The sequence below is a fragment of the Melanerpes formicivorus genome, unplaced genomic scaffold (assembly GCF_026170545.1).
Source record: "Melanerpes formicivorus ecotype bairdi unplaced genomic scaffold, bMelFor1.0.p_v2 SCAF_2, whole genome shotgun sequence".
NCBI lineage: Eukaryota > Metazoa > Chordata > Aves > Piciformes > Picidae > Melanerpes > Melanerpes formicivorus.
In genome coordinates, this window is record NW_027142354.1 from 18,780,456 (window position 1) to 18,924,634 (window position 144,179).

General features: G+C 38.4%; 1 protein-coding gene across 10 annotated transcripts; it reads right to left on the reverse strand.

Annotated features, from left to right (window-relative positions):
* Window positions 1–2,067: 2,067 nt before the first annotated feature.
* STXBP5 (syntaxin binding protein 5) lies at window positions 2,068–111,121 on the reverse strand. 10 transcript variants are annotated; one of them, XM_068152316.1, is made up of 30 exons: window positions 110,890–111,121; window positions 110,284–110,692; window positions 108,396–108,493; window positions 83,588–83,669; window positions 82,276–82,376; window positions 72,104–72,238; window positions 71,000–71,063; window positions 67,717–67,800; window positions 58,422–58,545; window positions 56,941–57,019; window positions 49,748–49,902; window positions 48,707–48,779; window positions 46,267–46,414; window positions 45,789–45,856; window positions 44,691–44,731; window positions 42,479–42,699; window positions 40,988–41,166; window positions 37,937–38,062; window positions 37,311–37,462; window positions 36,109–36,192; window positions 28,893–28,958; window positions 25,974–26,033; window positions 25,836–25,883; window positions 20,429–20,479; window positions 16,156–16,395; window positions 13,875–14,244; window positions 11,516–11,681; window positions 10,596–10,707; window positions 8,330–8,550; window positions 2,068–7,626 (listed from the first exon to the last, which is right to left on the reverse strand). In XM_068152316.1, the coding sequence occupies exons 2-30, from the start codon at window positions 110,434–110,436 to the stop codon at window positions 7,585–7,587; spliced, it is 3,543 nt and encodes a 1,180-aa protein (XP_068008417.1). In that variant the 5' UTR covers window positions 110,437–110,692; window positions 110,890–111,121; the 3' UTR covers window positions 2,068–7,584. The 10 variants fall into 10 exon arrangements, with proteins under 10 accessions (XP_068008417.1, XP_068008408.1, XP_068008436.1 ...); XM_068152307.1 differs by having other exon boundaries at window positions 110,284–111,121; XM_068152335.1 differs by lacking the exon at window positions 36,109–36,192 and having other exon boundaries at window positions 28,893–28,955; window positions 110,284–111,121.
* Between the last annotated feature and the right edge of the window lie 33,058 nt (window positions 111,122–144,179).

The window sequence follows — 144,179 nt, forward strand, 5'->3', positions numbered from 1 at the left end:
ACAATTTACAAACTCCATCTGCTAAAGAGCTTTAAGTTCAGAATATGTAACTATCAGATAGTAGAGGAAAAAAACCCAAACCAACCAAATCCAAACAAAATAACCTGGAAGGCAGGAGAGGTCTGGAACTAGCAGACTTTTCCCAGAGATGAAACTGCATACTCACTCATACATCAGTCACATACTAAATCAACAGGCGTGGGAATATTTAAGTGTTTGACATCACATGATTCCAAACATTTGACAGAGATGCAGTTATTTCACTTCTCAGAATTACTCTCCCAGCATCTACCCAGATTCAGAGCATGTTTACAAAGGCAACTGAGCCTCAACCAAAGACAGCAATAGCATTTGCTGTGCTGTACATATGGCAAAGAATCATAGAATCAACCAGGTTGGAAAAGACCTCAAAGATCATAAAGTCCAACCTATGACCTAACACCGCACAACAACTAAACCATGGCTTCAAGTACCACAGCCAATCCTTTTTTTAATTCCTCCAGGGACAGGGACTCCACCACCTCCCTGGGCAGCCCATCCCAATGGCCAATTACTCTCTCTGTGAAGAACTTTCTCCTCACCTTGAGCCTAAACTTCCCCTGGCACAGCTTGAGACTGTGTCCTCTTGTTCTAGTGCTGGTTGGCTGGGACAAGAGATCAGGCCCCACCTGGCTACAACCTTCTTTCAGGTAGTTGTAGAGAGCAGTAAGGTCTCCCCTGAGCCTCTTCTTCTCCAGGCTAAATAATCCCAACTCCCTCAGCCTCTCCTCATAGCACTGTGCTTGAGACCTCTCCCCACCCTTGTTGCCCTTCTCTGGACAGGTTCAAGAGTCTCATGCCCTTCTTAAATTGAGGAGCCCGGAACTGGGTAACTGGACACAGTACTCAATGTGTGGCCTAACCAGTGCTGAGTAGAGGGGCTCCTTGGGAATGTTTCAGGAGCAAGATGATAGAGTTGCTTTGGCCAAATGCATAAACATGTCTGACTGAGGAGACTCAGAATAGGATTTGAGACACCACTGATTTTTTTTTTCTGTTTGTTTGGATACAAGCCTGGTGGAAACTTTTGGCAAGCCAAGCTGACATTGTCAAATCTGGCTGCTCCAAGCAGCCTGATGTGACAGAGTTGTCCCATCTCCAGCTGAAACTGGACTGAGAATACCAGCTCCTGGAGCACAAAAGAAAAAAAGATCAGCTTCAGTTCTTCTCTCTGTGCACCACAGATTAATGAACACTGTCAAAATGCAGACATGAAAGTCATTTTACAGACTCAAAGCATTTTTAACTTTTCTGATAGCTTAAAAAGATAACAGGACTCCATATCATCACCTTCAAGCTGTGTGTTTCTGAATGCTTTCAGAACTGCTTGGAACATCAGATAGAATAGAATTAACCAGGGTGGAAAAGACCTTTGAGATCATCAACTCCAACCTATCACCCAACACCATCCAATCAACTAAACCATGGCAACAAGCATCCCATCCAGTCTCTTCCTAAACACCTCCAGCGATGGTAACTCCACCACCTCCCTGGGGCAGCCCCTTCCAATGGCCAATTACTCTTTCTGTGAAGAACTTCTTCCTAACATCCAGCCTAAACCTCCCCTGGTGCAGATTTAGAGTGTGTCCTCCTGTTCTGGTGCTGATTGCCTGGGAGAAGAGACCAACCCCCACCTGGCTACAACCTCCCTTCAGGTAGTTGTAGAGAGCAATAAGGTCTCCTCTGAGCCTCCTCTTCTCCAGGCTAAGCAACCCCAGCTCCCTCAGCCTCTCCTGATAGGGCCTGTGTTCCAAACCCCTCACCAGCTTTGTTGCCCTTCTCTGTACACATTCCAGCAAGTTAACATCTTTCCTAAACTGAGGGGCCTAGGAAAGATGAACCACTTCTCCTCTCATGCTCTTAGGAGTTAGCTGGTGTCAGCCTGACTGTTAGTGCTCCAAGCACACACCACCCTGCATGTTATGAAGTGCACCTTGCAAAAAGTTAAGCCTCTTTTGGCAAGGAATGTGTATTCCAGCCAGCAGGAAGAGAACTGGTTAGGAAGAAAAGGAGTAAGCTCCACTCATATCAGGAGAGATTTGAATAGTTTATTTTGCCCAATCAAGAGCCCTTCAGCATAATGACACATTCATATACACATATATGAACTTTTTTTTTTTCTGAAACATTAATGTATAATACATTTTAAATTTAAAATACCAGCTGCACAGGTATTTTTATTTACAAAAATATTTCATACTTAGTTTTTTATGATGACATAGTTCAGTTTACATGTAAATAAAATAACTCTATGCAATCTAACATAGTTGTGTTTGTAACAGTACAGTTTGCAGTTCATATGAAACTATATTTGTAGACAGATGGATTTGCAACCCTACCTAAAAATGCATATTCCAGTAATCACCCTCAGAAGAGCTAGTGGGGCTCAGCAAGACTTAACTGAAGAATAATTTGCAATGAACAAGAAGAAAAAAAGAAACACACATGTACACACTAAGATATACATAAACAAGAACTGCTACACATCAAGCATGCTTACCCACAAATGGGCAATGTTAGGAAAATTTACTGGCTTTTCAAACTTTTTGTTTTTATTTCCCCCCCATGATGCTGGTACAATGAAACAGTAGCATAACTAGAGAGCAGCATGTTTTCCTAGTTCTAACCACTACAGATAGTAGATCTCAGGTCTAAAATAACACAGTACTGCTTATTTACAATTCTGTTTTAAAAGGGAATATTTAAAACATGTTCCCACCCCTCTCCCGTTGCATCACCTATTACTGAACAGTAGTGGTAATCCACATACAACTCCTTACATGTTTTCAACTGAAACAGTTTAACTTAGTTATTTGCACAGTAATACGTAACATAGGAACTTAAATATCAGTGTCAAAGTAACTTGCAGTTGCATGACTTAAACGTTTCTAGGCAATTGGCAAGAAAAAAATAAAAGGAATACTTATTGTATCTTGGATTGTTCTGTTTCTGCCTGTTTCTGCCTTTTTTTTTTTTTTAATGAATGGCTACACCTTTAAGCCTGAACTTCATATAAAGTGTACAAGAACGCAGAAATACAGTACACTTATCTGGCTTGAAGCAGTAATGAACTAGATGATACACAGTACATTTTTGTAACATGCATAATAAGAAGAAATGGGCCCAGCTTAACTTAGCTTTTCAATGAAAACTGAAACCAAATTTAGCTGATTCACCTATACAGCACATCTCTTTTCCTGTTTTACTTTTTCTGTCTACAAAGTATATGAAGATTTTGTGGTAGCAGCAAAGCTATCAACATCCACTCAAAAAGATTCACAGAAATTACATGGGAAATTGGCTAGAATAAGAAGAGGGTCAACCAACAAGTTACCCAACAACTTGGAGAGGGAGGAAAGGCACTGAACCCCTTCTCCCTGCAGTGAACTTCGGCTGCTATCTATGCTGGCTGGGGTATGTTAAACTCTGATGAGAAAGAGGGCACTTCAGCCACAGGCTGTAAGTTTTCCAACATATTTGGTATACAAAAAGTAACCTGATTTTACATGTAAAGAGCTGATGTATAATCAAGATTTGTACATTACTCAAAGAAAATACTTACTGGACAAGCCTCATTTCAGTGCTGGGGAATTTTAACGTCGGAGGAATAATACTGAAAGTCTCTCACAGAAAACTAGTCAGCTACTGAGAAAACTTTTACATCAGGCTAGTCTTCTGAATGTACTCTCTTTCCCATACTCCCTCCATACTTAGGGAATTAAGATTGTTCAAAATGGGAGGTAAAAATAAGTATGATTAATTTCTGCAAAGCAAAATGGGCTATTTATTTTCATTGCTTAGTAATTGTACCATCTCCATATGAGATATGAATGTATTCATAAGCTTAAAACAACTTCTTCTATGGATAATTTACATACTTTAAGTACTTTGACTTAAAAAATTGAACACAAGTCTTTTTAAAATAAAGGTAGAAGTGTACATATAAAAATTATTTAAAACTAAAAGTATACTCTTAAGCAGTATGTATAAATATAACATATTTTATTGTATTATCTAGTAACAAATCTGAAAGTGTTGCAGTAATTTATAAACTGAAAGCTGACACAGGATATGTGCCTTTCATTAGATTCTATATTGTATATACTTGTATATACAGCTTTTGCTAAGAAAACACACATTCTAAATGATAGTCACATACTGGCAAATGTGCCAGAAAGTAATCTGTTCTAAAGTCTTTATTGAACATGTGTGTTTATATACAAACAATGAACCTGAACTGCACAAATGCAGAAACAAAATTAAGCGATAAAATTCCATGACTGAATTAAAGTGCAGGAAAAATTCAAGTTTAAAAGTTCAGGTAAGATCAGTGCCATTAAGCAAAAAAAAACCAAAACCACCCCAAAACACGCCCCTTCCCACCCCCCAAACCCAACCAACCAACAACAAAAAGACCCCAAACAACAAAATGCAACCAAAACAAACCCTTGGAATTACCATGGAGAAGAAAAGGGAAACAAAAAGGCAAAAAGGAAATGAACTTGCTTCCAAATACTCTCTTTTGGATGTAGCTTTCCAAATTAACTTGCCATGCAAGTATCATCTCAGGCAAAAATCTTTGCATAAAGACAGACAAGGAACACAACTATATACTACTGTATTTCATAACTGACCATTTGCTGAAGAACAAATAACCGGAGATGCCTGTGGTGTAACACTTTCAGACTTATTTGGAATACACACATTTACACATATTGACATTCAAAAGTTACAATTTGGCAGGACTAAAAGTGAAGAAAAGCTTCTTCAGTTTACAGTTCCTAATGAGACACACTACATATAAACAGACAGGTAGCAGCAGTTTCTTACACTTCCATCAAGAAGAATGAAAAAGTTTTATGGTTTTCCAGACACTGAAAAAAAATGTCACACAACTAAAACCCTGGCAAAACCCTCAAAACAAGAAGGGGTACTTCTCCCCCCAGATTTCAATATACATTGCTGTACAAAAGGTGCACCAATAGCAAAATATGATGGAACAATGTGTGCATGATCAACTTCCTTCCAGACAGAAGGAAAAAGGAACATTTTAGACTGAAGTTGTACATAGCCCCTTTTATTGACCAAAACCCATTTGTGTATTCATCTCATGAGCAATCACTCAATTAGTTTTCAAATATAGAAGCATGTTCTGAACATATGCAAGAGAAAAAAGGATTCTACTGTGACAAATTCTGCAATACCAAATAAACCACTACTCTTCTTGAACTGGCAGATGGTCTCTCATTGCCTCTTACTTTTTTGCTTGCTGGTGGTTGTCAAATGTTTCTTGAGAAAGTTAAGTTTGTTTTGCTTTCAAAGCAAGGTCATCTTCCATTGAACTGATACGGTTTTCTGAAGAGTACTTTTACCATCCTCTCCCCTAGAACCTGACCAGACTCATTTTCCAGGATTCTCTTGCTCTGAAACACAGTCTAATCTTCACCAGGTCAAATGTTAAACCAGTCAACTCAAATGCAAGAGAATGAAGGTGACAAGTGTCAGCTAGGGTGTTTTACTTTTGGAAATGGACAGTTGTTTACCTTGTTTTCTCCAATCTGGATTTTTATTGCCATAGTGATGATTTAAATATGCATTAATTACACTTAAAATAAACCATGTAGAGAGCAAAAGCTGTGTGGTGAGTAGCTGTACATTGCCTCAGTAGGTACAAGACAGAACCATTAAGAAATCATAATGACGCTTGTTCAAATTGTCCTGCTCTTTGAGTGGCGGACACGTCTGGCAACAGACTTCACTTGTACTTTGTAGTTAAATGACACTATGCTTATAATCAGAAAATGTTTCAATTTGTGCTGTAAAGACCAAATATATTTGCATTTCATGTGAAAAAAACCAAACCACCAAAACATTGATCATGAACCATTGGTAACTTCAGTATTTGGCATCCTGTAAGTGTTTTGTAAGGTTGCCTTATTTGCATCACTTTACAACACAAGAATAACCACGGTTTTGCTTTGGGAACATTCAGAAAGTGTGGTGAAAAAAAAAACCCAAACATGCTTGGAAAAGCAAACTCAAATGACTAATTTCAGACAATGCAGAGCTGCCAGCTCCTAAGTGCTCCCTTTCATAAAACAAATCCAGTCAGTAACTGTTCTTGCTCTAAGAAAAAGAGTATAAATTAACTTTTGAAATGCAAAGATTTATTTAAGGAATTATCTTTTTAAAAGGGCACTGATAATTTCCACTGTTACAGCTCTAGTGCAGCTGCTCAGCTATACTGTTTACCTTACCCAAACTGAGCATTATTTCACTAATTAGTTCACAAAGTGAACACTTCCCAGTGCCCATGTTGAAAACACTGCTTTAGAGACTAAATCCAAACTTCAGGCCAATTGCCTTTAGTGCTGGGTGGGGCTGAGAGAAGTACTTGTAAAATAGCTCTACTAGCAGGATTCAGAAATTTGCTAAAGACTATATTGATAACTACTAAATATTAGATGCTTGCCATTATTCATGCATCAGCACCTCCACAGAGTGTAAAACGGTTTGAAAACCTGAGGCCAAGATCAGTCCTTTACTATGAAATCAGATAAAGGGGCATCTCAAAATTAAGTTTTGAGGAAAACTGTCTCAGCTATTTTAATTAACAGCTGCAGATACATTCTGTTAAACATTTATAGAAGTCACAGCATGAATGGAACTCACAGCCAATACTAAATGTTATATAAATTGAACCAGTAACTGGCTTTGGCAAAAAATATTTAACTCAACAGAAGTTGAAGTACTGTTACCACAATGAAAGTGTTACCACTTTTCACATTGCACAGCTATGACACGAATGAAAACTCCCAGCTTGACACATTCCAGTCATATTATTCACTTGACTTTAATGCAAAAATTGTATATTCTTGGTTTGCACTTCACTGAATATGAATACAGGAATCCTAGATCAGGGGTCCAAGAAAAGACTATGCACAGGTCAACTATGTATACAATTTTCAACAAGATATCTTGCAAGCTTCCAAGCTCTTCTGATGAAAGAAGTGACAGTAGACTTCAACTCTTCAACAATAATGGTAAATATAGTGAGTCCTAGAGAAGGTAAGTGTAAGTCAGCTACCATCCAGCAAGACAAACATCTTTATTCCAGCTCTTGGACTCCTGATTTATTGCCTCTCCTCACAGGAGGGTATAACACTGGCAGCAATTACAATAGCAGAAAAACTTTTGGCATATGAAATATTAACACAAGATTGACCCTGCATTGCCCCTGTCCATCTCACACCACATTTTTCCTTTACCCTTTTTCCCACATATTCTAGTTTACCTGCTGTTACCACTGTCAGCTAACCAACAGCTACAAAAACACTCAAGTTTGGTTTTTCTGTGTGTTTTTTCTTTTAAATATAAAGCTCCTCAGTTAAAGCCACGACTGAGGTAAAAGTGTGTGATTTGTGCTAGGAAACAACAGTATTCAATGGTGAATACTCCTTTAAATTTCAGTGGTCCTGCCAAAATTAATGAAAAGTATTTTTTCCATCAGGACAAAATTAAAACAGATGTAATTGATGAGCAGCATCAGAATTGGTACCACTTCTTGTCTTTGTACTTCAGCATCATCTGAAAAAATAAAACAAAATACAAACCCCAAGTTTTAATTACTGTTTATGTAATGTACATATACAAACAAATCATATGCCTACAAACCTGTGCAAGAGAGACTTTAGTGAAGCTTCTCAAACCCACAACTGCACTGCTGAACAGCTGGGTTTAGCATGATCAATTTTCTAATGGTATTATCACTGATGATCATCTCTCCTCAGATGTATTAAAAAAAGGACACATTTGGGAGAATGAAAAGGTTGCACAGGAGCTTAGGGGTTGGAAAGATGTGCAAGAACATGGAAGAAAACAGCCATCCAATGTTGATACTGAGGGGGGACAAAAAAAAAATAACTTGGACCTGTGGGGTTGGCATAGAATAATTGGGTCTTTAACAACCACAGGAATTCCACAGAGTATTACTCATCTAGTTCAGTAACAAATTCTTTAAGAAATGGGAACTGTGCTGCACTTTTGGAAGTCTATATGCCACTCAGGCAGAAGGTAGGTACTCGACCAACGTGCCACAAGACAAGGCTGTTCACATGAATACTTTAGAAGTAATGATTGATAGAGAAAAGGGAAGTGTCCTTTAATCAGTAATACTGCATTCCATTTAACAACCTCCAATATGTCTTTGCAGAAGTCAGTTACTTGTAAAACCTACATTTATTTTATAATGAATCAGTTTAATGTTCATTTTCACATATAACAGACTCACCTCATGAGCATGTTTAGAGAAAGAGTCAGCACTGTAAAGCATAGCTGCAGTTTTTTCTTCCAGTTCTCCTAGTTTTTGTCCTCTTTCATCTAGGGCCAACCGGGCTCGTGCTAGCTCACCAACTACACCGGATGCTGCTCCTTTGACACCTTCAATACCCCCAGGACCAGGAATATGCTGAGCAAGACTCCTTGATGCCTTCCCAGATGCTGATTCCCCAACTGGAGTAATTTGCAGAGCAGCAAGAACAGAATAGTAACAGATTAATAAAGAGATGCCATTTTTTGCATGGACACCAAACACCCAATCACAGATGTGACTATGTGCAATAGTAACTAATTTCCAGGCAGATTATAGAATAGAATAAACCAGGGTGGAAGAGACCTTGGAGATCACCGAGTCCAACCTATCATCAATAAGTTTATAACCTTTTCATAGCTCAAGTGTGAACCTAAAACTCTCAGAGCTAGCCATGAAGAGAATTGTACTGGTGAAGCCATTTTCAAGATTACAGCTTGCTTCATGGGGGGAAGGGTTTTGGGAGCTCAGCAGACAAAGCAGGAGGATTTTGAAAATACAAACTGCAGCCATTTCTGGCATTGTTTTGCTGGTGTAGCCAGCCAGTATGATTTCAGCAGCAGAATATTCCTTTGGTGGAAGTTGTTTTAGATCCAGATAGCTGAAGATTAGGTGTCTAGCTGTCACTATTGTAAACATCTTGTAAAAGTAATGTAACCTAAACTATGAAAAGGCAGCACAGTTGTAAGAACAAATCAGCTCAACCTAAAGCAAACATCCGTGCACGGTCAGCTGAACACCTCTCTAGACTTCAGTGACTGCACTGACTACATTTCCCTTGCTCATAAGGGAACGTCAGCCTCCTAGCTCAGTCTAGACATATAATAGATGTCCATCTCATGCTGAGTTGTATGCTCCACAAAAATTTGAGTGAAGGCCAAAACATTTTTGGATGTTGAAGTCAAACCAAGCAATCTTTTAACTTTTGATATAAACACTGAAACTGTTGCGAGTATTTTCTTCCACCTCTAGGAAAAATGCTATTAACCTTTTTAACCATGTCTGCTGCAGTAGTTCAAGATTTACTGATTTGATTTTATGCTTCTAGGAAGAATAATTTCGATTTTAATTAACAAAAACATCTCTGTGAATTCTCAAGAATGAAAAAGAGAAATGGTATACATTTTCAGATGTCTTGAATTGTCATTGAACTTGCTTTCAGGCTACAATTAGGCTTTTTCCCCTGAATATTTTCCTTCTGCCGAACTGATGGTGGAAACTAGAAATTATGTGCAGAGATGCTTCCAGAGGTACAAAAGCACTTTTTTGCCATGAAGAGGCAGTTTTTCCCTGCCCCAGTCATAATAATTGAATATATAATTTATGCACATGAGTTTCTCTAATAGCTATATAAGTAATAATTTTAAAGGTTACTCAAGTATTCTATCGATAGAATTTTTAAGGCAGTAAGTGACCTCTACATATTTGATGTTCAATACATACAGGGACAAATGGTAAACACTACTATTTTTATTGGATCAATCAAAAGAACCAATAGAAAGAAAGGAATGCCAGGGAGCCTTGTCTGGTTTAACAGCTATGCTTCATGTTATAAATGAAATCGTGCTTACAAATAATCCTGCACAATAGGGCTTTTCATCTAGGAGTAAGTGTAAGTTACTTTCCTTGATTATATTAAAATGTGATATGCCACCACAGTAAAAATGGCATAATCAAAACACAATGCAAAATGATAAAGCAATAAGAACTTCACCAAATGTGAATTCCACTCTCCCATGAACAGAGAACTGAATTGAACTACATACAGTTCTGTCCATTTCTCTCTTTAAGGCATCTTTGCGCAAGTCATATGATGAAGCAGCAGCTAGCAAGTGAACTGAAGCAGAATGAGTTTTAATTGTCTCACTATCCAGAGTAGTGTTCTCCAGAACCAGCCCCTTCCAGTTAACAGCATTAAGAAAATAATGGTCAGAACTATGCACTTGACAAAAATGAATAAAAATCATAGCAGTTGTTCCATTTCTTCTTTTATAATCCACTCCTGAACAATTAAGGCAAAGGAGCCTGATCTTGTTTGTAAGGTGTAGAACACAAAAGCTACAAAAGAATAGTTCCCATTCCCTTCTTTTCATTTTGCAGCTGTAATGTTCTATTAACACAGGTAATACATTTCCAAAGGATCACTTGGGTAGCAATTCTAGAAAAATAACAAATGCTGAAAACTTACAGAGTTCTTCTCTGTCAAGTGATTGTGCCCCACCTCCAAACAGTCCTTTAAAGAACCCCCTGTTTGGTGCTTCCGGTGTTTCTACAGGAGTGAAGAGCTCACCTAACATTTCCTTTGCAATCAAGAGACAACAAGGCATACATTATTTCATACACAAATTAATGGAATATTCTTTCATTTTGAGGATGTCTTTTGTGGATTGGAATTTCAAAATGAATATGCTTTAACAGACATCTGCCTACGTAAGGCAACTCATGAAACAAAAGCATATTACAAGAATCTTTACAAATTTTCTGGTTTTATAGTTGCAAGCTTACAGTTCATGAAATTCAGTAGCAAAGAAATAGGTTCAAGTGAAGCTGTATTTACCCCTCAACAACTTGGGCAACACTCCTGATTTTGTTCTGTTGAAACTATACCTAAAAATATTCATACTCATATCCATGCATGGTACCACAGTAGAACTTACAGCCTGCATCTCTACTATTTCAGTATTCTATAAACCTTTCAAGCTGAAGCATGACTGAGAATCTTTTCAAGATGTTAATACCCTCAACACATAATAACTTCCAAGTATCCTGGGTTAGCATTCCCTAATTATGTCAGCATTCACCTATTTCAGCACTGACTGAACACAGAAGTTTCAGTAACTGCACCTTAAATTTCATAGGAATTTTTCTACGGATCAAAAATAACAAATGAAGAAAGAAATGGATTCAAATGCAACAGGATGGATGTAAGAGTAAAATTAAAACAGTAAAAGCAATTCATCCTGAATCTGATGCTATAGTGAGAAAAATCAAAGCATGAAAGCTAAAGTGCTCAGCCTTATGATAAATTTGATTACTACAAGCATCATGGATCTAGACCCAAGAGCCTCAGAGCATATATAAGAAAAGAGTAATCAAATAATAAGTCACCTGAAGATTTTCACACGTTTCTTGACTGTAAGTGAGCCTCTGTATTTCAGTTGGTGAGACAAGATAGAGTGCTTGTCCATTATTGGTGAAGCAGAATGTTCTGGCTATCCGCATATTGGTCAGCGGCAGATAATATACATCCAGCAATGGCCTTAAACTTGGCAAACTTCAAAAGAACAACAACAAAAGACATTAAATACAGTCTGATTGTCTACTATTGATTAAATAGCTCATTTTTAAACAGCAATGCATTAAGTTTCTTTTAATAACCTGCCTAAGTACCACAAACAGGCTATCATTTAATGCAATTACAATATCTCAAAACATAAATATTAGATTTTTAAGGTAGGCACCTCAGATTTGAAATGCAAGCATCTGCATCACAGATACATTTAAAAGCACAATTTAAGTGATACTTTGAGCATATAAATCACAGATTTGATTAGCACATGATTCTGTAAATATTAATGAAGTTTTTTTGCAAGAGTGTCTACCAAAAATTTAGAATTAAGTATCCAGCCTCTTCTCTCAGGATGAAGAGCTTCTCCTTGACTAAATATGCAAGTCTGAAAGATCTCTCCTCAAGAACACTGAAATATGCAGGGGTAAGCTTTCAAAGGAAAGCAGAACCCAGTAGTTTCAACCTTATGAATTACGTCCACCTTTTTTAGCTGACCACATATTTCAAGAGGAAGATCTATTACAGCAGAGTTTGCTTACCTTCTGTTTTCTGATTGTGCACATATAAACTACAGTGCTTACTGCATCAAGCTACCAAAGAACAGATGCAGCACACTCAAACTGTAACAATGCTCTTGCTACAAAATATTTGTCTCCCTCAAAGCAATAATGAATGCAAGAAGAGACAGAACACCTGAAGGCTTGATAAACTGAACCCCAAACAAACCATTGTCTCAAGAACACCCTCTGAAATTTTCACAAAACCCCTAATTTACATAAGATGTTAGCTTCAAACATACACACAATATGTTAAGCAGCTTCTGCTGCAGAAGCCATCTGTGCAATATTGTTTCTAAAGCCTGAAAAAGCAGTAAAGGTGTAAAGTGAAGCCAAAAGCAATGAAAAAGGAAGATGCAGATTTCTAAATGTTAAACTTCCATTTTATACATTGTGGACTATCTCCTAGCAGGAGGCTTTGCGAGAAGAGGAGGGAGAACTGATAACGTAACTTTGGAGGCAAGTTGTACAGGTGAAAAATAAAAAGTGCATCATGAAGAATGACACTTCTACTGTGCACACAACTAACATGAATACTCTTATGAATGACTTAGTAACAGAGAAATGCTCTGCTGATGGAAGCATAAAACATCCTTCCAGCTTTAAGACAAAACAGAAACATTAGAACAGATAGGACAAGCATGACATCCATTATATCATTTTCATAGTAACAAATAAATCTGTAACAAAATCATAAATCCCATATAGATGTATACCAGAAGACAAGAACTGGGCATCTTGGGTACAATAACAATGCTTTGACAGAAACAGCCCATTAAGGCCACTTCCCAGCAGCAATTCATGCTTATGAGATGGAGTTACTCCTTAGGAGTTCATCCGTAGGAGTTCAACTTCCCTTTACAACATAAAAATTCAATATTTACAATTTAGCACCTACCTCTGTGCAAAGTTAATTAGAAAATAAAATTAATTCTGAGGAAATAAGAATTTCCTGAACATTATTATTAAGTTCAGTTCTTAGCATTAACCATGACTAAAGTGTAGATGCAAGGGTATAGGTATATACACACTTAGGTTCATGATAAAGTAGCATTTGGAGTTACTTAATAGAATGGACATATTAAAATTACCTAAGTGACATGTAAGTACTTTTTACACATTTAAACTTACAACTGAAACTCTTTACTACAACTGCTAGCAATTGATTTTGCCTTTATAGCCTGGGTTTAAGGCCTGTAAGACGTGACAAACCACACAAAATGGTGATCTTGAGGATGCTACAAACAACTCGGGGGTGGGGGGGAAAAGGGGGGACAGTTTGTGGTCAAGTACCAGCTGAAAGTCTGACTCAAGGCAGTTTTATCCATTAGGGCGTAAATTCACCTTTTAAACAAACTTTATCAACTTACAGACCTATATCACACATTTGGGACTACTTGTTGAATCAGGAGTAGGTTGAGCTAAACTGGTAGACTTTTAGTGTATTAAAGGCATAAAGTAGTAAGAATGAATAACCAAATCTTGCCAGTTCCAAGTGTTAGACATTCATCAACACTGAGTGAAAGTAACTGAAAGAGAAATTGATGTCCTTACAGGGACTTTTTACCTAACAAGACTACCACTTCTTTCTATATTTAAGTTACTGTCAAACAGGTCTTACCTAAAAGTCATAATATGTCCATTGGCACAGAAACATGCAAGGCAGATACTATTACTCAATGACACTATGTCTCCACGAAGAACAAAAGAAGTCTCTGTTATGTTTTGCTTATAAATACAGTTCTGGGATGGCAATGAGATAACTTTTGCTTGCTTTTCTGAGCATATCACTGCGTACTGGTTTTCACTGATTTCCTGAGAAGAAGAGGGAGACACTGAGACAGGTCTTCGCTTTTTCGACTTATCTTTTTCATCTTTATCTTCAGGAACATTGTGTTCCCTCCAGGGCTCATGTGCTGGTGGAACCAAAGATCCTGTAGTATCCAGAAAAGCCATTCTCAAGATAGCCCCTTTAAGCCTTAGGATGGTTCCTAGGAAAAAGAAGTTAAACATATTTCTAAAATAGTTCTGGTAAATTCTTTCAAGCTACCCAATTGCTTTAGGAAGCTACCACAATGAAAAGAAAGCAAGAACTTAGGCTTGTCTCTGTAGCACGACAAATGCACTAAAACATCTGGACATTTACCTAAGAGTCAGCAAAGCACACGCAGGAGCACAAATGTTCAGAGAAATGCTACACCAGTTCAAGTATTAAGTACATGCATAGTCTGCTATTAAATTGAACAAAAACTCTGAATTTTCATAAGATGAGTCAAACTGGAATGCACATTCGTAGCCAAGGTCACTGTCACAAATGTATCTTCTTTAAATCTTTCCTGAGCATAGCACCTTGAATACTGTGTTTAGTTTTGGGTCCCTCAGTACAAGAAGGACATTGAGTTGCTGAAACAAGTCCAGAGTAGGTCAACAAAGCTGGTGAGGAGTCTGGAGAACAAGCCTTAGGAAGAACAGCTGAGGAAACTGGGATTTAGCCTGGAGAAAAGGCAAGACCTCATTGCTCTCTACAATTGCCTATAAGGAAGCTGTAGTGAGGTGGGGATTGGTCTCTTTTGCCTAATATCAAGTGAGAGGATGACAGGAAATGGCCTCAAGTTGCACCAGGAAAGGTTTAGAATGGTTATTAGGAAAAAATTTCTTTACTGAAAGAGTGGTCAAGCATTGGAATACATTGCCCAGGGAGGTGGTGGAGCCACCATCCCTGGAGGTGTTCAAATAAACGTGTAGACATGGCACTTAAGGATGTACTTCAATAGCCATGGTGGTGTTAGGTCAATGATTGGACTTGATCTCAGAGGTCCTTTCCAACCAAAACAATTCTAGGATTCTGTGATAGTGTGCTTAATATCAACAATCATTGTTATTAGTCAAATGTGAACATTTATTTTTTCTTCAATAAAGTAACATGAGGGCTACATTTTTTTTCCTTCTCTGCAGTTCCTGTTTGAATCTACTATAGAATAAAAAGAAAGAGGGAATGTTTTTCCTTCCTACTATTCTGTATGTCAGATCTTAAAGTAACACTATTTTGCTTTACTTGTAACTGGAAAAATATGAGCATTTGCTAAGTATAGAACAAAAATAAACACTCATGAATGGCAGTACCTTTTTAAGGCTTATGCTGCAGATCCAGTGATTAAACACTGTCTAGCCTGCAGCCTTGCCTTTAAATATTACCAAATGTCAATATTGCTGTCCATATCATACTTGATAGGCACAAATCACATATATGGTCTAGAGGTCACAGTATTCCAAATCACTATTTCAATCAAACAGCATTTGTGTAAGCTGGGTGGAGCAGAGCAGCATGTTCTGCATGAGACAATGGTAGCAGAAAAGTTAGACCTATGTCTAACAGCACAGTCAGCAAACCATTCATATATAATTACAACAAAATCACTTGCTGTGTAGCAGAAAAAAAAACAAGATACATGAAGCTTTCACAGCAACCCAAAGGAATAGTTTTATGACTAATATTTAAAACTAGTTGCTTATTATACAACTCTTGTCTTCCCTTTTCATGACTCAGGAAACTTAAGTTTCTTACCTCACGACTGAGAAAGTAAATGCATTGCTTCTTTCATCTCTGTTTAATAATTGCCAGGCACTACATTAAGGCTAGCAAACATGGGTTTCTCATCAAGTATACATAAAAGTGGTATTTTTGTATTATACGAGATCATATTTTCAACTTTGCAACTTTAAAACCCTAGTAATGAAGTAAACAATCAGGATTATTAACCTTGGTAGCTGCTAGATCAATGGACTATGTATCAATTTTTCATTCCCAATTGGGAAAAAGTTTCTTAAAAAAACCCCAAAAAACAGAGAACACCAACAATACTTTATTTCAGTATGCTTTAGCTTGCCTGCTTTATACATACCACTAGGAGAAACAATTACTGGCTGAAGAAGTCTTTGCTCTCCTCCTGGGGGTAAATTCAGTACAATGACGAGCACTGTACCCAGCGTGGTTCCAACCCACAGGCATGGGGAAGGCGACGTATCAGTCTTTCTCGTGAAAGTCTCACAGAAATGAAGAGCTGAAATTGCCTCTCGTGACTCTTTGTCAATGCTAGTTACACTAGAACTCCGGGACCGACTGAAAGAGTTGTCTTTGACATCTGAAAACAAGTCATTATTGATTAAAAAGAGTGGAAAAATGCATGGATTAAGAGAACTCAGATTTTTTTTTTTTCTCCTCCTTTCTATTTAATGCATAGATACTAATTACCATTCTATTGATTATTACTCCCACATTCTTCATTAGTCACATTTCCTTCTGGCCCAGTTTTCAACACCGTATCCTGAACAAAGTGCCCAACTTACTTTTTTACAGAGGTTGTTGGTATTAGGCCATTGTCATAAGCAATTTGAATTCATGTTTCCATCTTCTTTGGACAGAGACTAACAGTGATCATCAAACAAAACTCATCTTTAAAGAAAGACTTACAAACTGCTCTGCCAATTAATTCATTGATCGGATTAAAGAAGAAATACTGGCTTCTATGGAACACAGTTTAACAATCTTACAAACATGCAACTATTTCACTTTAAGAACTACAGTGACATCCAGACAGTATGGTAATGCATGACCTGTAACAACTCACAATGTTATCCCACTTTATGAGACTGTATGTGGGAGGTCTAACAGCATAGCTGCTTGCTATCTACATCCAGACTATGCCTTGGTACTGGAATGCAAAGGTGAAGATTTTGCTTCTGAATACTGTAGTGCAGTGCCAGAAATGGCACTAAAACTGACCAGGACATCTTGCTCACTGCTTCACAAATAAAGTACTCATAACAAAGAATGAACAAAAACTCAAACCAGTAAAAATGCTGCTGCATGCTAACTGTGTGCTGTTGGTATGTGTGGTGATACTTAACACATCAGCATCTCTGAATTTATCTGTGCATTCACAAATTAGTATTTCACTTGAAGTTATCCTAGCAGAAGTTTAGCACGTGATAATCCTTACCAGCAAAAGTTCAACAGAAATTATATCATTACTTAAAAAATAAATATTGTTTTGCATCTTTGAGTATAGATGCAATTGGGACCTTTACAACAGAATTAAGAGCTACAGAGCACATACTTCCTAAAAGCATCATGGTGCTAACTGACAAAATATTGCAAAAAACTTCTAAAAAGAACATCTAACATGCATTTGAAAAGCATACAAGATTATAATAGACTAAACACAGACAACTACTCAAACAGTCTTCTCAGTCAATACTTGTCTCATTCTAATAGAGACAGAAAAATTATTGTTCTGATGAATTTTAATTAAGTCAAATGTAAAACCTGGATTATAGGAAGAAACTAAAGGCAACCACTCAGATGCTGACATCCTAAATCTTCACATTAAAAACCCCATACAGACAGATCTAGAGTAAAACAATGAAAATAATTGTTTGGTTTTATAATTCTAATGACCACAACCTCTTAAGATGCTTGTTTCTTCAGGCTTGAATATTTACAAACTTAATGTTTTTACAACTCTAACATGGATTAATCAGTCTGAATATGCATATGTTAACTGCAATAAAACTATGTGTGTTCATGGAGTTGCATCTGGTTGACTTAAAGAATGTGTACAAATTCCAGAAGCACCAGAATAGACAGTGGGAAAAAAAATCCCATAAAAGTTAACTTGCTAGACAATACAAGCATTGTAGAGTGGACAAATCATTCAGAAGAGAAGTGAAGGTAAAGATTTTAAATGCTTAAGTCAAGAAGAATTTATGGTTTAAAGGATTAGTTTCAGATGAAGAGGAAGGAAGAATAGTGTGATGACTCACTAAACTATTTCATCAGAAGGATGAAAAGATGAGGCTCTTTTGAGCAATTAAACCAAAGGATACTACCAATGGCAACAGTACCTTAACCATTTGGATTATAACACTGAAAAGCAGTGGCATAATGATGACTAGAGTATGTTCAAGGTACTTCTGGTTTTGGAAGCAGTGGATAAATACAGAACAACATACTTTAGATTTTGTTTTGGCTATTCAGGGAAGAAGAGAGGTAGGTTAAAGACCTGAAGACAGAAAAGTAATTTGAATGAAAGACCACGGAAAAATAGACTTCAAGATGACATGGAAAGAAAATCATAGGGATAATGAACTTGGGAGAACATGTCTCCTAGAGGAAGCAGATATGGTCACACAAGTGACAAAATACAAGCAAGCTGACAGTTTTGAAGAACATTATGCAAAAGTTATCGTGCTAGTAGGAAAGGCAGAAGTAAAACAAAACCAAGATTACATTTGCCTAAGGATATTCTTTACAGACCTGAAAACCTAGAACTTCACACAAAACAAAATAAGGCATCTAAGTACAGGAATCCACAGGTGCAAAGTGAGGCAAAAACAGTCAAAGGTTACTGCAATTGGAAAGGTACAAACTATTATGAGTATACCAGAAGTGAGAAAAAAGATTAAATACCATTATTTCACTAGAAAGCTATTCTGTAGAAAATGCTGAAACTTTTTCAGCATTGGAAGATACTGAAAGAATTTCAGCACTCTCTTTTAGCCAGTCTTCATTAAAAAACCCTATGATTTTAAGTACTTATTACTATCAAAGACCTAGGAGTAAAATAACACTAGAAGTAGAATGAAGTTAAAAACCATTAAGTAGAAATGTGTTTCAGTCTGCAAAGTATGACAAAGTTTTCCTTAAACTGAACTCATCCCCAAACCATTAGTAAACATAGTAAAGAAGAACAGGAATGGACTGAAAAGACAAATCACACTTTTCTGCTCTTTTGTGCCAACAAGGCCACAGTTAAATTTCTCTACTTCTCAGCAGAGGTTTTGGAAAGATGAGGAACAATTCTAAGTGCACAGAAGATCAACAAAAACTATTCTAGATTTAGACAACGTAACTTAAATAAGAAGGAGCTGAATTTTGTAGAAGGTTAATTAAAAAAACACTTGCAAAAATGAAGATTAGAGCCATGATGACAGCCTTCAACAGCATAGAAGATGACTAACAAAAGACAGGAAGCATTTGCTCTGTTCACTTTGGACAGGACAAGAAAAAAATAAAATGCAAACAAGGCAGATTGATCAAATAACAGGAAATGTACCACAAACTACAGGAACTTTGTTTTGGACTTCTCAAAAAACTTATTCATTGAAGGCTCAGAAGTAGATGAGAGGTTAAATTGTCAGACATCTGTATCCTTGCCATAGAAATGGATCAAAGGATTGCTGAGCATTCCTGTCAACCTCACATTTGGTGAAGTTGGAGCAAGCTGTAACTGTAAATTGTAAATGAGAGTAATCAAGCTCACTTTCAGATTGTTCTCCGTACTGATAGCAGTTGTGAAATACATAGACCTTCAGCTGCCACTGATTCTGATTGTGGCAGCCACTCTGCTGCAGGAGTGGGAATCAGGCTGTGGTGGGCAGAAGGCAGCTTTTATATTTAGGCTGAACCTACTGCTACAAGTCTACAGCTGCCCCCACCATCTTCAGAGAACAAGACAGGGGAGCTGGATCTGATCTACAAGCTGACAGTCAACATACTGAAAAACCAACAGATCTACTCATTTGCATGCTGTTTTACTTATCCAATAATGACTTTTAGTACTGCAGACTTCACAACCGAACTGCTTCATATATAAAAAGTTACTGTGCTTTTTCAAGCAAAATGAAACTTTCAGACTGGTCATCCATCCAAACAGTTATATGTCATTTTGATTTAGAGACAGTGGTCACAAGACAATTAACACTTATAAAACTATGCCCAACTGTTTGTTGACTGAACATCCACATATCCTATTATTCTTAAAATACTCAATTTAAAAACTACCAGATGGTTCTCAACAGGCAGCAATTTTCCTTACATTACCTGTTTATTCACACTTTTGCTATTACTGCATTACAGATAAAGTGAGCAACAGATGCCTAAAAGGTATGATTAAAGTGAGATAAGCCATGTACTAAATTTGCAGGCTTACCTTATAATGACAGCAATGACACTTTGTGCATGAGAACCCCCAGGAAGAGTGGAATTGAAGTTTTAATTCTATACTTCATATAAACACCACAAAACCATGATAGTTTATGTAATATAAGACTTTAATGTGCTCAACATTCTTCTAAACAGTTTCAGTAAAAATAAAATCAACTATGTAAACTTACCTAAATCAGGCTTTAACTCAGTTGGCAAACTTAGCTTCCTGGACATCTTTGCTGAAAAGTGAAGTATATCTTTTTTTTAAAAAGAATAAACATGATTCTGCTGGCCTTCATTTGCTTCTTTCCCAATACTTAATATATCATTGTTGATTACATTATCTGAAGTAGTTAACAGGATTTCTACTAAAGCAGAGCCTCACTTCTTCAAGGAAGGGATGCAAAGCAAAACATGAAAGATACCAAAATCCACAAATATAGCATTTTTTGACTTTTGCCAAGCTTTGTTTCTCCTCAAGTTTCAGGTAGAACTGGATGCATCAAACCGATCTTGCTTTGGTTCAACCTCAGGTGAGGAGACAGAATACACTCTGGGCTATTGCAAGAATGTGCACTGAAATTAATATAAAAGTTATCATCCCATCCCCTCTTCTTCTACCCTACTTTGAGCAAACATGAGATATTTAAAATAGAGAGAAGATGAACTGTTCATTACTCTAAAACATTAATGCATATGTGTAAAAAGCAGTAATGAAATGCATCTGCAGCCTTAGAAGAATGAGAACATTACAGAAAATTATTAAATCAGCAGCAACACAAACAATATTGCTGAAGTGAAAAACAGAATTTGAATTCACCCCTGAGATGGAAAAATCTCTTTACAGGAATGGAAATCTTGCAGTGCATTTAATTTGCAGTACAAAACTAAACAAATGCTGCTATAATAAAAGTCACTAATACAGTAATAACCATACAGTCCTCTTCCTTTCTTTCAACTGCTATTGGAGAAGGAATAAGTTTTGATGCAGCATAACTGCTAGTCCAGAGCTAGCTTCCAAATTTATTTCCCAGCCACATGCTCGAATTCTGATATATCATTTAATTCTTCTCTTTTGTGGGTAACAATTCTCTACCTAAAGTAGATGTTGAGAATAACCTCATAATTCTAGAAGCAACTTGTAAGGTATACCATTCATAAAGCAACCTGAATCTTGCTGATTCTCAGCTAAATGTATTCTAATTATAATTTTAACAGAAATAATTCAATTTTCTATGTATTCTGAAGAACTGCTTTTGATTTAAAGTTACTTCCACTCCTTCAAACACTAAAATACTTCATTGTATCATCTATTATGCTCATCAATATTGCAAATGTTAGTTATCTGAATAGTTGAACAGTTTTATTCACATCATACAGGATGTTAGAAAGTATGTCCTGTTCAGTTAAAATAGAAATTACATTCTCTAAGACTGAACTTGAACTTATATTCATGCTGGATGAAACTGAGAAGGCTAGTCCAACTACATATTTTCTACCTTCATCCTTCCATTGACACTAGTATCTGCTTGGCTTAACGGTGAGGCCAAAGCTCATCTAAACTAAATTTCTGCAAAGTTTTCAACAAGACCAATTCCTGGTTTAGATCAGACCTCATCTATACAAACAGAAAGCTATGGTACAAAACATCTCTAGTAGCCTGTGTTTTTACTGTCATCTTGACTTTACATAATCTCAAAAATCCAGCACGAAACCTTACCAGTAATTGTGATTTACAAGACTTTTCTTAGACATGTAAATCATAAGAGTGAGGATACTAAACAAAAGCTCAAGTATAGACACAGAAAATAATTCTAGGTGTTTTTGGTTTTTACCCTGTGTGAATATAAGCAATGATTAACTTAGTTGGTAGACAGATGACAGTGGTAATTTTTAGTTTTTCAAACAGACATTTTTAACACACAGTTTTAACAAATTGAAGAATAATGACAAAAAAAGATACCAGTTAACAGGTAATAACAATTACAGACAAGTGAGTTGGGGTCTAAGCATCAATCCACAGTTTAAGTCCTTAGAGAAAGGCCACCTGTGTGAACTAGGTTGATAAGGTAAACCAAATTTGTTGGATAGTATTTCCTGTAAGCACTGATCTATGGCTCAGTAATGGGACAAAGGGATACATGAATAGCTAAAAAGGATGTAATTGCTAGAAGTAGTGAATTAATGTACTATGCCAAAACAAAATAACATTTCAGACCACCCAAATCCTCAATACAAATGTAAATAGTAAACAAGAACATATTTAAATGCAGTAGCGCCATCTTGTGTTTGAAGAAAAAAGTGTTGAGAGATGCAATAAGAAAATAGGAGGATTTCATCAGCTAAGTAATTTTTAATTAACATTACTTAAAAAGCCCCAACAAAACAAGCAAATACACACCAAACAAACACTCCCTCCCCCACCCGGACTATCTGCTTGTGTTCTGGTTAAGGGTTTAGAATAGTTTTGGAAAATTGTTCTGCTGTCCTTCAGATGAATGCCAGCAACATGCTAGACAACTTCCACAACACACAAGATTTAAATCAGAGAAATTAAATAAGATGGAGATCTACAGAGAGAGTGCTGAATACCAGGCTTTTCACTCCAGTTGTACAACAGAGGAAAGTTGATGTTGAGCGGTCTTGCTAGATGTGATTGACCTGAAGGAGGATTGTCATATCAGAGTTTACTATCTCTCTTGGTGGTGTTTGCTGCAACATTAAAAGAAATACTCCCTACTGACTCTCCCTGTAAGTTCATCTACTAATTCACAGCACACTATTTAGTATTTGTCATTCCTAAAAGAAATGGCTCTTTTAATAATGGCCACAGTAATTTTGATAATTTCTAGAACTAATTAGAAGTAGCTCTACATATCCAAGGTAACCAAACTTTTCAAAGTTCACCTCTGATGCAAATGAAAGAAAAATGTGACCCCAAAGCAACATATTTATGGTAGGTCTTCAACTTGAGTTACCACCCATTCAAATAGCAAGGCACATTCAAAACTCATTTAGAGGGAAACAAAAAACCCAACCCAAAACAACAAACAGAAGACCAACTGATCTTAACAGTGTACATGGCAAAGCTGAAGTGTTAGTACACGAAGCATTTACATTTTGTTTTATTCATGCTGTTGTTGCAGTCTTAGATGACTTTTGATCCTTTAACAAAGCTAGAATATTTGTCTGACACTAACACGAATGAAAGATCTGTAGAAATGAAGATGTGTGTATGTAAGTTTCAATAAAGCGATTAAAGAAGTCTTCACATTTCCAAATGCATATGTATTACTTTACTGCCTTATAGGCCTAGCACAGAAATGAAGCTACTTCTCATTTTGCAAGCAGTATTCCCTTACTGTTCCCACGTGACAAAAAACACAGGCGTGATATTAATAGCAACTGAAATTATCAATTTAAGTAATTCTTGTTCTCTTTCACAATCCCTTTGACAGGTTGTATTTCACACATTGACAAAGAATGGAATTAAGTTCCATTCAGAAGTTAATGACAGTGACATATTTTACAAAATTCATTGTCCACTCACATTTAGTTGGCAATTCAGTTTAAAACAATGGTATGTAAAAACCACGCAACTCTTAACACTGAAGAAGAGATGCTTTACCTATGTGGGAAAGCTTAGAATCTAAATTGAGAGAGTCATGCAGAGCAAATGTGGCAGAGAAAAAAAGCCCCAAAACACAAACACCCCACCAAAACAAAAACATGCAGTTGGACCACTCAAAACTAACAGAATGCAGATAAAATACACTTTTAAGCTCCCAATAAACTGCAAGTTTCACAAATCACTGTATGGACTGACTGGGAGACACGAATTACACATCAAACGCATTATTGTCTCAATTAAATCTGTATTTAACTTACACCCTGAAGAATACATTACTTGTAAATAATTGTTTTGCCATTTCAGCTATGCAAAAACATTTAAAATACATTCAGTTGAGAGGCTTAATGCTGAAACAAATGACATTAGTTTTTCAGAACTATCATTAGCATGTTTGTGTAAAACTACATTACCTTTTGAAAAAAGTTACACTCAAACCTACTATGTTTTTTTGCACAAGATAGCCTGTCTTAAGTTCAGAAGAAACTGCTTTGGCATAAAAGGGAAATGTTTCCTTAACAACAGGCACTGACATAACATGCACAAGATGAAGTGCTGTTTTTCCTTTTAGAAGCACTGAGCATAAGTTTCTAGTTAGTCTGAATTTCCTTTATGAAAACATGTGAATCAATACTCATGTAAATTATACTTTTTTAAAATACAGGTGAAATGACATAATATATTATTGACAGCCACTGTCTCCAAACTCATTTCACTAACATTTCTGTTAGCACTGAAAGGAGGGCTCATCATACTACTGAGCAAAGGATAGACTCCTGCTCTTTCCCATTATGTACCTCAGACTCCAAAGACAATTTCATTATACTCATTTATCTCACTAAACTCTGAATGATCTGTGTTCTCAGTTACCAAATTTCAATGAAAGGGGTTAACAGTTTAGGAAAAAGATAAATTGTGAAACAGCAAATCAAGGAGATACTGCAGTAAAAGCCATCTCCTTCCAAAATCTTAACCAATTGTTCCACACCAAGCAAGCACTTTTACTACAGAAAATAGTTTTTCAACCTTTTGGTATGACAAGAGAGACAACATTAAACCCTTCTGCAATGATATACTAGTGTACTAAGTGGCAACAAAATTAATGATTAACACAATGATTCTGAAAATTACCACATCCCAGATAAGGAAGAGTCCCTTCCCCAAAATTAAATCATACGGCCTTTCGCCTTCCTTTATTGAATGACCCAGCTGTCAGAAGTAGAGTTGATTTCCATTTCAATCATAAAGGGTTCAATCTGCCTGCATACAACATATTCCAAGGCCAAACTGTTAAGACAAGCCAAGCTTGCATGGTATCGTGTCACTGTTGGACACAGAAAAGTAAGTGCAGTTCTTTTATGGTAATGTGGTATCCATAGTATATATGTATATGCATCCAGGGGTGTGTGTGTATATGTATGTGTATACATACACCCACATATATACACATACATGCATACACACACACATATATACACACATATATGTATACATATACACATATGTATATACACACACATATATATGAATGACTAAGTCCTCTTCCAGATGATTCAATTAAAAAAAATTATACTTCCCCTATCTTGACCATATGGCTAGACAGAAGAAGTTGAATCAGCCACATGTTCTCAAAGAAAGAGTACTTTTGCAAAAGTAGTGGAATAATGTTGTGACTTGCATAGACTGAACACCTAATACAGATTAGAATTTCACCCAACCAGAAAAGGAGTGCAATTGTAAAATTAGAGAATTTAAAACACCAGTATTTTTGATTAAAAAAAAAAAATTATGCCCAGTGTATTTAGTACAGAAGCAGCCCATAGAATGACCAATTAGCATAAAGAATTAAAAATTAATAACTTAATGCATCGAAAATAGAATTTTATTTTATTAATTTTCTGCTGTGTTAGTGCTGCATAGAGTAAGGGTCTGGATTAAGAACAAAGCAGAAATTTTCTAGTTCCTACCTAGGTCATTGGCTACCATCTTGGAAAATTTTCTGCTTGTGGTCTTCACTGTAAATAATATTTTAATATGAAAGATCAATCTAAGAGCATCAAAAAATGAACTGAAGAAAAAAATACTATAGGAAAAAAATACTGTACCCTTTTCTATAAAATTATTCAATTTTTGATCATCATCAGAATTGTTTGGTGAACCAGAACCTACAAGTGAAGACAGAATGAAATGGATATACAAACAGTATTTAGGACAGATCCAATGTATTAACATAAGCTTTGAGTTTACGGAAGATGCAATGATGTATTAAAATACCAAATACTGATACTCTTATTCCCTGTAGCTGTACTAGAGAAAATCCAAATTATTTGGGCATGACAAGAATTCTAACATTGAGATTAGTCACAAAAATTATACTGTATGTATTGTTGCACAAAGCAGTGAATTTATTGCTAGATATATTTCCCTCATTAAAAAAAAAAGCATTTGCACTGAATAATTATACTGCTGGTTCCAGACACAAACATTAACCTAAACTATGACTCACAGAACATTATTATAACAAAGAGCGTTATTAAAACTGCAGGATCCTCTCCTAACCTGCATTTGGCAGGTAGTTCCTTTCTCAGTCCTCTCAACTGTGTAACTGCCCACTACGGAAGTCTAATGGAAGTATCTTACACTTCTCTTCACCTAGACACTGAAAAGTGGAAGAGGTGGAAAATCTAATCACTTCAACAAACGCAGACAGGCTGGTCTCTTGTACAGATTGTACTGTAACATTCAAAGCCAGTAACACTTTTCACACTAGGCTATTTTCCTCTTAACTAGAAAAAACCCAACCCAAAACATTTCTATCTGCATCTCAAGCTCATGAATACTGTGCAGCTGATTTCTCTAAAATATTCTCTCAAAACTGAATGACATTTCCAACTTCTTCCTAGTCTTGTGTTCTTGCCCAGGAAAGACAAGAAATTTAAACCAAACCTACAGAACTGCAATTCTTCTCTCTTCACAAACATGACCAAATGATTTGCCTATCAAGGAGGTGCTTCCTTCCAAGTATCTTTCTCAAAGGAGAACTGGAGAAGCTGAGAGGACACAACTGAGGGAAGCAAGGCCAGCCCAACCTTGCTGCTTCAAGACTTGTTTTACAATGGAACACAACAGTGGCTTTCTTCACTATCTTCTGTCCATTCACTACTTTGGGTACTTTATACTTACTGCTCTTTAGTACTGTGTGTACACCTAAAGATATTATATGCTCTTTCCACAGAATACTCTGTTCTCCCACTTGTAAATTTCATTCTAATAAGAACTAACTTCAAAACAGACTGTCAACGTAACACTCAACTCACAAATTAGAGACTGACTTCTACTTCTGTAGAGTTAGGAATCTCACCCTAGTTCTGTTTCCCTTCAGGACATTTGGATCTATCTGTTCTAAGTCACCTTCTGTTCCTGATCATCTAAAAGGGAGGGGAGACAAATTGTTAAATTTAGGATTTTTCTAAATGAAATTTGATTTTCACTTTTGGGTTTGCTTTCATTGCACTGTAACTAGAAAAGGTAAATGGAGTTTTACTCCAACTCCAAATTATGAAAGAAATCCTTTAATTTAAATTCAGTAATGTTTTTAGGTTTAATGGTAATGTAACTGGGTTTTGGTTGACATTTGAGTGATGCTGGGGCAAATGGAAACAAAGGATATAGATTATGGGTTACAGCTCATTAGCTGTTTACTGTATACATTTTACAGCAGTCTATCAGAAACTAGAAGTAGCCTGGACTTTGAGTCAAATTCAACTACCTTAGAAATATAATTCTCCTCAATTGACAGAGAAAGTGATTTACTGCAACTGCAGCACTGCACAGCAAGTTGTTTATAGATATTGGTGTTGATATTTTAAAATTAAATATGAAAGATACACTTCATTCGAAACACCACACAAAATACTTGCATTAAAATCAAGTTGTCAATTTCAGCATGCCAGTACTTCACATTACACAGGTTGTCATGAAGTTGTATCTTCAGTTAAGACTTCAATTAAAATTTTCAGCCACACTTTAAATCAAACTAATTTATTCTAATAAAAGGCTAGCAAAAAAATTACATTGACAGATATAGATTAGTTTTGCAGAATTTAAAAGTTAGCATCAAAAGACAGCAGTTGACACATCAGGAATTAAAATTTATGTTAAAATTTCTACTAGAGCTACAAACAGGATATTGTGGTTTTGTTATGTTTTCAATTTGGCTTTCAAAGGCACAGGCTACAAAAAAGAAAAGGAGTCTATCTTTAATTTCCTGTATTGATTACTATTTGCTACTACACTGCCAAGAGTCCAAATACTACTTTAGGTACTTGGATAACCTGCAATGCTGTCCTCTGACTACAGCTTTGAATGAAGCACTGACTTATTACTTTAAAAGTTTTATCAAGAGTAATCATGAGGCCAAGTGACAAATTATTAGCTACAGCATGAAATATTAATATGGAGCACTATATATTGATGTGCACTGTTAAGTATTAAAATGGCTATAGCCTCAACCAGCCAATATTAAACAAAATTACATACTGTGAAAGCTTTCATTTAAAATATTCACGTACAGCAGCAGCAACTAAAGCAAAACAAAACAAAAGCTGGGGGGAGTGTTAAGTACAAAATTCCTACTTTGTAAGGGTGCCAGTTTCTGCAGACTTCTAATTCCAATGAAAAATATTAATTTACCACTGATAAGGATGCAGAAATAGTTATATTTACAGAAGTAATCTTGAACATTTTCAAGAATTCTGAAACAATCACCTGAGCCATATTCCCCGAAGCATTAATAGTTCAGATTGTATCTCTCTTCATGCATCTTTACTATATATTCCTACTACATCTCTTAAATCAGCCTTGTTTTAAAAACTTAAGTTGTGTGACATCACAGAATTTATGACTGCTAAACCAGTTTGTCAGAACACTACAGGCTTTATAATATTATTTAACCAGTAAATGGTGACTCAGAGCATGCAAACTCCTGGGCAAGTAAGCTGAAGATCAGAGAAAGTTATGGTTACCTGAAGTAGGCGATTTGCAGCGGTCTTCTGGCACCACTGTACCTTCATTAATATCACAAAGACCTGCTGGAACACAAAAACAACATCTAATTAATAGAGCTGCAGTTTTATCCTTTCTTTCACTGCAGTAAGGAACTTCATTTCTTAGATACAAACCTGCCAGTTGTGATAGAATTTCTGCAACCTATTACTTTTCTTTTTTCTTTCCTAATTTGGACATTACGCACAGTGACTGCTAGGGTAACTTCTTCCTACTAAAATTTTCTACACAAAATACACTTCCTCACCATGTTTTCATCAACAAAGACATATCAGAACAATTATTACACACTATAGATACCTATTAAGTACAAATACAATTTCTGTTTTGAAAAATTGTGTTATAGCAAAAATGTAATCGCAAAAGGAAGTCATGGGAAAGGGGATGTTGAAGATTATAACCACGTGTGTATTATAGTGCCTGAAATTACAGTGGTTTTTTTTCAAATTATTTTCCCATTGCTTTGTATTTGCTGCTGCACTTGATCATTTTCCAACTCCTTATTGATGTCACTTACAGAATTTATGTTCTGGGGTGTTTACAAAAGTATTTTTCCTTGTATGGTGGAATTTCACTATGTTCTTGTATCATTGGATCTTATCATTCAAGTAATTGCACTGTTAATACCTAAACCTCATTCATTCCTTCCATTCCAGTGAGAGAAATAAAGCAGGAGCCCAAAATAAGATAGTAAAGATTGAAAGCCTTGTTACAATCTTGGAGATTATACCAAAGAATTAGCTAGAAGTATATTTTTTGATAACACATTGCTGTTGACACTGTCCACAACTAAGAAAGGCAAATTTTACAGATACTTAAGGCTAGGAATACATCTCTAGCTTTGCATAACAGTTCAGAATTTTTTAACATGATACTAATGCAAACAAGCACATAATGCTTAACAGTAGTAATCAAAATGAAAGGGTTTTGTATACACACAAATATTTTCAGTAGTCAAAAAGCTTGAGAGGTGTAGTGGTAATAGTAAGGCAACAAGGGCTTGCACATGCAAATCCTGTCTACAAAGCTGTATACCACACATTCACTAGTGTATCTGTACGGATCTGTTAAGAGAGGACTGCAGCAAAAATGGGAAGAACAATACTTTACTATGAAAGCTTTATAATTTCCAAATACTAAACCAGAAGTTAATCACATGAAGGAGAAAAGTTCTCCTGAAATAGCGTATCAATGTGGAACACACTGAAAGTATGTTGCCTTCTCACAGTCTTTTTTTGGGACTGCTATGTACAGCTTGAACATCAGAGTTAATAGGATTGATGTGGAATTGTTTAAGTGAGGCTTTCTTAAGCTTGTCTAGAAAACAGTTTAAGCTCTAAAATGTATGGTGAAATCCCAGGTGGAAACCATTCCTGTCCACTACACAGGAGAAAGAAAAATAAATTAAAAAAAGATTGATTGAAGAATCAATATATCAATGAGCATTACAATGAGCACTAAGGCATAACTTTGTACATATTCTTTAACAAAGTATAACTTCACCTCTGAAAGTCTTTTTTGTAGAACGTAGTGTTGTGTAAAACTATTTTTTTCAAAAAATCCATGTGCTTCTCTCCCAACAAGCAGTACAAATTTTAGATTAGTAACAGTGCTGATAGGACAAACCTGTGCTGTGCTTATAGCAATAGCTGTTTTTAAATCATGCTCCTTCAGGAGTCAAACTGAACAAATCCAAACATGCAGTTCAGGAACTCAGTTTCCTCTCTCTCATAAACATTCTAAGTATATTCATCGAAGAGTTTAACTCTTCACATTAGTTTACCTAAGGGAATTCCCTGCATTGACAGGAATAGTCTTTAGCCAAGTCACAATCAATCTCTGATTTCCTTTTAAGAAATCTTGAGGCTAGGATTTGATTAATATATATCTTAATGACTAATTGGGATCAGTTGACTGATACAAAGACATTCTCTCTTAAACCACTGCACTAACTTCAGGTATTAGGTAAGAATTATCTCACTAAAAATTAAAGCATATATTATGACAATCACACTATGGCACCTAAACTTTGAAAATCTAAATGTAGCCATCATTGCTATTATGTAAGAGAAAACAGGAGATGGAAATAGATAAAACGTAATCTTAGCTATGGCTGTATGTGGAAGATTTTCCTAGGCACAGCTTGAGTGAAAGTGACAGAATGTAAATAATTTACCATTGGATGCAAAAGGGGAAATAATGATAAGGTCTAAATAATTGCATTGGTCTAATAGCTAACATGAAGTTAGTTGTCTAAAATAATTCTCTCTTCTTTTTGGTTTCCTTGCTCTAGCAGATACTAGATGGCTTTTGCTTGGCTGTGTTTCTTTGTTGTGGCAAAGTACTAACAAGCAAAGCTCTGCTTTTCTTCCCTTTCTCTTATCCTTGGCATAGGGAAGGGGAAGCTGTTGGTAACTCCCTGGTTTTGTCCAGGGGGGTTCTTGTGTTGTTTATAAATTGTAAATATATGTACATATTGTATATTTTGTACATATTCATTGCATTTCATATTTCTAGATTGTAGTGTGCTTGTAAATACAGCTTCACTTGATTTCAACTGAGCCAGTCTGGCAAATTTATTTTGGGGGGGGGTTATTTCAACCCACCACACTGTATTAGTAATTAAACTAAGTAGAGAACAACATGAATGGTTCAAGTCCATGAGCTTAAGAAGGTCTGTCCTTGACTAGTGAGAACAAACTGGTGTAGCAATCACTATTGCTGTTCATCTCAAAATGCCAGGTACTCTGAAAGGGTAAACCAGTAAGCCAGCTCTCCTAGAAAAGCTTTTCTGGTTTCAGGCTCACAGTCAATTTCCTATAGGTTTTTTGATAAAAGCAAATTGATCCAAGAGTTTCCATTTCAGAATTGCAACGATGACAACCTACTAGAACACAAATCTATGAAAAAGTGACCTTCCAACAAGCTTTTAGCTTATCTCACTGAGTTCTGGTAGAAATAAATTTGGAAATCCTCAAAAGGAATAGAAAACAACCCCCAAAATTACCATGCTGCCTTAAAAACTCCTTAGAACTACAGCTGAAACTGACAAAGTAAGTTTCATGAGACAATTGATAGTTTTTCACGTAAGTTTTAGGCAGATCCCTGAATGAACTACAATTTGAGTGGAAACCACCCTAATTAAAAATCACAACTACCTTGACATGAAGCTGTAAAAGTTAAAATTGAAAGCAACTGACCTGAAAAATGGGAGTCAAAGAATCTCCAAACTCAACTATCAAGCTTTCTGATTCAGTTCTACACTTGGCATAGCCACAGCTGATGTTGGCCTGATTTAGTCAATATTTTAAGTTAGATGTACAAATAGTTCATGCCTAGGTCCAGTTCAAGAAGTGGGATAGTGAAAACTACAAGAAGCAATCCCAGAAGAATTTCATGCATATATTTTCCTCCATTTTGACTTAAGCGCAGTTCTGCAATAGTTGCAAATTACACTAAAGAAAATCTGTTTATGTCCAACACATTTTTATAAAAAGTCACATGCATACAAAAAATGCTTCTACATTGTCAGAATTCTAAACTTCCTTGGGTAGAACTCAAACACTACCTTAAAAAAAAGTTCTAGATTACTGTACTGTAGCTGAGAAGTCACAAAATCTTGCAAGTCCCACCAAAAGAAAGTTGCAAGAGCGTAAACTGACATCCTATATGATCTTATTTTTCCTTGCCTATTTAAATAACAGCTGTGCATAAGTTTTCATGTTCAGTCATAAACCTCTAATTTTTTGGATGATTTGATACCAATATTGTTCTTAATGGCTCCTGTCATATTAGCAAACAGCATATCAAGCTAAGTCTCAAACCGTAAGCCTCAACTGTCTACAGCTTTCATCACACTATAAGGCATCTACTAACACATTTTCTGTCACAGTATCACAGTATAACTAAGGTTAAAAGAGACCTCGAGGATCATCGAGTCCAACCTATCAACACAGACCTCATGACTAGACCATGGCACCAAGTGCCACGTCCAATCTCCTCATGAACGCCTCCAGGGACGGCGACTCAACCACCTCCCTGGGCAGCCCGTTCCAATGACGAATGACTCGCTCAGTGAAGAACTTCCTCCTCACCTCGAGTCTAAACCTCCCATGGCACAGCTTGAGACTGTGTCCTCTTGTTCTGGTGCCGGTTGCCTGGGAGAAGAGACCAAGCCCTTCCCGGCTACAACCACCCTTCAGGTAGTTGTAGAGGGCCATGAGGTCACCCCTGAGCCTCCTCTTCTCCAGGTTAAACAATCCCAGCTCCCTCAGCCTCTCCTCACAGGGCTTGTGTTCAAGGCCTCTCACCAGCCTTGTTGCCCTTCTCTGGACACGTTCAAGTGTCTCAATGTCCTTCTTAAACTGAGGGGCCCTGAACTGGACACAGTACTCAAGGTACGGCCTAACCAAAGCAGAGTACAGGGGCACAATGACTTCCCTGCTCCTGCTGGCCACACTATTCCTAATGCAGGCCAGGATGCCATTGGCCCTCTTGGCCACCTGGTCACACTGCTGGCCCATATTCAGGCGGCTGTCCATCAGCATTCCCAGATCCCTCTGTTTGGGAGCTCTTCAGCCACTCCAACCCCAGCCTGTAGCTCTGCACGGGATTGCCGTAGTCAAAGTGCAGCACTCGGCACTTGGGACTTATTAAATGCAATCCCATTGGACTCTGCCCATAATTGTCTTTTGGCAGATGGCCAAAGTTGTTTTTCCCCACCCACTGTGAAGATCTAAAGCAAAGGCTGTCCTCAACAAGCACTGGTGATACTGTCTAGCAGGCCTTCACAAAACACATACTGCACACTTCACAACTATCAACTGCCACCAAAATATGTGAGTAATATACCTGGTACAAATCAGTGATAAATTCCAAAACATGGTCCCAACTGGGAGCTTGTATCTGGTGAGCTAGCCTGAAATGATAGTATACAGTCTAGCTAGTGTAGAGAGCCTTGTCTCTAAATAGCTGCTGCTTTAAGATGGGAATCTAAATTTCTTTTCTGAGTAAAAAAAGAAATAAATAAATAAGATGACAGATACATATATCATATTCTTGCAAAACAAGTGAAGGGAAAATCTTGCATTTCATTCATATTTTAGAAGGTACACAACTCAACACTTGAACTTTTAAAAAGTCTTAAAATTTTCCACTGGTGGACTCAGGACATGCCATTTAGTAGGTTTTGTATATGTAAGCAGATAACAATACTCTATTAAGTAGGTATTTTGATTTGATTAAGTAGATATTTGATGCTGGAACATAAAAAAAAAAAAGTTTGTAATGAAGAAGGTTCAATTCTTGCTGCCTTTAAAAAAACAAACAAGCAAAAAAAACCAACCAGGTTGGAAGAGACCTTCAAGATCATCGTGTCCAACCCATCAACCAATCTAACCCACCTAACCAACTAAACCATGGCACCAAGCACCCCATCAAGTCTCCTCCTGAACACCTCCAATGACCGCGACTCCACCACCTCCCCAGGCAGCCCATTCCAATGGGCAATCACTCTCTCTGTATAGAGCTTCTTCCTAACATCCAACCTAAACCTCCCCTGGCACAGCCTGAGACTGTGTCCTCTTGTTCTGGTACTGTCTGCCTGGGAGAAGAGACCAACCTTCGCCTGTCTACAACCCCCCTTAAGGTAGTTGTAGAGAGCAATAAGGTCACCCCTGAGTCTCCTCTTCTCCAGGCTAAGCAACCCCAGCTCTCTCAGTCTCTCCTCATAGGGCTTGTGTTCCAAACCCCAGGGAAGTGGTTGAGCAACGGAGAATGACGTTTTCGTAACTCCTCTCTGTATTTACAAAAATAAATTCAGAGACATTACAACACAGATGTTTTAAAGAATTGAAAGTAGGCGTATCTTTCAAAACAAACCCAAGGAAGCACAAGTTCCTTGCATTTTTGAACACAATAAATGCAGATATTAATGTTTGCAAAATGAAGAACACAAAATCCAGAAGTGTTCTAACCTTACAAATATAGTAAAGGATAGTTTAATGTAAGACTTACTTATGGAAAATTATACAGCAACAAAGTTCTACTATTTAAGTTATTGAAGTCTGTTTTATTTACACTGAAAAAGCAACAGAAAAAAAAAAACAACCAAACAATTCCATGGAAATTACAAACTGCAGCTCCAGCTAACCAAGATATTGTCAGGATGCTAGAGGGAAATAATCAGCTACATGGTTAAGAAATTAACTCTTCTGTACAAAACCTGTTTTAATCTATTCCTAAATTAAATAGCCTGGGTAAATTCAGCTAATTGCCTTCAGAAACCACTTTGGAGGCTTCTGCTTAACTTTTGCTTCCCTTAACAGTAACAAATTGTTAGCAAATCCTTGTTTTCAGCTTTGTATCATCTTAAGATGGAAGCATTTCTTTTATGCCCAGTTCCCTTCCTCCCTTGGTAGCAGAGGCACTTTTTTAAAACTCCAGGTCATTCTTAGTTTTATTCTACCTTCCAGTGAAAAATGGGGCAAAGATTACCTACCTCTGCCCAAGGGCTGGAGAAACTAGCATGCTAAGGAAATGAATAATAGTATGCTTTATTTTTAAGCTTCAAATTCTTGGATGCTGTGAACGATAGAAACAGGTAAATCATGATTCTGATGTGACACCTCCCTCACATAAGTCACCTGAACCTCAAAACTGCTTGGATATCCCACAGGGCTGTGCAACAAACAGACACCTCCAATGTTCAACCCTATGAACAATATCATGTAGCAGTAAATTTTAATAGATAAACCACTTTTTTTTGTTTTACAATGTTAAATATTAATAATTAACTGGACTTACAACATTTTTTTTCTGCCAGAAAGGGGATGAAGAAAGTGAAAAATTCTACCCTCATGTCTCAAAATAATACTAAATTTGGCAAGTAAGATCTTGGGTCTGCAGGCATCAGTAACATCTGAGACAGGATATCCTTTTGATTTCAGTATTTATTTTAAACAGCAAAATACAGAGACTATTTGAGTTGGTTTTCCCTTTAAGTTTTTTTAAGGATGACATGAGCAAAATACACAACAGATGCATGATGGATTAAAAGAAGTTCTGGAAGTAAAACAGTTATAATGGATGACCAAAATATTTATGCTGAGTGAATAAGTAAAAAATCAAATCCATATGTTAAAAAAAAAATCTTACTGCCATGAGATGATGACTTACTTATGTAAGAGGTGCGAAGCTTTCTCATAGACTCTGAATATAAGATAGAAAGGCTGCACATGCAAGAAGCCACAGTCAGCATACCTTTATGAAGCAATGAGAAAAGGAAAGACACAGAGACACTAACAGTGCATTTGAGACAAAAAAAGCCAGCAGAATAACACATATAACCAGGTTTATAAAATGCTTGTCATGCAGATCATTCGTATTAAAATGATGGGGGGAAAAAAAAATATTCATGTGACATTCATGAGGAAAAAGGACTTCATTCATGAACATCTTGGACACAGTTGTAACTCAGTTATGCAGATCCAATACATTAAAAGTGAAGAAAACAAGCCAAGTAATATTTAACACTACAAAAGAGAGTGTATAATCTAAATGCAGAAGTTAAGCCCTTTGCTCCCAAGAATCAACATAGTCAGCCAGAAAAGATTACTTCTTAACAGAAGTAATAAATAAAAACTTTATTAAGAAAATTCCAAGTATTTCATCTGACAGAACACCCATTTTGCATGTTCTTCTCTACTGGTTTTTAGACCAGTTTCCTCAGTTGAAATAAGCTGACTGGTACTAGCTGGATCTTTTCCAAACCAATGATTTAGTAAAATTCATCTTAGAGCATCCACTTCAACTTCAATTAAGTATTAACTTACAAAACTTACCTGGACTTTACTATCAATCTCATTTAAATCAAAGGCTTCCTCTCAAGCACAATATAATGGCTTACACAACATAGCATTCAAAACTCATCATTTCTAGTCAAAGTTTAAAACAGGAAGCCAAAAGATGCCAGCAGATACACTGGCTATCTGCAAACACTGATGGGTTTTTACAAGCATGTGGTATGTGTACTAGGTTTATCAGCAGTACCGAGACACTTGTACTTGATGTTGGTTTCTTTTAAGTCTCAAACTGCATAAATCCATTGTACATTTATACTTATGTTTATTCACACAGACAATGTTGTCCCATCTGCTTTATCTTAAAACATACATTACAATGATGAATACATAATCATATTGAGCATCAGCAGAACCCATTAAGGACCAGTCTTGAAGGACATATGAAGAAACAAACCTGCACTAGTTAAAGTAGGAACATCTCAAGAAGAAAGTATGGATAAAAAGTACACTTGTATTTAAAGAATATGCACTAATAGCCCAGAGAATCTCAGAACAAAGCCACAGTTGGTTACTCACCTCCAGATGGTTGTCGAGATTTTCGGGGAGATCGTGGCTCCCTGCGATAAGGGTCATTGGAGCCATACAGTTCAATAGTGCCTAGATTCAAGAGCACTGTCTTCTGGAGGTAATCAACCATGGCAATACCATTGCAGTTTCCAAAAACTACTCTGGAAAAAAGTAGTGGAAAAAAGGATAGTACTAATCAAATGTTGGTAAAGTTTTACATCGTTATTTGCTGCTGTTCAGTATTTTAAAACTTAGGGTAATTTTTATGAATTACCCTAAATTGTGCATATTTAGAGATTACTATTTTGGAATGCAGCATTGTTTAATTATTCTCTTGTAAAATAACAGTACACTGAGTAGAATATATCACCATCATTTTACCTGCCAACCTATCTGACAGAGCCTTATGACACTCTTGGCTATATAGTGCCAGGTGAGGAAGACTGATGTTGCTTTGTTTCTGATGTTAGTATTATCAGAGTCTACCATGGCCCCAAATTAATCACATTTAAAGCACAGAAATCTGTCTCTCATGTTGCTGTGCAGTTCATGCAAACACAGAGAATTAACTTTTTAATAAACAATTTTAAATCTTCTGAACAGAATAATGAAAAAATTGTGCACAGTATACTCACAGGCCATATGCTGAGTTGACTGCCAAGCTAGTTATCTGCTGAGGTGGCTCTCCACTCACCCACACCAGCTGGATAACTAGCTCAATTTGGTATCCTGGAGACTGCTTGAGAGGAGAATTTTTAACTCTGCAAAGCAAACAAAACATAGTATGCTTTTATGACTCTTCAGTCTTCATTTTCTCCTTCTGGGCTTAGAATTCATTAATTTCTACAACACATCAGACTTAATGTTGGGTAAACAGACAAAAAATATATCCAACACAAACAGGAAAAAAAAAACCAAAAAAAATGGAAACAAGCCCCCCCAAACTCCCCTCCTAAAAGCCCAAAACACCCCCAAGAAAAATATAAAAGGAATCACAAAATGAAAAAAACAAACCCAAACCAACAAAACAAAACTGGTCATTCACTTCAAGGGCCTTTTTGATTCATGGGGGCACTGAAATTGAGTAATGATCACACATACTTCAGTTCTCCCCTCTTCAGAGCAAGGCATAACAGCATTACCTTGAAGTACTGACTTTAATAGGTGAAGGAAGGTCTTCAGGTGCTAAAAGAATATTGCTACCCGTTCAAGGGACAATGGGTGCAAGTTGGAGCAGAAGTTTTGCTAAAACATAAGGAAAACCTTTTTCACTGTGAGGATGGCAGAACACTGGAACAGGGTGCCCAGAGCCGTTGTGGAGTGTCTTTCTATGGAGATATTAAAAAACCACCTGGACATGTTCCTGTGCGATCTACTCTAGGGGATCCTGATCTGGCAGTGGGGTTGGACTAGATCTTTTGAGGTCCCCTTCAATCCCTAACATTCTGTGATTCTCCAAAGAAATCTAATACAGACAATGGATGGGGGGAAGGTTTCATGTGGAAGAAAGGCACTGTAAAGAGAAACGGAAGCATAATCTATTGAGACAAAACCAAAGACTGATAATTTGATAGAAAAAAAAAAAGTAAGTTAAAATAATGTCAGTGTGACAGTTATAGGCTATGCCTTTAAAAGTTAGCTGCAGGGTTACAGCAGAAGAGTGGAGAAATATAAACAAATCCACAGTTGGGTGTAAAAATGAAAACAAAAGATTGTTCTAAGCTAATTTCATTGGTTGGATGTGTGGGATGAATTCTAGCAATCTCACGTTCTTCTTCATTCCTTTCTCTCTCTTCTGGCTGTTGAGGCTGCTTTTCTGTTCTGCTGGGAGGATTTTATCGCTACTAGCTGACCTTGCAGATAAGACTAACAGAACTCTCTAACATCTCTTTTCTTCTAAAAGAGAGGTTGGGGGGGAAGCGGAGCAGTTGCCCCTGCTCCTTTTGTGGATCCCAATAGGGGTTCAGGGGAGTTTCCTTGCTGTTTTCTGACTGTCAATACCTGTATAATATTGTAAATACTGTATACTTGTACATATTCATTGCATTCCATTGTATAGTGTAGTTTTGCTTGTAAATATAACTTCCATTTGCTTTCCCCAACTGAGTGAGCTGAGTTTTTAACACTAACGGGCCAAACTACCACATTACACAGAACAATTGGCGCCCCAGACATTTCTGCAACTCAGGACAACCAATGAGATATGAAAACTCCAACCCAAAGAGAACAACCCCATCAGAATTAGTATATTCTGGATGCAGAAAGAGAAATTAAATTCTAAGCTGGGATCTTAAACTTCAGAACACAGAGTACATACATATCTTAATTGTAGATCTGAAAATTAAGTTCAAAGTGTATTTCTGCATAAGGAAAATGTGATGGTCCAGAGGCCTCATAAAGCAGTCTTGTAGAAGACTGTAATCATTTAGCTTTCTTTTCTCAAATGTGTAAAAAGTTTACACACAAAAGGAACCTTAAACGTCCCAGTTTAAAAAAACCCATAAATTGAAAATTCATCCTACATTGAAAAGACCTACACTAAGAGCACTATGAAGCATCATGCAAAATAAACATCACAAGAATGAGACGCTTACTTAGCTGTGCCCTGTCCACAAAATACAAAGTGGTTCTATTGGAGCCGTACAAAACAAAATTACATTTGTAAGCTTCAAGAGGGTTACCTCTCAGTTATTTGTAAGCATTTTCATTGCTTTTGCCCTAAAAACCTACATTTCTGGAAAACCAACAGGTGAAATCTATTCAGACTTGGCCTAAAGTTTTGTGGCTATCCTTAACATTAATTTGCTTACTCATTTCAATGGACAATAAGATTCCAAAGTAACTATATTTTTGCTACTGAAAATGCTTGTTCTATAGCATGATCACCTACAACTGCATTAGGCCTGCATTAGGAATAGTGTGGCCAGCAGGAGCAGGGAAGTCATTGTGCCCCTGCTCTGCTTTGGTTAGGCTGCACCTTGAGTGCTATGTCCAGTTCTGGGCCGCTCAGTTTAAGAAGGACATCAAAACACTTGAACGTGTCCAGAGAAGGGCAACAAGGCTGGGGAGAGGCCTTGAACACAAGCCCTATGAGGAGAGGCTGAGGGAGCTGGGATTGTTTAGCCTGAAGAAGAGGAGGCTCAGGGGTGACCTCATGGCCCTCTACAACTACCTGAAGGGTGGTTGTAGCCGGGAAGGGGTTGGTCTTTTCTCCCAGGCAACCAGCACCAGAACAAGGGGACACAGTCTCAAGCTGTGCCAGGGGAGGTTTAGGCTCGAGGTGAGGAGGAAGTTCTTCACCAAGAGAGTCATTCATCATTGGAACGGGCTGCCCAGGGAGGTGGTTGAGTTGCCGTCCCTGGAGGCATTCAAGAGGAGATTGGACGTGGCACTTGGTGCCATGGTCTAGTCATGGGGTCTGTGTTGATAGGTTGGTCTTGATGATCCTCGAGGTCCTTTCCAACCTAAGTTATACTGTGAACTATGCTAATATGCATGCCAAAGTTTCTAAAGCAGGCAGCTCCAAATGTAAGATGTTATGTATTTTTTTAAAAATCATCTTATGAAGCTTAAACAAACTAAGGATGCAATATTAATCTCATAAGAGAGAACCCAGCTTTCAGATACTTGGAAAATGTTGCTTCTTGTGAAATTTCACACTCCAAAGTGTAACAGAAAATACTTACTTTAAACATGGGACATTATCACGAAGCCCATCAGATGAACTGCTACTAGTAGATGGATGAGACTGAGGAACAATGGACTGAGGATTGGAACCTGTCCCTGGAGTTGGTAAAGGTGGCACCTGTTCCCCATCTGGAGATTCAACATCATTTATCTCATATAACAGACGTACTTCCAGCATCTGTAAAGTAAAATAAAAAACAACTAAATTAAAAAAAATCAGTAAACTCTTTCAAAAAAGCTAGACATGAAATAAATGAAGTGCTGCTGAAAATACTAGTGATAAAAGTGCCATCAAGGATTTTTCTGTCTTTCACAAGGTAACAGTTTCAAAAACAGCACAACATCTCATGGCAGTTAGTGTTCAGAAATAGTCACACCATCTACTGCAGACTGAGTATCTCAAAATTACTGAAAACCAAAGATCTAATCTATTTTCCAATACTCAGAAGGCTCCTGCTTAATATTGGAAAGGAAGTAAATACTGAACCCATTTAATTATCATTCACTGCACATAATAAATTAACAGGTATGAAGATGACTTGCTTATGTGTGTTTCAGGAATGCTAAAACTAAGAGGACCTGAAGGCAATCAGACAACTCTGATTTATACTATTGTAATACTGTACATATGGAATTTATTTCAAAGTTTGGCATTGCACTGAAGACGACCACACATTTTGAAGAACTCTTAACTTCATCATGATTTCAGATTTCCTTCTGCCAGATCTGTAATAATATTAGTGTTAATTGTTGTGCAGTGTAAATAAAGTTTTTAACCATTTTAATCTTCATACCTGCAAAGCAGAACTTAACTCTTGGACTGAAATAAAGCACTATATATTTTACAGCATTCCTAATAATGAATAGTTTGCTAGAGACTGATTTATAAAGATAATTTAGGAAAAGTTCCTCCTTCAGAAGGGAATGTACTTGTCATTCTTTTTCTTCTGGTCTTTACTTATGTACATCTCCTTAAACTAAGGCTTATGTGAGGGGGCAAGAGTAAGAGAGGAGACGCTGAAGAACAACTCCCAAACAAATACATTATGATTAAAGCTATACTTAGAACATACAACATTTTATAACGAAATGGCTTCAAGTTAGCTTTCAGCTCATACATTCAGTAAAGTTGTGTGTGCCTGATTTTACAAAGAACTTCTCAAACTCTTGTACAGAATAAACCAGTGATATGGCAAACCCCCCAAAGTACCTATGAGCATGCCTGGCATGCTTCTAGCTCTGTATAATTGCAGTAGTTTTGACAGAACAGATGGTAATTATTAAGAACGAAGAGGAAAAAAGGAATGGACTCCTTAAATGATTTGACAAACACATAATTCACTTCTATTTTCATTTTACCTTTGATGCTAAGTTCTGATCCACTATTTACTTTGATAGATAGAACAAAGAAATAATACTGGCTGTAAAACCCAATGAAAATCAAAAACTTATTTTAGGTACAAAGCTAAAAACATGGTTATGCTATTTACCGGAATGACTTCGGTTGTCACTTCCTGTTTGCTGAACCTGTAAATAATCACATGTGCAGAAACTCCAGCTATACACAGCATTCTACTTTCTGGACACCATGAGATGATCTGAATAGCATAGGGATCTTCATCTACTATATCTGTGTTTGGCCTGTCATCTTTATTCCGTGATTTTTCAAATACTTTGGCTGTTTTTAGCTTGTAGAGTACTTGCAGCGTTACTAGAAACAAACCAAGAGAAACAAAAGTTAATCCTAACAGATAATTTTGCTTGTTACCCCTTTTCATTTATAAACTTCTTGTTGCAGGTTAAGGCCACTACATGCAACAAGAGAGCAGAGTAGAAGCACTTAATATCTGTGTTAACTCTGCTTGTGTAGTGTACCACTTGCCCAGTACAGGAAACCTCAAAAAATCCAAACCCTCAATTTTCCTGACAGACATATAGTAAGACCTCAAAGCTTTGCAAGGCTGATGCTTAAAGATCTCTTTATAACGTGTATGTTGTTTTATGTGCTATACTCACATATTAAGCCTATCCATGCAATGAAATCAAAGTTCCTTTTCTTTCTCCTCGCAGTATTGCAAATCCATGGTTTTTCACCTGTGTCTTAGACCTAAGAGCTCCAGTTCCTCCAAGCTTTATTTTCTTTTGTCTGATCATTCAGAAGTGCTGCCCTCTGATCAGTCCATATTTTTCTTAGTGTTTCCTGCAACTGTTCTATTGAGTCCTTGCCCAAGCATAAAACTGTTCAAGAATGTTGGTTTTACAGACATCCCACTTATTTATCCCAATGATAATCCATCACACTTTTTTTATTTTTTCCCCCCAGAACACAAGTACTGAGTGCAAAGCATCGATCCTATATTCAAATAAATTGGCTTTGATGCTGTCCAGGTATTAGTAATACCATTCTCAAGTGTAATACACATTCTTTCTTATATTTTCTTTCAGCTATCTTGATGTTCTGAAAACTCACAGACATATTCTCTAGTCAAGGGCTCAAATCAATGCTACAAATACTAATCATGTAATTAGAAAAATTCAATTTACAGCATCCTTTCTCCTCTTCCATATTGCAGTGTTGTTACCTGAATCACACTTCCCTCACTCATCAGTAAACCTGCACTACTAGAGAGACTTAAATAGCTTTAAAATCAAGATACGGGATACTTGCAGTTTTTGCCCCTAACAGGTTTATTTTTCTGTTTTAGAAAGAAACTAAGTATCTTTAACAGAATCTCCTTTTGACAGATGTGCTTAAGGGAATTTTTAAACCACACAATCAATCAGGTTTCTGGGTCTTCCCCACCTCCTAGTTCCACCCCCACCCAAAAGTGAAATTAAAGATCTCTAACACTCCAAATACTCCTCCTCTCAGTTTTTAAACATATACATTACATCTGTTCCCTCCCACACCCACACATGCCTTAGCATTTTGGACTCTTGCCAGTCATCCGTAAGTTTTCAAAGAAAACTGATAATGATCCAAAGATTGCTTCAGACAGCTTTTAAGTAGCAGGAGTAAGGCTAGTCAGAACCAGATTAATTAAAGCATCTAATGCTGTGCAGGCCACTAATTTCAGTTCTTAGTGCATTTCTCACTGCTAGCTGTGTAGACCAGATGCAACTAATCCTTTAACTGAAAGGAAATGTAAAACAGTATCAGACACTTCAAGCCTGTTCAGGGTTCTGTCAACAGAAAGTGTCGTGATTTTACTTCATGTTCTTCTGTCTTTCTTCACAAAGGCATAGATTCTATTAACACAAACTACTACTGGTTCCAATTCTCATTTTCAGATACTGTAACTTATGGGGAGCTGATGTCTTGTAAACACATGCCTCTCCTGCCTAAAAAGACAGAAACAACTTACTGAAATTTACATGTACTACAAAGAAAGCAATTTGCCTGTTATGCATCTCTGCTCAATGTGCTTTTGAAGGTGTTTACAAAAAAACTTAGAACACTTCTAGTCTAGCTTCCCCTTGGATTACCAGTGCATTTTCACTAAGGTGACAAAAACAGCGATTAAGAAGTAACATTAATTTTATTTGATTTTAAATCAAACTTTCCTATGGAGTTACTAACTCTACATGAGGCAGGAAATAATGAGAACGACTAGTCTGCAATTACATTCCATTAGAAAAGTGAGTAAGTTTAGATAACTCCTATTTCACAGTGAAAAAAAAGTCTCTACTGAAAACACTTACTTGCTGAGGCATCCCAAAACTTGATTGACCCATCAGCATGCCTATGAAATATTAAACAATTAACAAGATGGTAAAATGGTTAGATGGAGTGTTAGAACTCTGCTACCAAAGAGAAAATATATGGCTAACATTATTTTTATTAGTATGCTTAGTGACACCTTATTTTCACAATTTATTTGAAGGCAATATTTTACAAGTGTGCCACAATTCCGTTTGACAGAAAGGATAAAAAGACATTTGGAAGTAAAGTCCCTAAATTCCACTGTTTCTGTTAATTTATTGTTTTAAGCAGATTTCAGTTACGTCCATTACCCAGAAGCAGTTTGGTATAGCTTACCATGCGTTACTTCTTATAAGATGCTCTTTATTTGGAGTGACACATGTAAAGGAGATGCCTAAATATACTGTATTTCACTGTAAATGAGTCACCTAACTTGTTTATTTGTCCTAAAAATTGAGATTCAGATGACTAGATTTTTTTCAGGACTGTGCCTCAGTCTCTGCAATGTATAAAGCATAGTACACTTGAGATTTATTCTCATTAGTACTAATGGGCTGTTCTAAAAAAAGCTGTAGTAGTGCTCTCGGTTTCAGTGATGCACTGCACGGTTAGAAGTGAAATGTTGCTTGCATTTCTTAGAGTAGTATTAGAAGGATCCATCTTAAAGGAGATCAAAATGAACAGGTTTCAGTATTTGGTTGTCCTTTTTGAAATAAAAAAATTGGCTTCCCTTTGAAAACTGAACTCAGTAACTATTTAATGGACTTCCTATGCTTTAAAACATAACTCAACTATCTTCCAAAAGTTAAAAGAATAAAAGATGTTTCATTCAGGATATATTGATAGCAGGTAGGCGATTGCAAAACCACATAATAATAATCCCTGTAAAATACCTGCTAGGAGTTCGCTCCTACCTTTTCTTCCACTTTTTCCTTTAATGTAAATGCCTCAAGATTATGCAAGTTACTTATCTGGTAAACATTTTCTTAAATCATTCAACCACTCCAATGACAACGTTGCCTGTATGCAGAAAAAATCCCTCCCCACTTCTATTTAACCAGCTGACAAAGTTATTACTACACCATGGTGTCACTTACCCTGTGATAATTATCTCTGGATAACTCTGAGTGATCAAACCCCAGTTGCCTCCACTGATAGGCCATTCCTGGAAGGTTAACAAAGACACTGAGAAACAAAATACCACACAGTGCAAAGCTAAGTCACTGAAAGTACTGCAGACTCCAGTACTTCACATAACTTCAAGAAAAGTAGTTAAGCATATCCACTGCAGAGAAAAAATCCAAACCAACAAAACCCCCCGAAATACTACAAACAACATCCCTGGCTCCAGAAGTCCCTTAGCTTTCAGTGGTGTGGCAACTAATGGGACTGTATCAGCAAAGTGTAACTCTATAGGCATGATGTATGCTATCTCCTCCACAAATATCCACTACCGGCCATTGTCAAAGGCAGGATGAGTCACATGGAGCTTTGGTCTCCTTATGGCTATCCATGTTGTCAGAGCTGCTGATTTTCCATATTTTCAGATACACAGATAGGCACTAGATGTTGTACCTTCTTACTGTAACCTTGACGTTTCTGTCGAGCGCCAACTGAATAGAGTGCAGGTATGAGGTCCACAGGACAATCAGCAAAATATTCACAACAGGTAACTGGAGATTCATGAATAGTCAAAGGGTAGGGATTCTCAAATATAGGGTACCTTTATTGGATAAAACAAGAAGTCTGTTACTCAAGCATTTTATTTATTTTTTTTTTTAAATCCAGAATACAGCAAAGTCACTAAAGACCAAGTCTGCATTCCTCTTATATAGAGGAAAATAATTTAAAATGAGTTTAGGAACAAACGTGATGCAATTTTACTGCTTACCCACTACTCTATCAAGATACTGTAGTACTCTAGACAAAACCTGAAATTTGTACTCTTTCTAGGATATTTGTAGAACACTGCTACTCCCTACAGTTTTCTATTTTTAAAAGCCTACTATTTCAATGACTTGAGCAAAAAAAAAAATAGGAAGTTACCAAGTCCTAACTAGTAATTTGGAGTTCGGAATTTATTTCCAATGCTTTAGTCTGTTCTTCCACAGAAAAAGACATGAAGACTCTACACTTTGTATTATTATACTGTTCTTAAACAGAAAGTTGTCCAACACTGTTCATAACCAAGTTACATCTCCAGGCTCATTCTCATGAAGTTATGGATAGCAATACTCAGTCACCAATTAGGAGTAAGCACATACATATACACACCCCACCACCTCCTCCATCAGAAAACTGTCAGAGCCTTAATAAAGAAAAAGCCAGTAACAGGGTTTAGTATCTTTGAGAGGCAAAAAAGGATACAGCTTCTCAACCCATTTAAAAGAAAAAGTAGCAATTAATAAAATTCTGCATACCACTAACTTCATACAGAGCTAGCTATCTATAACATTAAAATAATCTCCTAAAGCTGAATGAAAGAGACTTCATTTTGGTAAGACAGGACATGTGTGATGACAGAAGGCAAAAGAAAAATCTCCCCTAGAAAATAATCTATTAACTTAATTTTTTTTAGGTGTGAAGTGGTTAATACTTCTAAAGTTGATCATAACAAAGAGTATAGGTCTTCTAAAACACAAAAATGCTTAACATAACTTCCACTTTCAGCCTTTCAATTCCAGAAATAACAATAAAAGAACAAAACCAAACACTTTCTATAAACCTTTTTATTTCAAGCTTATTAAAATTTTCAACATGAGAACACCGCTTGTTATAATATAGCTCCTTCTCCCACAACTGCTACTGGTCCAGAAACAAGTTTTGGATTCAGCATATGGCCACGTAACATGGTGAAAAAAAAATCTAAATTAAAATCACTCAGCAGCTGCAAGAATATTAGGACTAAAATTGACCTTCCAAATTCAAGAGACCATTATTTAAGGTATCACCATTGACTTTGAGGATACGGGTTTGTGGTTTGCCCTAGAAACACATTTTTCACAGATTATTTCCACCCCCACCCCCCCTTTCATTGGCGAATTCTAATACGGAATACTACAAAGACCTTAACTATCTGGTTCCTCTTCATAGAAAGAGTCATTGGCCATTGGAATGTGCTGCCCAGGGAGGTGGTGGAGTCACCATCACTGGAGGTGTTTAGGAAGAGACTGGATGGGGTGCTTGGTGCCACGGTTTAGTTGATTAGATAGTGCTGGATGATAGGTTGGAATCTATGATCTCAAAGGTCTCTTCCAACCTGGTTAATTCTATTCCATTCTCTACGACTAATCCCTTAATGGTTGTTACTGCCCATACTAATTTCAAAATCCTTGATAAAAAAATTGTAGGATTTAGAATTTTTAAATTGTCACCCAATATAGTATACAGACTGTCCCATGGGCAAAGTAGCAAGAGACTCAAAGTGTGTTAGGCAGGTACTAGGGAAAAGACTTATGGATACCACTTTTAGGCAAAGTTTTACCGCAGTAGTAAACCAGCGAGTAGATATTATGTATATGATATTTACTACAACATTATTGGGTTACTTTATACAATATAGGTAGCAATCCACTTAGCAATAAAATCAGTAAATTCTTATGTGATGACAGCAACACTCACCATCAGCCATCAACTATCAACCTGAACAGTTGTTTTCCCCTACTCCTTTCTCCAAAATTCCAAACTCCCCAATTCACAACAATAAAAAAGCAACTTGGAACTAAATTGTGATAATTAAAAAGCAGCAGTGATCTGTAAGTGACTTCCATTGGTCAACCAAGCATGGAAAAACCTGTATAACATTCTACTAATCTATTAAATATTAACTGGACAGAACACGATCAATCCTGCTGAATAAATCTTACCTCTAATATTAGTACACCATAGTACCTTCCTTGTCCAGAACTGTGATTGTTTGAGGACAAGGAAGGTACTATGGTGTACTAAAAAGTTATACAGCACAAAATGCTGAACAATGCATCCAACCATTAAAAAGAATAGACAAAATTCTTACCCATTTTGTGCAAGGTCAATCAGTACTAAGTCCTTTTCTAGGAGAACAACTACAGCATATGGTTCTTGGAAGTCTGAAAACAAGGAAGAAGTTACTTATTGGTATGTGTAGTTCTTGCATGCACAGCCTCAAGAATGTGATCAGTCAAGAGTAGAAAAGGCACTCATTAATATAGTTTCTGAAGACACACTCACTCCCCCTGAATACTCCAACTTCAGTTTGGAAAAGTCACATGGTCGCTTGAATTCAGTACTCCATACTCCTCAATTTACTAGAATAATTTAAATAGCTAAAATAGCATCAAAAGGCTCATGCAGTAGAACTTGTGAAGCAGTATCTTTGAGAAAGTGGTATGTACCGAACGATCACATCCTTGCAGCCCCAAACTGTTTTTCCTTATATTCACTGGACTTTAAATTCTAATAGCTTACAAAATACATTGAAATACAGCTGACTGGACACAAAAATAAGAAAACAGAGAGCGTCCTAAGTTTTTCATGTCCTCCTTCAGGCAAACCTCAAATTCTGAGTTTTGTGCACTCTAATGGAAGCTGGCAGCTAAAAACACTAGAGCCATCATCAATGTAACAGTCTTAATCCAAGACAACTTCTTGAAAGACTCTTCCAACCTGGTTTATTCTATTCTATTCTAAAAACACCCCTTCTGCAGAGTAGAGATTACAAGTTAGTGAAGAAGTTCACATGACTACTGGAACAAAGAAAGTCACTGAAAGTTGATTGCGTTCAAATAAACATTGAGCACTTCTGCTGCAGTAACTGTATCTTAAAATGGTAATGCTCCTTTTTTGTCTGTACACACACAAAAAAGAAACAAAACATGCAACCAGTAATTGGCATTCTTCTAGAAGTAAAGGAGATTTTATAATGAACTATTCTATTATGATGCTTCGGGAAGTAAAACATACTTCAGACAATAGGAATAACAGATGTTCATGCTGCAGCCTGATCTCCAGAGATAAAGGCAATACAAAGAATACTTAGATGAAGAGAAAGGGTCAAAATATGAGAAAGAGAGCCTACCATTAGGATACGGTGTTTCACAGAGGGTTAGAAAATCAACTATTGAATAATCCATTTCTAGCACTGCAGTACTTTTCCCATGCATAACTGTTAAACACGGCCTTCTTCCTACAGTGTCATATGACAAGCCTCCCGAGAGAATGATGAAAGGCTCTCTGGAATAAAGAAGAGGTATTTCGGATCAAGCCAACAAAATAAGTTAAGAGACAGGGAAGTTTTTGTAACCTTATATTATTGAATATATTGAATAAGATATCATTAATCAGAGATATATTAAAGATAGTGCAAATCAGCTCTCCATGCAATATGTAACTTGGGTACGCATTTCAAAAGTTAAACTCAAGCCAGACATTTCTTCCCAACCTTCTGTTCTATACTGCTGATTTGACCAATATGTGCAACTATTAGTCAAGACAAGATTGTTTGGTTAATGCCAGAATGGTTTCTTTACTACTGAGCAAGATCCTGAAACAACAGTCCGTTTACTTTCTATAAATAATTACCCTAAATTTTGAAGGATGAACAATTTTGTAAATAGCACAATTTGGCAGTCATAAAAATATTGCACTCTTGAATAAGCAAGCAGCTGCCTGAGACACTTCAAAGATATAACATTTTAAGGAGCAAGGAGATAAATAAATGTCCATAGTTCTCTCATCACACTATTACTCCAGACATTTTATTCATTTACCCCTGTCACCATGCACAAAATTTAAGGAACTAGTATGTCACAGACTGCTCCTACTGAATAATTAAATGGCTCAATAGCAAAGTAAAATTATTTTTCAGAGTTGAGAAAAGAGATTAGAGGCTTCCCTTAAAAAAAAAACCCAAACAACTCTTTAGAGAAACATTTACACACTTGTCGCATATGCACATACAGTTTAGTATTTCATTTGTTGAAAAAAAGATGGAGTAAACGTATTCATTGTACTAGATATTTCCTTCTTAATTATTGGAAGTCACCGCTCATTTTAATAATATTTATATTTAATATAGGGTATAATATATTTTAAAGAGGAGACTAGCTGTTTATAAGGATACAACTCAAGAAATTTTACCCTTTATTGACTATTGCCTAACATTCCAGGTTACACTTCTAGGAGAAAATTGGTAGACCGTAAAACTCCTTTGATCTACTTTTATGCTCATTTTAGTTAGGAATCTTACCATTTGCATCTACTTTGGAAGCCACAAGCATGTGAGTATCTTCCCATACTGTCTAAATAGCTTTCACTAGCTAGCACTTGAAAAGTAAGCGTGACAGATTAGGAACATGCTTCTTCCTGAAAACCATGCATTGAATGGTTCCAATTATGCACATGCTGCTGTTCACGAATGCAGCGCATGGCTTAGAGTGCTGTGGCTGAGGGAGCTGGGATTGTCTAGTCTGGAGAAGAGGAGGCTCTGGAGATACCTTATTGCTCTCTAAAACTACTTGAAGGGTGGTTGTAGCCAGGTGTGGGTTGGTCTCTTCTCCCAGACAACCAGCACCAGAATAAGAGGACACAGTCTCAAGCTGCACCAGGGGAAGTTTAGGCTCCAGGTGAGGAGAAAGTTCTTCACTGAGTGAGTCATTAGCCATTGGAATGGGCTGCCCAGGGAGGTGGTGGAGTCACCATCCCTGGAGGTGTTCAAGAGGGGACTGGATGCGGCACATGGTGCCACGGTTTAGTCATGGGGTGTGTTGTGACAGGTTGGACTTGATGATCTTTAAGATCTCTTCCAACCATGGTGATTCTGTGTTTGTAGCACTGAAAGCAAAACAGACTGAGAAACTTTCAGTTTCTTCTGCCTGATCCTTCTGGAAGCCCTGTGACTGAAGATTTGATAGGACCAAAGACTTTGAGAAAGATGCCTTAAAAGGAATGGCTGTAAATTAGACTATGGGTCTACAAAGTTCAATATCATGCCTCTAACAGTAGTCAAAACTGTATTTCTAAAAAAGGACTAAGTTTTCATTTAATTTTTATTCTTCATACCAGAACACAATGTTTTATCATCAAGCCCGTCAAGTAAAAGGAAGCAAAAAGGGCAAACTTTAATTTAACCTATTATTTTTCAGGACATCAAGGAACAGAAAAACACTGGTGCAATGTACTTACAGTATGTCACTGACCTGGAATGGTTTATTGCAGTATTTGCCTACACAAAAATAATGAGTTTTTACAAGTCTGCCAGATCAAATTTCAGTAATTTGTAGACTTGTGGGTTCTCTGACATCAGCTGATAATAAAATAATGACAAACCTCAGTTCCCAAGTTTCATTGATCACAGTGTAAACTGCATCCTGGTTTCCCTGGGGTCTATTTTCAATGTAATCACACTGCTTTGGCCAGGCTTGCCTCAGTCCATATCCTTACTGAGCAAAGAATCTAAGAGCTAAAAACAGATTACATGGATCTGTGACAGACTTCACAGATGAATCAAAGATTAAAGTGGACTTTAATCTGCTGGAAAGATTAATACAGGTTTATGTATGAAGTTCTCCTATTTTCATGAAACTATGGATTTACCATGAAAAAAAACCCTGTGTATTTTCTAATTAAATTCTTAGAATGTTGTCTTTCAAATGTGACATTAACTGTATTAAAAAGGTTAGTACACACGAATTAAACAAAAAATAATAATTTCAAAAGACAAATAAAACTGCACTTCATATAAATAGATGAGATTGTAACTATCAAAGCTAGATAATCTTACCTGACTGAAACAACTGAAAAAAAATTACTATAAAGCAGTTCTCAGAATTGCTATACAGCATTTTAAACAGCTGCTGATACAACTGCTTCTTTAAAAAAAATAAATCATAGAATCATAGAATTGTAAGGGTTGGAAGGGACCTCAAGTATCATCTAGTTCCAACCCTCCTGCCATGGGCAGGGACACCTCACACTAGATCAGGTTGCTCACAGCCACATCCAGCCTGGCCTTAAAAACCTCTGGGGATGTGGCTTCTACCACCTCCCTGGGCAATCTGTTCCAGTGTCTCATCACCCTCGTAGTGAAGAGCTTCTTCCTAACATCCAAGCAGAATCTACCCATTTCTGTATTTGTTCCATTCTCCCTAGTCCTATCACTACCTGACACCCTAAAAAGTCCCTCCCCAGCTTTCTTGTAGGCCCCCTTAAGATCCTGGAAGGCCACAGTTTGGTCTCCTCAGAGCCTTCTCTTCTCCAGACTGAATAGCCCCAACTCCCTCAGTCTGTCCTCATAGGAGAGGTGCTCCAGCCCTCTAATCATCCTCCTGGCCCATATCTGGACACACTCCAGCACCTCCATATCCTTGCTGTAATAGGGGCTCCAGAACTGATGCAGTACTCTAGGTGAGGTCTCGCCAGAGCAGAGTAGAGAGCTCTGCTTCAGCAGGTTTTGAAGCAATCCCTTGATATTACATTTCCTTATCAGTTAAATCTGTAAAGCTCACTTGGGGTACACTACGAAAAAATGCACTACAAAACAGGGTAGTTTTTTATTGGAAAAAAATTTCAGAACACACAGAAATTAGGTCTTGTAGTGTAGGATGTTTCTGCTCAATTTTAGAAGTAAATTGTCAAATACTCGCCAGCTTCTGGCAATCTGGATGTGACAGAACAGTACATACAGAAGTCAGGTACCAGTTGGTTTACTTTTCTAACCATGAGGCAATTTGAGAAGCAAATCCCTAACAATAAAGCTAGATAAGACTTCAAGAGTTAGTTCAGTTTAGAACTGGAAATCTTGAAATAGTCTTGAAGATAAATTACAAATTCTTTTTGAGAAATGTGGGTTTGAGCCAAACTCACACAACAAAATTTACTGTTTGAACTAATCTAGAGACCTCATTATTACTGTAACCACAAGGTGCCAAAGATGTCCACCCATCTTGCTAAAGAGGGATCGCTACACAGCTAGTCAGTGACAGCTGCATAAGCTACTAAGACAATACCTTTTATTATGTTTTACAAGGAGACATTTGAACTGAAATTTATATTACAACAGAGCTCCAGCAAAGAATATACTTTGACAATTTTATCATCATGCTGATATCAACCAAAACAAAGACTATAAAGGGCAGAATCTGGAGGGGTAGGAAATGGCATTAGGAGGCTCAAGAGCTTCTCTGGATTCTCTTTAGACATAAAAGGATGCATTAAAAAATGCCATGGAAACCATTCCAGTAAAGTTAGAAAGTAACCTATCTTTGGAGCTCACCACAGAGATTGAGCATTTTGGATGAATTTAAATGGCTAGATAACAAAGACATTATGCTCTAAGATAGGAAAATTATCCTAGCTTGCTCAAGGAATATACCAAAAACTTGTGGTCTTGATTCTCTAGCCCAGGTACCGGAAGACTGTCAATAGTAACCTTTGTACATATATTCTCCCAGAAATAAAGCTACAGACATTATTGTAGGTTGAACAACTGGCTGCAAAGACTTTACAGACACTATCTGCAGTAACCTTATGAACTCAAAACTAGAAAAAGCCCTACAAACTTAAATAGGTAGTCTGTAAGCCTCATGTCCTCCTGCTTCCCTGTAGGGAGAACATAAAGGAGGAAGAAAGTAAGAAGAGATTAGTAAGACCTGCAATAGCAGTGCCTACAACAGGTTGCAATCCTATGTTCCTCCTGCATGGTTCCAGACACCTTTCCTCAAAAGGTTTATTAGAATTAGCAGCAGTAAAGAAAACCAGTAAGATCATATCAATGAAATATTTTCTAAGTGAAGAGATACTGGAGTAAACCTAGATGCTAGATCAGTCTGGATAACGGAGGTGTGACCGTTTTAGGCTGTGCCTTTCAGAAAGGGACAGCTGCTGGAACACTCTGGCCGCATGTTTTGAAAACAAAGATACTCTAAACGAATTTCATTGGTAGAATGCAACTTCAAGTTTTAGTTCTGTTTGAGTCTCAGTTCAGTTCTGTCTGTCTTTTTTCAGCCTCTCTCTCTCTCTCTGAGCAACAGCTGTGCAGTATGGAGTTAACCTCGAACTAACAGATAAGAAAAAAAACTTCTTGCATACGCTTTGAGCTAACAGAATTTTCCTCCTTAATAATTACCTTTTCTCTCTCTCTAACCCTTTTTGGGGAAAAAAGGGAGGTAGGGGTAGAGAGGGAGTACGCGGTAGGGAACCGTTCTGGCTGAAGGAGGGAAAGCTTGGTTCTGTATTACGTTCTTTGCTGTATATGTTGTAAATACTGTATATTGTGTATATATTCATCTGCATCTCATCCTGCTTGTAAATATAGCTTTTATCCATTTCTGCTTCTCCGACTGAGTTAGCTGTGGTTTTCTTTGTGCGGGGGAGAAGAACTGAACTTTGTCTCACCACCACAGGAGGTGAGAGGGGTGATGTAGAGCATAAGAACTTAGAATGGTTACTCTCTATTTTTCACTATAAAGAAGTTAGCTGAAATAAATATACGTCAAACAGCTGATCGTAAATATTCTGCAAGCTTTATGGTTTTGCTTTCTTTTGTGGACCTTTTTTTTCCCCCCTCATAACAGCACAGACTGCTGTCGAAACAGGCTTATTTGATGTGTGATATTCCTTCCATAGCTAGAAAAAAGAATATTTAGTCCTGTCCAGGAAAGATTCTCCTCTGTGCTAGAAAATTTAAACCATGAATGACAAACAACAATGCTTTAGCTGAAAGTCCAGACTACCACATTCATACCTAAATAAATTTCAATCAGTAAAGAGAAAAAACATGAAAATGTTAAGCATTCAAAATTAGCTCTGCCTTGCCTTAAAGTTACAATTGAGTGTTTTAAAAAAAATCTCCTCCTTTTAATTAATGTATCACAATGTATCACAACAGTTACATATTTGGAATTACACTAACGATGGAGAAAACTTCAGACAGAAAACATTAACCTGAAAGGCATCGAACCATTCAGTTTGGACAAACAAGAAAGTGGAAGGTGTAATAAAAACAGCCATACTAGGCAAAAGCAGTCTCCCCCTAAAGAGCTATGTAGTAGAAATTATACAATAATAAGCGTCTTAAATTGCACGAAAAAATCAAATAGTTTTAACATTGTATTATTGTAATTTCATACAACAAACTTCAAATTAACCTTTTCCTTCAGAATTGACTATTGACAAAGTTTTCCACTGCAGAAATCTTAACTTGCTGAAGATCAGACTACCTTTTGTACTCTGCATATCTTCAGATCAGCCCTTGATATTTCAGCTGATAAAAGAACATGCAGACAGATGTAGACTGCTGCAAGTAAAATATGACTTTCCCACTGATGACAGATGTACATGCATCTGGGAGTTAGACACAGTCTTAAATCTCTACTTATCTCATTTTTAGCAGCCAAAGTCACTGATACTTTATTTATGAGTACATCAATATATTAATAGAAGATTTTACTATTTACTACTTAATAGTAAGGAAAAAAATATTCTGTATACTTGAATGCCTGGAAAGCAAATGGCAACAATACATAAATCTTGCAAAAAGTAAAAAGAAAATTATTTTTTTTTAAATTGTAAAAAATAGTTGACTTTTACAAACGACTGAACGGGTTTCCACAAATATTTTACCTTTATATTCTTTTTACTCCCAAGACTTTAAACCATTGTAAAGCCCTAAATAAAAGTTCTTGTTTGTACACAGTTCAATCTTAATTGTAATCCTGTAACAAAACATGCTACTCAAGATACTGCTGTTCCATCTGAGTCTGTTGTTGCAATTATGGCTTTGTAAAACTCTCAATATACATAATCAGATGCAGCATACTGCAGAAATTACTGCACTCTACCACAAAAAGCTTGACAGTAATTTTTTGTGAGAGGAAAGACATATTCAGAATTTAGAACATCTGCATCAGACTACTATTTGTCAAAGTTCAGTTTTCAAGTCTGTGTTCCAGAGTCTTCTGTGCTTTACCAGCCATTTTTTCCTGTAATATTCTCACAGGATTGAGCAAAAATACACAGGAGTTTCATAGCACAGAAGAAGCACACAGATAATCCATTAGCAGGACCTTTACCAAAGTTAAGGTTTTTATATAGTAATTTGTTCACGTAGGTTTGTTTTTTTTGTTTATTCTGCAGTATCTGAATTACAAAAACTGTTTCAGCTGTTCTACCATAGCTCAGTGCCATGAGGCAACAACAGGGAAACAAAGTACATTCCCAGAAAGTTGCATTCTTTTTTACTTATGTTAATTCTACATACAAAACAAGTCTTACCCAGATCTAGTTGTTTTATATTCCACCTTAAGAATAGGTTTGCAGGGTTCTGGCTTCTTTCCATCCTTCAACTGCTTTCCTAAAGTGAATTATTTTCTTATATTAATCTTACAGTTCCATAACACAATGACAAATGAAGAAATTGAATATACATATTTGGTAAGTTGCATCATTAACATCTGACAATTAAAGAGTATGCCTTGGAATAATATCATAAGACTTGTCAAAACTCTCAATATACCAACCTAGAATATTCTATGTAGTTCTGAGGTTTTCTGGGGATGATGATCGGTGAGGATTTTTGTCTGATTTTGTTTTTTTTTACATGTCATAGAATATTTGTTTTTAAAACCATAATTATTTCTTAAAGAAGCTGTTTTAAGTAGTGCTGAATACTTAAAATTAATCTCTTGTCTATCATTTTGCAACTAAAATCACTCAGTTTACAAGTAAAATGAGGTTTATTCTGAGTGTTATTAAGGGCTAAGGCTTGAATGTGTACATCAAAACCAGTTCTTTCTCTACCCTGAGCTATTACCATCTGAAGCTTCTACACATACAATCTCCCACAGAGGCAGTAGAAATTATGAGTATGGTGTAAATATGCCTTCCCCCCCTCCATCTGAATATTGATGAAGTTTGATATAACTATGAAGTTCTGAAGAAAACTTAATTTTAAGGTCAAGATCAGAAGAAAAAAAGATAAGACTATGTATTTTAGTTTTTCTACTACCATAGATGTCAGTTTATTTTCTGACTGCTACAGAGCTTCCTTTTTTCATTCTAGTCCACAGCCAGCATAGCAAATATGCATGTGCTGGGTGCTCAGATAAGTAAAACTAGCATGCTTAACTACAGCATCTTTTACTATGACAGTAACCTCACTGTTCCTATCGCCCTTAAGAATCTGAGGTAAATGATACTAAGACAAGACTTAGGCTCATGCACACCATGGAAACCTGGCATTTGTATAGTGTATTTTTGAAGAGCAGCAGCATACTTCACAGAACATGAACACAGAATGTTAATTTCCTAGATTAGAGTTGATGCAAGACTTCCCAGAAGCAGGAACATCTTTCCAGATGCTAGTCTCATTATTGTAAACCTTTCCAAGAACTTATATGGTAATCTACATGTTTATACACACAACAGATGCTTGCTTATATGCATTTTAAACAATAGACAGGTTTGTAACGTCAAGAAACAAAGCAAGCCTTGCAAAACATGCATTAGTTAATTTTGGTATCAGTGCCATTATGTGAAAGGTGAGCTTGAAGTTGAGAGATTTGGACAAAAATTTGGATTCTTACTGCATACCTTTTTTAAAAAGGGAATTTATCAGAATTCAATATGACAAAGTTTACTTGCATAATAAGTGCATTTTTAATACTTGGTTTTGCAAAACAAAGCCATCTATTAAAGCCATGTTCTGTGTGGTTTAAGAGTCAATGGATAACAGTGGTCATCTATTTTCATCTTACCATGCGGAGTGATCGTCTGGAATGGTTTGGTAGGAGATTTTACATTCCATATGGTCAAGGTACCATCTGAGTGACTACAAACAAACTGTTTTCCTTCATGATGCCAAGCCACAGAGTGGATAGCCTGTGTAAGAGAAGGATTAAAGATCAGACCAGTGTATTAGTGTCATTTTATTCTTATTCCATTAGACAGCAAAAAGAAATTAGAAAAATTAGTAATTAAATCATATGGCTCTTAGTACATCCTAGTTTACCTGTTTAAGGGAAAGAAAAAACCCCTCCTCGCAGTGTAGTCAGGAAATACTTTTCAACAATAGGTAGCATGCAGAGATTAACTCCAAGCACTTGGTGCTTTGCTGAGCAAAGTTTTTAATTATTGGGAAAAATACGCTGTCCATACAAAAAGTACCTACTTCATAGGATTACCAAAGTTTTAAAGGGCATTTGGAGATGTCTAATGTGGATATACACAAGAGGCTTACAACATAAAGTAAGAACTGAAGGAAGATTTATTTGAAATGATGATGAAAAAAAATAGTTTGACTAAGCATTCTGATGTTGCAATAGCAGTTATGAGGTATAGGAGAGTAAATCCTTCCCTGAATACAGAAACACCCTTATACTCAAAGTTAGGAATAGAATGATTAAGGCATGCCACAAGAAATCTTACAGCAGAAAAAGAAAAGATGACTAAAGAAAATCTACCTTAAGGTGAGAAAAAAAGTCAACAATGAAGCAAAGAGTGTAAATAAGACAGAGAAATTAACTAGTAAGTAATGACTGATGTAATTTCCAGCATCAATACTAGCACCTGGAGATGTCATAAATCATTAGGTCATGTTATAGTATAAAAACAAGCAATGAAAACTCAAAGTATTTCTCTATTACTCAAGAAGTGCAGAAAGAAGTATTATCTGGCAGAAGTATGGAACTTTGCTGTTACCAATACAGTAGACTTGCTTAATACTTATTACTCTAAACTGAAAGCAGGACCTTAATATGTGAAAGCTAATTCACTGTATAATATAATCTCACCACAGAAGATGGTATCTATAAGCAGGTGTGACCATTTTAGGCTGTGCCTTTAAGAAAGGGACAGTTGCTGGAACACTCCGGCTGAATGTTTTGAAAACATTCAGATATTCTAAACGAATTTCATGGGTAGATAGGTAAAACACAACTTTAAGTTTTAGTTCTGTTTGAGTCTCAGTCAGTTCTGTTCTGTCTGTCTTTTCAGCCTGTCTGCTTCTGAGCAACAGCTGCGGGACGGAGCTAACAGATAAGAAAAATTCTTGCATGCGCTTTGAGCTAACAGAATTTTCCTCCTTAATAATTACCTTTTCTCTCTCTCTAACCCTTTTGGGAAAAAAGGGAGGTAGGGGGAGAGAGGGGATACAGGGGGATGGTCCTCTATCTGGAGAAGGGAGTTTTGTTCTGTATTACTTTCTTTGCTGTGTATTTCTGTATATATTGTAAATACTGTATATTGTGTACATATCCATTTGCATTTCATCCTGCTTGTAAATGTAGCTTTAATTCATCTCTGCTTCTCCGACTGAGATAGCTGTGGTTTCTTTGTGTATGGGGGAGAACTGAACTTTCTCTCACCACCACAGCAGGGCTTAGATTCACTCCAGCTCCTCAAGTACCCACACATTTCCTTTATGAGGAATCCTGGGTGTGAGAATAGCATGGAACCCTAAGCAGTGAAAGTTTCAGTTAATTACCAGGTGAGGAGAGGACAAGAAGGAAAAATAAATTTAAAAAAAAAATCCAAACAAATAAAAAACCCCAACCACAAACCAAAAAAGAGCCCAAAAACCCACACAAGACAGGTCTAAGCTAGCTTTGCCTAAACTGATTCTTGGACTCTTTAAAGCAGTTCCCTGTCCTTCCCCAACTGAGGGGCCCAGAACTGGACACAATACTTCAGATGCAGCCTCATCAGGGCAGAGTAAAGGGTGAGGAGAACCTTTCTCAACCTACTAGCCACACCCCTTCTAATCCCCCCCCAGAACAGTATTAGCTTGGCCACAAGAGCACAGTGCTGGCTCATGGTCAACCTCCCATCCACTAGGACCCACAGGTCCTTTTCCCCGTCACTGCTCTCCAAAACGTATACACTAAAGTATTTCACAAAAGTATACAGAAAAACTATGGTTTCTAGCAGTATGATTGGGAGAATCCAGTGATTAAATGACAGAGGAAAACTACACCGCATGAGTGTAGAGACTCCAGTAATAACTTTTGCCGTTTATAGTAGTAGATCTGAAGCTATATATTAGTTTAGTATTTCTTAGTCAACTTTAGTTTTGTTCCCTATACAGGGTGCAATTACTGAAAGTTTTGTTTGAAAACAGATTCACATCTACAGATACACAGCTTAGACATCTCACATGAGCTCTCCTGGCTGTGAGATAAATTTTCATTTAGCAAATAAATGATATGACAGATCTTGCATAAATATTGAAAATTCACTTTTATTCACTTTAACAACATAGCACCAGAGATCAGCAATTTTAAAAGTGCATAGCTAGTAAAGAAAAGGCTGCATTTTAAAAAACAAACAACCCTCTTTCCACTAGGAAAATCAGTTATCTGTACTATGATTATCAATACAATGTAATAATGTGATGGGTTGAAATTACACCCCAACACAAAATTGCCAAACCAGCTCAGTTGAAAGGAAATTAAGCTATATTTACAAACAAAACTACAATTTAGAAATATGGAATACAATGAGTATGTACAAAATATACATTATTTAAATGAATTTAGAACTTATGCACAATAGCACAGGAACCCCCCTGGACAAAACTGGGGGGTATCAACAGCTTCCTCCTCTTCCTCCCTGTACATGGGGCAAGAGATGTTAGTTTTCAGACCAATGGAATTATTTAGACCTTACCATTATTTTACATCCAATGGTAATTTATTTACATTCTACTACTTTCTATTCAAAATTTGTGCAAATTTTCCTAGGCACAGCCTAAAATTGCCACAATGAAGCATATTTTATACTCTCTTCATGTAGAGTCTAACCCTGAAAACAGTAGGCAGCCCATAGTGTAAATGGAACAATTTCTGGTACATAGTTATGTAGAAACTGGTCTTAAGAACCAGTAAGAAAGCAAGCTTTATAGAATGAAGGATAAATCTGAGCAATGAACACTTTTTCCTTTTCTTGAAAAAGGTCAGGAGGAAGGAAACTCAACAACCCATTACTATTGAAACAGCCCTAATGCTTAAGAACATAAAGAGATCTGATAAACTGAGCACAACAAAGAAGGATTATTATCACTTAAGTTCTGCAAGAAACCTGATGGGATGGAAAGAACGCTGAAGGAGAATGACGCCTTTGGCTTTATGGGTTTTTATCTTTAGTTTTATAGAGCACCTGGTTACACTTAGCAATATAGCTAAGTGTTATTTAAAGCTCAATAAAATGCATGGTTTATGTATTTTTAAGAGAATCCACCAAAAATTCTGAGGGTTGAGTATGCTAAACTTTGCTACACAACACTATCCTTGCAATTCACAACCTTGTGTAAGCCTGAAAAATAAAACCAGACCTACTAGCAGTTGTAGAAAAATCTCTACATATACAATAGGCTAATATCTACAGTGGCAAGTGAAAAATGTACTGTAACTTCAGGTGGCATTAGTTGGTTAACAGCACTAGCCTCAATCATCAAAATGAAACTGATAACTGAAAAATCATCTCAATAATCAAGGGCAAAAGTTCTGACTTTTTTTCCATTGCCACTGTTAGTGCAAGAATTTGAAGGAAAGCATAACATCCAATATTGAAAAAACAGGCAGAAGCCACTGAGGTTGCAGATAGCTTCTTAAAGACACTGGAAAGTTCCTAGGAGTAATTTCCCCCCCAGCATTTCACACAAAACTTACTTATTCAAAATAAACCTCTCAAAGGTTTATTGATATTTCTCATCTCGATTTAAAAGTTCACTTTGCATCCTGTTGGTGCCATGATGCAGCAGTATGATTACCTGGTGCTGATTCAGTTGTCCCAAATATATTTGTGGAATGTATTACTGGTCATACAGATCCAGATCAGATAGTAATCCCTCATGACAAGATCACACACTGGTGCCACAAAGGACTGTTGCTATATGACCTCTGAAAATCCTTTCCAATTCAAAGGTATTCTAGAATTGTACGATTTAAGCTACAAGGTATTTGTATCCTTAGAAAGAGTTATCTGTAGAGGGAATTGTCATGGGTTGTGTTGAAACTGCTGCTGATATTCAATACCATGCTGCCATCCTGCCAGATCCAAAATGAAAGTGCTGTCTGGAGCCAAGTATCATGGGGCTTGAAGTTCAGATGGTAACATGACAAGGTTCCTGTCCCAGTTGATGTTTCTCATTTTTGGGGTGCCAGTCTTTCCTGCTGTGCAGACTGTGGGTTACAGGGGGAGAGAGTGGTGTCCCTGGCTTCTACTCCTGCATTTCACTACACTGGCCTGCAAACAGGCTGAGGTAATAGTGTATTGCATTATCTTAGAATAGAATTAACCAGGTTGGAAAAGACCTTCAAGGTCATTGAGTCAAATCCATCACCCAACACTATCTAATCAACTAAACCATGGCACTATGTGCCCCATCCAATCTCCTCTTAAACACTTCCAGTGATGGTGACTACACCACCTCCCTGGGCAGCCCATTCCAATGGCCAGTGACTCTATGAAGAACTTCTTCCTAACACCCAGTCTAAACCTCCCTGGTGCAGGTTGAGACTGTGTCCTCTTGTTCTGGTGCTGGTTGCCTGGGAGAAGAGACCCAACCCTCACCTGGCTACAGCCTCCCTTCAGGTAGTTGTACACAGCAATATAAAAAAAACTCACAACCAAAGAGATGTTTAAAGGGTTTTCAAAAACGTTTCTAAAGAAAAGTTCATTCACAACCGTAGTTCCATTGTGTCACAAGCAATTTCCTCCAAATTCTCTGAAATAGAATGGTATGCTCCTGCATTGTTTGTCACATAAAACATATGACTGTTATAATAATTAAAACAAACAAACAGAAAAGCCCCACAGTACTGGAAGTTCAGGACCTTATTGCCAATACAGAAAAATAAAGAACAAATTCTGAACTCCCCATTATTCACTAGAACGTCATTGAGGGAAGGATGTCATCAATCAGCACTAATACTAATCATGGCCTAGAGTGACCTCCCATGGCTACAGCTAAGCAGCAGTACAATTATAAATGTTTCAGGGGTGTCTCTACCCTGTAACTATTCCTGTCTTTGGAATAAGTGTTCCTAGTGTTCTTTCGCTGCAACTATCAGATCAGGGTGCTGGACAGCCACACAAGTCCAGACAGAAAGAACCTGCTGCACTGACTTAGCATTCAGGCAACAAATAAGATTTCCCCAATGCAACAATGCTTCAATAGAGCCTTTGAGAAGCAAGGTAATTTGGAATGAAACCAAGCAAAAAGCCAAAGATAAAATGAGATTCAGCTTCTTCCACATGGAAACTGCATATTTTGATGAACCTCTGATGATGCAGGGAGTTTCATCTTTGTTTCTTAGCAGAAGAAAATCAGAGGATGACATCCGGATCTCTTCGCACATCTGAAGTTTTGAGTCAAAAAGTTGCAACAAATGATGGCATGCTGGACTTCACAAGTCCTTCCAGTTACACATTTAAAAGACCACTCTCGACTACAAGGTGATGAGAGGGAAGCCTAATCCAACAGAAAAATTTCTAGCAAAATAGTCTTTATGGTATCAAAGTGCCTGACCATATTATTCATTCTACCTGATGAAGCATAAAGCCATAAAACCATGTAAGCACTGAGGCTGGAAGAAATGTTTGAGATCAAGTCCAACCACTCACCTAGAGCTCACAATCCCACCACTACTGCTAAGCCACTGCCACTAACCCATAGTCACCTCTTAATAGCCACCATCAAGCAAACAAGCATGTTTCACAGCACCACTACAGGAAAAAGGATCCAGCTCCAGGGTCCTGACAACTACATCTGGTGCTTCAATACTATGAAGAACTGCAGCTGTGCTATACTGCCAAGCTCTGTTGATGTCAGTCCTGAAACTTTCAGCAGCAAGAAAATTCATGTCCCAGGTAGAGCACTGATTTCTAATAGGCATAGTGTCAGTTATTACCCTTTCAGTGACTGGTGATGGCTTAAGACCGATAGGCCTACACAGTTCACTAGTATTAAAATTATTTCTTTTCAACAGGGTTAAAGACAGTTTCCCCAGTGCTAACAAGCAGGCCTGATTCACCAAACAGGATCCCTTTGTGACACCCCCCCCCCCCCATACATTTCAGTGGTCTGAGATGGCACAGTTGGGGAAGAAGAGAGAACAGACAGCATGAACAAGATAACTAGAAAGGTAGCATCATGGAGTTGACTACTCCATTCACTAGCAAAATTGAGGAAGATTACTCTATTTTTGCAGTTAATAAAAAGGCAACAAAGAATAAAATCAAAGAGATACAGAAGCAGCCCTACTTCACCTAACTTGCACCAAAAAAAGGTAAATCGGAGACATGCATTTCATCTGCTTTCTCCGCCTTCCTATTCATTATATTTTCTGTATCTGACAGGATCCTCTATCAAGGTGTTCAGTCCAGAAACAGTGACAGCCCTCTCTACAGTGATACCTTTCAAGAAACACATTTTCAATTGTTTGGCATAGAAATAAAATAATTAATTTTGCCTTTCAGGCCAGAACCCAGAAGAACTTAAAGTGCCTAACTATATCAAATTCAAATTAAGAAAGGGCCATTATTCTACCCTGCCTTCCCCCTTCAATTGGATCTACATAACCTGCCCACTGAAGAAGAAATTCCTTGTCATACAATGTTAAATGGATGAGAACCAACTAATTACTACTGTATGCAGTAATTCTTCTTTCCAAAGAAATATTTTTCTTAAGGGCAACTGGAACTCACAGAAAACACATCATTCAACCTCTAAGACTTGAATGGCCAGTATAATTTAAGTAGCTTTATGTACGTTGATTCTTACTAATCAGAACAGTGATACTCAAAATTCACTCCATAGGTTTTTTTTCCTGTCCCTTTCTTCTCCATTCCTAAGTTATAGTAATGATCATTTCTTTAATGAACAATCTGACCTTTAGATACGCAATTACTTCTTTTGCAATGAAAAAAAACCAAACAAAAACTGAGCTAGATGATTTCACATATAAATCCTAAAGGGACCTGAAGATGAGACAGGTGAGCTATTCACTGCTCACCTCCTTTCAAGTCAGGATTAGTTCAAGAATATAACAGGTATGGAGTCAATTTTTTAAACAAACAGACCACAACATTCACAGAAAACCAGAATAATTAGCACAGTGTCTACCCTGGGTAAGTTTCTAGAAATGTCATCAAAACTAAGAACAGAATAAATCTACCTATAGATGAGTACAATATACCAGTAAGAAGTCAACATGTTTTTTTGTAAAACAAACATCAGACTCAAACAAACCTCCAAAAACATTAACAAGCATGCAGTGAAGAGAAGCATGAATTAAGCTGCATACACTGTTTTCAAAGTCTTTCAACAATACCTCTTACAGGAAACTAAACCCACACTACAGATCCCTTAACTAATGAGTAATTGGTTAAGGTATCAGGAAGCAAAGCAAACTAGAATCAAGATAGGATGGTAGAAATTAATTAGTTCATGGCTGAAGGCAACTGGTTGAGGTTGCCTCAGGGACCTGTGCTGCTCAGTTTATTCCTAAACTTGGAAAATTTGAAGCATATTAGTGTGGTAATTCTGCTAACAATACCAAAGCATATTCAATACAGAATCAGGATTCTAGTGGAAGAACTGCAGAAAGACTTAACATTTTTTTATTGTCCATGTAAATGTGAAGCTATGCATAAATCCAATGGACTTTGAACCGACACTTAACACTGAAGAATGAGACTCTAGTTTCAGAGGAGGTTGTTCCAAGGAAGCATCAGCTTAATGCCTGCATCCAGAGGCTAATCCAGTATCAAAACAGAAATAAAACATAATTATTCCACAGCATAAATCCAGTGTGACTGCATTTTGAATACACTATGTTTTTGTGTTTCTCTTTTTATAAAGCAAAAATACAACAGAATGGTTAAAACCAGAAATTTAAAGCCAAAAGCATAAGGCTTATAGAATGAACTTGATTAAAACTGGAAAACAGATAGTGGAGACAGGCTATGTAAAAAGCAAGAGAGAATGAACTAGGTACATGCAATGAAACTGGAAGGTACAAAAATTGCTCTTAACATCTTTGAAGCTTATACAGAAATTTGTGAACAAAGAAGCTTCATTGAGCTCTGATGCCCTAATAGAGCTCTGACTACCTAAGGCTTAGACCGCTTCACTGATTTTCCCTTCAAACTCTTCATTGGCAGAACTAACACACAAGCATGAGCACTGAGTCAGAACCATCATACAAAAAAAACCCAAATGCTGTCTTGTGGAGAGTTCAGCACAGAGCTAAAGAAAGCACATCTGCTGTGATACAAGAAACAGGCCTAACTGGTACTGAAGAATGATACAGTCCTTTTTACAATTAATGAAATGCAATTGAGACTAATATTAAATAAAACACATCACCTTGAATATTATGTTGAATTGGGTTTTGTAACCTTTCAAAAAGCCTACATTCTCTTAAGAATCAAAATTACTTTTTAAAAAAGAGAAATAATTCAATACCATTGTTTTTTCTAAACATCCCCTAGTTTTGTTTCAAACCTTGATCTTACCCTAAAAAAAAAAAGGGGGGGGGGGGGGGGAGAGTGCTGGTGTTTATAGCACTGTTCTAGTGAAACTATTTAGTGGCTTTTCCCCCCGTACACCTTTTCAGAATGTGAGAGATTCCAAATCATGGAAATTGCTAAACCATCTTGTTTCAACTCAAGACTCAAGTTTTTAAAATACAGGTGAAAGCCACACTGCTAAAAAAAATTAAACACCCCCCCCCCAACATTTGAAAGCTTCCCCTCTCAGGCCCCCAAACTACTAAAGAATCAGCCCCCATAATTACTGAAGAAATCCATGCCACCATTCATTGTTTCAAACTTCAACTCTGTCAACACTTACTCAGGTCTGAAGTTTCTATTATTCAAACACTATGGCTCTTTTAGAGAAAACTTCAAGTACTTGCAATTTCAAAGACACTTATTTATTGATCCACTGGAGACAGAAGTAGGAGAAGAAATGAAAGAAAAATAGTAAAAGTCACTATTAGAATAGCAAATTATACCCTCATAGTAAGTAATGCAGATGAAAAATGTTACCTCATCATGTGTGTATCTGTAATCTGCCTTCTTGGACTTCAGATCCCATAATACCACTGTTCCAGACTCAAAGCCAATCAGAAGCTGCAATAATAAGCCGATTTATTAGGTCTTTGTAAGAATAAGCAGAACCAATACAATTTGCAATGCTTGTAGTTCTTGTCCCAAGGAGATGCAGTATTAATTACATGCAGTTACTCTAATGAGTGTATGAAGACAAGGAGAGATGAAGACCTCAATATTAGAGATGTTTACTTGTACTTGCCATTCTCCTAAACTTCCAGCTAAGAAAACTGACTTTCATGCAAAAGTAAAACATTTTCTAGAAAGCAGCATTCTTATGAAGATTCCTTGGAAATCCCCCTTGAGTTCTAGAAATGTCAACACTGACCTTTCATTAATGCACTCCTTCTGAGTGAAAATGGGTGGGTTGGAAAATAAATTTTTACGTGTATTTTTATTCACTGGAATTTGTTCTGCTTAGATTTGTGATATTCTTCTTGAAGTTACAAGTAACAGTTCATTCATTGTCTATAAAGAAACAATGTAATATGAGCTTCTCTCTATGTTAATCACAATTGAGATAACTGGAGAAAGGAACACCAAGAACATCAGATGGAAAGAAGAGTGAAGCTAGAGCGAAATTGGACAAGATAATTTTCCCCAATAATCTTTTTGCTAGACTCAAGATTATACCATTTCCACAGGGGGTGAAGATTCAGATAATCCATAATAATTGGTCTAACACAAAGCCAAGTAGCTAAGTGATTTGCTCTCCTACTTTAAGTGATGCTTGTCTTAAGGCAGTAGTACTAGTCTTGGCATTTGTCATATAGAAGGCAGCAATACAGCTTCATTTTTCATAGGTGCTGGACCTACTGTCAAACCTTTCCTTTGAGCAATGTTACTACAGGAAAAGCAGTGCCAGCATTAAGTAGCACACCTTTACTCCCAATTTCTTTTACCAGCACAGAAATACAAAAAAAATACAATATTTTGCTGCAGGGATTTACTCAGTCTTGTAGGAGTATATTCTGTGAGCAAACAAGTGTCCTGAGGACACTTACTAGATCCCCTCTCAGTCTTCTCTCCAAACTAAAAAGCCCCAGGTGTCTCAGCCTTTCTTCATAAGGCAGTGCTCCAGTTCCTTAATCATCCCTGTAGCCCTCTGTTGGATTCTTTCAAGTAGACCCCTCTTGAGCTGGATGCAGTATTCCAGGTAGGGCCTCACTAGGGCAGAGTAGAGGGGGAGGAAACAGGAGTTTCCCTCACAAACAGGAGTTCAAAACTCCAAGATATTTCTGAGAAATTACATCACCAAAAACTCAGCATTTAATGCAATCATGCCTGATTAATCTAGAACAGTCATTAATGAAAATCTGCTTCAGGTACCATCAAAGTCTCTCTAGCCAAGTTATAACTGTTCTGTTTTCAGGGACCTACACACTCTTGGTAAAAAAACGCATGCAGGACTGATGTTCTCAAATCCTTCTTTCATATTTTGGAGGATTTTTTTGTTTGTTGTTGTTGTGTTGTATTTGGGGTGGGGTTTTTTTGTTTGGGCTTTTTCCAGTTTGTTTTTGGTGTTTTGTTTTAAAATCCCTCCTATTTACTCTTCAACATGGACCAAGTGGTCTGAAAAAAAGTTGCAGTAGAACACCAAGATGTGGCTAAACAACTATATGGGTCACACAAACTAAAAAGGCTTAAGATTTTTACTAGAGCGAGCCAGTTACATGATCTCACCCCAAGACTTGCAAAAGAAGTTTGTTACCTGAAGAACAGACTTAGTCTTGCAACCATGACTTAAGTGGGGAATATATGGTTTGGTACTACAGTAGTTACTGTCATCCAGAAAAAGCATGCTAACATTTGAACTCCTTGCTTTCTCTTTTAATTGGCAAAATCTTCATGGTGAACTAAGTTGTGTGTTCTATGTTGGCTCTGCATGAGACTCACAACAGAGCTCTCAAAGAAAAGGGTAATACCTGTAAATTTACTTTAATAAATCAGAAGGAATCAGTGAATACTGAATTCATAGCTCAAGTTCTTCTCTGGGGCTGCTGTGTCACAGGACAGGAAGTTGCCTTGCAAGTGCTTCAAGAGCATGTACTGTAAAACTTTGTCAAAATAAAGATTATGCTAATACTATGTCAAATGAAAGACAAGTCTAATATATAGCTTGCTCTTATTTTAGCTGAGTTGACTTTCCTGAAGTGTCTAGTTGTAGGCAGGCACTTCAAGCAAGTTATTATAATGACTAGATGCTGTCTGCTAAATAAGGGTGTGTCACCTCAACCTCAATTCTCATAAAAACTGCTGCCTTATATTAAAGACAAACTACACAGTATTCTCTATCAGTATGCAATATATATAAAAAGACATTTTAAAGTTGTAAAACAACACCACCCAAGAGTATGATCATAAGACCCCACCTGGAATGCTGTGGCCATCTCTGCAGTGCCAAATACAAGGACATGAAAGTGTTAGAGCAGGCTCAGAGAAGGGTCATCAAGATGACCAGAGGGCTGGAGCACCTATGAAGGTAGGCTTAGAGTATTGGGCTTGTTCAACCTGAAGAAGGCTCCAGGGAGACCTTATAGAAGCCTTCCAGGATAGCTTGAGAGGGACTTTTTACAAAGGCACATAGTGATAGAATGAGGGGCAATGGTTTCAAAGTGGAAGAAACTAGATTTAAATTAGACATTAGGAAGAAATTTTTCAGTGTGAGGGTGGGGAAGGTAGTGGAGCAAGTTGATCAGAGAAGCTGTGGAGTATGCAGTTCCAGAAGTGTTGAAAGCCAGGCCTTGAGCAACACGATCTAGCAGATGGTATCCCTGACTACAACAGGGATGGCTGAAACTAGACAACCTTTAAAGGTCCCTTCTAACTTAAACCACTATGATTATAAAATTTATTTCATTTCCATCCCACTATTTCTGGACTCAGGTTATGATAAGGTTTTCTTGGTCACATCTTAATATTTACCACTATAAGTGAAGTTCTTTGCTTTTATTTTCAAGAATTTTTGCAATTATGAGTTTTCAGCCATGTTTTCAAACGTTTCTGAGTACAAGAATTCAGTGCTTCCAGTAATGTGTCCTACAGTCATGTCTAACTTGCTTTGTATTTTCAGAGCCTAAAACCTTGATCTAGGATTTGGTTTTGCTTTTAACATTGTCCTCATCTATTTAATGCTTTCTCAAAAAGCAGTAGTTTCTATACAATTCTAAAAGTCCTGCTTGAAAAATAGTGTATTGAATAGTCTTTGAACATATCCTACCTTTCCTTCATCCATTGGATTGTCGCTAATGTGGACAACAGGTCCTGGGTGAGATTTGGATGACCTAAACAAGAAATGTTTCCATTTAATTAAAAAAAATAAAAATATGAAAATTTCCCCTGCCCAAAACTTCATCAGGATGACTACAATACAGATTCTGCAGATATACACTCCATATAAGCAAGCTGTTGATATTCAGCACAGAGTCATTTTTATCTTCAAGTCCATAAATACTTTATTTTTAGGCACTTTGATTTTGTCTTTATCTAATAAGGAAAGACTTGCTTACTGCTCATTTGCTAAAATAAAATTTGCCATTAGTTTTCCAATATTAGTATTTGCTATAGAATTAATACTGTTGGATAAAATGTTTATTTGCATGCTAGAAAACAGGCCTTGCCTATTCAAAAACTGCCCAAGCGGGGCACTATTAGAACAACACAGTTATGATTCTGTTGACTTCTTGCTAGAGCCAGAGAAGACGTTTGTTTCAACAGCCTTTAGCAAGTGATGGATATCATGAATGCTTTGAAGACAGATGTAACATTTTGGGATCAAAGCAGCAGCACAGGACCAGCAGCACAAAAGTATATGTTTTTACCCACAAAACTCTGCATTTGCAGACACAAATTTACTTGTATATGCCTGCAAAGTATACTTGGCTCTAGGAATAGATTTATTGAAATTTACATTTTCAGACAGTAATTTTATAGTCAGCATGCATCAGCTCTCTTATAATGTTTATCATTATACTCTGGGCTTTAGCCCCAAAACTGTAGAAGTGATATGCCTGCTCAAGTACCAACCACTTCATATTTTAGCGTACATTATTTTTTCTAGTTATCAGTTCTTAATTTTTAAGTCTATTACAGGCACTATGATAAAACAGTGTTATAGGTAGAAAGTTGTGAATTAACACTAACACTTCACATTTATGAAAATAAAAAGTATTTACATTGCTATTTATATACTTTGATCACCTATTTGCTGTAGTTGAGATCATTATGGAAGCTACTCTAGGTAACAATAGTAACATCAGTTGCAGAAATGCTATTTGGGACACTTGTATTCCCTTCCCCCCGGACAACACTTGATTAAACTCACAGTTCAATGGCTTTATTCCACATGATGACATAGCCTGAGAGAGTAAATGACTCCACATTGACAATGTGAATATTTCCTCTTTCGGTTCCCACGTAGAGCCATTTACTTTGGAAAGGCAGATGACAAAACGTTATCCTGAAAAAAAGTCATGAAAAAAGGGAATTAGCCTTTTAGATACCTTATACTTCAAGGTCTACATTGCCAAAAAGTAGGAAAAAGGTCATAGGCAAATAAGCAGAAATAAAAGAAGTTACAGGCAGAGAAAGTAGCAAAGCCAATAGAGAAATAATGACATAAGTAAGAGATGCACAGCATTATAAAAACTTTAAAAAAGCAAAACTATAGAAACCAAGTTAATCTATACTATAACATAATTCTGACAACATTCACACAGCTACCTTTGAAAGTAGTTGTATCAAGTGTGCAGAGGTTGTGGATTCTCCCCCTCTGGAGACTTTCAAAAGCCACTTGGATATGTTCCTGTGCAACCTGATCTGGCCATACCGATCTTAGTAGGGTGGTTGGAGTAGCTGATATCCAGGTCCCTTCTAACTCCTCTCATTCTGTGACCTTATGAATATATTTGCTCAAGATTGTTGTGATTTTAAACTTAAAATGCAATATTCCTGTTATAATCTCCAAATCTCCCCTTGAAGCTTTAAATAACAAAGTATTAGAACAGAATAGAATAAATCAGGTTGGAAGAGACCTTCCAACCCATCATCCAACACCATCTAATCAACTAAACCATGGCACCCAATCAAGTATTCTCAGAAGTAGCTTTATAAAGATTAAGCTGGCTTCAAGCAAGATCACAAAGATAGAAAACAAACCATAGACAATATAAACTTACATGTAGCCTAACCTATCCCCCATGAGCAAGCCTAAAACTCAATCCTAAACAATTGCAAAAGTAATTTTAAAGGTAGTTTAAATCTGGGGCTATTATTTTCCTTAAAACACATTTGCTACCTCATAGGTTACTCTTCTAGAGCTACCTAAACAAAACCCATGCCCCAAAACCTTACTGCCCAGTAACAGAGCTCTCATACAAGCAGGTCATTGAGAAGGGAAAAGAGATGCAGCATGAAAAGATAAACCCTCAGAGCTGCACAACATGATAGCTTCTGTGCCAGGACTCCACATGCTAGAAGCAGCTGGCAACTAGATCAGTTGGATTAAAAAAGTAGCCTAGCAGCCAGAAATAAATAATATTTAGGAGCAGGGACATAGGTCTGTCTTGATCTGTGAGTAATGCTGTCAATTATAGTTGTCCAATATTTCCCTTATAAAAGCTGAATCATTTTTGCTCACTGTTATATGAAGCTGAGGCTGTGACTTCAATTGCTCTAGAAAAAGGACAACACCCTCAGCTACACAGATTTTAAACAACATTGGAAAGGTTATAGTCCTCCTAGCCATAGCTTCACTGAATTTTGTTTATCGGAAGGACCAGTGACAACATACTAGCACATCAACATACAGACTATACTTAGTGGCCTAGCTTGCTCCACTGAAAATTGGACTCAAACTTGATTTGGAGAACAGAAACAAAAGATCTGAATCTTCTTGGTGGCAAAGCAATACTTGTTTATTTACCACTTGGCCATGAATAGCATGTTGTTTATTTTCCCCTAAAAAAAAAGAACAGTAAATTTTTCTTTCAGAAAACTATCCTTCCGCCACAGGGTTAGAGTAGTGTGCTCCACCCATAACATATTAAGATCAGCAGAAATAGAAGTTGCCATTTCTTTAACTCCCCTTCCCTCTCTCCCTACCCACAAATGGACATGTACATAAATGGGGAAAATACAATAAATTGTTTTGAATAGATGGAAAAACAGACTACAGATACACTCTAAATTTTTTTCACATCTTTCTTCCACACAAACTCCAACTGCCTGAAAATACTGTACTAGCAAAAGCAGAGCATCATACTCATCCTTTCCTGTATCAAACCACTCTAGAAAAAGAAAAACTGTAACAGAAGTATCTATAAATAGACACATTTTGTGTACCTAAAGAGACAGCCTGGGACTGTCAGATCACAAAGTAGACTTCTGCAGGCAGCTCTTCATTAGCACAACAGATTCCCCACATTATCCCCAAGGAAATATCAGCTAGCTTGGTAAGTACAGCACATTTTGCAATTGAACATTCAGCATAACGCAAGTATTGTACACAGCACTTTATTCCAGATATTATACTTCACCATACCCATGCAAAGAAAAAACCACCAACAAAACCCCCAAACAAACGAAAAAACACCCTTTACAGGAAAAAAAAAAAAAAAATTAAAAAAAAAATAAATCATTAATGCTTTAAGAGACTTTCTAAAATAACCCTAAAACCTACAGTATGATTTTAATACATGCTAGCACCGCTGCTAAAACGAGGTACTGTTATGCAACCCCAAAACAATCAAGAGAGTTTTAGTAGCTGTGCTTCTCCCTAAGCACAAAATTTTCCTCTTCACTGCATAGTTGCAAAGCCGCTTCTTCCCTACCAAAAATACCCACAAGTCATTTTACTCCTGTGAAATTAATTTGTAAGGTTTGAATAAGCAGCTCAAGAGAAAATAATATATACAGAAAACCCTACTGGGGTAGTGTACCCAGTAGGGTTTTCTGTATATATTTTAGTGTAGGGTACACTAGCAGTGGAAAATATACACACACTGTACTCGTGTAGTATTGCTTATGGGACAGTCTTAGTTGTTATAGGTTTAGGGCTACTGTTCCAATGTATTATTGTTAATAAAAGATTAAGAGAATTCGAGAGTCTGTTGGGCTGGATTTCTCCAAAGGGTTGAACAGGAAATATGAGATATCTTTATCCCATTCCAACTGGTCTGTACATTTCTATGTAATCTGAAGTACAGCTTGTTCTCTCTTCTTTTCCCCTTTTTCTCCTTCTGCCTTTGCTTGCTTTTTACTCACTGTGTTTGGGTTATGGTAAGCTTTGGTGGGGATGGGGAGAGATAATATTTTTTTAGCTTGCAACAGCCTTCTGGGCTTTGTCCAGGGGGGTGTCCAGAAGGGTCTGGGCTGCGTGCACATATATGTTTATTACCATTTTTATTTAGTTTGCTTTTGTAAATATTATTTTAACTTTTAAATTCTGAGTAAGCGTTGTTATTTACTCTTTTTGGGGTAAATTCCAAATTCTGTGTGGTGCAAAACCACCACAGCAGTGACAGGGAAGTCTTTAAGAAGCCGTTTGTGAAACCGCTGAAAGGATTTTTCTTAACTGCAGACCATCTGTCTTTTGTGATAATCTGTCAATGTTGGTTAAAAAAAAAATGCAAAATTTTAATTGTGGTTGGTTTACAGCATATGTGAAAAATTAGTTGTATCAAGTGATAGTATTCCCTAGAGCAATTGAATTACAGAGATATCAAAGAATACAATTTATTAAATTAGTATGTAAATCAAAGAATTAGGATTTTAAGGGAAGTACCAAGTAAAAATGACAGGCTCATGTCTTGACTATATTATTGTAACAGAAATCCCTTTAAATTAATCTTTTCCTTAGTCTACTGCACTATGAAGTAGCGTATGTTCTTCAGAATTTTCCACTGCTGTACCAGAGCACAGTGACAAATACCTTGAACCACTAACACTGGCAGCAGCTTTTAAGCCACTAAAACTATTTGTAGATCCTAGGCTGCAGGCTACTGTAATTACACTAGCTGTTCAGATCATTGTTGTCTACCCAAAAGAAGTATTTCCTAAAAAGAAAAGTGTTAAGCTACCAAAGTTGTGTTCTGCATACCATGTAAAATTCAGAAGCTGAAAAGTTTATGATAGCCTAGACTTCATACTCAGTTTCCTGTCAAATCTCCCAACAGACATAACAAGTCAAGCACCGGTGTCAGAATGACATGATGGAGGCAAGCAGTGGCTGTGATTTTGCCAGACTGGTGCAAGGGGTCTATTTCCTCTCACAGGAGTAATCATCTTGAAATACCTATCAGTATCACAGCATCACAGGATGTTAGGGGCTGAAAGGGACCTCCGTAGATCATCAAGACCCATGCCCCTGCCAGAGAAGGGCCACAGAATCTAGCACAGGCTGCACAGCAACTCATCCAGAATGAAAAAGGCCTGAGCAAGAAGGCGGCACATGCAGAAGAGGAGGAATTCTTCAATGCATTCCAAAACTTTCCCCCATAAAAGACCATGTGGGTACTTGCAGTGTACCCTAGAAACTGCTCCAGGCACTTCAATTCCATCTACCCCTAGTAACAGCACTTGAAATGATGCTTCTCCAAATATGATCTCTTGAAGGACTGCCTCTAAAGGCAGCTGAGAAGTGCCTATGTTCATTGTTAGAGTTGTAGCATATACTAGTGGTGTCAAGATGGAATAATGGGGAAATGAGAGCTAAATTAAATTGTCACAACTGATGTGATCAGTACTAGGTCCACTTAGATAATTTGTCCAGAAAAAAAATGTTCAATCTTAAGAGTGCTGTTTTTTTTTTTTTCAGTTTGTTTCATGTATTTGAATTTTTAAAATATAATGTTTGTGATATATAATCACACCTTATACTTCCTTTATGGAGTCACATTTTATTTTTAAGATATCTTTTCAAGCACAGTTGTACTTCACTTGGAAGGTTATCCACATTTTTATTTATGTACAGAAAGGGTTACTTCACTGCTTTTAATGCTGCTGAACAATCAATGCACACATGCTTTTTGAGAACTCATTTGGAAACTGGTAAAGTTTTTCCAATACCAAAGGAATTCATACCAAATACTCTAAAAATCTGAGCCTCTCTTACCACTGATGAAATTCCCTGAATTAAGTATTTATGAGCTCTTGCTGGCATAGCTTACATGACTCAAGAGTAACCAGACCTTTTCCATCAACCACACTGACATGTGGAAGACTGCATATGGCCTCAGGAAAACATTTTTTAAAGGAATATGATCTTGCTTGAAAGACACTTCACATCTGCAGCAAATCCAGGTAGTCAAGAAGTTAATTTGGTCCTGAAAACTTCTTGAAACAAGATAAAACATCTTCCAATTACATTATCGATTGGATCATCCCTGACTACCATTTTTTAAGTCCACCAGATAAAAGAAGGCTTTATATAACATCGCAATGGCAAAGAGATATGGTGATCATTTTCTTTCATTAAAAGCATAAATTTCCCTCAGTTATGTGTGAAAAGCTTAGTTGTGTTGGATATTGAACTTGTACTTGGTGTATCATTGACTCTCCAAAGATGCAGAACACTTAAATTCTCAGAACCACTGTTTGGACACGTTATCTGTAAATTCTTCAGTCAGGTACACTATAATCCTACCACAACACACAAGGGGCTAAGGGGAAAAAGGCAGCCCTCATATACATGCTGGAAATAAACCAGCAATAGCAACACACAAGAAAGAGAAATAAAAAGCCTCACAAGCAAAACCCCAGCAACAATGCCTGTCATCACCTGCTCTCACTAGCAAGAAACCTGTGTGTCCTTCTGCTACCTACAAAGGGACAGAATTGGCCAGTTCACAAATTCAGTGAGTCATTAGGAAAAACTCTCACAACTTGTGTCTGCTAATACAATGGCTGGGTAAACAGTTACAGTACCTAACTAGGTAAGGTATATTCCATAATAAGAGTTAAGCCTTGTTTATTAATTCATAAATAAAAGTGGGATTTTACAGTCATTGCAGACTGAGTTTGTGTTGCAAACAAAGCTGAAGTTCCTGTTTTACAGCCGTATCCTGATGCAAACTCAGTGATACTTAAACACTAATTTTGTAACTGAGTTGTGCAATTGCATGCTGAGGAAAGCTGTTTTAACCCCACAGGACAAAAGTTGATACAGTAAAGTTAAACCATTATCAATGCATTCAGTGATAGACTCACTCATTAAACCATTCTATACTCGTGCTATGATTCTGGTTCTTGTCTTTATGTTACGTAAATTAATTTTTGGCATTAATACAGGAGATCTCAGCTCAGGTGGCATGGAAATTTGTCACACTTGTACACAAAGCTGATTGGTTTAGGGTTTGCCACAAAGGAGACAAAAAAACCAAACACCCACAAACACACACCCCAAACAACAAACAAACAAACCAACCCAACCCCAAACAAGTTAGTCTGTCATTCTTCTCTTAAACTGGTTCTCTCAAAGTCCCTGACTCAGCAGTGATGTGTTTGACCTTTCACACCTTGGATCAGCACAAAGTTGAATAGCTCCTGCACAGAAGGAAAACTGAAGACTAGCCAGACAGTCTTCAGAAAACTACAATAGCCAGACTGGCTATCTGCTGCATACCATGCTTTCAATATTTACTCTAATAAGAGCTATACTTATTTCAGAGTTGAATCTAGCCTAATATTAACATTTGCTATCAAGTAAAAACAAATCTGATATGAGGCTTGCCTTACATGTACACAGACAACTATTTTATTATGTGTAGGGTATTTATAGAAGTAAGCAGATGACAAAGGAAGTACATTGTGATTCACTGCAGTAGTCTTAGTGAAGTACAAAACCTAGGTTACTAAAGTTCACACTTAATTGTGCACTTTGCAAAGAGGTAATACAAACTTAACTTGCATGACAAGTCATGCAAGCAACCCTTTCAATGTCAGCATCATTATGCAAGGAACAGTGGACAAGCTTAATGTGACATTGGTTTAATATCTTCTAGCTTTCATTTGGCAACTAGAACACGAAGCAGCTGCAAAACCCACACAAATACAACAGGAACAAAAGGCCAGAAAACTTGCAAAACTAGCTCGTTGTGCACTGTGCTTCTGACATCTGGCAGTAATTTCAATTAACGGATTTGTTATACATCAAAAAAAGTCATCAACTATCAGTTCAGAAGGCTTGCTTCAAATTACTAACCATCACTGGTACAAAATGTAGTCAAGAGCTATGAATTTATAAAAAAAACCAGTTTATCTACAGATACTCGACTCATTCAAACGTTCAACAGAAAGCAGCATCTTTAAAGACTGCTTGTCACTACTTTTATTTTAAAACTGAAAAGCTGCAAGTTATCCAAAGACATTTTCCACAGCTCAGAACAAAGTCTGTAATGGATACAGAATTATTTTGTAAGAAAAGGCAACTCACCACTCCCTGCTCTTAAAATTCATGAGCTGAAAAGCAAAAATTCACACCACTTTACAGTCACATATACTAGATAATTTAAAACTCCAATTTTCAGGTAAGTATACAAAATACCACATGACAAGCATTTACAGACAAGCTATACCTGTTTTTTATTCCTTGTTTGAAATATGTAAAAAACCAACTTGAAAGTATACTAGTCAAGCTAGATTACCAACAGAAGATTTTAATAGAAAATGTAGAAATTGCATTGTTCAACACTGGGCACCAAATCTGCCATATGGCTATAAGCAAGGAACTAGCCAGAGAAGATAAAAGGCTGTGCCAGCAGAGTAGAGAACTTATTAACAAGTCACAGCCTTCTCATTTACTTTATTTTTTTTAAACCATTCAAGACTAGAATATCCTTCAGTTTGCAGCTAAATGATATAGTTAGCTTCCTATGCTACAAAGAAGCTTCTAGTTCACATCTATTCCTTATACATGAAACACTAACTTGGAAAGAAAATCTGAATAGTAACTGGCCTGTGACATATTGAACTCAGCTTGTATTAAACAGGATACAAATACTGCTTCTCCACAATGTCAACACACTTCCAGACACCCCCATCAGGTATCTAATTTTAAACCTTAGCATCCACAAATTCACAGAACACACACCTGTTATGTCTTCAGGCACAGAGTAAAGATTTGGCTGTTTCCCCTCCAAGGACTTCCCCCCCCCCCATAGAATTATACAGTCAGCTTGGTTGGAAGAGATCTTTAACATCAGGTCCAACCCAGCACTGCCAGGTCACCCCTAAACCAAGGGCATCAGTACCTTATCCACGTATCTTCTGAATACCTTCCCTGGGCAGTCTGTTGCAGTGCTTTATAATCCTTTCAAGGGAAGTAGTTCTTCCTAGAAATCCAACCTTTAACATCCCCTGGCACAACTTGAGGCCATTTCCCCTTGTCCTATACCTTGTTACTTGGGAAAAGAGATCGAGCCTCCAACTCACTATAACCTCCTGTCAGGTAGTTGTAAAAAGTAATAGTCTCCCCTGAGCCTCCTTTTATCCAGGCCAAACAATCCTCATTCCCTCAGCTGCTCCTTCAGAGACCCTTACCTCTAGATCCTCTGGACCCTTACCAGCTCCCCTGCCCTTCCTTGGACATATTCTACTTGTATGAGGGGCCCCAGATGGAACACAGTAGTCAAGGGGTGTCCTCATCAATGCTGAGTACAGGAGGACTAGTCTGTTGGGCCACGCTTTCTGATACAGGCCAAGATTCTGTCGGCTTTCTTGGTCACCTGAGCACACTTCTGCCCAAATCTAGGACTCTAAGCCAGCTTCTATCAGTTTTGTACACCATCAGAATCACCTCCTCAGGTACCACCTTTTAAAGCATAGTTTGAAGTCAATGTCCAAGTGTGGTTTCAGGCTGCACTTAAGTACATGGCACAGGTGGCATAAAAGTCATTGAAGAAAGAACAGGGAAGCAGGAGAGAAAAATTTGGTTTGGATACACCACTGCATATCCTATACTTGTACAATCCTTATGAAACTAGATGATGTGAATTGCATTTCTCTCCATGTGATTCCTATGCTGCATAAAGGAACACTGTTACTCCCCTAGGGCAGAAAATTTTGCTCTGTCAACAACACTTTCTGTTTTGTGCCTAACCATTTAGAATCCACAGAATGGTTTTCGTATGAAAAGGGCTTTTAGAGATCATCTAGTTCCAACCTCCCTGCCATGGACAGGGACTTTTCACTAGATCAGGTTGCTCAAAGCACCATACAACTTGTTCTTGAACAGTTTCAGGGCTGGGGCATTCACAACCTCTCTGTACAATCTGTCCCAGAGTTTCACCATCCTCAAAGTAAAGAATGTTTTCCTTAGATCTAATGTAAATCTACCCTCTTTCAGTTTAAAATCATTACCCTTTGCCCTATCCCTCCAGGCCCTGATAAAACATTATGCATGGTGATCACAGAAACAACCTTGAAAGAGCCTCAGAATCACTTAGTTCTCCATCCTCAAAATCTCCAGTAATCTGCAATTATGCTATTCCTCACAAGTTTACGACCTACTTTTGAAAACCACAAGGTTACTCCATAACCCTCCCAATAGTCTGTTTAGCACTTCACATGACATTACACTAGAAAGTTTTTCATAAATATTTAATTTAACTCTATTGCTAACCATTACAGTTTATTGCTTCCTGCTCTATTTAGAGGTACAAGTCACAGATTATTCTCTTTTATTGGTGGTGTCCTTTCAGCTCCCTTAGCAGTCCAGTTCTGAAGCATGTGCTCAATACAAGACATAGCATTCCAGTTGAGACTTTACTCATACTGGAAAAGAAAATGACTACTTGTTAAAAGAAACCAACACCAAAACACCAACCAACCACCACCAAAAGCAAACAAACAAGCACACCTAACACTTTTCCTCCAGAAACATATTCCACATTTAGAAATTTAATCTTAAAAGTCTCTTTAGATTGCTTACAATGCTGTTATTTCAGTCTTAAAATAGTTAATCAATATGCATTTTGTTTTCAGCTTTGGTACATACAGGAGCTCTAACACAAATTGCAGTTTTGTCAAAAGGGGGGAAAAATTTCTAATTCAATTAGTTTGCCTGTAGTCATAGAATCATAGAACAGTCTGGGCTGTAAAGGACCTCCAGTCCTTTACAAGGTCATCCAGTTCAAGTCCCTCTGCAGTAAGCAGGGGTATCCTTAACTAGGTCAGGTTGCCCAGAGCCCTGGGCTGTCTTCCTGGTGCATACATACACATGCACTTTTTGTTCCAAAATCCTTTGCAGACATACGTTGAAAGTCTTTTAGCCTTCGATGTTTTCAAGATAAAAAAAATGACATCCATAAAGTCTTAAAAAAGTTACCTCACTTTAGGTCACCGGTGTGTCTCTGGGCCTTAGCAGCTTGAAACTAACCTAATGTAAATCGAGTTCCAATTATTTAGCAAGTTATGAGTTGGACCTCATTAATAAATCTGACCTTACAACAGCACATAGTGTAATGGGAAGGAGTAAAGCAAGAATAATCCAATCCCTACCGTTCTCGGTTAAATTTGAGTGAATGAAGTATAGCAGGTCTCTTCTGACGTAAGTTCCACAGGTGTAAGGTATCATCAGCCAAGGCACTCACAAGAGCTCCCTACGAGAAAGAAAAAAGTTTTAGTCAACTTATTTTCATAGCCCTAGTAAAGGTAGATCATAATCAGTGAAAGTGTGTAATAGAAGGACTAAAAAAATTATTTACATGCATGTGCATCAACATCACAGACAAGGTGTAAGTAGCTGTAGTAACTGATGTAATCACACATCACTTAATCACTCTCATCTGGTTCAGTGCTATACTTCACTATTTCAAGAATAGAATGATAGAATAATGTGTTTGAAAAGTCCTTTCAGATTGAGTCCAAACATTACCTAACTCTATCAAGTCTGGCACTAAATCATGCTCCTTAGTGCCACATCTGTGTCTTTAAAATATTTTCAAGGACAGTGATTCAGCCACCTCCCTGGGGAGCCTAATCCAGTGTATGATTACCCTTTCAGGTAGTTGTAGAGAGCAGTACCGTCTGCCCTCAGCCTCCTCTTCTCCAGAATAAACAATCCCAGATTCCTCAGCCACTCCTCATAAGACCTGTTCTTCATACTGTACTTCATACATGCTGCCCTTCTTTGGGCACACTCCAGCACCTCAATGTCTTCTTGTAGCGAGGGCCCCAAAACTGAACACGGTACTCACGGTGTGGCCTCACCAGAGCTAAGTACAGGGTTACAACTACTTCCCTCGACCTGCTCATCACACTATTCCTGACACAGGCCAGGATACTGCTGGCCTTGGCTGCATGAGCACACTGCTGGCAAATGTTCAGCTGGTTGCTGATCAACACCCCCAGGTCTCTCTCTACTGGGCAGCTTTTCAGCCACTCTTCAAGCCTGTGGTGTTGTATGGGGTTGTTGTGACCCAAGAGCAGAAGCTAGTACTTGGCCCTGTTGAATCTTTTACAATTGACTTCAGAACATTGATCCAGCCTGTCCAGGTCAAGAGATAACTTGCAATGTTCAGTGACATGAATAAACATTCCTAGTTAAAAAAAACCAACAAAACCACAAACCCCAAACCAGCACACCCCTAAAAAACCAAACCACCAAACAACCCAACCAACCAATCTTACAGCAAGGGAATACTCCAGAAACAACGATTTTTTTTCAGCAGTTAGTCAAGCACTTTCTGAAATAAATATTTGTAATTGTTATTACTGTTTGCCATTCATGCTAAGAGTCTTTTGTATTAGCTGATTGTGATGCTTAATTTGTCTGCTCATAGTTATGGAATATTTACATTATTTTACTCACCTCATTAATCAGGAACTGAAGCTGGATTACTGCAGCTCCACTCTCGTGTTGGCAGTAACATTCAACTCCTGGCCGACCAAAGCTGGAATTGCTACCATTAAGGAATAATTGTTGTATATAACAAGGGAAAAAACACCCAAGCACCACAACCAACACTGTCATTATCACTAATACCACATTCAAAGGGGTTAACATCCTCCTGCTAGCTAATGCATTCATATTAAGCCACAAAGATGAGTGATCAAAGAAATAATTTATGAACAACACATAGAAATTAAAAAGCCAATCTTATTTATCCTCAAGGAATAGAAAACTTTAACTGTAAGCAAAGCAGTTACACATGGAGATTCTTCACCAGTGAGAACATAGAGAATGATGAAACAGTCATTTAGTAGTGTCATGTATCAGGGCTAGTAGAAAATGAAGTTAATCTAAATAAGCATCATAAACAAATGATCACATTTTTCAAGTTGAAGAAGCCTTCTTTCCTTTTTGCTTCTGTAGTGGCTTAAGAGCAGCTTAATAATGCAAGGTATGCTAAAAATAATTGCTGTGATAGAAACAAAAAGATCAGAAGTTGAAATATGAACGAGTCAGTGGGAAATTGCATGTAATCTAAGTTTCCAGGATCTCTGTATCAAGATCTTCTGGATTTATACCACCCACAAGATAATGAGGCTTTATTCATTTTCCTCTCATAATCAGTCCTACACTTCCATAAAGAATATCAAGCAGCAGCAAAACAGATTCTTTCACTTCTCCACACTTAGATTCATTTATTAGTCGCAAAGTTCTGTATTTCCAATGTGGCTATCCTCTTTCTTCCTACATGAAATTAAGCAAACTTTCCAGCCTCTAGAAGATGGCAGAAATAAACACAGATTATCACAGTATCACCAAGGTTGGAAGAGACCTCAAAGATCATTGAGTCCAACCTGTCACCACCAACCTCATGACTAGACCATGGCACCAAGTGCCATGTCTAATCCCCTCTTGAACACCTCCAGGGACGGTGACTCCACCACCTCCCTGGGCAGCCCATTCCCATGGCGAACGACTCTCTCCATGAAGAACTCTCTCCTCACCTCAAGCATTTTGCCATTACAGTATGCCTGGGATTTCTGGAGAACAATTTGTCAAGGAGCTGAACACCTTGTTTTGAAGGGATACCTTTGGTTTTGGGAAAATAAATCATTCCAAAGATGTAAGCAAAACTGGGAATACAATGTACAATTTGTTCTCTCAGAATACACTAGAAATTAAAAAAACACCAGTACAATTCTCATCCATTCTGTGGATTTCCCTTTTAACAAGAAATTGTTGATCAAAACCAAAGCAGCTACAAATACTCTTAAGGATATATGCATTTGCACTAGAGACAGTTGACAAGCTGAAGAGATTATTGACTGCAAATCAAAATTTGCACATACCCTATTCAACCTCTAAATTGGCAAGATAAAAACATAAGCAGAACTACAATGGCAACAAGTCTTCTTCAACACACTGTAATATATTTTACTTTTAAACTGCAATCCCATTCTTCTAGACTAATGAGTCTGAATAATGTCCAGCAAAGCGATGAGAGAGATACTAAACAGATGTTGAATAATCCAAACTTAATACCAGCTTTCTTTCCTGAACAGAATTAGTACTTTAATTTTGTTCTGGCATGGAAGGGCTTAAAGAGCCAGCCTGCCTCACCTATTTTATTCCCTTGCAATTTAAATTCCTAGCAACGTTTCCTGTACAGAGAAATCATCTGTATGCCGTGGATGGTTTACAACTCTTAAAAAAGAAAGCAAAAAGTTCAATTTGGGGTTTTGGGGGGAGAGGCAAGGCTTGTCCCCATAAATAACACTGTCCTACACAAACTCAGAATAATTTTAATAATGCTTCTGCATTAATTATGGATTGACTATGCAAACTGCCAGACTGGAACAAGTATCCCCACAAGAAATACTATAAGCTTCAGGGGACATTTGCTTTAGGGTTGCTCATGTTTCTGTGTTTCCTTGAATAATTATTTGCAGAAATACACAAAAGGCAACTTCTAAAAGCAAAATTCAGATGTTTACAGGAACTGGATTGTAAAACTTATGTACCAGCACTGACACTGGTAATTTTTCAGCAAAAGATCCCCCCAGTTTTTGCCCTGAACATCAGCTTCCAACATAATTAAACATAAGCCTTGTTCATTCACCTACACACACTTTATCTAACATTGAGGTTTTACAGCTACCCTGCCTCAAAACAAGAGGAATATCACCCAGGGAAAAGAAAAGCCCATTGATTCTTCAAGTCACTCCAGCCTTAAAACTCTACCCATCAAATGTTTTCTTCAGGTATTTCTGATACAAGTATTTCTGGAAGCATTGTTAAAACTGGTCAGTAAAAACTTCAATATTAAGAACACTAGAATGTTTCTTTAAAAAAAAAAACTTTTGCATTTATTAGGACACCTGAATCAGTTCTCTCTCCAGAAATCAGTAAACATGCACTGGGAGTAAGCTTACACAGGCTTTAAACATTTAGAGCAAGTTACTCCTGACAAATTAGGGGAAGCATCACAGGCAGTTCTGAAAATAGTGTCTTGGCTGCTTTTATAGTGCTCACAGTTATCAGCAAAATAAAAGCAGTCCTTGTACCTAGTCCCATTTAACTCCTTTGCTCAAGTATTATGTCATCTTCACTTTTTCACCTGGTAGCTAAAATTATTCTTCTCATCCTAAATTAATATCATCTTCCTAACCAGTATTAATCTTCTTTTCTAAAGCAATGTAAAGCCTCCCAGTTTTGAAAATGCTTGTCACACTGCACAGAGGGCCAATAACACATGTCTGTTTCACTACATGTTCAGCATTTCTCAGCCACTCAAACCAGGCAGCATCTCAGGGAATGCAATCTGTCCAAATCCTCTATGCTTGCACATGTGTGCTTAAGGCAAGAGAGCTCACTGCACTAAGCAATGACCACACAGTAGTCCCCAAAACAAACAAAAATAATGAACTATGACAAGATGGACAAAGCATTTTAATTACGTAGACAAAAACTCTTTTCCAATAACCTAGAATCTGTCTAGAGAAAACAGTATGCTGTGAGCGATTTTCTAATCAAGACCCATCCTTCCTCCCTCACTTTGATGAGTTTTTACTATTCCTGCGTAATCCCCTATTCAAGAATATTAACAAACTAGATAAACTAATAGTTTTTCATCCTTACCTTTGAATATTACTTTTGTATTCCCAACAGCCATTAGGAAATCAATCCTGGAAAACACTAGTTTTTTCACTGTTTTCACCACTGCATTGTTTTGCCTTTTTAAGTTAGAAAAAACTGTGGCTTAGAGAGGGAAAAGAGAACGCACTTGTGTCTGAACATAAGTGTTCACAACTGTAGAAGTGCAGGTCATACAAGAAAAAACACAGTATCAGGCTACTTTAATATCACATAATAACCCTTATTTTATTTCCATTTATGAGAGAAGGCAACAGTTCCAAAAAAAAAAAAAAAGTAAACATTTCCCCCAAAACAAGCTTCAGATCTAAGCTTCCTTCACCTCTGCCCCCAACAAGGCAAAACAAAAGTATTTCAGTAAGTGAAATGAGAGCTCTCTTTTCAAAACACTAATTTTCAAAATTATTACCATTAATTGTAGCCTTATCTACATAGAGCAACACAGTACACATCTGCCCTCAGAAGTAACATTCTGAAAAAAACAAATAAATGCTTCCAGAATATTTATGAAAGCCTCAGAAGAGCAATCTTTTAAAGCAAATTTATTTGAAGTTACTCTAACAAACCTAGGGAATATTGGGTGGTTCTTCACCTGTGCTTGACCTGCCTGACATAGGAGAGCTGCAAAACTATAGCTGTAAATTCAATCCTCAGTATAAATTGCCTATTGTCACACAGATACCTGCATCTTCCTGTCATTACACCTCTGTAGCACAGCAAGATAGGGACTATGTTCCCATACCAGATTTCCCACTGTTGCAGCAGCTCAAGACTAAAACAAATCTGAAACAGTTAGTAAAATTCTTTCTGAGATACTTCTCAAAACTACAACTGTAATACCTTGTAGGTCTTAAACATTTGGCAACTTTGATGCAACAAAATAGATGCCCAAGTAAAGGAAAGCATGCATACCACTGATGTGAATACATACAAAATTCTAAGGGCAGTAGCCTATTCACCCTATTCTGACACACAACAATCTGTAGCATATCGCTCTCCAGGACTGCTTATCATACCTGCATATTTTACTTTAGTCATTGCTATGTAGCAGATCTCCACTTAATCAGACCCTGAATTACTTTCATAGGCAAAGCCTCCACTTATTTTGCACACACTTTTGCCACATGCCTTGACGGTGGTCTCCAACAATTATCACAGCATAGAAAAAACCCCATAGCAATGGGGAGATTCCCAAATAGTATTTGAAGATTAAGAGTCTGCTTGACATTGCTCACCATTTTCAAGTCTGGATACAATCCAATAACAGAAAAACTGAAGACTTAATTTTCATCAAGTTAGAGAGTACCATAAAGTCCTGATGATGCATCTAAACTGGATTAAAGTAGTACAAGAGGAGATTCACATAGATTTTCTAACTGCCATCGTCACCTGCACTTAATCTAGTCAGTACTATTACTTGCACAGACAAAAAGCATGATCCATCACAGAACCTCATAAAGAACAATCTACCAAGACACTGCTATTTAGTAAGAGAAAGTTATTAAAAAAGTCAGAAAATACTACAGCCACTATCTACAATACTAACTGAATACTAACTTGAACATGTCCAGAGAAGGGCAACAAGGCTGGGGAGAGGCCTTGAGCACAAGCCCTATGAGGAGAGGCTGAGGGAGCTGGGATTGTTTAGCCTGGAGAAGAGGAGGCGCAGGGGTGACCTCATTGCCCTCTATAACTACCTGAAGGGTGGTTGTAGCCAGGAAGGGGTTGGTCTCTTCTCCCAGGCAACCAGCACCAGAACAAGGGGACACAGTCTCAAGATGCGCCAGGGGAAATTTAGGCTCGAGGTGAGGAGGAAGTTCTTCACAGAGAGAGTCGTTCACCATTGGAATGTGCTGCCCTGGGAGGTGGTGGAGTCACCATCCCTGGAGGAGTTCAAGAGGAGATTGGATGTGGCACTTGGAGACGTGATCTAGTCATGAGGTCTGTGGTGACAGGTTGGACTCGATCCTCGAGGTCTCTTCCCACCTTAGAGACACTGTGATACTGTGATTTTTTCATATCCAAATACCAACCAAATACAAAGAAATCCATTAAATACTTTTGGGAGAGTTTTAAGCTTCATACCAACCCAGATACAGTATCATACCACTATTTTTCACCAATTTTAGAATTACAGAGTTTCCTTTTAAAGATTTAGTCCCGCACAGCATCTTGTTTATACCACTCAGCTAAGTAGATCTTTATTTCTCCCCATGTTTCAGTATTTATGTTTGCAAAAGTACACAATAATGTTTGTTAGTATTTCAGATCCACTTTCTTATGTGTGTAACAGCATTAAGCAAAACTGGACCAGGGCTTTAAAATGGAGATGAAAGCCCATCAAGTGGAAATCACTGCTAACAATTTACTATGACAATGCATTCTTCACCTTTGCTATTCAATTTATCACTTTGTATATCTACTTTTACTCACTTTAGAAAGCTGGGATAAAAAGACAACGACTAATGCAGACAGAAGAGAACATTATCACAGTGTTGATGTATCTGGATGATGGAAAGATCTTTAAGATCTCATTAAGTTAAATTAAGTTGGTCACATGTACAGATTTCTCCCCCAGATTTTGCTGTGCTCTCTTCTCAATACTGATACTATATCCTCCCCTCTGGACACAGTCCTTAACTTGTGATTGTGGCTTAAATCCACCCTTCTGCTTCCTACACCATTTTGCTTTGTACCAATGATATAAACTCCCTCTTAGAAATACACTTTTGGAGAAAGTGTAGTTTATCAATAGGAGTTTTATCAAAACAGTGATGTAGGCACAGGTTTTTGCTTCTATAGCCTTTTGAAGTATTTACCAGCACCATCATTTACTGCAGTGATTAGATGTACCACCATTCTTATTCAATAGAAATTCAGCCCCAAAGGTGGTAGAAGTTTGACACTGTACCAACTTGACATGACAAGTCTGCTCCCAGACTCACTAGTGCTAGCAGTCACAAGCTAGATCTTCCACATACCCAATGTGATGTTCACAAGCAATACTGCTGATACCACTGTTTAAATACTTGCCCTAGCAGTATCTAAATCCTAATTCAAACATAACACAAATAAATGGGTCTCAGGAGAGAGTTTTCCTGAAGTCTGCTCAAAGACATAAGTACAAAGAGATCTTAAATCCTCTCCATTTCAAAATGACACTCAAATATAAGCCTCTACTCTATCAATAACTGTCCCATACTTCAAGTATTCTGTAATACAGTTTTCTAAGAACACCATTTTCAATTGTATTTTAAGCCTACTCAGGTTCTACTGTAGCATAAATTTGGTGATTTTGAAAACTAGGAGGAACTGAATAACTTACCATTTCATTACTATCAAAGTAGCTGTGAATTTTATTCACTATTTGCTCAAAACTACAAAGGAAAAACTAAGGTACAATTCAAGCAGTTCAGTAGATGGCACTGTTCCATCAAAATCAAGTGAAGAAACTATGTGTTCACATAAACAAGGGGTACCTTGGAGCTAAAATTCTTACTTTCACATATAAAATCAGTTCCTTTTCAATGCTGCTTCAATTTTTTGTGCTTTTCATAGGACTTGAAAAATAGTTTATTACATACCTAACTATTAAAAGGGATTACTGTAATCCAGATATTTTTGCAAACTTACAAGATATTTCACCAAAATAAATAGCTATTGCACATAGCTGTATTTCACACCACAAAAATTGCTGCATGTCAATGTTACACAAAGTGGTATTTGTGGCTTGTGTTTACCAGAAATCCTACTTGAGATGGACCATTCAAAGGTTGGCATTGTCCCTAGAAGTTGCTTATGCAAACTTCATACATCAATACATGTATTATGGTTATTTATTTTTAAAAGTTTATGCACTGTCTCAATGTAACAATTAAACATTCTGTATTCTTTTGCTTCAATTTTATTTTAAAACAGTCTCAAAAAAAAAAAAGGTCATTAAAAAGATCTGAACTAAATTGCCAGACAAAACCCAGAGCTGGCATTAAAACCTGCAGTTCTTCAACATTACTAAAATTGGAAGTATAGCATTAACACTACCCATTCCATCTTCACTCTCCTTATTACAGTAGTTCCAGATGCAGAGCTATTTCAATCAACTTTGACAGAAGGGAAGAAGTCTTGCAAGTAATAATTCACTCTAAGTTTTATAAAGACAAAACAGATTGGGCCCACATTCTAATAAAAAAGAGAAAAGTGGCAGCATTACCTCAACATCCTAAAATAAGAAGCTTTATGTGAAATGCTGCAATAACAGGAAGCATTTCAAAAGTTAGAATGCAGGTAATTATACTAAAGATACAGTTGTACTAGAGCAGGTTTCAGAGGCAAAACATCTGTTGCCTATAGATAAAAGTACCCAAACTAATTAATATCTATATACTACAATTCACTTCCTATAACTTCCTTGTTCCAGGTGCAAGGGGAAACCCCATTCTCTTCATATAATGGCTTGAAGGTAGTGCTACTTATGGTAGTTTCAAGCACAAAGATGTGCTTGAAGAGAAATACAATGAGTTTCCTCAGAAGAAAATGCCTTCAAAATTAGAGTTGTCGAAAGTACAAAACTGAAGGAAGTTTGGACTTTTTTTTTTTGTACCCACTGCAAATAGCATTAAAAAAAAAATACATTACTAAAAATTAAATAATGAAAATAATCAGTCATTGTTTAAGGTAGACTACCAGAACAGTCCAGAGCTTTACTGAGGTTTTAGTGTCAAAACCTGACGTTACAGAATTGAAGCAGACTAGGTTTCCCATCTACTCTATAAATTTCCAGCTACAGAAAACAGTGCTTCGGAATAGTCAAAATATGACAATACCCACAGCATCACATGAAAGAAAGTTATTATTTGGAACAGGACTCTCCATTCCACCTGAAGATGATTTTTAGGTAGCATATCCAGATCATTAAAGCTAACGTGCCATTGTAGCCTAATCAGATCAGACCTGCTTTGTTCATCTCCCAGAACCTGCATCGACACTGTAATTCACTGCTTAAATGTTTTAATTGAAGCACTTTAAGTGTTTTGAGTGTCAGACAGCCTTTTCTAGTCAGCTACAGAGAAAAAGTTTTGAATGTTCACTTCTGTAACACTTTCCATGAAAAAAAATACAAGAGGAAACCAGTGATGCAATTTTCAGCCAACTACCACAACTCACTACAAGTTGTATGTAAGCCTTGCATGATGAGAAGTAAGACCAAAGGGGACTCAAATATAAAATGGAGTAGTAAGCATTTAAGTTGCTATCTGTCAGACTAAATTACCTGTGATGATCTTAAACATTTAGTGGAATGGTGGGGAAAAAAAAGGGGGTGGAGAGGGCAAAAAAAAAAACCATAAACAAACCAGAAACATGGAAGAAATCTGTTTCTCTGATTTGGCTTTAAAGAAGTTAGAAGTGAATAAATACTACCTTTACAAACTACCATTCAAAGTTTATTTCTTCTTCCAAATGTTAGCACATCAAACCATCAATCTTAAACATGAACAAACAATCCCATTGTTTATCTACAGTGGTCAGTAGCTCTGTGTGACTGGGAGAAAAATCATTAAGAAAAGTATTAGACTTTGACAGTAAAAAGCTCCACCTGACCTAAACTCAGACATTAAGAGAAAAAGCAAGTGTATTTTCCTATGCAGAAAGAGAATCTTTACTGGCCAACTGCAAGCAGATTCACTTTAATTCTCTGAAGCACTACAAGTCTGAAGGTGTTTTTCTTGCAAAGTATCCTGGGTTTTTCTGCAAGAAAGGGCTATAAAACAAATCAACTGATATGCTAGCACAACCTGAAGTCTGTTTACTATGAATGCCCAGGTTCTCAACTTCAGCCTCTGGAAAAGGTTGAAAGAATCAGGCTTGTTTAATCAAGAATCACCCCACAAACGCCCACACATTCAGAGTCTGCTCAAAAGTCCTTGAATTCAATGTGCAGTAAACAAGACTGCACAGACAGGACACAAACATTTCAACAAACTCAAGCCTTATCCCTCCTCCCAGACTGCATACATACAGAAATTTGATCCTCTTGAAGCTGAGGAGAAAGATTAAAAAAGTTAAATCATTCACCCCATACCACCCTAGATGGCCTCTTCCAGGACAGCTACGTTCTTGGGAAGTACTGGTGGACGAGAGCTACAATTAAGTCTACCAGAAGCAGACTGTGGTAATCCACACACAAAAACTCTGAACTAGTATGTTTTAAGAATTGTTAGGTAAGAAAAGAGAGCCACTTGCACACATTTAAAATCACGTATGTTTAGAATAAAGACAAACTAACTAGGTTTTGAAAGACAAGCAGAAATCACTTCTATTAACCAGTAATTTCCAGTAATTCAAAATAGCAACTACAAAAGGAACAAACTCTTCATAGAATCTCTATGGCCTGTTGCACATACCTTGGGATGAAGTCTGTTTTACTATAATCCACCACAACAGGCTGATATATGCATTCCAGTCAAACAATTTAAAAAAAAAAAAAAACCAACCACGAGATGCAGAATGGTATTTATTAGTAGCCACAGAATGGCTTAGGTTGGAAGGTCTTGACATCCTCTACTCCTGCCTCCCTGCCATGAGCAGTCCTTAAAAACAAACTATTCTAAAAAAGTAGCCAGAGAAATAATACACTAAATAGCTCTGGCCAGAACCAAGCTACTAAGATACTTTAGACTACTAAATATTTTCTGAAGTTCTTATGAGGAGCTGAAGGTGTATTTAATAATGATTCAGTATCATCCAGGGTGCAGTTACACTGAACATCTTTAAAGATTTTCAATCAATACACTGAGACAGCACTAACGAGTATCACCAATTGGTTTCAATTGCAGCAGAAGCGAACTGCCTCCAAGTCAAGCACATTTGTATAATTTACAATTTTATACCTTTAATGTACTATAGAAGACAACGAGAAGTTTCAGAATACAAAGGCCTATACTTTTGGTGGGTTTGCCTACATAGTTTGCTGTAAAAAATGTTTTCAAACTGTGCTTTAAATTATTTTGCCTGTTTGGAAACTGGTATCTACTAATGTTAAGTTTGACATAAATTAGAACTCAGGAATAATTTGCAAGAACACTCTCTTTGACTGAGCTTTCCTATACCTGATGAGAGTCTATTCCTATAAATGCCAATCCATTTCTCTGTAGATCAGAGCAGCAAGTGTTAGCAGCATCTTCTTCATCAAAACGGATACAGCTACTCTAATAGCACTGTAATTTGAAGAATGGGACAGAGTAGTTTTTTTCCCCCCCTTTAAAACATTCTCCAAGCCACCGTTTTCTGAACTTGCCCAGCACTCTGTTCTAATTGCAACAGTACCCTCCCCTGCTGAAAAAAAGTGAGGGAAGAGAACATGATCAGATCACAGGGTGATAACCACACTCAAGTTTCCGTGTCAGCTTCCTTGACGTTAAGGCTCACGATTACATCACACCAATCTTGGTAATCTGTTTTATCATACTACAGAAAGTGTTTCATCAACTGTTCAAGTATCTGGCAAATTTTGCTCAAGCAGTGAAGATTAATTCCTTGCTAGCAAACCATAAAAGCTGAGAAAATTTGAATTGGTGTTTATAAAGAAAAAAAAAAAAATTAAAAAATTACAGATGTGAAGTACCAAGTTGAAATTAAGTTAGTGCAACAATATTGTTGAACTTCATACTTAAGGAATTCCTTCCAATGATAAGAGTCAGAATAATAGTCACCAGACTCAAGCCAGAGGTCCATGCATCCTACAACTGTTTTCCTACAGCAGCACTCAACATTAAAGGAGAGCACAAAAGCTTGGCCACTTTTTTTCAGCCTATTCCCTATCCACTTCAAAACCAAACCCTCCTGGCAGACTAGATATGTTAGAGGACAAATTCCAGTCTAGCCCCTTCAGCATTTGCTTGTTGAGCCATTATCTGAATTTGACCATTCCTCACCTGAACACACCAATATGGCCTGGCACTACATCCCACCCCCCAAAAAACCCACAAATTTTCACTGTTCATTATATCCAAACTAAAACAAATTGTTCTGTATTTTTAAAGTCAGTCTAATAGTGTGTCCAGTTCTGGGCCCCTCAGTTTAGGAAGGATGTTTGACTTGCTGGAACATGTCCAGAGAAGGGCAACGAAGTTGGTGAGGGGTTTGGAACACAAGCCCTATGAGGAGAGGCTGAGGGACCTGGGGTTGCTGAGCCTGGAGGAGACTCAGGGGTGACCTTATTGCTCTCTACAACTACCTGAAGGGAGGTTGTAGACAGGCAGAGGTTGGTCTCTTCTCCCAGGCAGCCAGCACCAGAACAAGAGGAAACAGTCTCAGGCTGCGCCAGGGGAGGTTCAGGTTGGATGTTAGGAAGAAATTCTATACAGAGAGAGCGATTGCCCATTGGAATGGGCTGCCCAGGGAGGTGGTGGAGTCACCATCATTGGAAGTGTTCAGGAGGAGACTTGATGGGGTGCTCCATGCCATGGTTTAGTTGTTTAGGTGGGTTGGATTGGTTGATGGGTTGGACACGATGATCTTGAAGGTCTCTTCCAACCTGGTTTATTTTATTCTATTCTATTTATTGAATACTACCTACTTTTTTTTGCATAACAGCTCAGCATACATTTTAACTATTTCCATCTTGATTTTACAATCCTTGAACATATTTACCCCTTCTCTCCTTCTCTCTAAATTGAGGAAACTAAGCATTGTTAACCCTCTTTAAGGCACCCACTCTGTTCTCAATAATTCTAGCTACCCTCCTCTTAATACATGCCATTGAAAATACATGACTTAAAATGAGGACAAAATAATGACTTTTGTTTATCATGCTCTTTCAAGTTTGTTGGGCAGATTTGGTAACAAATTGAAAAGACACATTTTAGTAGCTGGTTCCAAGAACATGCAAATCCACTCAACCACTGATTAAAAGCTTTCTACTTTGACTGCTGTGGTGTTTATGACTCAAAAATGGGATTGTCTTGAACTAGCTCTTTATTTAATATATTGTATCTATTACATATAGTGCATTATGTTTATTATATAATACAGCATTATAATTATCAACCTGAATTCAGAGATGGAAATTACTATGAAATTATACACAAAAGAAACATGCAAGTAGCATTCTTTTAACTGATGTAATCTCTAAGTCTCTGCAGCATCCCATCATCTCAAACTAATCTTGAAAATAAAAAAAGGCTACATTTGTAAAGGGCAATCCAACTTTAACTGGGCTACAAAAGCCTCTAGGTAGGTAACACTCAAATACTACTGGTTTTACAAACTGTTTCTTTAAAAGGGTTTCACTGAAATAATAGCTAAAGCCTTTAATTATTCTGTCCAGTTCAGGGTGCACTGGACAGATAAGATCACTTCTGAGCATATAAGGCAAAACAGTATTAAGATATTTTATAATTAAAAAAAAATAAATCTTAAGGATCTCTCTAGCTTCTATCTACTGAAATTAAATGCAGGCAGCTTCTATCAGCCAGATGAAGTGGTGAGTGATCACTGCTACTGTTGATTATGCCAAAGCAGATGACCTTACCCTCAGGTGCAAAACTACTAATGGCCTTTCTTTTTTCACCTATATATGCTTTATAATGGAGAAAACCCAACAAGGCATTTAAGCCAAGTATCATCACCTTTCTGTCCCCTTCAGAATTGTAATGCCCAATACTAAAACAGAGCTAGTTCTATTTAGAGTCTGCTGCAAACACAAATCAGTTTTGCTGCAAAGAGCAGCACCAAATATACTGATGCATTCAAGTATTGATCACTTTGCTTTTCAATTATAGCTATGCACCAACTGTCACTATCTATGTACTTGCAGATCTTTTGAAGTTTATTTCCATAGAGCCTTATTTGCTAACTGCTCTAACAGAGGCTTTTACAGCTGTTAACATTAATATCACACTGAATGCATTACATGTAACTTCCCTGCACTAAACTGTTTATTACATTTCAAATGCATAATTTTTTCTACAGAAAACTACACAAGGTAAAAGAGGCCACACAAATGTCATCACAAAACCCGGGTTGGAAGTGACAGGATGTACTTAGCTATGTGCAAGATGACTACCACAAATGACTGCAACTGCTTCCGATTACTACACACTAAAAAGCAAAACTGCAGTTCTAAACTGCAGCTCTTACTGCAGAAAGAACAGATCAAAAGTCAGTAAGGTTCTCTCAGGAAATGCTACCCCCTGCCCACTTTTTTTTTTTTTTTTAATTATTTTTACCCAGAACAGACTTAATTTGATCTGCAAATTATTGGCAGTTTTAATACAGAAAAGAACCCTGAAACAAAACCCAACAAGCCCACAGTTCAAAAGTTAAGGTGTCTTTTTTTTGGTTCCCCTGCTACTCTAGTAGGTAAAGAAACAACATTATAAAAGCTAACTCCTACTGCCTCTTCCTCACAGCATCCTCTAAAGCATGACAATCTGAATTCCACTGTAATTTGTGGCTTTTACACTATCACTGACTATTAACATAATTGGGACTATATTCACAGTATTGTTCATGGGGCACATCCGGAAAAAAAAAAAACAATGGGCAATGTCTCTGTCAAGTCCTAGGCAGCTACATATGCTGTAGGTAATTGAAAAAAAGGTTTTGGACCTATGCTTCTTTTTTTTTTTGGTGGTTTTGGCCCTCTGTTGCTGTCCCCATCCCCCATCTTCCCCCAAGACACAGAAGCAAGTACAAAAGATTAGGAGAAGGGCAGTATTCTTTGTGAGGGGCAGTTATCTGAATACCTATTTCCTTTGGCCAACAACCCATACAAAAACACAGGGACTTTAAGACTATTTTAAAGAGGTAGGGTACTCAATGTCTTTTTGTTCTGGGTAACTCATCAGGATTTCTTTCCAAAGCATTGTATTTCCCATCTAATTATTATAAAGAAAGAGGATATGTTCACCGTGCCAACAAGAAATTTCATTATATTTAGTCACAAAGAGAAGTTTATTGGTGGCTTTTTTGGTAACTTCCCTTTTTATCTGATATTTAAGGGCAGCTGTGAAGCTAATCTTGCTGCACCAGTTTACTGCACAAGTTTGGAACACATAAAAGAGAATTCCAGGTAAGTTATTGCTCTTCAGCCTGTCTGCATATTAATAAGCATCACTAAAGCTCAGTAACTGTACTTCTAATATCAACACTGCAGAGTTCAGCCAAGACTGTTTTCCAACTGTGAAGATGAACATCTGCTCTGTTTAACAAGGTAGTAAGACTGGATAGAGCATATGCTAAAAAAAACAAAATAAAATGCTAAACCTATCAATTTAATGTTGTCATCACCAAAAACATAGAATTCTCTCCTTTTTCCCTAATAAGCAAGTAGGAAAACACAAATTGCTTTTGTCTATCTGCTGCTGCTGACAAGTTGGTGTTACCAGGTGGGAAAAAGAGACAGGACCTTCTGTAGAAAAGGTTATCATAAACATTGGATACCAGTTAAATTGCCACTTCAGCAGTCCGCTCGTGAGTGTTTAATAAATCACCCCAATGTAACAAGTATGAGCCTGTCAGGAACTTCAAGAACCAGCTATACAATACAATCTCCTGCTACCCCACTAAGTGGAAGTACAAACATTTTGCTTTCTTTGGGTCTGTGCATCCTTTCTTTAGCTCCCTGGTTTCCAAAGTTAAAACAGCTTCTGTGAAAACTTTTAGCAAGAATAGAGGAAAAGGAAGAGACCGTTAGTTCTTGGAGTTCTCAAAAGGGTGAGTTTGGTCTACAGCCTTCTGCTAGAAAAACCCAACCTCTTTTCTCCACCAGTATTGTTCTTATGAGCACCACATGATTTCAGTAAGACAGACTAAGACTTATTCTGGACATGGAAGCAGTGATCACCACAGTTACACAATCTCAATTTTAGAAGGAAATTAAGCTTCAATTTGCCCAAGCAAAAACCAGGTTGTTACTACTTTTTGAAGGCATTTACAAAACAAAATTCCATGATATACAGTAAAAAGAATAAGGTTGTTTTTAGGAACTTCTGTCATGCTATGGTTAGTGTTCTACAGAGAAGTTTAAGTAGCAGATTTTGCTAACCACAATACCTGGAAAAATACAATCTGAAGTACTACAAGATAAGCACCATTGTTATTACAAAAAAGAAATTTAATTGTTTCATACATTTTAATTAGCTCAACCAGCATAGCCTAGCATTCCTCAAAGCACTTAATCTTGCACTTTTGCTATACTAGCAAACAGACATTTCAAGTTTCACCTACTTTCACAATTACGATAAAATTCAAAGCAAATGACGTCTAAGTACAGTAGAGAGTAGAACTGCTGTGGACAAATGCTTGGGAACACCTATTGTTGAACATCAATTAAAAAATTTTACTAATGAAAACACTAAAATAAATGTCTTAATTCATCAACTGATAGAGCTGCCTCAGTACAAGCACTATCAATAACTAGAATTACTTTTTTTGGAATATCTTGCCAAGGAGAGATTTTTACTGTAAGACAAAATGGTTCCCATTTGTGGCAGAGTGTCTTCAATTGAACATCATCATGTCAGACCAGGCTACATTATAGACACAGAATAAGTAATTTCATTAAAAATCAAGATGAACCAGGGCTCAATATGAGTCTCCAGAGGCTGACAGCATTGCCACACATTTCAGAAGTCTACCAAATAAGGAATTTTTCCACTCTACGACAGTCCTCACTTACAAAATATTTCAGTTTCAGCTATTTCCAAGACTTTTCTTATTTTAAACTGGTCCTAAATTCAGCAATACAAGTACCACTGCCAGAGATTTAAATTATGTCATTAGACCTTCACCTGTATTTGCACTAGGAGTCAACAGAAGTATCACAGTATCACCAAGGTTGGAAGAGCCATCAAAGATCATCAAGTCCAACCTGTCACCACAGACCTCGTGACTAGACCGTGGCACCAAGTGCCACATCCAATTCCCTCTTGAACCCCTCCAGGGATGGTGACTCCACCACCTCCCTGGGCAGCACATTCCAATGGCAAACTACTCTCAGTGAAGAACTTTCTCCTCACCTTGAGCCTAAAACTCCCCTGGTGCAGCTTGAGACTGCATCCTCTTGTGCTGGTGCTGGTTGCCTGAGATAAGAGACAAACTCCCTCCTGGCTACAATCCCCCTTCAGGTGGTTGTAGTAACTTAGTGCTTTGATAAACATGTAAGCCATAATATTATAAAAGCATTGACATTAAAAAGGTCACCCAAGTTACCACCAATTTAACATTAAAGAGGTTATGCTTGAGATTGGAATTCAAATACCAACTGCGACACCATGATTTAAACTTATAGTTCAGCTAAAGCTGCTACTGCAAGACAGCATACTGGCAGTGGCTATGCAAATGTGCTCTCATGTGGTTTTGGTTCACAAGTACCACAGACTCCTTCCTCAGGCTGCCAAACAGATACACTTCATAGCAAATATTTACATTTCTGGAAGAAGTAGAGCTTTGTCTACTGAATCAGATGTAACAGATGCAGGACTAAGAATCTGCATTTTTGCAAAAAAATGTTCATTACCAGTTTCTGGTACGGTCCAAGAAGGGCAACATCAAGAGTAGCAAAAACAAAAGAGAAGATCCAAGAGATTAAAGACCCATCGCAGTACTAAATTTTCTTAAAACTGCTAAGAACTCAAAATGTGTCCACTGTCCTTAGTCTTAGCTAACTGGTACAGTGAACAAAAAACCCACAAAGAAAGAAACCACTAAGGATACTTTAGTCACCTTAAATGTAACGTGTAAGAATGCATATCTTTGTCTTGTGAAACTTTTGTGAAAATAACAACCTGGATGCTTAGGAGAAATAATGCAGTTGGAAAATCTCTGCTAAAAAGGAAGTTTTCTTTGGAAAGGTTTGTAATCTTGATTTGTGCTTTCAAGATTTATCACATCAAATCACAAACTGGTTTTGCTTTTCTAGACATGACTTTGCTGGAACTGCCCATTTATTTTCCTGCAATAATGCTGCTTCAGTTCCAAATGCCTTTCCAATGGAACTGAGAAAGAACAAATCCACCAAAATGCCAGGACTACTGAATTAGGCTTTCAGACTTCTAGTACAGTGCTTAAGGTAGGTCCCAGCTGTCCAGTTTCGTATATTTCATCCCTAACATCATCATCAATCCATACCACCTTTAGTGTGTCACAAATAACTAGAAGGTACAAGGAAACAGGCTGTGCCAGCACTATGGTAACACTTACAGCCTAGTAAACTATGCCTGCTTTCTGAAGAGATCACCTTCCCTAAGCTCACTATGGTCTAGCAAGCCCGAAGCTTCAAAGCTGTATCCAATAGGCTCCTGCTTTGCCAGTAACACACCTATAGAGAAGAAAAGTTTCCATTCTGAAGTTCATATTTGTGAATTATAGTATGAGACTTAGAATTATACTTCAAGTATTTCTGAATTAAAAGCAATTAGAATAGAATAAACCAGGTTGGAAGAGACCTTCAAGATCATCGCGTCCAACCTATCATCCAACACCACCTAATCAACTAACCCATGCAACCAAGCACCCTATCAAGTCTCCTCCTGAACACCTCCAGTGATGGTGATTCCACCACCTCTCTGGGCAGCCCATTCCAATGGGCAATCACTCTCTGTGTAGAACTTCTTCCTAACCTCCAGCCTGAGACTGTGTCCTCTTGTTCTGGTGCTGGCTGCCTGGGAGAAGAGACCAACCTCTGCCTGTTTACAACCTCCCTTCAGGTAGTTGTAGAGAGCAATAAGGTCACCCCTGAGTCTCCTCTTCTCCAGGCTAAGCAGCCCCAGCTCCCTCAGCCTCTCCTCATAGGGCTTCTGTTCCAAGCCCCTCACCAACTTCATTGCCCTTCTCTGGACTCGTTCCAGCAAGTCAACATCCTTCCTAAACTGAGGGGCCCAGAACTGGACACAGTACTCGAGGTGTAGCCTAACCAGTGCAGCGTACAGGGGCAGAATGACCTCCCTGCTCCTGCTGGCCACACTGTTCTTAATGCAGGTCAGGATGCCATTGGCCCTCCTGGCTGCCTGGGCACACTGCAGGCTCATGTTCAGCCTACCATCAACCAGCACCCCTAGGTCCCTCTCTGCCTGGCCACCCTCCAGCCACTCTGACCCCAGCCTGTAGCACTGCATGGGGTTGTTGTGGCCAATGTGCAGAACCCGGCACTTGGATGTGTTCAATCTCATGCCGTTGGACTCTGCCCATCTGTCCAGCCTGTTGAGGTCTCTCTGCAGAGCCTCTCTGCCCTCCAGCAGATCAACTCCTGCCCCCAACTTGGTGTGGTCAGCAAATTTACTGATGATGGACTCAATGCCCTCATCCAGATCATCAATAAAGATGTTAAAGAGGATGAGGCCCAGCACTGATCCCTGGGGGACTCCACTAGTGACTGGCCGCCAGCTGGATGTGGCACCATTCACCACCACTCTCTGGGCTCGGCCATCCAGCCAGTTCCTAACCCAGCTCAGAGTGCTGCTGTCCAAGACACGGGCTGACAGCTTGGCCAGGAGTTTGCTATGGGGGACGGTGTCTAAGGCCTTGCTGAAGTCCAGGTAGACCACATCCACAGGCCTCCCCACATCCACCAGGCGGGTCACCTGCTCGTAGAAGGAGATCAGGTTGGTCAGGCAGGACCTGCCCTTCCTAAATCCATGTTGGCTGAGCCTGATCCCTTGGCCATCCTCTAAGTGCTGTGTTAATACACTCAGGATGACCTGTTCCATGATCTTGCCTGGCACTGAGGTCAGGCTGACAGGCCTATAGTTCCCTGGCTCATCCAACCGGCCCTTCTTGTGGATGGGCACAACGCTGGCCAGCTTCCAGTCCTCTGGGACACCTCCAGTGAGCCAGGATACTAAAAGATGCTTAGTAGAATTACAGTATAAGCAGCAACCCCTCAAAGACCTGCTACAGCACAGGCTCATCCAGTATCAGTCACTTTGAGGTACACCTATTCCAGCATGATCATACCCATAATAGCCTCAAGCACTATACCTGCTCCAGCATGGCCTTCCCATGCCTGCAGTCCCTCCAGGGGAGTACCTGCTTTATCATGACCACAGTTTGAGGTCCTCCAGACTGCATTTTTTGCACACCTATTAATGCTTCGAAGTGTACCTTCTCCAGCATGGCCACATCCTTGGACCACAATCCTATCAGAGGTACATCTGCTCTGAGACAGCCAAGGCCACAGATGTCTTGAGATGTACCTGCTCTGGCAGGAGCTTATCAACAGACACAAGGGTGACCTGCTCCTGCATGGACTCATACACAAGTCACAGTGCCTCTGACTTAAGTTCACACTGGAGCTCCAGTTTGTCCAGTACAGCAGCACTTGAACAGCAACAATGTTCTGGCCATCTATCAGCTCAAGCACATTACTGCCATTACCAAAATGTTCTTACGCAGAGCAGAGTAAGATAAGCAGTTCAAAGAGTAAAAGCAAAGAGCAGCCACTAGCAAGCACTAGATTCTAATGAACAGTAAAGCAAGTAAGCCTCAATGCAAGCATAGAAGCCTGTTTATTAATGGTTAGACAGCTATAAATTAATCTAGCAATTTCCAATCAAATCTGTCATTATCTTGAACCCTTTGAGCCTCACAATGGGCAGGGAAAAGGAGTGCTAGCCAGCAGCTAAGTCTCACACAGCTATTCACTAACTCCATGAAGTGGGATAACAGCAAGAAGCAGAAGGGTAAAGTGAGAAACTTGTCAGTTAAGGACAATTTAATAGGTAAGCAAAAGCCACACAGAAGCAAAGCAAAGGAAGAAATCCATACACTACTTCTCATTGATGGACAGGGGTTTGGCCATCTCCAGGGAAGTCCAGCTACATCGCATGGAACAGTTACTTGAAGATAGAACATCCCTTCTGTCAGTTAGGGTCAGTTCTCTTGGCTGTCTCCTCCCAACTTCTTATGCATCCCCAGCCACTGGTGGGGTAGGGTGAGGAACAGAAAAGGCCTTGACTGTGTAAGCACTACTCAACAATAATAAAAAACATTCCTGAATTATCAACACTGTTTTTACCACAAGTCTAAAACACAGCCCCAGACCAGCTGCTGTGAAATTAACTCTATGCCAGCCAAACTCAGCACACCAAGTCTCCCAACAAGTGTAACCATGAATTTAAAAAAAGTACATCAACCTATTTACTCTGAAGTATTTATATATAGTTATAGCTATGTAGGACATATTTGCTATAAATACATACTTTAAGACTTACATCTCTCATCATGGCATTTTGGCCTTATTTAATTTCAGATTACCCAAATGTAGCTGTTTTTCTTTATTTAGAGAATGGGAATTTTTCACTGAAAGAAGGATATGCATGTGAACTAAGTGCTGGAAGATATGATTAGAAATGTGGTAGTCTTATAAGGAACAGAAATGTGGTAAGACTAACATATGTTTTAAGCAAAGCAGTTTTATTTGTAAACTATTCGATGTAAACTGGGTAGTACAGTAGACAAATATTTTCTTATTACCAGATAATCATGAAGTCTCTTTGGCATGGCACTACTGCAGTATTTTTAGTAACTTTACCCATGTTCACTTCCCAAAACAGGAAGATTTACTCAAAGTCCAGAAGAATGTTGACAAAAGTTAAGACTATTCTCTTCAGTGTACAAATAGCAGAAAAACCTGACCATCTATAAAACAGTAGTTTAGTTTGTCTTCAGTATATTTACAGAATAATTTGATTTGGAAAGGACCTCCCCAGTCCACCTGCTCCAGTCTCCTGCTTGAAGTTGTGCCAGATTCACAAAAGCACAGATGAACGTCTAACTACTCGATACCCAACATATTTGGGATAGAAGGTAAAAAAATGAAAGCCACCCTGGTAACAACAGCTAAAACGCTGTAAGTATGATGGAAATCAAATATATTGGTGTGCAGTGACAAATGAGTCCCTGAAGAGCTTAAACTGACCAATGCAGTCTGAAATCAATAGTGAGCACAATTGTTCCTTGGGGAACACACCCACCACAAGCATCCAGCACTGTGCAGAAGGGTGAACCTGAGGCAGAAACGTCTCACTAGCCACCACTCAAAAGCTTCAAGCAGCTGGAATAAATGTCCTCTGATCAGCACCACAAACTCAGACTAACAACTGGATCAGTTGTGTAGGTGTATGCAAGAAATAAATTTAAGATTTGATGTCATTCAGTGTTCTGCTCCTGCTCTTGTCCTACCACATCACACAATTTCCCCTGAAACACAGAAAATTGAATCGTATGGTTTAACTACTTTCAACAGATCCTGATGTGAGGGAGTGGGTCACATCAGATGGCTGTTCTATAGTCAAGAGTAGCTGGTCCAGCTTCTTTCCAAGGTTTGTATTCTAAGCTACACACCTTAACTCTTCCTCATACACAGTAAAAGAAAAATTTCTGTCCATAGCTAAAACTAGAACAGAGGCCTTCTTATTAACTGCTGAAACTGCTCTTTTCTATGGAGGGGACAAAATACTTTAAGAATAGTATCTGAGCCCTACCAGACTGCTTCAGAAGCACTTTTAATTCTTCTAGCTAAGTAAGAGCTGGAAATACACAATCTGGGTTGGGCTTTGTCTGTTGATTTTGTTATTTTAAAGGAATACAAGGGATACACTGCTCAAGTTAAGAGAGTGAATAATCCAAAACTGTAACTTTGTTGACTCAAAGTTTAAGCCTCACACTAAAAGCAGTCACCTCCTAATATTTTTACAGACTTTTCTCCCCCTTAAAACTGCAATTTCAAGAACCAGCTATTGCTTATACACATTGAATGGGAAAGTCCTTCCTCTGGCACACTAAATCACCAACTCCACAAAACACTCCTCTAATTTTAATCCACCAGGCCTGGAATCAGGGATGAAAATTAAGAAAAAAAAAAGAAGTAATTATACCTCTAAACTAGTTAGTGAAATAAGCCACTCAGTTTCAGTTTATTCATTTTCACAATTACTGTATTGAATTCTCTGAATCCACAAAGTATTGATGTTATTTTGTATTTGTTTATCTCACACTGATAAATAGTATACACTAAGTCAGTGGACTCCCATCATATTTCTATCTACAGATTCTGGTTCTTCAGAAGACTCTAATTCTATTTTTACATGTCATTGTATCAATACTAGAGACAACATTTAGCAGTTGTGTATTAGAATGCTCCCTGTTCCTCCACTAGTGTTTAGAGTCCTCATAAAGAAGACACAGGAGTTTGGTTAAGAAAATTCTTGATCACATTCTGTTATAATCAGTGCTGGGCTTGAAATTAAAATACCTGAACTGTAGGCTGCTCAAACACAGAGAGCATGTTCTGTGAAGGGGTTAGCTGATAAATGGCCCAAAGTCAACCAGGACTGTAATACGAATTCCTTCACCTATTACTGACATATAAAACATGTAAGCTCATTCTTTAAGACTATTTTCTTTAGCACTCTTTCTAAAAGACTTTCACAACTCCCCATATTACTTGCTGTTAGAAGGAAACGAAGGCTTGGCAAGATGTACGGAAACCACTGAAACCCAGCTCCCATCTGCTTGTAGGCAATGAAAGAAGTGTTATCACTCCTTTACTTCTGTACACTTACACCATGAATGCAGAAAAACAGCATCTTTTTTTCCTGACTTCCAGGATTTACTCTCAGTGAATACCACATTACTGACTGTCTGCCTAGCCCACAACTCCTTTCAATTAAAGACACTTTTGAAGCTCTTTAGAGTAACTGGCTCCCACTTCAATGAAACCTTGCACATAACTTATTGTCTGTAAAATTCTTAATGGTTAAATCATCCTGTAGAGCAAAGATTTCTCAATTGTGTTTTTATCTTTCAGCAATAGAATGAAATAAGCACATCTTGCAAGTTTCACTCCTTCCTGAAGGGTGCTTTTCAAGCCTGGAAAGTGAGAGGCTAGTTTGAGTCTATCCCTTCTGCCAGCATTCCTCTATCCCAAAGAGCACGTAATCACAGGAGACAATTCCTGCAGTGTTCTTGGATTACAGGGATAACCTGCCATCTGAGTTTGAGGGCTTTTAAACAGTTCCTCCAAGAATCAAGATCTGTATCAAGGTATTGAGAAACATACTCGTCTTCAAGTTAGGGGGATCACCAACCTTTCAGCCTCTGCCCAAAACTACTTCTCCCTTATGAAACAGTACGTCAGTTACTGCTTCCTCTTACAGGAGCTGCTTATCACATCACAATCGTGCAATACTTCTCTCGATTATTTAGAAAGCAATTCACTCTGACAACCCATGTGTAGCCATGGATGAGTGCCAGTGAACAGGTTTTATCAAGTCTTTACCCAAAGTGCAACATCATGTTGCCTAAAATTACAAGTAAGCTCTAAGCAGGTATATTTTGATCCCTCCTTTTCCTCCAAGCAAATTCTTGCTTTTAGGTCTCTGTTTTCTCATCTATTCTACCAACATAAGAGCAATTAACAACACCCCCCACTTACACTTCCTTCATTTAAATCAACTTTATCACCTTGTTAAACTGAAATTAATGGGGGTAAGGGCACTTTAAAATGTGCTATTAAGTGCACTGAATGGTCATACTCATACATATTTTGTAGGAGTTCATAATAGATATATATATCATACAAGCTACTTTACTTCAGCCTCTTAAAGCCTCAGATTTTATATTTAAGTTCTAATTTTTCAACTTGTAAAAGACAATTCTCTCAATACAATTAACCTTACAGAGTAGTGATGTTACAGCAAAAAGAAAGTTGTTCTTGCAGACTAAGGCAGCAAAAATAAGATTTACCTACAGTTTAAAGAGAATTAAGTCCATTTTTTCTATCGAGGTGGCCTAAGCTTTCTCCTAAAAGGACAGAGTTCAATTAGTTTCAGAACAACGGAGAGTTAAATTCTCTTCTGTTGTAAAGAAATGTTTGGGTAATGGTAGCATGAATTAAAGAATCTACACAGCACCTTCCATTAAAAATAAAAGTTTAAATACATGCATTATTACATGGCTTGGATAGTACCATATGGCTGTGAACATACGGGTAGTTCACTTTTTAGTGAGCAAAAAGAAGCAGGGTTACTGGTACTTTATTCCACAAATTCCCTCAGTTCATGTCAGTCATTTGGAATAATAAATGAGATGAAATTCCTATATCCTTCAGTATCTCCCACCTGACACCATCTTTTGGCAATAAAGAAGCAGCAGCAGGCAACGACAATATTACAAAGCTTATTTCAAGAATAAACCCACAAAACAAAACTAAAAAACAACAACCCACCACACTCAAAAATCTCCACCAGAATTTTTCAGTTCTAGGGGATACAACAGAACAGAGCTCAGCCCAGGTTTCTTTAGATTTGCAGTCAGATACAGGGAACTGTCAACAAACTAGTAACCCTCTATGAAATATATTACCTTGAGATAATGAGAGCTGAGTAGACATACCTCATATCTTTAACACAACCTGAAGTGACACAAAGAACAGCCAGGTCATGTGCCAACATAAGAAAACTTTTCCCCTCTTGCATACCTGGTTCCCATCAGACTTCTGAATGGTTCCAGCAGCTGATTCAAAAGATCACCTGCATGAGATGCACTAAATCCACTTCAGAACATAAAAGGATACAGCCTTAGTGCGCCAGTCTGTGTCCCAATGGCCAGTATTTTCTGAACAGGATCAAACGCCAAAGCTGAAGGTTGATAGGGGAAACCATGGCGGACAGTCTAATAAGCCATATCACCGCAGTAATGATGGGTCAAACAGCAGACCAAAAATAAACAGAATCAATACTGTATGCTATGGAACAGGATTTCATGTTAATCATAATTAAGAATTACAATGCATTTGAACAGATGGAAAAAGATCAGTTGTCTTACATGAACCAATTATGAAAGATTTTAGACTAATAATTACTCATGCATCCTTGATCATCAAATGACAATTACAGTTCCTGAAACTTTGCTTAAATCTTACATTTCTTATGTGCAAGGATTTTATCAACTCAGCTTTCCCTGCCTTTCTTCTTGCCACCATCTACCTCATTCTCCAAGTAATTTTATTTTAAGCTCTAACGAAGAGATGTTTCTAGGAAGTTTGGCAACAAAACCAGACTTGTTGTTAGAACTATTACAAATTACTGGACTTGCTTCTCTGGGAATTGGCTCCATTTCAACGTGACAGGTCTCACATGTCAGTGCAACCTCTCTCGTTATATTTACAAATAAGAAAAAAGTAAAATAACAACCAACAAAACAACCCAAGCTCCACAAAACTAATCTCTTACCCTCAGGGAAAAAAACCACACAACAGCCCCCAAAAGATACAAAACCAAAAAACAGTCCTCCAAAAAAAGAAAAATAAAAACTCATCCATAAGATTCCTTCTTAATATGAAGCCATTGCCATATTTAGCTTTTTGGTTAGCCAAGATAAATTTGGTAATTGACCAAACAACTCCATTACACTACTGAGACTGCAATTAACCAGAATCAAGATCATAAGCATCCTCTACTCTCATTTCCTTTAATAAATGCACACAACATAAGCCATACTAAAGTTAGCTTTATCAATTTTAAAATCTTTAGTTTAAAAGAGTTATTTTAAGATCTCATAAATGCATAGCAGACTTCTGATACGTTCCTTTTAGTTTGCTGAAGTTGCACACATACTCCACAACTCTCAGCATTTCACAGTGAATAAAATCTAACTGCTACCAGCCCCTTTTCCCCCCCCCCGTTCTTTATGAACAACTTGCAGAAGTGACAGAAACGCCTGCAATACAAGATAAAACAAGGAGAAGAATCCACAAACAAGCTCATCCATATCAAGCTAGGCCATGGGTGCACTGTAAAGATAAAATGAGTATTGATATTCAAATCAGTTTTTATTCTTCTTGGTACAGCTGGTGGATTAATTCGTTGCATCATTTTCTGAAGTGTGCAGACAAACCGCACAAGCAAATTTAAAAACAAAACCCAAAAAAACCAGGAACTTCTCCTCTGTCTCTGTCGAAGATTTGCAATAGCAAATGCAACTTGCCAACATACTGCAGCAAAACCACCACAAACGTCTACAGCCTTTAATTCAGGCGCAAAAGAACAGGACAAGTGCACTTCCAAATAATGCAGAGCGACAGATCCCCCGTCCTTCGCGGGCATTAGAGGAGGCTTGTATTCAAATGCCGCGATAATCAGATCGGCACTACAGCTAGATATCACTGCTTCCCCCATCCTTCCCACTCTTTCTACGAAGCCTTCATGAACCCAGTAAATATTACACGCCTAGAAGAGCCTAAAAGACGACAAACCCTGAAACTCTCCAGGAAAGATGACTACGGAAATCCAACAAGACCTGCACAGCCACAGCCACATCCACCGCTTCCTTCCCTTCTCCTCCTCCCAAAATAATAAATCCAAGCAAGTAAACAGGAGCGGCAGGCAGGCTCAGTGAGGACTGTACCGAAGCACAGCCCGCAGCGCCCAACGCCAGCCGGCTCGGCTGCAGCATTCATTCACCTTGCAGAGCTGGAAGTGCTCGGACTGGAGAGTCTCCTGGATTTCAGTCTCCCGGTTCCCCGCCTGCTGCTGTTGAGCGGTGGACGACGCCGAGGCGACGGCGGAGACAGCTGTCAGGCCGTCCAGCACCTTCCTGATGTTAAATTTCCTCATGGTCTTCGGCGGCGGCGCTCCCCCGGCCTCGCCGCCGCCGCGCTGTCACTGCCGCCCGCCGCGCCGCGCCGCCCACCCCGCAGGCGGCAGACGAGCCCCCGTCGGGGAGGGCGGTGCAGGGGCGGCCCGCGATCAGGGGTGCCGCGCTCTCCGCCGCGGGGCAGCGCTCCTCCTCGTCTGCGGGGCGGGTGGCCAGGCGTCAGTCCGGCAGCGCAGAGATGCTCCTCATTGGAGATCGGGAGCTCGGAGACGGAGACTGAAGCCAAGCAAACAGGAGCCGGTCAGCCCCACCAGCGCCGCCGCCCGCGGCCGCTCCGCGCCCCGCCTTCTGGCGAGCACGGCTCGCCTCGGGCCCGCCCGGCCCCGCCCCGGACGCCCCTCCGCCGCCGCAGGTGTGCGGGCTGCCTCTTCTCTCCACGGAGCCTCCGCGTACCCCCACGCAGCCCCCCTCACATTGTGGCAGCTGTGGCCACCGCTGTCATCCGTCTCTGCGTGTGTGTGCGTGCGTATGCCGGTCCCCCCCTGCCACCGCCGCAGTCTCTCCCCCCTTCGCAGGCGCCCGCCCCGCAGCTCAGGCACCCTCTGCCTCCTCAGAGCTGCGTGTGCCGCCAGCCAGTAACCAGCGGGGCTTCTCTCGGCTCCTGCTGGCAGCTGCTACTGCCACCGCCCGCCCCCACAACCATCCTCCTCCTCCTCCTCCTGCCGCCGCGGAGGGCGCCTCCCCCGCCTCGCGTCGCTCCCCCTTGCCTGACAACGCGGAAGCGCAGCGCCCGGGGAGGAGCGGTGACAGCAACTACCGCGGCGCTCTTTCTCGCAGCAGGGGGGAGGCCGCGCATGTGCACTAACAGCGCTGGCACCCGGATGTGGGGGTGCCACCCCCCACCCCCCACCCCCCCACCCCCGCCGTACCGCCCTGCGTGGAGGCCGGAGCGGCGTGAAGGGTACGGGTGGGGCGCGGCAAGCAGGGCACCGCGCTGGCCGTGTGCTGGGTCTTGGCCTCCGGCCAGACGGAGGCGGGAGCAGGTAACAGGTGGTGGCAGTGACTGGAGGCTTCCGTGGGTAGCACAGTCCCTGCCGCTGGCGCGGCGCTGGAGGCGCACGGCCCCTCCTGCAGAGGGAGCTGCGCCTCCCATGTGGTTACACGCAGGAAATCTTCCTCGCGGCTCCGGGAGCGGGGGGAGGGAAACGGGGCCGGGGGGAGTTGCGCTTCATTCCTCGACAGCGGCCCGGACGTCGTGGCAGGTGTCAGAACGCGCCGGGGCAGTGCCGGTAGATTCCCCTGTGGTGTTTGCTCACGGTGGGGCTGGCGGAGCACGGGGAGCGGCGGTGGTGCTGGCAGCGAGGCGAGAGGAGTGTTTCCAACAGCAGTCATGGTTCATGGAGAGTTATGATCCTCCGTACCCTTCACTCTGACGACCGTGCTGGTGAGGGCTGCGCATTTTGTGTCCCCCGACCTGGCAGCGGGTCATAGGCACAAGCGGACTGGCCCGAGGGGTACTGCGGAGCTAGCCAGCACCACACCGAGCACTTACTGCCGGCCCCCGGCCCTCACGTCCCAAGGTGAGCCTCGGAGATTATCAAAGTGCTTCCGTTCGTTCTCACCGCAGCGAAACTAAGTTAAGTAGGTGGCACAGTTAAACGTTTCTTTCCACTATCTGCCTTTGTATACTGTTGTGTATTATGCTTTTATTTTTTCTTTAAGTACTAGATGGCATTTTTTTATTATCTAGTCAATGGTCAGGTGTTACACTTATCTCAGTCGTTGTCATATTGCTGAAGGTAATTATTCTTTATGATTCTTTCCTGAACTTTTCAACTATAATGAACTGGAGATCAGTCATCACTTTTGGAGGGAAAGCTTAGAGATCTGTCATTCAAGACACTGTCTTACCTCTCCAAGCTGTGGCAGGAATGCCTTAGCAGTAAAAGCCCACACAGTTAACTGGCCTTTCTAAGTGGTGCCTGATAGCCAGGCTTGTTTTATTAGCACAGTAAATATGATAGTACACAGAGGGAAATCAGAGCGGGAAATCAGAGCACAGCAAAATAGTTATGATGCAGCCATTATGATCACCTCAGAAGTGAAAGTTCCACACTCTTTTTTGATCAGTAACCCTATATCAATTTATATCACATTGCCAGCAGATACATGATGTATGAGCATTTGAAAGAAACCAAGACAGTTTACATATTCTTACAAAATGACTGACTCGTGATTGTCCAGAGCTGTTCCCCTGTGTAACCAGGACTGCTGGACACTTCTTCAAGTCATCCTCGCAAAGGTGAAAGAATGCTTCCAGAGATGGTAAAAATCCTAGAAATAAGACTTAAATAAAGATCAGTATATTTCTGATCTAAGAATAAACTTTTTTTTTTTAAGAGAGAAATGTGTTCATTTTCAGTATGTCTTCAATTATCCATTACGTATTTTAGGTAACTTTTAAATTGCAGAACTAATGCATAGCTTTTCTGTCTATTCACACATCCTTTTTGTAACTCACTGAACTGGGAAGAAAATTTGTAAAAATTGGCGACTTGAACTCAACATTTTTATAGGAGAGTTTGGATTTTCTATTTACATCAGCACCTAGGACAAGGAGAAATTCATTATTGCAGCATTGTACCAATACTTGTAAACATTTAGGCAAAGGTTGTAAAGCACACCACATTGAGACAGCAGCACTTCTCTGCCCTCACTCTTTCTAGATGATGCCATTCAACAAATCAGTGCTTTCTGGGACTTTAACTCTTCCTCTAAAAAACCAGTGGCAATCTTCCCTCTTAGACATCAGTGGGAACAGTAGTAGGCCTTTCACTTTTATAGTTCAGCTAACATCCCTGTTGTTTCTTGGGATTTGCCTGCTGTATGTCAAGGCTTCTTTGAGGCTTCCAGCACTTGCCCAATAACCACATCCTGTTTACAAATAGAACCAATTCTGCATAACCTGATTCATGTTGCCCACTTTGACCATCCTGCCTCTGATGTCTGAAATCTCTTGCCAGTGTTTTATACCCCTGTCCAAAGCCCAAGAGTCTTGCACAGCTGAAGAAGTAATCAGATTCAACTAGTTTGCAACATCTTTTGAGTTCAGCTATGGCAGAATCCAGCTGTGACAGAGCCACTGCCCGTGAGTCACTTATCCCCCTCAGCAGTGCATCTTCATTTGCCACACAAATTCCTGGCCACTAAATGAACCGTCTTGGTTTTGGACTTCTTTGCCCATCTTTCCTTACTGATGTTGTTATTAACTGCTTGTAGAAATGGAGAGGAAGGATCACCTCATTTCTTGATCGGTATTGTACAGGTACCACATAAGCAAGCACCATTTCTCATAGGTATTTGAGGCAATGGGGCATGTAGTGTTGGCCTGCAGTGCAATCACACAGCCCATTAGTTGGTGCATGTCAAATTTGTTGGGTCACAACTTTACAGATAACTGCAGAGTGTAGACATCGCAGTGCCTAGAGGTTTTTTTCCCCCCTCTACTTTATTGTGAGGTATTATATCACCAGCATTAGGATGAAGAAGAATGAGAATGATGGGTAGTCCCACACAATCCAGAATGAGTAAAAACGCACCCAGTAATAATGTATGCTAAGATTGGGTGGACTAATCTCAGAGCAGTGCGTAAGTAATGAATTTATAGTTCCATTCCCTGTGTTTGTCACTAATTTGTACATGAGCCCTAAAAGTGTTGCCTATTGTAACTGCCAGAGAAGACAGTGTACTCCAGGTGATTTTTGCACACAATAGTAATTACTCCGCTACTCAGCATGGATGAGAAAAGGACCATCAGAAGTGACCTCAAGATCTCTGCGTGGCCTTTAGCTGATCTAAAGTGTCTGACAGTCAGTTCAGGCTTTGAAGACTAACTAAGGGGCTTAGCTTTCCTGAGAACTTCTTAATGGTGCTTAGTCACTCACACTGCAGTCGGAATTGAGCCCCAGCCAAACATTTTCTTGAAATAAATACAAAGAAGCTGCAGAACTGTTCTGAACTCATTCTTTTCAGGTTGTTCTACTCAAACATATTAGGGCAGTGTAAGCACAGCTCCAAGTGACCTTTGGAAACCTTCCTTGGCTGCAGGGAAACTGGTCAAGCTTCTTAGAACTGTTGTCAAACAAACATCTGTAGTTTAGAATTGTCAGGGTTGGAAGGGACCTCAAGGATCGTCTAGTTCCACGGGCAGGGACACCTCACACTAGATCAGGTTGCTCACAGCCACTTCTGGTCTGGCCTTAAAAACTTCCAGGGATGGGGCTTCTACCACCTCCCTTGGCAACATGTTTCAGTGTCTCACCACCTTCGTGGCGAGGAACATCTTCCTAACATCAAATCTGAATCTACCCATTTCTACTTTTGTTCCATTCCCCCTAGTCCTATCATTACCTGAAACCCTAAAAAGTCCCTCCCCAGCTTTCTTGTAGGCCCCCTTAAGATATTGGAAGGCCACAATAGGGTCTTCTTGGAGACTTCTCTTCTCCAGACTAGCCACAACTCTCTCAGTCTGTCCTCATAGGAGAGGTGCTCCAGCCCTTGAATCATCCTCTTTCTCCCAATAATCTGCATTTGTGGCAAATACTAATGAGGATTTCTATCTATAGGTGAACCTATTTCTGCCACTTAATTCGAATAAGATGTAAACAAGAAGGAAATGAAAGAGCTGATGAGCACCTGGAAAAATCCTATGCTAGTACTTGCCCTAACCTCAAGTGGACATAAACTGTGTAGTGTTGGTAAATTCCTCCATTTCAGAAACATTGTAATTAACCTTACCTGTATGGATATGATGAGTTCCCGCATCTGGCAGCCTGTGTGGTCTTTGGTAGGCTCACAGATCATGGGCATCTTTTATTAAAGAGCTGTGGAACAGCATGACTGATGTCCTATGTAAGGATGCTGTAAAGCTGTATGGATATACATAGCAGAGACAGGGCCTGTACTCCTGCTTCACAGGCTGCACTATGATTCCTGCAAACTCGGCTCAGGCTAGCAAACATAACAAGTGCATAAATTGGTCATTAAAGGAATTAAATTGGAAAGGCTCTACATCATTATCTACCCATATAGTATAGATAACATGCAAGTGCCCATGTACCTGTTGTGTGTTGTGCTAGAGCATAGCCAAAGGAAGGCATGACTGCCTTGGGAAGAATTTAAGGAATCATTACCAGCTGACTACACCTGACTGCTGGCTACTACCTGTGGTATGTGAAATTAGGAGAATAGCTACAACGCACTAGCAAGGGAGAGTGCATAAGGCAAGAGGAATGAGTGACAGTGGCACTAGTAAGTTGGAAACTTGCCGCTTGTGAAAGAGGTTGTGCACCATCCTCTTTAGTAACTCACATGCTCTTTTGCGTTATTAAAATTGCAGTTTCACAGCCCATATTCTGCATTTTCAGTTTTACATTAATAGTAGGCATAATCTAGAATTAAAACCTGAGAAAGAACAGGTTTTAAACAAGGTAAGGCTTCTATCCATCTATAAAAATACAGCTAGATACTTTAATAAGTATTTTTCATATATATTTTATCATACACATTTTACACTATTTGGTCAAGTATAATAGAAATGCTTATTATTACAGTGCCACTCTAAGACCCACATAAGCAAATGAAGCAAATATGAAATACGATGTCTCCATTAAAAGGCAGCAAAATATTACAAGTGAAATCAACACAAGCTTTACAGAATAGCCAAATTAAGTTGAAGTGTGAGTGCATGCCAAGTGAAGAAGGATTTTTGTGTGATGATAGAAAAAAGTAATTTATCCATCCTTAAAAGAAGTTTGCAGTGCTGGATTTTAAAAAATGTCTTTCAAATACAGTGATCTGTTTGCAAACAGTGTTTTGTATGAAATGTAGCCTTTAGACAGGAGCTTTCATCAGTGGCTCATTTTAAGTAGCTGCCCACTACAAGAAAATAAAAAAGCATGCATTTTATGACTCCCATTGTAATTACATTGAATTAGTTGGAAAGGGATTCCTGTTGTGCAGTAGTTTATAGACAAGTACTCATTTGGATTACAGAAACATTAGGCTTTTGTTACAGATTGCTACTCTTACACTGGTATTTTTACTTTAAATTAAAAGCAGTGAACTATATAAACTGCAAGACTAAATATGCATGCAAACAAGTGGACAATCCCTTTAATGATGCTGAAGCTAGAATATCCAAAATGCATCTATGCTTCATTTAATCTTTTTTTCTTTCTTCAGTACATTTATTTTCAGCATGTTCCCGTTTTTCTGTGAATGTGAACCCTTCCTGTAACGTCATTTCAGAAATAACAATATCAGATACATATTTAAATTCTCATTCTCAGTTGTGTGAAAAAAATTCAGATTTCTAGACAATTAAAAGATTTCTTATAAGAACAACAGTATTCTATATGGTTTAGCTTCATTCCAAGCATGGCAAACAGTACCTGTTTCTGCACCTCTCCCCTCCCTCCCAATGAGTGAAACAGGAGATGAAATGCAAGGATAGAAGAGATTTTCCGAAGACAATGCTAGTGCCCTGCAATTTGAGAAGAACATAATGATTTGAAATTAACAAGGCAAATAATTGTTTCAGAGAAAGCAAATGGGTAGCAAGGCAAATGGGTAGGAAAAGCCTAGAGTATGCAGTACAGATTGCAATTTATTCAACTCAGTAAACCTGACAATTCTCATTTCTGTCATTCTTTACAATTCTTTTTTAGATTCTGTTCCAAGACACTAGTAGGTGAACTTCTTGAGTAGGCTTTTGGACCAACTGGTGACTTAATAAAAGATTTTTTGAAACCCTAATTGAAGCAATTGAACTTTGGCATGTAGTAATTGATTGAATTAAAGCCTAAAGGAAATGGTAAGCTTTAATTAGGTCAGCTCAGCAAGTGATACAGTGCATGGCATTGTCCTGAACAGAATTTAGACCTGTTGCTGGGATTAGGTTCAGCGACATGATACGTTACCACAGTTCTGAGCTTCACTTCAGGCAAGGGGTGTAAGGACTCATTAATACCTGCTCCCTGTGAGTCACCATCCCTTTTGTTGTAGCATTCCAGCATTCCAGAGCCAATTAAGAATGGCCAACACTTCTCAATCACACCTGTATTTTATATTACATTACCACATACGTGCTTAGGCCAAAAAGAATTTCATTGAAAATGTGAGGGGATGAAAGGCTAGAGGGCTACCTCTTTAGGCAAGACAGAGAGGTTAATGGAAGGAAAAGATACTATCTTCCTTTTAGCAACCAGAAGTTGAGACACAAGCACAAGTAAAGCTGTGCTGGTTTAGCTATGCAAGTATCTGGTACAATTTGTACTACTCCATACAGCTACACCTAAATTACAGTCTGCAGTGGAAGCTGCTTAATTTGCATTAGATTTGCATTTTCCCCCTTACCCATAAAGCAAATAGCTTTTCTTTAATAACACTGAGGTGTGTCTGGAAGTATTAAGAAGCTGCAGGTACAGCCTGAGGGTGCCTACAGCTTTCTCTCCCTGACAGTTTGAGATCTGTTTTCTTCCTTTTTCCTGGCCAGTCCCACTTAATTTGTCTTTCTGCTCTATGCACAGCATGCTGCTCCACTGAAGGCTGAGTGGCCCTAACTTACATTGTAAAGTTATTAAGGCAAAAATGGCAGCTAAGCCTTTGAAAAGCACTCCAGCCTAACTGATAAATTCTAAACTACACTAACTCTGGGCCATGGAAGTTTCATTGTGAGGACAGCTGAGGGTGCTGTGAAGACTGATGGCTTCCAGGATCATGAGAGGTTGCCTATGGGGGTCTATCAGGGCAGAGCCTGGCAGCCAGGGCTTGACCCACTCTCAGCCATGAGCAGGCAGTCCTGGGCACCAAGAACCTTCTAGGGGTTGGTCTGAGGTTTGGATGGATGTGGGTCCATGGCCCAGCAGGGCTGTAGGGAGCTGGAGACAGGTCCTACCGTGGTGCTGCTGGGGCAGGCACTGAGAGCCCAGGAGGCTGACATGGCAGGAGTTTCAGGAGCATGGGAAGGGACAGTCAGGACTGATCGTACCCCCAGGACCCTGATGTTTTCTTGTTGACATCTAAAGTAGTGATTCCTATCTGAAGAGTAGTCTTAATGTGTGTCCCATTGAAATTTTTTTCTATGTCATGATTTTTTGTCAGAAAGTTCAGCAAAGGCAAAATTTTTTAAAGATAAAAATGTATCTTGTAAGTTGTCCTTATATCAAACATAAGAGAGCTATTTCCTTGCTGTGTAGATAGTATGGACATGCATTTATATTCCTAGAGTGATTTATTGGGAAAATTTGTAGAAAGTTGCTCTATTCTCAGATTTAAAATTGAAAAATCTGGTAATAGTTATGTACTATGAATGATGTTGTTAAACCCATTTATTGTGTTTCACTCAATGTGAAAATCGTTTTAAGATATATATTGTGAAATGTGACTTACCTCTCAGTCTTCTAGCCCCCAAGTAAGAGAGTCTATCATTTTTGTGAGAGCTGATTTAAGAAATAAAAATACAACTTTAAACAGCCTCCTCAAGCTGTATAATACGAAGTATGCAAGTGGTTAAAATATAGTGTGATCGGGAGGTCACTGTCTTCCAGCTCCAGTGGATTAATCAAGAAGCACATCTCAAGATCCTTTGGTGAACGTGTCTTCCTTTGGCTCCTGCCTCATTAAATGTGGACTTCTGAGAATGAGTGCTTCAACAGACCTCAACTGCGATAATATTACATGAGTAAGAACTACACAAGGGACACTGTAAACCCCTCTGCCCCTAAATCTTTACACATTTTTCTCTTCAACTTGTACTCCACACTCACATCCCTCAACTGTTCCTTTTATTGCTCTAATGTAATGAAATATGTAACACTTGGACATCCAAGAGGGAAGTGTTTAAAATTTGCCTTAATTTTTATGAAAGTATTTGAACCAGAAAAGAGTTACTGAGACCATGTATTATGTAGATTTCCATAAATTTTGAGAATTTTGCTGTAATGGAGTAACAAAAGATGCAAAAATATTTTCTTGCTGTGCCACCAGATGTCAGATAATCATCAGGAGTAGTATCAGATGTCATGTACTTTGCCTTTTGTCCACCCTGGCTGCCTCCAGTGTGGTTCATTCTCCTTTATACTTTATTCTAGCACATCCTGAAAGAACTTTGAACTTAATGTGAACTACGCCATCACAGTTGTAGCTTCCCTCTTGATACTTATCTGTAAGTCTGTCACCCTTCACCAAAGACATGGACTGTCTCTTAACTATGTCTTGGGTATCCCTTTGATTGCCTTCAGTTATCACACAGAGAATCAGACCCCTTGGTCATCTTCCCAGCATGCTATATTATTCATAACAGCAGAGCTCACAGTGTGAAGTCACACAGCAAGCACTTAGTGTATTTGAATGCTTTTCCTGCTCCCTCTCTACAGCAATACAAGCTCAAATTATACTTCATCGTCTTCCTCAGTGTCACAAAGATTTCAAGGGTGTGTTCCTTTCTTGGGTGCTCATCCCATAACAACTGATACAACATCCACCTGGCTTCTTTAGAAACATCTTTTCATAGATTTTTTTTTCCTGTGAAACACAGTAACACGTTACTATCCTTGCCCATCATTTATCATTATGTCATTCTTTCTTTTTACCTCTACTTACTGTTCATCTGCTATTATCTTAACATCAGGCATTTTGTCAGCATTTTCAAATTATGTAAGACCCTGTTCCTCCTCACATACTTAATTTCTGATGTTCATGTTCCTAACTTTTATTATTTGCTTGGGAGGGTGTTCTCGTTTCTTCCATGCTGCCCTACACACACATATGTGAATTTTCTGAAATAAAGTTACAAGGCTGAGTAATCTCTCAGAAAATTTTATTCCTTACACACAACTTAAGCTAGGATTTAAAAAAAAAAAGGTGAAAACTGTTTTTTTGTGTATCAAATAATTTACCACTTTTCTCCTAGGGCATGAACTTCTTTCCCACCACATAGCAAAACACTTAGCAAAAAACTAATCATAATATAAATGAAAGTAGGGGATCTGAATTGATACACCTTCTACACAGAAGCCTTAAACATCACAGGAGATTATTTTGAATGAAACAAAGAGCATTGTTTCTTTTCTAAAATATCTTCATATGCACAAGAATTATTCTAAGTGTCTGAAGTTGCTCTAATTGCTCTTTTGACATTATGAGGGACACTGAGAACAGCCTCAGGGTAGACGTGCATTAACCTTTAACAGTGAAAAAAAAAACATAAATAAAGCCAATAAAAGAACAATTTTAAAACCTAAAGCTTTATTATTTTTAATTTTCATTGAAATGTAGATTGTCAGAGGAACTATAGGAAGACTTGACTTGGCTTGTTTGAACAGCTTTTATATATGAAAAAAGGAAGTGCTTGACTAGCCCTGCATGAAAGACAAAACATGAAAGTAGAAGAGAACAGAAATAAGTATTAAATTGAAATCAGTAATAATGCTAACAGAATATTCTGAGATATGTGAGATATGCTCAAAGTACATATTTATTAATGATTTGGAAAAGACAGTTAATGACGTCTAGGTGACAGTTAATGACATCTAGGTGAGAGAACTACTCAGAAGACTTCACAAAGCTAAGAAGACCCATATGATTAGCAAAATAAAATGCTAGTAAATTAATATGCAGAATGGGAAAATTCCAAATATAAATATGGACATTTATTTTTATGTTTTAAATTACCAGCATGATGCCTGTAGAATGCTAAGGAAAACCTGTGTTTGGTAATACCAAATGAGTAAATTTTTACTATGCACAATCATTAGAATATGTTTCCATAAAGATTCTAATGGTCTATTGATTTGAGACTGCATTTTGTCATTCTAAACATTATTGTAAAGTGAAAATAGGTAAGGAGAGTGTGGCCTGTTTGGGAAACTTGTAACAAGATACGGGAGAGTGGGTCCTCAACATTCAGGAAAGAGATTAATTAAAGAGGCATCAGTTATATAAAAAGCATAATGAAAAAGAGAAGGTCATGAAGGGGTTATGAGAAGGAGATGATTCTGCTTTATACTTGGTATTCAAGGAAAAAAATGACAAATATTTAACTGAGAGTTAACAATTTAATCTTGACAACAGGGACTGTTACACTACACAAAATGAAGTGCTGGAATTTAATGAAAAAAAAAAAAATAGCCAAAAGCTTTGAAAGATTAAAAAAAAAATAAATGGAATGATTCATAACTTCCACTGATAATTAGCTGAGAGCTTTGAAAAATATTGCATATAGACATTTATGACTAAATCAGAATTTAAATGGAGTAAGGAAAGAATTTCCTCTACAGAGATTTTGGTTGTGTTTCTTAATTTTGGATTTTGTTTCTATCTTCCTGTAACTATTGAACATTGCTGTCAGAAACAGGATTATATGGACCACTGAATAAATTCCACTGGTAAACTGCTGTTCTCCTTGTGGCTAAGGCAGTATTTATTTCTTTTGTGATAGCTTTTTACTTCTGACTGAGTTTCTTTCTACTTAGAATATTTCTAAATATCTCACTTTATTGTTAGCTATGACTGAATGTCTGTGCAGGACCTTTTCTGTTCCTGAAATTATTATTTGAATTCTGAAATTGTTTTTCGTATCTTGGAATGAGCCCCTCTGAACAATGTTAATAGGAAGATTCATCACTTCTTAAATAATATAAATAAGAAAAATTCCCTGTATTGTGTGTATGTGTTTGAGAAATCATATTTGGCAAACACAGTATCTAACATTTTAAAATGTTAAATGTATTACTATTTGGACAAGATTCCTGGACGACACTTCAAATTCAAGCAGCAAATATGCCTGGATGTCTGTAGGAAATTTTCACTGCACACAAAGAAACTGCTTCTTCTGTCAAACATTTGCAGTGTTTCAGGAGTGAAGGGAGTTATGGGGATTGTTCAGTTCAACATCAAGAGACTTTTAAAAGATCACTGCATATACATACAGTTCTTTAAAGATTCCTTATTGTATTACAGACCTAACCTGGCCATTCACATACATAATTTTAACACTTGTATCTATTTTCCATGTGTTGAGCTTTGAGAGTGAACACTGGACTGGTTATTCCAGTTACAAATTTCCGTATTAGCACAATTCTTTTTCACCCCAAAAATCTGCAATGCAGTTCAACCTTGAATTATTTTTTTCAAAGAATGAAAGTACTATTGTAACATACTTATTTATGAGCATTGGGTTTGATGAATGCTTTTACTGTGTAGATTGAAAAATCAAGACAAGAAAGAAAAGAATTAATCAAGTGCTAATATGCAAAATCAGGACATCATGCCCTGGAGGGTATTAGACTCAGGCTTACAAGGACAACACAGACCAATTGTAGGATCACTCAAGTGAGAAATTCCTGCCACTGAGTATGTCTACATTTAACACTGATTTGAAGCAGGAGTAAATATATAATTGCTCAGATACTGGAATGGCCAGAACTCTACAAAATCCCTAATTAGCCAGATAGAAAGCTTGGTGTTTGATAGCAATGTTGACTGAAATCTGCAGCTGGCTCTCAACAATTCCCTGCGAGTCATGCTAGGGAGCCCTCTGGCTGGCCTGCAGTTGTTCTAGGCTGTCCATGGCTTCAGTCATACTCAATATCAACATCTTAAACCAATTTGTTTCTTACCCTGCAAGTAAAACTCAGAGCAGAGGTAACAGCTAATATCCTACCAAAGAATAGGGCAGAAAAAATTTCTATCTGCTTACCCAAATGCCTTTCTACCACGAAATTTCAGTCCTGTCCCTTGCTGTCAGACCTGGCCAAAAAATGAGAAATTCAGAATTTGTGTTCAATGGAAAAGCTTCAGAAATGTTAAACTCAGTAGTAGGAATCTCACTGAGGTTGTTGGTTTGTTTTTTTGTTTTTTTATAACCCATCAAACAAAGTCCAAAAGAGAGCACAATCAATTCTTCTGGAAGGAGCTTAGGAACTAAATCAGTTCTCTAGCAGCCTGGAATATCCTATCACAATGAAATCCCTGAAATACATCTGTGTAAGTCAAAAATACATTATGGTCAATGGTGAGAAGACCTAAAAAATCAGGTCAGTTACTTCTGATTCTTGCTGTATTGAGATGTTCCATCAAGATTAATATTCTTTTTGTTTGTACAGTCTCATTGAGATAAAATAAAATGAATTCTCTATATGTGTCTATTCTCTATATATGTGAATTCTCTATATATGTGTTAGCCACCTTAACACCATTGGAGATAGCTCACTGAAAGGAAAAGGTACTAGGCAAGACGACAACTTGTGAACCTGTTTTGCATCCAAAGACCACAAGAAAGACTATATATCTGTTGCATGCTTGAGCATGGTCAGCAGTTTGCCCTTACGGATGGTAGCACTAACATTTCTCAGCAGTCATATCTCTCTGATTATTAGTATAGCTCTGCTAACTTTAGTCAGCCATGAAGAATGTGCTTAATGATGGTGAGATGGTGCATAATGATGTAGGTCTGAAATTTAAAATAGAAATCTCTGTGTGACAAATGATATATTAATTTTAAGTTGGACTGGGTCTTTAATATCCTACCCAGTGAAAGAATCTCTAGAGCCTTATGGGCAGGAAAAAATTTACAGCCAACTCTTTCATATGAAAAGATGACTTTAAGTCAAGGAAAGGCAAGGAAATTAGTTAATTTTCAGGGGTAAACAGCCTCACAGATTTGTGTGCATATGTTTTACTTTCCTAAATAGACCAATGTAGTAGTCAATGCAGTCTCTGCACTCTCTGCACTGTAAATTGTACTTCCCAGTATGTGCAGTTGAGGATAATATGAAAATTAACTTGCGCAAAAGGAAACTTCCATTCCTGAGATGAAATATGGAGATGATGCACTTCTTAAAATAGACAACATGAGCTTTACAGAACTGGTGTCTCTTTATATTCATGTGATAAATGGTATTTTAAAAATATTTCATTTGATTGTGTACAAGTTTGTCAATTGTGTTCTGAAAATTAGAATTCATGTTTATTGACTCTGTTTTTTTGTGGTTTGGGTTTTGTGGTTATAATTTGCTAAGCTTACAGATAAAAAAGATTTTTGTAATGGTAGTGAATCATACTGCTTCTGAGATGTGAAAACCAAGATTTACTGACTCATGTATCATAATGGACTACCCCTTTGGCACCTTAAGCATATTAAAAATTGTTGATTTGCCTCTAATTACAATATTGTAATCACACAGTATATAGCAAAGACAGATTAAGTGTTTTGATCATTGGCAATATAGATTCTGGTTCACTTTCCTATTGTCTTGTTGGATCTGTGATAAAACTAAGAAAAAAAAATATAGTATGAAAATGGATGTGATGTAGCTGACTAAAAGCAGAGAATGCATTTGAAGTGATGCCCCATGTTATATAGAAGCGTGCAAAAGAACTGCACATTAAATGCAAAACCAAAATCCAAACCTATCAGATAAGCCTTATAATAAGGCTGTTGCAGAAACCGAATATTTGAATGACTGTTTCACTTACAGGAAAGAATGCAAACATTCTTAAATTTACCTCTAAAACAGCAAAAAGTAATCCTTCCTATCATTATTTTATAATGGGACTGCATAGACAATATTAAATTTGTTTTTTAACTTATACAACATATGAACTCAATTACCACGAGCCATAGCTAAGACAAATAAGAACCCCAAAGACATGAACCAGCATTGTATGCCTGTGATTCACATATTACAGGCACCAAAAACATTCTCTAGAACACTAATAAAATTAATACATTGTTTTTCTTGAGTGGATTTTTAAGATGTCATTTTTTTTTTTCATTTATATTTCTGTAAGGAAAATTGTCTTATCTGCCAATGGATATAGTGCTTTAACATCAGTGCTTCAGCCTGGCAGGTGTTGCACCATTCTTGTGGGAGATATCAAGGCAGAAAAGATGGAGACAGTAGTCATAGAGGATTTCTTATTGTACTGAACAGGCTGAGGCACTTCTTTACTTTCATCTGCTGTGACAATAAATTTCAAGCTCTTAAATGTTACACTTCTAAGGGAACAGTGACTTTTGTCTGCAGCTTCCAGAAAAAAGCGCCATTTGTTTCCACTTGCCATACATGCTCAAGAAGTACACAGGATTGTTTCAAGAATCTTCCAAATTTGTTTTATCAATGGTTCAAAAGCTTTCAAACTGACAAAAAAAAAAAAAAAAAAAGTTTTTCATCCAATTTTTATCTGGATCTGAAGTAGCTGAAGGTAGACATCAGCTAGAATTAATCTGTACTTAATGAAGGAAACCTGCTGCACTCCTATAAACGCTTGCCTATGACACATATCCAGAGTTACATAAGTCTACCATTTATGCAATCTGCTTTGGCAATATTTATATTTGTATTCAAATCTTCCTTGTGAAAATGAATAAATCAAAAACTTGTAGTTGTCTATCAGACAATAACCTGCATTTTAGAATGCATATGACTATCTCAAAGGAAAACCAGTCTTCAAAAGCCGCTTTCTGATTTTCAAAGTTGGTCTAGTCATCAAGGTTTTCATCCTGCCCTGTTCAAAGCAGATGCTGTCTTTTTCTTTCATGAAACAATGCACACGTACAATAATTGTAAGGAACTGCCACAAAAATTTCAAAAGTAAATTCAGATGCATTCTTGGCTGTGTGGCTGTGTGGCAGGTGTAGTTGTACTCAAATTACTTATGCCTGTATGCCAAATTCTCTGGAAATCATATAGCCATGTTAGTATGTTTAGCAAATCTCTGCTAAGAAGAAGCATATGTTATCCTGAGCACATGTTGCATGTTAACATTGTGTTAACGGCTTCAGATCTGCATCTGATCCCCATTCAGCCTTCTGGGAGCAGTGTAGATCTCCTATTCATCCCTTTTCCTTCTCTGAGGGTAAATGAGATGCAAAACTGGCATTGGGTTGTCTTCCTAACTGCTCCATATCAACAGTATGTTTCATGTCAGCAGTACCAGTAAGTGACTTTGTGCTTGGAAAGGCTCTAGACTATCTACAGTAACAGCTGATGCATGTTATGCTCTTACATACCGGCAGTTATGCCAGTGTGTACTTTAAGTGCCTTTAAAAACAAGACAGAAATGGCTGCCTGCACTACCACTCATGTTCTTTATCAGGTAAGAATCATGGGGTCAGAGTTTTAGGACCTTCTTCTAAAGACTGGCTGTTTGAGTGGAGCAACACCTCTCTCTACTAAGGTGCCTGATTCCTCATGAATTTTACCTGGTACCATACTAGCTAGGCTCCCATGCGGTGCACAGGACAGATTACTTGCCTAATTTTCCAAGTCAGGAACCATGGTCACATAACATACACTACGTATTAATTGATCTGGAATTCCTGTCTTAATCTATGTTATGTGAATCTTGTGAAAGCTGGAGCATATGCAGAACTCAAATCTTATTGACTCAGAAGGGATGGGTTACACATCAAAGTCAGAGCAGTGGCAGAGGTGAAGCCCCTCAGCCTAAGCCTCAAAGAGTAAAGCTGAAGTGAATTTTAACCAAACAGTAACATCAATGAGAAGCAAATGCAGGAGCAGCTACAGCAGAGCTGTTATAATGTGGCAAATTTGGATGGTGTCTCTGAGCTTTTAGTAGCCTGGGAGCAGCAGTTGAATTCCTCTTGCTTTACATATGTTATCTTAGAGAGGTGTACTGTGCTGACTATGCCTCTCAGCTGTGTTTTGATGACAGCCATACCACCCTTCCACTCTCAGCCATCTGCATGCAGACTTTTTCCAAAAGCATGTTAAAGTATTACCAGCTTACCCAGTAATACAGAGGTCATGCCAATGTTATTTACAGCCAAATATGTATTTAATATATGCTAAGCTAACCTGTGCTTTCAGGCAATGATAGCTTTCATATAGTAGCATGATAAACTAACTCAGCTTTTCTTGACTGTATCAATGGTCTTTTGCTGCTGCTTCTCAGCTTTCCCATAGCCAGGGAAAGACCATTCCTTAAAGGTGAAGGGACCACCCTTCAGCTTTTTGTTTTGGCTTCTCAGGTGAGACTACTGCCTGAATTGTGAATGTTTCTCCTTCACTGCATTTCGGTGCAGAGTGTTAGTGATTCAAGGTTAACCTTTGAGGGTACAGCGCTCCAGAAAACATGGCCTGTTGCAACAGAAGGCAATTCAAGAGGATGGTCAACTGTTAAGTACTGTTTCCTGGGTGAGAGCTGATAAAGGACAATGTGAGTTATTTCTAGTCCCTGAAACTAGCTTTGCTTTGAACAGATTGGATTACTTGGGCAGTTATGTGGAAAGGAACAGTAAGCAAAGAGGTAGTAAACATCATAATCCTAAACACCTCCTAGTTGCATTTCTTAAGCCTTATCCCTCCCCTTCAGCATCCATATGTCAAGACATGCATCTTGACATATGCAAGTATTGGTACATATGCTTATTAATGGCATTTGCCCCTATTCCTACTCACAGCTACATGGCACTGAAGTGCTGTCATGTACCAAGTGTACCAAGGCCTCAGAATGAGGCTTTGTGAAAAAATGCATGTCACATGCATCAGGTATGCACTGAAAAATGCTCAAAGTTGCTCTCTCTACTCAGTTAAAATCCTTTAGCATTTTCTGGGATGTGATTCGAGCTAGGGCTCTGAGCAGCTTGTAAACTGGGAGATGGAAGCAGCATTTAGGCTGCTAGCAGATGCCAGCAGATGGAGAAAAAGGATATGTACAAAAAGGAGCATGGTCCACACTATAGTCATATCAGTACAGTGTCATCCCAAGCTCATTAAGCTTGCTGAGATGTAAAGCTTATTAGTTCATGCACATTGGCTTCCTTTCACAACCAGACTGCTTCCTGAGGCTAAACGAGCATGCTGGCACATGTGCTACACCATATTGTCATACCAGCTCATTTGACAGAAGTTCAGGCAACTGCACACTCTCATTGTGCACTGTAACTCTAATCTAGGTAGCTGACGGAGTCAGTAGTGACCGAACTTTGCTTTTTGAGACTAATACTTGCATGATGCTGATAAGCATCTGTGATCCTGCCCTGACTCCTTAAAAATCTAGTCCCATATGTGTGTAGGTTTCCAGAGCTGATAGCTGGTAATAGCCTCACAACTGCAGAAGTAGTAATTTTCTTCAGTACAAAACAATTTTGTGGACCACTTGATAAAGCTTCCTTTACAAGATGTGAATCAATCCAGCTAACATTGGTGCTCTCAATAGATAGGTGTGACTGTGTACATCTAGACAATGTGATCTTCCATCAATATATCTCTTAATGAAATACTCATATTACTGTTAGTCTCAGGATAAGGGATGTTTCTAGAACAATTTATGGATCTTTACTTTCCTTTTATAGTATCAAAATTATTTTGGTTTGAAGAGACCTTTAAGATTATAGAGTCCAACTTTTTTTCATTATATTTCTTTTCAACCTTGCTTGTATTCAGTCTTAATCATGCTCAGGCATCTTCATTTGTTAGACATTACTTTTTAGAAATCCATAACCTAGCATCTATGACTTTAGCAACTTGATGACTTTCCTCTTAGGAACTAGCTAGAATACCTGCTTGTTTAACAACAGCAGATGCTTTTTCTGTTGTATTAAGTTAGAAGTGTGCTATCCTTCAAAAGACATTAGTCAAGTAAATAAAATACATGCAGCCAAAAAGCCACATACTAAGCCACTAGATGCTTTCCCATATTTCTCAAATGCTCTGCTTCTAGGTTTCCTCTGCCCCCTTGAAGCCCTTCTACTCTAACCATATAAGTTGTGCTCCCACTCCCTATTTCTCCCATTCTCCTCAAACCAGCTCCTGTAGCTCCACACCAAGATAACACTTTGCCACCACCAAACTGAGCATTATTATTTCAAAATTTTACTTACTGTTATAGAAAATCTAGAGTTTAGGATCATTAATAGCATCAGGTACATGTAATCTTTGTATCATAACCACAACACAAGACAACATAAATGCTTTTAATTTAATCTAGCTACTTTTTTCTCTCTCTTTTGTTTTCATTATTCAGCCACTTCTGTCTTTTCTCCTTTCATGTAAAATTAAGAAAGAGATTGCTTCAGAACTTACAGAAAGCTTTGCAAAAAAAAAAAAAACCCACACCCTAAAAATCCTTCCATACTGTTAATATCACATCTGCAAAAACACCTACGAAAAACCTCTACCACCCACCTTTGGTCAATAAATGTCGTTACTGCAAACAAGCATGAATTGTAAGAGCTGAGCAAATCAAGATGCGCTTTTGACAGGTTCATTTAGCGGTGTAGGAGGATATTCTACAATTCTAAAAATACATTCTATTTTCACATCCATTTTGAGATGTCTCTGTAACTTCTTTTGCAGGAGATGGCCTAGAGCCCATATGGTGCAACTCAATCTGACAGATGTTACATAATAATCTTCCTTGATTAAACTAGTACAAGACATTATTTCCTTACCAACCAAATAACAACCAAAAGAAAGCCCATCCATTCTGATATAAAACACCATCAGCTACATAAACATGATAGAGACCTTGTTATAAAGAACATTTTGATCACATCTGGGAAACCCTTGTCCCTCTGTGTCTTGGGAGCCATCCATTATCAGATGAGGTAAAGTAACAAACATGACTTACTAGTTCTAGATCTTATAGATATGTTTTTAATTTGAAAGCTGGATTATGAAATGGCTAAATACACTAAAATAATTCTGTAAAAGGAAAGCAATAGGCAAGGGAAGGACATACTACAGCACGGATAGTAAATTTATTATTTTGCACTGAGAAACTGAAAGCATTTACAGAGAAAGTTTGCATGATATTTTATGTGACTAGAAAGGGTCTTCCAAGATTTTGTATCAGACCTTGCAGGAACAGGAACTGAATATATTTTGAAACAGGAATAAGCTGTTATTTATTTATTTCATTTTTTAATCTTTCTTTGCATTTATTTTTTTTTTTTTAAACTGTATCCACACATATAAAGAAAATATTGGGATATTTTCCCAGGGGAGTTTACTGAAGTAGCCTTAAGCATGCAGCATCTTCCAGGTAGTCATTACAAACACCACAAACTAAAACATTTTTAAGCTTTCCTCTAAGTTGCTGAAAACTGCATCTGAGTCTCCGAAGTTGTTGATGATAGGAAAAAGGATGTAATGAGACCATGCCTGTACTGCCAAAACTGATAGTTCACTTCTGAAACATCTGTGGTGATCACTGAACTTGACGTGCAAGAAAAAAACCCTCAACACTACAACTGTCTTTAGTGACTACGGTAGAAAAATCTTCAAGCTGTTGCACACAGAGACTGGATTTTCTAATACCAGTCAGACTCAGGGAGGCTGCAGTTTCTGGTTTTCCCTTGTATTTTTAGCTCTTAAAATCACTTACAATATTTAAGTGTATCTTTTGTGTGGGCAGAGCGTCACCATATTTTGTTATTATTTTGATCTAATTTTGCAAATCTGATTTTTGGTATTTTATTGAGACAGGTGGGGATGGCTATAATTCATTACTCTCATGAATAAATCATTACAGAATTGAATCTTAAGTCTAGATCTAGTAAAAGTGAAATCAAAAGGCACAGCAACATGAGTCAAAAGACTGGGAAAGAAAGTCATCTGGCCTAGTGATATGATATTCAAGGTTGTCAGACAGCACTCTAAATTACATGTTATTCACTCCTATGTAAAGGCATTTAAACACGTGGGAACATTCATTCATTTTACTGGTCTTGGTGTGCTTGTCTAAGTCTCAGCTAAAGCAACAATCTTTTGTTCATTTTGTATGAAATTAGACTTCATCCTATTGAACCACAACTCCTGGGAACTAATTACAAGTCTATTTTAATGTTAAAACAAGCACATTGAAAGTTTACAAATTACGCATGTGTTTACTTTCCTTAGCCCACATACTCTGCTCTGCAGTATTATTCCCACATGTAAACAATACAGCAAATAAAAATTGCCTAAGTGGCTTCCCTGTTGTCAGAAACGGCTACTCAGTGGGATGGTTACTTCATCTGTTTTTACCAAAAACAGATACTAAGCCCCCTGAACTAGTTCTCCTTCAAGTGAGTAGTGAAGTGGAATGCTGGAGTAATTTTTATATATATATATATATATATATATATATATATATATATATAAATTATAAATATAAATACAAATATAAATAGATATTAAATATATAAATAAATAAATATATATTTGGACGTGTCATAAAATCAATACATGAAAACTGTGCAAAATACAAAATCACAGTCCTAGATTAAAGGATTCAAGGGTATGTGTAACTTGTGCTTCATGCTAGGTTTTAATGTATTGATAAACAGCATTCTAACACACGCCCTTTCACTCCTTCCTATGAGTGGATGAGGATACTTTGTACTCAGCCTGTGCTTTGAAACTTAAGCTACACCTTTATCACTCTTGGAGAAATGGTTTGCTTTTGTCGAATGCAAGGGCTAGGTACTCCTTCATTTGTTACAGAGAGATGCAGGTTTTATTTGGTAACATTAGGTGACTGGATTTTAAAGAAACACTAGACTCTGTGAGACTCGTGATAAAACTGTGTATTTCCAGATCAGAGGAAGGAACTCACTGCTATACTGCAGATAAGCAGACAGAACAATTGTGTGGCTAGTCATAGCCACACATGTGACCAGGCTAAGCACAACACACCAGATGCATGAATGCTAGAAAGCACAACACTCCTGGTATCTTTCTGCACCTCTGACAACACTCTAGCCAGTACTACTTACATCTCCTTAACATTTGAGTCCATAAAGATCATAGACAGAATGCAAGAACCATCATCAAACACTAACAGTAAAATACTAAGTTTTAATCAATCTAATATTGTATTATCAATCTAAAAAATCAATCTTGGCATTCTCCAGACTAATTCTGTGGTGAGAATAACTGTCTATTTTGGGCACACTTACTTTACAAATCTCAGCAGCTACTGGAGCAGGTTTTATCTAGGTGGGAGTTTCAGGTCGAGACCACTGAAAATGAAACATCTCACAAAGAGATGATTGAATCGATGTCAGTGGGTACATATGTGGTGATGGAATAGTCTAGTGTATGTTGTAGGTACTATGACATCTATACACTGTTCTCAGCAAATTAGAAAACCTCCAGTCTCTTGGAACAAGTAGCATTATCATTAGAACATTAGACTGATTAACCGACACAGCTGAGCAGAGCCCTCCTCTTGATATGGAGGGTGTGCTGTGCTTATTTAAACAGGCACTCCTTAAAAACAGTCCCAGTTGTACCTGAAGAGAACAAACAGGCTTGACTCACCATATTTGTCAAATCTTAAAAAACTATGTCAATAGTTTTGCATGGAGGATGCACATAATTTTCTCAGGAGAAGAATTATTATCAATGTTAATTCCCTCAGCTCTTATTTCTGTAGACTTACAAAGATCACGCCAAATCTAGTCACAAAAATACAAAAAGTACTTGTATTTTCAAGAAGTTATTGTTAAAGAATGACACAAATAGTGACAAACAGCTGAATGTAATCCAGTCTATGTAAATTTTTCTGCTACAAGCTTAAAGCAGTTGTGAAAAAGGTCTGAATGCCTGGGGCATCTCTGTAGGCACTGTAAGGGCCTCTGTTTTCCAGCCTGGAAAAGCAATGTATTCCATGCCTGTGTAAATAAATGAGCAATAACAAATTTGGATAAATAAAACCATATAGTTATAAATCTATGCCTACATTTAGCCCATACTTGAGGCTAAACTATAGCAGTTTTTATGACCTCTCCTCAACAGAGAAGGAATATTGGGAAAAGGAGAGAAGACTTGTGGGTTGAAATGAAAATAGATTTAATTAAACAGCAAAACTAATCCCAATACAAAGTATACAAAGTTATACTTATTGCAGCCAAGGTATGGCAGTCACACAAAATAGGAAAGTATTCCTTAAGAGCAGGAACAGGAAGAGCAGGCAAGAGCAGAAACCCAGGACACTCCATTGTAAATAGAGTGTAGTATGTACATATTAGCCTACAGAAAACTATAAAAAGAGAATTTGCAGAGCTGTACAGTGATCAGAGTGTAACTTCTGAGAGCTGTGATTAGGAAATAAACCTTGATGGCTATCCCTCTATCCAAAAATCCACAGGACTCTTTGAAAATGCATTTTAATGCCATCTTGGGGGGAAATTTAATATCAGATGATACAATACATTCTTTTTTTAATTATTATTAGTTAGCATTAACTATTTGTAAAGTTCAAAAGTATGATCAAGAATAATTAATCACTTGTGCTCCAGATGCTGCTGAGTGGCAATTGTGAGTGAAGGACCCTTTAGAGACTCTGTACAGATGCCTAACCAGACTTGTATTATCAGAGCAGAAAACCTCACTGTGTACAAAAACATTTTGAGTGGCTAATTATATGGCCAGTCTGAGGAAAAGAAGCAGTATACTCTGTGGGTTTTCCTGAGCACATCAAGCAATATGTTGATCCTGGCCTTGCCATTCTCAACATGGAGAGAGAAATACAACAGACAAACCAGTTGTGAGGAGTTGACCACTGCCATAGGGTGGGCAAAGTGGCCTGCAGAGCTTGTGGCTATTTACTAAGACATACATGAATGTTACAGTTCCACTTTCCCACAGCCTGCCTCATTAAGCCCACTGATTTATCTTTGTTGTAACAGGTGCCCTTCTCCCTAGTTGCCTTCCATCCGTTTAAAAGATGCAACACATTTTACTCCCACCCTTTTCTCACGTGGTTTGGAGGCAGATCTCTTATAACCTCACAGACATGAAGGCCTTCTAAACATTCCATTATTATTTCCTTTTTCGGGTTCCCACAATACTCAGCATGTTTTATCAATAATTTAATTTCTAAATTATGGCTACTCATGACCTTTTTATTTTAAAGTTCCACGTTGTAAAATATTAATATGTTTCAAGACTTCAGAATGAAATCATGCGTGAACATTTGCGGAGGTGAAAAATGAAGGAATATTTGGGTGTCAGTGAAAGCTATTGTTTACAGTGCTACATTGTGTGAACATACTGCAAACAATAGGGAATAGCTTTCAGCATCTCCTGCTGAAGGGGCCCTACTGCTATCCTCAAAGGAAGGAATTCATCGATTATATGTGTCTATAACATCAGGAGTAGAGTGAACTGTGAAACTAAGACCTGCCAATACTGCTCCATTCTGGTCCAAAACCAGAAGTTAACTCTTCTAGGGCATATACAATGGAAGGACAAGAGACTATAGACCCAAGTCAGAACAAAGGAAATTCTGACTCAGTTAAAGGAAAAAAAGAACTATGAATATCTGCAAGGAAATTGCTGACAGTATGGTGATAGAATATGGCGATAGAATATGCATAGTGATACATTTAAATAAGGTACAAGAAGCATTTGTATAATTTCACACATTGTTTTCTTTTCTTAAACCATGAAACAAATTATAATTGTGTGTTTTCACTTTTGCTTTTTATGGGGGTGAAATTAACCTTTCTTTCATGCTGTTCTTGTGCCAGATTTGCACATTGATCACCAGCGAATCTAAATCCTCCTAAAGGCCTCAGCTGGTGGCTAAATCCTATGGAAAAGTAGTTCTAATAATAGACAAGCCTGCAATTTAGAGAGGCAACATCTATCCAGAACATGGCCTCAAAGCTGCTTTTAACAACAATGTAATAATAATAATAATAATAATAATAATAATAATAATAATAATAATAATAATAATAAACAACAACAACCAGGTTGGAAGAGACCTTCAAGATCATCGCATCCAACCCATCAACCAATCCAACCCACCCAAACAACTAAACCATGGCACCAAGCACCTCATCAAGTCTCCTCCTGAACACCCCCAATGATGGTGACTCCACCACTTCCCTGGGCAGCCCATTCCAATGGGCAATCACTCTCTCTGTGACTCTCACTTCTTCCTAACATCCAACTTAAACCTCCCCTGGTGCAGCCTGAGACTGTGTCCTCTTGTTTTCAGGAATGTTTTAAAGGTCTGGGGGAGAGCAGAACATGTTATTTTTGCATAACATTTTAGCTTGTCTAACATTTTAGAGAGGTTTCCAGTGGCAAATATAGAATCCTAGAATGGTCTGGGTTGGAAAGGACCACCAAAGGTCATCTAGTCCAACTGCCTCTGCAGTAAGCAAGGGCATCCTCAACTAGATCAGGCTGTCCAGAGCCCTGTTGAGCCTCAGTTTGAATATCTCCAGGGAAGGAGCCCCAGCACCTTCCTGGGCAACCGTTCCAGTGTTCTACCACTGTCATGGTAAGGTATCTGTTCCTAATATCTAATCTAAATCTGCTCTTTTCTAGTTTGAAGCCATTTTCCCTTGTCCTGTTACTCCGGGTTTTTGTAAACTGCCTCTCTCCATCCTTCTTGTAGGCCCCCTTCAAGTACTGGAAGGCTGCTATTTGGTCTCCCTGGAGACTCCTCTTTTTCAGGCTCCCTAGCTCCCTCAGCCTGTCCTTGTAGCAGAGGTGCTCCAACCATCTGATCATTTTCATGGCCCTCCTCTGAACCCATTCTATTAGGTCCATGTCCTTTTCTATATTGTGGGCTCCAGACCCGGATGCAATACTCCAGGTGAGGTCTCACCAGGGCAAAGTGGCAGAATCACTTCTCTGGATCCATAGGCAGCACATCTTTTGATACAGCCCAGGATGTGATTTGCCTTCTGGGCTGCAAGCACACACTGGCTCATGCCCAGCTTCTCTTCACCCCCAACTCCTTTTCCACAAGGCTGCTTTCTATCACCCCATCCCCTGGTCTGCATTGATAGTGAGGATTGTTCCGGCTCTCTCTTATTCTATAAGGGTATAAACTCTTTAAATGGGTATAAACTCTTTAGGAAGGATAGGCAGGGAAGGAGAGGAGGAGGTGTTGCCCTCTATGTCAATAGCCAGTTGGAATCAGTGGAGCTCCAACTGGGGAGGGATGATAAGCTAGTTGAGAGTGTATGGGTCAAAATTAAAGGCAGGACAGGGGAAGAAGATATTACTGTGGGAGTCTCCTACAGGCCACCTGACCAGCAGATCCAAGCAGATGAGGCCCTCCATAGGCAAATAGAAGCAGCTTCCAGGTCACAAGCCCTGGTCCTCATGGGTGATTTCAACCACCCGGACATCTGCTGGAGGGACAACACAGCAAGGCACCAGCAATCCAGGATGTTCCTGGACTGCATAGAAGACAACTTCCTCCTCCAAATGGTGGAGGAACCAACAAGAAATGGTGCTATGCTGGACCTTGTTCTCACCAACAGGGAAGGGCTGGTAAGCAATGTGAGGCTCATAGACGGCCTTGGCTGCAGTGACCATGAAGCAGTTGAATTTAACATCCTCAGGGCAATCAGGAGGAAGTATTCCAAGCTCATGACCCTAGACTTTAGGCATGCAGATTTTGATCGCTTCAGGGATCTGCTAGCCAAAGTGTCATGGGACAAAGCCCTGGAGGGAAGAGGGACCCAGGACAGCTGGTCAGTATTCAAGGACCACCTCCTCTGTGTCCAGGAGCTCTGTGTACCAACAAAGAGAAAAGCAGGTAAGAATGCTAGGAGGCCTGCCTGGATGGGCAAGGAGCTACTGGACACACTATTACTTAAAAGGAAACTCTACAGGAAGTGGAGGGAAGGACAGGTAGAACAGGGGGAATACAAGGAAGCTGCCCGAGCAGCAAGAGTCCTGGTCAGGAAAGCCAAAGCAGAGTTTGAGTTGAATCTAGCCAGGGAGATTAAAGGGAATACTAAGAACTTTTACAGGTATATTAATGGGAAGAAGAAGACTAGGGAAGGTGTGGGCCCCGTCAGAAAAGAAAATGGTGACATGGTCACCTGTGATGAGGAAAAGGCTGAGGTACTTAATAACTTCTTTACCTCAGTCTTCACTGCAAGGGCCTCTAGCCACACTCCTGATGTTATGGAAGTCAAAGCCAGGGACAGGGAGGAAGAACTGCCCATTGTAAGTGCAGATCAGGTTCGTGATCATCTGAAGAACCTGAAAAGTGTTCAAGTCCATGGGACCCGACGGGTTACACCCACGGGTACTGAGAGAACTGGCAGATGAGGTTGCTAAACCCCTCTCTATTATATTTCAAAAGTCCTGGCAGTCTGGTGAAGTCCCCACAGACTGGAAAAGGGGAAACATTGCCCCCATCTTCAAAAAGGGCAAGAAGGAGGAACCAGGGAACTACAGGCCAGTCAGTCTCACCTCTGTGCCTGGAAAGATCATGGAACAGATCCTCCTGGAGTCACTACTCGCTCAAAAGAATAGTGAAGAGGTGATTGGGAACAGTCAGCATGGCTTTGCCAAGGGCAAATCCTGCCTGACCAACCTGGTGGCCTTCTATGAGCAGGTGACAAAATTAATAGATGAGGGGCGAGCAACTGATGTCGTTTACCTGGACCTGAGCAAAGCCTTCGACACTGTCCCGCACCACATCCTGGTCTCCAAACTGGTGACACATGGGTTTGATTGGTGGACCACTAGATGGATAAGGAACTGGCTTGATGGCCGCACCCAAAGAGTGGCTGTCAATGGCTCCATGTCCCAGTGGAGGCCAGTGACAAGTGGAGTCCCTCAGGGATCAGTCCTGGGACCTATCTTATTCAACATCTTTGTGGGGGACATGGACAGTGGCATTGAGTGCACCCTCAGCAAGTTTGCTGATGACACCAAGCTGTGTGGTGCAGCAGACACGCTGGAGGGAAGGGAGGCCATCCAGAGGGACCTTGACAGGCTGGAGAGGTGGGCACAGGCCAACCTCATGAAGTTCAATAAGAGCAAGTGCAGGGTCCTGCATCTGGGTCGAGGCAATCCCAGGCACAAATACAGGCTAGGCAGTGACTGGCTGGAGGATAGCCCTGAGGAGAGAGACTTGGGGGTGCTGGTGGACAAAAAGCTCAACATGAGCTCTCAGTGTGCACTTGCAGCCCGCAAAGCCAATCAGATCCTGGGCTGCATCAGGAGAAGTGTGGCTAGCAGGTCGAGGGAGGTGATCCTCCCCCTCTACTCAGCCCTGGTGAGACCCCACCTGGAGTACTGTGTCCAGTTCTGGAGCCCCTATTACAAGAGGGATGTGGAGGTGCTGGAACGTGTCCAGAGAAGGGCCACGAGGATGATCAGAAGGCTGGAGCACCTCTCCTATGAGGACAGACTGAAGGAGTTGGGGCTGTACAGTCTGCAGAAGAGAAGGCTCCGAGGTGACCTAATTGTCGCCTTCCAGTATCTGAAGGGGGCCTACAGGAAGGCAGGGGAAGGACTTCTCAGGATATCAGGTAGTGATAGGACTAGGGGGAATGGAATGAAGCTGGAGGTGGGGAGATTCAGGCTAGATGTGAGGAGGAGGTTCTTCACCATGAGAGTGGTGAAACCCTGGAATGGGTTGTCCAGGGAGGTGGTCGAGGCCCCGTCCCTGGGGGTGTTTAAGAGCAGGCTGGATGAGGCTCTGTCCAGCCTGATCTAGTGTGGGGTGTCCCTGCCCATGGCAGGGGGGTTGGAACTGGATGATCCTTGTGGTCCCTTCCAACCCTGAATGAAACTATGAAAGCCATGTTCATTTAGAGCCAACCAAGGCCTGGAACTACCAAAATTCTCCTTTAAAGATTAATTTCTGCTATCTAGTTACTTATGCTTGTATGATGGAGGAGCGCACTCCCTATTTTCAAAACCAAAAACTATCTAAAAAATGTATTTACAGAAGACTTACTATTTCTGCTCAACTGCTATATGCAATTTTTCTTTACAATACCTTTTCAACTCTATGTTGCCTACTTTACATGCTCCAACTTCAGGTACTATTTTTTTTTTAAAGAGTGATTCAGATTTGGCATTAGCATTAAAATACTTGGTTACACACTTAGAGGTTTGGTTTTACCATCTAGTTCTGCCATTCTCTGAAATACGATGGTTTTCCAAGAATGAAATACTGTTACCTTGTGCTCAAGGGTATTCAAGAGGACCACAGGAATTTTTTCACTGAAAAGAAAAATGAACAATGAAAAGCTTCTTTTTTCTACCTTCCCCCACAGAAAAATACCAAGACTGTTTCAAATAATGGGAAAACCACACAGATACTTTGCGTTGCCCCCTCATTACATCTTAATTTCTATTCCTTTTCCTTGAATCTAATGCTAATCATGCCATCACCCCTATATTTCTGCTTCTATGCTTTCATTCACCTGTAGTCAAATGTTCTTTGAATCAATCAATAAGAATTAAAAACTGCTGTGAATTCAGGCTCTCCTCCATTTTGATTCCCATTTGCTTAGCTCCAATGACAGAAAGAAAAATGAAACCTCTAATTTTATTAGGAGTTCAAACTTTTCCCACTAGTAAGGATTGCTGAAGTGGTGTGAAGTTGCTATAGAAGCCCTCTGGATCACACTTTTACAACTCACATTTTTTCAGACACACCTGATTTGGTGGGGGCTGGACCAAAATACCTGCACTTTAACAAATGGCAGCTGATGTTGAAATTACATACAGTTCACAGTAGTGCAGAAACTATGCTTTAAACTGTTAGTGGTGGAGCGAGCAAGCAAGCAAGAAAAAAATAATCCTTTGAAATACAGCTTTAACTAGGACTTCTCATTAACCACTTCAGCCTTTGTCAACCAAAGATGCTGTTCCAATGCAGAAAAAGGAAGAAACTAGAATTTCAAAGCTATTTATGCATGCAAATGAAGGGGGGTTACAAAAGTGTCTCAGTGATTATGTAAACTTGCAGATTTCCCTGGTGCCTTTCTCTATCTAGAAGATCCTAAATAGCTTGGCTGATCTGAGTCTAAGGAACTAGTTTGCCTACTAAGCTATAGCAATATTCAGGTGACTGTATGATTAAAATTCCCTTACTGCTTACTTTATTTCTTACTGAGTTTACATTTTCATTCACCATCAATATAAGCTACCTACTCTAGGAGGAATAAAGGTGAGCAAGTGCTGTTATAAAGCATGTGTTCTGAATTGCTTCAAACTGGAGCAAGTGCAGAGGAGGGCAAAAAAGCTGGTGAAGGGCCTGAAGAATTAATCTTATGAAAAGCAGCTGAAGGAACTGGGGCTGTTTAATTTGAAAAAGAGGAGGCTGAGGGGAGACTGCCTACAACTACCTGAAAGGACACTGTGGAGAGACTCATGCTGGTCTTTCTCATAGGTCATTAGTGATAGGACAAGAGGAAATGGCCTCAAACTATGACTGGGTAGGTTTAGAGTGGACATTAGGAAATCTTTTTTCACAGAAAGAGTGGTCAGGCATTGGAATGTGCTGCCCAGAGAGGAGGTTGAGTCACCACCCCTAGATGTGTTTAGGTCTTTTGGATTTGGTGCTTGGGGATATGGTTTAGGGGTAAACCTTGTAGAGTAGGGTTATTGGTTGAACTTGGTGATCCTGAGGGTCTTTTCCAACCTGAATGTTTCTGTGGTAGACATCAGGTGACAGCAATTAGAAGAGGCAGTAGTACTACAGGGTAGCACATGTGAAGGCAGTCAATTCCTGTGTCCTTCAAGTGATGTTAATTTTTTTTTTCCTCATTTTGCAGCATATATTTTCAGAAGGAACTCAGCAGAAACCAAGGACCATCTTTATCCCATTTAAAAATTGCCCATATGTATATTTAGCATGTTTAAATTCATATTCTTAATAATTATTTTTAGTTACTACTATCCTCATTTAATCTTTGGACCAACTACTCTGCTGCCTGACCTGTTATATGAACACAGAACTTCTTCTCCAAGATAGTAGTCTGAAACATAGCATTAGAAATAGATCCTACATGCTATTCTATTTAAAAAAAAAAAACAAAAAAAAAACCCAAAAAAAAGCTACAGCACAGAAAAAAATTGAAATTGCTGTCAGTTGGGCAGCTCTGAACTACAAATCTGAAATATAAATAAGATTCAAACACCTCCATCTCCTCTTTATTTCAAAGTATCACACATACACATCATCTTGACCTTACTAATTTTGTGTAATAATGAGTGTGGAGCTAGGTTTGTAGTGTGGGGGTTCTGTAGTGTGAAATTAATGAGCTGCATGGGATCCCTTATATTTGGGAGGCAGAAGGAAGTTCTGAGGGGAGGTGTGAAGTCTACTCGTGTCAGTGGAAATGTGTTGTGTGGGCACTGAGGTGCCTTTAAGAGGAGTTCCATAATCTGACATTTTCTTGCTTTCAAAAGCTTTATCTGCATGTATGTCATAATTACTCACAGTCTTAACTGATTCAAAGTTCTTCTCTATGGCAATATGCACAGTGTGGAGGGAAGTACTCAAAGTAAGGCTGGTGAAACCAATCATAGGTTCTGACGCCACAAGAAGCTAAATTCAGCACTAGTGTAAGAAAGTGTACAATGTACCAACCTTAACCCAGTCTGAATGTGGAGCCGAAATATTCCATTAGTCACCACTGGACATGATAAAATCCCTGCTAACTGGCAGTGTAGTATGAGTGGGGCTAGAAGTGTTCAAAATCCTTTATCTTCTGAAAGCATGTAAGCCTTGTTTGCTGAAGTTAGGTGGGATTTTTGTTGTTGTATTTTGGGTTTTGGTTGGTTTGGGGTTTTTTGTTTGTTTGGGGTTTTGGGATGTTGCTGTTGTTCGCTTAGTTGGGGAGGGATTGTGTGTTTTGTCTTTTTGTTGTTGTTTTTAGTGGTTGTCTTATTGTGGGGTTGTGTTGGGGTTTTGCTTGTTTGTTTTCAATTTGGTGTCTGCTTTCATACAGTCTTGAGCATCAGCCTTACTTTGGCATGAGGTTCATAGCACTTCAGAATAAGTATGGGTTTATTAAGGTTTCACGTGCATGTCAGCAGCATGCCCAGGCAGGTCAATTGAGATGTATATTTGTACTTTCTGGATAGAAGTTAATGTACAATTTAAACATTTTACCTGTTTTTAAAACTGCTGGGCTTTGATGCAGGTTTTATTTTAGGTAATTTATGAACAAAATGTGAAGATGAGCAAAAAAGCTCTTAATTGGCATCATTACAGTTAGTACTTTCCTCAGCTGTCATCTCAGCTTTCACTTTCTCTATAACCCCAAAAGAGAATATAAGCAAATTTCCATTTGAAAATGAAATATTACTAGGTTCACATCAAATTATCGTTTTCTTGTCAAGCTTTTTGCGAGAACTAAAGGAGAATTTTTGTGCATTTTATCTCAGCGTGTGCAGATAAGTGTTGAACAGGCAGGGAATGCAATGTTGGGAATTTTTTGTGGAGATGTCTGTGGCATGGGTAACCCTTTCTGACAAGGAGTTTACACAGTATCACAGTATCACCAAGGTTGGAAGAGACCTCAAAGATCATCAGGTCCAACCTGTTACCACAGATCTCATGTCTAGTCCATGGCACCCAGTGCCACATCCAATCCCCTCTTGAACCCTTCCAGGGACAGTGACTCCACCACCTCCCTGGGCAGCCCATTCCAATGGCGAATGACTCTCAGTGAAGACCTTTCTCCTCACCTCAAGTCTAAACTTCTCCTGGTGCAGCTTGAGACTGTGTCCTCTCGTTCTGGTGCTGGTCCACCCCCCCCCCCCCCCCCCCCCCCCCCCCCGCCTTCAGGTAGTTGTAGACAGCAACTGACTTTTAAGTCAGTGACTTTTAACACTGGATTGCAATTATACTTTGATAAATCCTTACATTTAATTATACCTTTCTCCAGTGCGAAGGATGCCTTGGATAATTTCACTTTATTATACCAGCCTGTCACTTGGTTATACTGCCAACTAAAGCTTTGGTTGAGGCATCATAATGATTTCCCCTTTATTCAATTGTTCTGAAACTCAGAAAAATATCAACTTTTGCCTGGTGTATTCCTTGCTTGGTTTCCACCCAAAAAGAATTTTTAAATTGTTTGATCAGAAATTAATTTCAGAGTGTGAGCATGGGAAAATAGACAGACATGTCTCATTATAAAAAAAGCACTGGTGTTATTTTGAACATCTGTACAACTGTAATGGAGAGATGTTAGAAGCTGAAATTGAGTGAAAAATTGGTTAGATTTGCTTGAGCTATAGGCTCTTGAAGACAGGACTGTGCACATGGTCAGAGCAATTTATTTTTCACTAGCTGTGAAAATTTTTCATGCTGTGATGCTTTTATGGTCAATATGCTAACTGAGCCAGGGGCTGGGGGTGGGATGACTTTTCAGCTGGAGCTGACAGAAAAACCTCTGCAAAACAGAAAATAGCTTTCAACAGAAATGACTTGGCCTTCACTGAAAGTACTAATTGGAATAAAACAAATGCAAGTGCAATCATTTTGAATCTTGAAAAATAAGAAAAACATTTGTTTTTACGTTCTGGTGGGGGGGTTTTGTTTGCTTGGGTTTTTTTCATTATTCCTAAGGTTGGAAGGGACCTCAAAGATCATCGAGTCCAACCTGTCACCACAGACCTCATGACTAGAGTAGGGAGGACACTACTGCCCACTGCAGGCCTGAACTCACGACCTTCCCATTAAGGGTCTGATGCGTTACCAACCTGTTACATTTGTTTTTTGTTGGTTAGTTAGTTTTGGTTGTTTGGGGTTTGTTTCAGGTGGGTGGCTTTTTTTTTGGTTTTTGGTTGGTTGGTTTTGTCATCAAACTTCTAAACTACTGCTAAAAGAAAAAAAAAATCTACCTTCAAATTGGAATGGGACTTCTGTATTGCTTGTAATATTCCAATTATTCAAGAAGTAGTGGTTAGGTACCTCTTTGTTTACCAAAGGTGTATGCAGCTAGCTCTTC

Bases quoted from the DNA above. Each gene is read 5' to 3' on its own strand.
- STXBP5 (XM_068152316.1), bottom strand. From the start codon at position 110,436: ATGAGGAAATTTAACATCAGGAAGGTGCTGGACGGCCTGACAGCTGTC. The intron at 58,546-67,716 runs GTAACATTTTTC...TCTCTTACACAG, and splicing joins ACAGATACACACATGATGAG to GCTATCCACTCTGTGGCTTG. The intron at 28,959-36,108 runs GTAAGTCATCAT...TTTGTGTTCCAG, and splicing joins GCTTCGCACCTCTTACATAA to CAGGTCTTTGTGATATTAAT.